Raw genomic sequence first — 144,179 nt, 5'->3', positions numbered from 1 at the left:
CTGGAAATGTTGCTTCAGTGATCAATGCTCTTATGTTGTTGTTGTTGTTGTTGTTTTGTTTTGCTGTTTCGTAAAAGTTTTTGAATTTCAAAAGTGAAGTGTACCCCAAAATGTAAGTGAACTTGAATTTGAGAAGGTAGGCTGTTTGTTGGAGAAATGGTGCTTTCACAAATGACGACCATTCAGGTGTGGGTTCAGGCTTGAGAAACTTTCAAAAGCATGAGGCAACTTTGATTTTAGTTGTCCTACTGCTTTTAAAAGATAATGGAAACCTTGAGCCGGAGTGTGTGCAGTGAGGTTCATTCTTGTCAATGCAAAATTGTCCCATCTGCTAAGGTATATTTAATATCATATGTGGGATAACCATTTCCTTGATCAGTATCTTAAAAATCAATCAATCAAAAGCAACAAAACAAGAAAATAAAAGCTTCTCTGTTCTTCGCGTATTCTATCTCTCTTGGATCTGCAAATAAAATCATTGCTGCGAATTTGTAATATTGAATAGGATTAGTGGTTATTTGCTTGCTGTACTTGGGGGAAAAAATCAAAGCTATCTGACACTGAGCAGCATTGGCTTACTGTGTCCCTTGGAAAAATGCATTTGCAGTATTGAAGTATAACATTGCAGGATCCTTTTAGAGAAATATGGCAACAGGAAGTTGCCAAAAAGTCTTATTTGCCTTGCTGAAATCTCTGTCTGCCTTAGACTTGTGTACTCAGAGGATGTTTAGTTCAAGAGAGGATGATATTGTTACAAGACATTCAGGTAAATTAAATATTTTATTCTAAGAACTGTTCAGCTTAGCGGATAGTCAGTGATTTAATAAACTCTGACAATCTCATTGAAAACATTTGAAAAAGTACTGTTAACATAAGTGTGGTGTTTTAAAATAGATGGGTTCATAATATCAGTGTCAGGATTGAATTTTTAAAAATCACTGTCATTTAGTATTAGAATGGCATGTCATAATCATCTGTTCATAAATTAAAACTCTCCATGTTATGTAGAAATCAGGTGGCTAACTTGCATTACTTGCCCTGAAACATTTTTATTTATATAAGAATATAGAAATTTTATGATACAGAATAAATCACTTATTAATAGTATTCATGAGAGATTCATAATAGAGTTTATATTATGGTGTGGGTGACCAGAGGTCATATACTTATTCCTTTTTTTAAATTTTTTTTGGTCTCAAAGTACTTTTCCTCTTCTAAATGTGTTCCCAATATTCATTTTATTTATATAATTCATTTAAGGCTTTATGTGTATAGTATATAACATACATTATGTATTACAAACTCTATTATTTTCATAGTAACCAGAATTGACAAGGAAATCAATTCTGTGAAGAGAGAGGTTTAATAGTGTCTTGGTAATGTCAAGTAAAATATATATGGGGAAGATATGTTATGATTTTACTAAATTAAGAATTTTCCAATATGTAATCTGATCAATATGGTAGAAATCATGGGAAAAGCAAGCTATATGAAAATGGCCACAGAGGCTACCTACCAATTTTAGTTTCCAGTAGAGTTCTGCAACTAGTTTACTCTTTTAGGCATTATACATATATTAGGGTGTTGTTGTTTTTTTCCTGTTATAAAGATTTTAAATCTGAATCTCATGGATTATAATCTATTTTTCTGTGCTTGCTAACATTCATCCTATTAATACAGGAGTGAATTGTTCAGAAAATACACAATCCTTCTGGATTGCTCCAAATATTTTGCCCCTCTCCTCAGTAGCATAGCAAAGGATGAGCAAACTTGACTGAAGTCTGGGTAGTTGCATCACTGGGGATAAAACTGAGTGGAATTACTGTAACAGAAATGTAATTGTCATTCTTCAGGACAAAATAGGTCTGTGTGTGTGGTAATTAAGATAGGAGGGCATAGATCATTACTTTTGGCTTATGTGAACTTGTTTGTACATTGTTCTTGAATTTGAGAGATGTTTTTAAAATATTCACTATGGAAATACACTAAAAAATTGGTTTTAGCTGCTTTATAACTTTTTTCTTTAAGGAAATTTGAGGAACTTAATTTCTGTTGACAGAAGGAACTTTAATTTAGGTTCACTTATTTGACAAATATTATGAAAACTACATGGTTCAAAGGATTGTACTCGGGACTATAAGGAATATGGGGACCTCATTCTCACCCCTGAGGATCCATGATATAAGAACTGTAAAGCATTTCCTAGAGAAGAAGTCATGTGTGCTATATAGGTGACACAAAGTGACAAGAGAATCTCTGACACCCCCTTCTCAGGTGCGTGTGTTTGAGACCTGATTCTTCTATTTACTAAATCCATAGCCCTGGATAAGTTACTTAATTTTTCTGGGCCTTGGTTTCCTGGTCTGTTAGATGGGGGCCAGTCTAGATAAATCTTGACTCATGACTCATGTGAGAATTAAATAAGATAATATACCTAAAGCCCTTGGTATATGGTAGGTGTTCAAAGAGTGTTTATTTTTTAACTTTCACTTGGAGTTTGTGACAGTAAGTGGACATGTCAGTATCATGTTACACATTCCCTATCACCCCTTCCATCAATACAGAACTCTCTTATCTTTTCCCTTCCAGAGCCTTAAATTTGTGAGATTCCTTGAAGGATTTGAAAATTCCATTTTACATGGCTGAGTGCTCATATCCAGTCTAAGGTAACAAGTTAAATATACTAAGTATACATTAAGTATATATGGTTAAATTGGCTTATTATGCATAGCTTTATTAATGGCAATCCAGAGTATACATTAGAATTTCATGACATTTAAACTTTAACTTTCTGTAAACAGAAATACTAAATTTTACCCTATTTCAAAATGGAATATCTATAAGTATTAAATTATAGAAAAGGTTTTCATGTAGTAAGATTATTAGGTGTACTCCTCATTTCTTTCATATTTTTAATATTAGTATCTTTATTTTTAGCCCCTTTAGGATTCATTTCATAAGTTTTTGGCTTAGATGGTTTCTCTTAGTTGGTACTTTGGATTTGGTTAAAAAAAAGAAAAAAAAATTCCCTTTTCCAGGACATTATGATTGAAAAATCTTTTATCACCTACATAAAGAAACTTGAACATGTTTATTACTGAATGCTTTAAAATTCCATTTCAGTGAACTCTAAGAGACACTTGGATTTCTTTATAAGTATTTGAATGTTTTTTGACAAGTTTTGCATCAAATTTATAAGCTTCTGGGCAAGAATTACTGCTTTTTCAGTTTAATTCTTCAGATTGCAATTGTAGGAATATTTGTTCTGACAGGATTTGATCTGCACGTTTAAGTTGGACTTTTGAGAGAATTTCGAAGCTGAGGAGAATTTCTGATCTTATAAATCTTGTAACCACAAGTAAATTGTGTTAACCCACAAAACTGTCAATACCTTCAAAGTGTTATTAGTAACTTATTTATACTATTAAATAGGGTCATCTCTAACATATAATAACAGTTTAGATCAGAACGTTTTAATTTACTTGATTTATATAGTATAATTATGAAGGACCCAGAGATAGCTGCACAAATACATATTCTCTAAATACTCCTAACTAAACGTTTATTTGTTGGTTTGTCGCAGTTAAATAGGTAAACTGATATATTATCTTAATGAAGAGTTACACTTGATAATTCCATGAAAAACATTTACATTACAATTTCATTAAAAAATAAGTACACAAATTTCTGTGATACATTTTCCCACCTTGTCTAAAATTTGAAAGTTTAATTTCATTTCCTCAATTTAGAATTTTCCCTCATGAAGGAGAAATATGGCTAAAGGTCAGTGTGCAAATCTTATCTTTTTTTTTTTTTTTTTTGCAAATATATCCTATGTGTATCCAATTTCTATATGAGTGAATTCAGGCTTGGCATGAAACAAAACTTAGTTATCATTACTTGTAATGTTATGCAAAACCAGACAGAAATGAAGTAGTTAATTATTTCAATAGAATAAATAATATTTTCATTCCTAAAATATAGATTAAAGCAAATCAGAAAACAAAAAAATGAAAAATTTCATTATTGAAAACCTAATTTGTAAAAAATACAATAAGCTAGAAAGATGCATCCACTGTTTGCTCTTTTGTTTCTATAGTATATTTGGTATGAATTTGAATGAAGGTATTTACCCCTTTTAAATTTTCTTCTTTCAAATATCAAACAATGGCAGGAATTAGTCTAAACATTTCTATTCTGAAGGGTGAAAAGGAGGTGAGAAGGAAATATGCTCATGAAGAAAATGAAATCAAGGAAAGATTGAGGCTGACAATATGACTACTTTAGAAAGGGGGTAAAAATGAGAGTATACAACCTATTATGTGTACAGCTCTTGATCTTTTTTTTGTGTGAAAGATACCAGTGTCTACCAAAAGGGTTAAAGAAAATGCATTCTGTTGCATCTGCTTACTAAATCCCTTACTTTAGTAGAAATTCAAATTTTGTAAAGATTATTCGTTTTATTGATGCATATAATTATAATCACAAGCCATCTGCTGATTTGGCAGGCATGGTTAAAATTCTCTAACTCTCATAACCTTTCAAGTACAGTGCCCTTGGGACTCTATTTCACTTTTATATTTTGGAAAACATGTAGGGACAAATAAGGGCGGTCATCTGCAGAATGTCAGACCTGAGGAAATGAAAGAATGGAGACCGGGGTTGCTGTTTTGGTTATTTTTAATGGTAGAGCAAGTTATTATTTTTTCTTTCTTCTATTTTTGCTTCTGACTTCATGAAGGATTATCCTAGATTCTATGATGTATTTGGGAATTTTTTTTTCCAAGGGATTAAAACGCAGGTTCCAAGTCTAAATGAAACAAACAAATAAAAAACCTTTCTAAATACTGCCTACATTGGTTTTCACAGGTCAGTTAAATATATTCCACTTCGACTTTTTTGAACTAATAGAATATTCCACCAGCTCTATCTTTCTTAAATATTCACGTTGAACTGAATAACCTTCCAGGCATAGATTTCAGATTGGAAAACAGTTTGTACATTTTGATGCCAACTTTTTGGTTTAAAGGTCAAGTTTTCAAGTGTTTGTTGTTTTTTTTTTTGTTGTTATTTGTATGATATCATGTACTGACCAGCCTTCCCATGCAGGTATCTTCTTGGGGTCCGACTTTGCTTCCATAAACATTTGAGGTTTGGTTATATTCCATACTTGATTCACTTACTTCTTTGGGACTGTTTCTTCTGTAATCAAACCTTATCAACCAGAGGATTTCAAGGGCCAGGATTTGCAGATTAGAGTTGATAAGTAGGCTATATCACAGCAAACTGCAAGTGAGGTGAGGAGAATTTGAAAAAGCCATAGGATCCCAGGCCTTGGCTTTGTCAAATAATGGAAATGTGCACTTATACCTCTGCTGCCTCATTCACACACACACACACACACACACACCACTCATAGTTAAATATCATTAAATAGTTGAAGGATTCCGACTTGACTTGGGTGAAATCACTGACCCAAGAACTATTTCTTAAAGTTTGGCAAATAAAAATAAAATTAAAAAAAAAAGAACTTTTGGTACAAACATTGTGCATATGGATCTTTCCCATAACAATGAGGCTATGCTTGACAATAGTAATAATAATAAATCTTAATATTTACCAGGTGCTTACACTGAACTACTTTTAACTTCCTTTTAGGTATTATATAATTCAATACTCATAACATTTCCACTCGAGTCTCCTTGCAGGTGAAGCAACTGAAACCAAGACAGTAAGATATTTTTCCTTAGGTCACCAGCAGGATTGAGACTTGAGCCCCAAATCTAACTGTTCTCTAAATCCATGTACTCCATATACCCCTATGCAGAATGGTATCTGGGCACAACGTAGGTGAAAAAACAAAACACAGAAAAAAAACCAGTGTCAGCAACATTGTGTCAAATGACACTGGGTCTCAAGTTTGTCTGGTTTCCACTCATAGTTAAATATCATTAAGAGGTAGAATGATTCAGACTTGACAAGTTGCTTTATTTTCCTTATTGATAACATCTGTCATATTAAGAGCTATGCTGGGTGAGCACTACTGTTCTTTTCACTACCCATATTCTGTAACTCTATGAATGTTTTATAATGAAAATATCCCATCCGGTTGAAAAATAATTCAGAGACAGCATAAGTCTTTACTATACCTCTCTGAGACGCACGTATTTACTATGCCAATTAACCCTGATATCAGAAGTATCCTGTGCAAAGAACCGAATGAACCTTAGCTCTGCTGCTAAACATTGGATCAAAAGTTAAACATTTGGCCCAACAGCCAGAAATCTTAGCTTACAGAATCTGTGAGCATCAACAGAGATACTTAAAAATGTCTGATAATTGAATTTTTCCTCTGAGTAGTTTGGTGTCAAGCAGAAGACATGCGTTTTTCTATTATAATAATACGATAGCACTGACATGGTGTCAACCACTCTTCTAAGTACTTTTCGTCTACGAATTCTTTTAATTCACACAACAGCCCCAACCGGAGCAACCGCCTACGGGGTACAGGGAAGGGCTGTTACCAGTCCCTTTTCATTGATGAGAAGACTGTGCCATGGTGAGGCGGGATGTGCTGCAAGGTCAGAGCTGTGCTGACCCACGGCCTCAGGCGGGGCAGACTGATGGCTGCACATTTGACCTCCGTGACTTCGGTCTGTGGGCTTGTTAAGATTTTGTCTTGCTTAAAAAAATATTTGGAAACATAGATTACAGTTTGCAGATATGTTTAGATACATTGTTGTATTTATTTTTGCATTTTAGATCTTAATTAAGCAGTTACTGTTACAATACTCATAAGGTTTCCTTACATTACTATAGAAGATTAACTTAAAAGCATTTTGAATCTTTTGCAAATACCATGTTGAAAATACAATACTAACTAAAAAGCATCAAGTTAATGAGATTTGACAAAAATCCTTTAGAAGACAAACTGTATTTAAAATCATTTCATTTTCCTCAGAATCTAGCAGAAAAGCTTTGAACATTGTGAGAAACACATGAGTGATTGTTAAAAGAAAGAGAGAATATAAGAATGAAGAGTTTTAGTTAAACTAGAACCCTTCATAGTTAGACACCACATCAAATTCATAAGAGATTAAAATATTTTATTCCAATAATACCTCCGTAGCTCAGTGGGTTAAGTATCTGACCCTTGATCTCAGCTCAGGTCTCGATCTCATGATCCTGAGTTCAAGCCCCACATTGGGTTCCATCATGAGTGTGGAGCCTATTTAAAAAATTAATGGGTAAATAAATAGATAAAGAAAATATTTTATTCCAGCTAGATATGATTTTTGGATATTGTTTGTATTTTACATGTACTAAATTTTCCAAGAGAGTCAAGTAAAAAAATGTAAATATCAGAACTAAAAAATTGTGAACAGGTTATGTAGGCCTGTGTACCACCATGGCCTATGCAAAGATAGAATAGGCTATGGACACATGCAGTTCCACTCTGCCACTCAACCTTAATGTATGTGGGGACAGAGCATCTCATCAGGCATTGTCAATTCTATTTCTTCTCTGAAAGTTAGTTATGGCCTGAAGAACAGAAAGACCACCTTTACTTAGAGGTAGCATCAGGGAAAATTTCAAAGAAGAAAGTCTTGAATCTATCCATTGAAAAAACTACAAGAATCTACTGTTTTCCAGCAACTGTGTCAAGCAGTGTAGACACAACCATAAACATTGTGAAAGCTCACACCACTGTAGGTGATACAGCCCACTGTTATTCAGAATACAGTGGGACCTGTGCTATCCAAGAGGCAAGCCCAGGACATAGATTTGAAAACTGGTGTCAAGTCATCTGGCTTGGATTACAGTATGGATGGTTAACCAAGATAAGAGATTCAGAAGGAAGAAGTTATTTTGAGGAAAAGATGATGTACACATTGAATGAAAGATAAGCAGGTGGTAATGTTGGCTCAGAAATTCAAGAGTGAGTCTTGGTTGGGAAGGAGAAATGGACATTTGGATGTGGTTTCCAAGGAGAATAAAGTAAGAAAAGGACCAAATTTAGGAACCCCAGGAATATAAAGGGAAGAAGAAGGAGAGCCAATGATAAAGGAACTTAGACAATGCTAAGAAATCCGAGAGTGTCAGACAAAACCAAGAGAGAAACAGTTTCTTAAGGAAAGACTCAGCACTAGTGCTAATTACTCAGAACACAGACTGAAAATTCACCCCAAGATATGCCAAATAGGAGGTCACTGGTCATCTTAGCCGAGAAACTTCAGTGGAATCAGAGGTTGGAAGCCAGATGGCCATGGGTTGTGTAGGGAAGGGAAAGTGAGAACAAAATGTCTCTGGGGATTTTAAGAAGTTTGACTCTGAAGAACAGAGATAGCACTATATGTGTATATACTAAATAGAAGGAGCCAGAAGAGATAAGAACACTGAAGATATGGAAGGCAAACCAGCTAGATGAAGTAGGAACCAAATATAATAGAGCCCAATGGAGAACCCACCCTTAGAAGGAAGGAGAAAGCCTCTTCCTCTAAAACCAGAGAAAGAGGGAGTGGAGACAAATATATTTGTTAAGTATAGAGATGAAAGGCCAAGACCATTTAGAGTTAATAGCCTCAACACTCCCTGTAAAATCAGGCAGCAAATTCAATACCAGCTCTGTGTAAAATGGGTTTAGACTGCAAGTGCCTTGAACATGCTAGTTTTTATTATTACGTTCACATGATATTATTAAAAACAAGGTTTTTACCTAACTCCTCAACATTATTAATGATTGATATTGGCATAGAAACTCAGATTAAAGGGAACCAGAAAAGCTAGGGACTCTCATCTCCAACTGGAACTGCTTTTAAATTCGGAAGGGTAAAGGGGCAATGGAGACTGTCCTTTCCTCTGGAGTCAGGAGCAGGAAGGGGTGAGGAGTGGAGGATTGAGATTGGCTACATTCCATGCAGAACAGTGTCAGACATGTTGGGAGCAATGAATGTGGCTCGTAACAGGCAGTAGATATATTTCTGCTCTCCATATCTTTTCTTTTGGTATTTTATCCTTATATTTTCCTGGAGATAGAACTTCCAACTGTTATCTTTCTTACTTTTACTACCTCTGTCCCAGACAAATCCCCCCTTTTCATACCCAGATGACTGCCTTGGCCTAGAAACTGATTTTCTTCCTATGACCCCTCTGCTCTGTCATTTAAGGATGTCCCATCACACTTAAAATGCAGACTCCTTACTGTAGTCTATATGGCTCCACCTGTTTTATAAAACAGCTTTATTGAGATATAATCCACATACCACACAATTTACCCACTTGAAGTGTAAAGTTCAGTGGTCTTTAGTATATTCACGGTTATGCATCCATCACCATGACCAGCTTTAAAACATTTTGCTTCCCCAAAGAAACCCTGCACCTCTTAGCCATCAGCCTACAACCCTCCCTCCACCCCAAGCTCTAGGCAACTGTTAATCTACTTCATGTATCTGTAGCTATGCTTATTCTGGAAATTTTGTGTAAATGGAATCATACAACATGCGGTCTTCTGTGACTGGTTTCTTTCACTTAGCATGTCTTCAAGGCTTACCTGTCTTTTAGCACATATTAATAATTCATTCTTTATTATTGCTGGATAATATTCCCTTGATTGGATCTACTACATTTTATCCACTCATTAGTTTATGGACATTTGAGGGTGTTTCTGCCTTTCTGCTAATATGAATAATGCTGCTATAAACATTGATGTCCAGTTTTCTGTGGACATATGTTTTCACTTCTCTTATGTATGCATGTAGGAGTCGAATTGCTGGATTATATGATAACTCTGTATTTTACAATTTGAAGGATGGCCCAACTGTTTTCCAAGGCAGCTGCATTGGAAAAGACTATGCAATAAAATGGCATTCCCACCCACAGTTTATGAAGGTCTGAGATTCCTTCACATCCTCACCAATACTTGTTACTGTCTGTCTTTTTCATTATAGCTGTCCTACTGGGTATAAAATGTTATCTCATTGTGGTTTTGATTTGCATATCCCTAGTGACTAATAATGTTGAATGTCTTTTCATGTGTTTATTGTCCATTTGTATGTCTTTTTTGAAGATGTATCTATTCAAGTCGTTTGCCCATTTTTAATTGAGTGATCTGTCTATTGAGTTGCAATTGTTCTTCACATATTCTAGATATGAGGGCTCTGTTTTCACCCCAGGCACATGGTTTCTCTACAGTTTCTCAAATGAATAAAGATAATTCCTCCTTCAATCTGAAATACTCCCCATCTACCAGCCTACCTTGTTTTCTAATAGCACTTATCACTGCTTTAGATTGCAATTGTATATTTGCTGTTTCCTTGGCTTTTGGTTTGGTTCCCACACTGGAATACAGTTTTTGCTGTCTATCCCTGCTTCTCTATTCCCTGTCTCATGATGATGAGAGACTGTTGTGATTAAACACATATACCTTGGAGCTAGAATTCAATTTCCAGTGTGGCTTCTCACTAGCTTCGTGACTCTGGCAAGTACTTAACTTCTCTGTTTTAATCCCCTCATTTGAAAGATGGGAATAATAAATAATCCCTTACCCATATAGTTGTTGTGCAAATTGAGTTAACATCTAATATATATAAAACATTTATAACAGTATCTAAGACAAAGAAATAATTGAATTTTAAAAAGTGACAAATTTTTTTGACTGAGTACTTAATGAATTTTCCTTCTAACTGCATATTCTCTTGAAGAAAAGGGCCCGTTCAACATCCCAAGGTTTAATCAGTCTCATCAAGCCGAGTCCTCACCATGACCACACAGGGTGAAGAAGGCGGTACTACCTACCAGTGGGTTTTGTGTAAGGAGTGATCTCTTTTTGGATCTTTTGGATCATGGAATTTTGCAGAATTTCTACTCTGTGCCTTCCTTGTCTTTTATGTGTGACATCTCATGTAGTCCTAACAGCTCTAGAGGAAGGTTCTGTTTTTTCACCTTTTTATAGGTGAAGAACCTGAAGATTAGGGAAGTCACATAGTTCTGAGATCGAGAACTAGCAGATGTCACAGTTAGGATCCCAACTCGCATTAGTGATAACTCAGTGACAAAGTATGGCACTCCCTGAATCTGCTGCCCTGAGCCAGTGCTCAGGGTCTCCTGTCATCCACAAAGCATTTCCTGGGTCATTTATCACTGTCTTCCCTACATACTGGCTTTATGATTTTTTAAAAACATATTTCAGTATCTCCATTATCTTAGCAATTGTTACTGATTTTCTGAATATTCTGTGCAGCCTATATCCAGTCTTAATGTAGCACAAAAGTTTACATTTCCTTGACTCTGTTCTTTCATTTTGGATTTTTCTATGATTTGCTCAAAGAAAGACATAGAGTTGTCCAATGTCACACTGCCACTCTAATGAGTGCTACATAGCAGGAAAAACATTGGCATCAGACATGATTTTGGCACCAGCTCTTACCAGCCAGTGTGACCTAAGTTTGCTCAACTTCAGTTGGGAATAACAATGATGTCAACATCCTTAGGTTGTTGTCAGGTTTAAATAAGAGAACAGAAACATAAGATGCCCGGTCTGGTGGCTGAGTCAGTATTGATGCACACACTAATGGCAGCAACAGCTGAAAGCCTCATCTGATTTTATTTTTACCTTTTCCCACCTAAATTTACCTCACTCAAAGTATTGTCTACTACTTTCTCTCCTCCCTACATCCACTATCTAATTTGAGATCAGTATACCTTGTACAACATTCATGTATATTTTCATGATAAATACTATGTTTCTTGTATTATCTTTTAATTTTATTTTATATTTTCAAGAACTGCTCCATTTAGTCTTTTTCAGCATTTGTAATGTGCCACTTTTCTAATTTTAACATGTGGCTGAACCGGCAGTAACACTCCTTAAATTTCGATACCCCCTTCCCTTTGTGTTCAAGTGGCTAGGATATACTACTACTGCCTATACTGTGAGTCCATTTTTTGGTTTGCAAAATTAATCTCAATTTATAAGCAAACTGTTTATAAAATGATTATTTTCTACTTCACTGGTCTTTAGATATAACATCAATAATTCAATAATCTACTTTATGGCATTATATTTATTACTCTCAGCTAATCTCAACTATGTGTTTTCACCAGCATGACTTTTTGCTACATTGTATGGATATTTTCCTGTTTTATCTCTAAATATTTCATCCACTTGTTTCCTAAAATTCACATCACAGAAGCAGTGACTTTGTCATGGTTCCCTGTTTTCTTAAGAGTCAACTGGCACTCAGTCAACATTCTCATTGAGTACCTTATCTATGAAGGAAAACAAAGAAATTGCCCTTGCCCTGCAGGAGTGTCCAGTCTAGAGCAGATGATGAGTATACTGACAGTGACTTGTCCTGGTGGGTCAGCTGCTATGTGAGGTGTAGGTAGCTTCCTACGGGAACACAGAACCCAGACTTGGAGCAGGAGAAGTTAACAGATGAAAGGAAACCCATACAAATTTCTCTGACTTAAAGCCTTCATTTTGCAAGCTCTCTTATCATTCAGTATATCAACACAGTGTTCATATTAGGTCTTTAAAAGCAGGGATGTCATAGATCTTCTGAGGCATTTTCTTCCTCCACACGTTTTTTGGGGGAAAAACTCAACATAGCCAAAAAAATACGTAGTCTGTTATCTCTGAGAGAAAACTCAGGTCAGATTCCCTCCATAATCTGCCACAGCTAATGAAACACTGACATAGAGAGAAACTGATTGGCCAATGAAAACCAATAAAAATAATAGGATGGAATTGGATAAGCATAGGACAAAATGCCTGATGTGAACTGTACTGACCTCTGATTAATCACATGAGACAACTATAAAACCAGATGTTCCAATGACCAAAGGAACGTATTTAGTCTGATTCATTGTAACTCTTAAAAACCATCCAAGGAGAAAGACCAGTTAGGATGTTGATATTCACATGCAGGCTCAGCCCATGACAACAATGTACATTTTCATTCTACATATGTACGATTATGAGTTCTTTACTCAAACTATATACCCTGATGTTTGTGCTTCCAGAGGAGCATTCTTATCAAACCCATCAAATTGTTGTCCCATGTTACCAAGAAATAAATTCAGTACCCACATCTCCTCAAAGATTTTCATTTTACTGCCTCTTTGATTTGTACAGCGGATATATCTGTACTATTAGAGCGGCACACACCGTACACCCCTCTCTGCTCACTAAGACTCCACCTGCTTACAAAAATGTTTCCCTTCTTCTCCGGAAGAATAGGTGCTTAAGGAATATTTGTGTAAATAAATTAATGAACTTATTAAATAATACCATTCTATATCAAGAGGGCTGTTTACACTGGTATTAATCAAATTCCTTATTTACGACATTATAATTTTCTTGTGTTTAGATGAGATTGATAGATTTAAAATAGCTTTAAAAAAATCAGTGAGATAGCAAAACCAAATAAGTGGTGGCAAGAATTCAGAAGGGGAATTGTTTCTTTTTAATAGCCTTTTCCTATGCTTACTGATACTTCTTACATTGTGCCATATTCTCCCAGCTTTATTGGAGTACAATTTAATTAGTCCATGTTTCAGGATTACTGAGCTTTTAAGAGCTTTATCACTGAGATATTTACATGAACAGAAATGCAAATGTATTTTTAGTATTAGACCAAAAGGTTTCCTTTTAATATTTTAAGGAGATTTTAAGATAGTGTGTTTTTCAAAATAGCAAAAGAAAAAGAACACTTCACATCGTGTCTATGAGAAACTCATCGTACCAGTTAGAAAATGTCAGAGTTTACTATGGCTGGTAAAACATTGAAGTCTCAAAGAAATTTGCATTATTTCTTGATTTTGAAATTTGTTTTTATTATATGATTTTTAATTAATTCATCCTCATATTTTATTTGCTTTTGGCAAGTTTAAATGTTGTGCAGTCTTACATTTGTAATTTGTGAGCTTACATTTGATAATGGCACCTGTAATGAAGAAGTACTTAATTGCTGTTTCTTTCTTGACATGAATGGCTTCATCTGAACGGAAGATCAAGTTCAATAAGCTATAAAGTGGTTCTCAGAATGTACTTCAATGATGGGCCAAAACATTCACTTTTTTCTGTTTCTTTCTATCATAAAATATTAAAATCAGAGCAAATAAATAGCTCTAGAATAAAGTGGAAATGCTACTGTTCCATGTGGATGTTTTTTGCCTTTGGGGATTAGGATTCTTCAGAGCATTTAATAGTGGATATCTAAGGCAATGCTTCTCAAAGTGTGACCCCCCAAACCATTAGCACTTGCATCATCTGGGAACTTGCTGGAAATGTACATTCTCAGGCCCCACTCCATACTACTGATTCAGTAGCCTGTGCTTTAACAAGCCCTCCAGGTAATTCTGACACCAGCTAAAGTTTAAGAACCACTGCTGTGACACTATGCTATTCAAAGTGTGGTCCATGGATTGGCAGGAGCACCTGAACCCTTCTTAGAAATGCAGGACATCAGGATGTCAGAAACAGGACCTGCATTTTAACAAGGTACCCAGGTGATCCTTACGCATATTAAAATCTGATAGCCACTGCTCTAAGGGTTCAATCAAGAAACTTACCAGTGGGAGAGTAGCCTCTATCCAGAGGCATTTTGGAGGTTGTCAAAAAAGACCTCAATGGATACTTTACATTTATATATCTTGCCTCTCAGTTCCCTCTGTAATAAAAAAGGGGGAAGAAATGTATAAACCTCTTGGCTGCAATGTTCAAAAAATGCATAAAGGTAAACTGTGTCTACAGTATGAGTTGGGGAGCAGAACTATTATCTTGGTAGCAGAGCTATTATCTATGTAATAAATCATATGTGTGTATATACGTATATACATATGCACATGCATCTACGTACTTATATACATGTACACATATCCTACAATGACCTAGAAATATTAGGTGAATACAGTTTTCAGATCCTAATTATTTTGAAAATTCAATTTTTTAATTCACTTTTCATGTACAAATAAATCTAAGATATGTTTTTTTGCCTTTTTTGTTTGTTTTGCATCTTTTTATCTTAGATTACTTTCTACCTTTGAATTTAATTTTCTATTGGAATCTCTTTAGAAAGCAGAGGAGGTTACAAACTTTCCCAAAGCTCTGTCTCATCCCGACAGAGTGATTGTAACTATGCTAAGGAATCAGTAAGACAAAGCTGTCTGTGGAAGTGAGGAAGTTTGCCTCTTTCCATGGATTTGGCCTTTTGCATTGACTACGGTAGATCCAGTGGACTGGGAGAACAAGAATAGTTCACCAAGTAAAATCTTATTTGTAAAAATATTTTTAACATAGAAACACATGAAAATTAAAGGATTTTTAAAATCCTTTGAAATCTTTGCACAACAAACACCCCCATATGTAAATAGGACTGTCACTCGGTGTTTGTCCACAACTAGAGCTCCAGATGAACCAGTGTACTGCGCGGTGACAGGAACAGCTGACTCATTAGCAGAGAGCAGTGAAAGGTAATTAACCCTGGGAAAAGTACAGCTGCCGTGCGGGCTGTTCCTTTCTGTAGGATCTGATTAGAAATTAGTGTTAAACCACTGATTCTTTTTTTTTTTTTTAAGACTTTCACTCTCAGGTGTGTCCCTAGAAAAGGTTCTCAAATGTATTTATATACAAAAGGGCTCAAATCTAAAAAGCATTTTCTGATAACAGTAGACACCTGTTTTCTTGTTGAGGGGGAGTTCTTTTGAATGAATACTATGTTTGACTATTCAAGATTGCTAGTCCCCAACCCATGCTCCAATAGTCAGTATGTAAATTACTTGAAAGGATTGTTTTATATAGTTAATAAGCTGTAGATAATTGCCATTTAATTAAGTTTTCTCTTCTTTCTTTCTATTTTTCCTCTGATGATGTTTCTCATCAGTAGCAATGGAAACTCTCCAGTTCAAATCCAATGAATATTAAGGAAGGTAAGTAAAGACTATTTAAAAATAAACTTTACCCCCAAAGAGAAAAGATTCCTAACTTTTCGACAGCCTTTGAAAACTTGAGAAGTTAAGGAACTTGGTTTTAGGGGACAACTAAAGATGTTCAATTTTTTTAGTGTTGGTATCATCATGCTAATTTGCAATTTTTTTTTTTTTGAGGAGTGCATACACTTGCTCATCCTGATTGTGATGTCACATGGCTCATATGAAGAGCATTAATACCTTAACCCAGTTAGAATTCATATATGTAGCTAAAGAATGTGGTAGACAGAATAATGTTTCCCATTCCCCCAAGGGAAGTCTGTGTCCTAATTCCTGAACCCTGTGGATATGTTACCTTACAAAGCAAAAGGAGGGTGATGAGATTTAGAATTTAGTGATGGGAAATTATGTTGAATTATCCAGGTAGGCTCAATTAGTCATATATTCCATAAGAGAGTGTAGGAGAATGAGTCAGGGAGATGCCACATGAGAAAAACTCAACTCAACCCACCATTGCTGGCTTTGAAGACAGAGGAACAGAGCCATGAGCCACGGAATTCAGTCACCTCTAGAAACTGAAAATGGAACGGCTCTCAGTTTACAGCCAGCAAGAAAACAGGGACCTCAGTCCTGTAACAGCAAGGAACTGGAGTCTGCCAACAGCCCAAATGAGCAAGGAAATGAATTCTTTCTGCCTCCAGAAAGGAGTGCAGCCTGATTTGGTTTTAGCCTAGTGAGAGTGTACCAGACTGTGGGCCTACAGAGCCATAAAAGAACATATTTGTGTTGTTTTAAATCCTTAAGTTTTTAGAAATTTGTTACAGCAGCAATAAATAACTAATACAGCAGATGAGACACCCAGTAGATGGGAAACATTTTACAGCTGGAAATATAAATCCAGTGAAGACTTTCCTGTGTGTGAACAAAGAGGAGAAAAAATTTCTCAAAAGGCCAAGACTGATACAGTCTGTAGAAGTTAGAATATTCATTTTGTAGATCCTAGAGATGTTTACCACCAACTCTGAGAATTCCATCTTTCACTTTGCCACACCCCCCCTACACAAAACCCGCCCTACACACACACACACACACACACACACACACACACACACACACAATTCTCCACATGATATTTTTGTAAACACAGTGTATCATTCAAGGTGCAAATGAATACATAGCTTTATTGGAGTGTTTAGTGAGTCTGTGTTTAACTGAGTAAAGGCGAGTAGAGTGGAATGTCAGTGGATGGAAGGCAAGGTTCCTGCTGCAGAAAGAAAGCTGATCTGACAGTCCCAAAGTATGCTGAGCCCAGTGCTTAAAAGCAAACGGTTATCATGTGGAGTCTGGTTCTACCTCCTGCTACCTGTGTGAACACTGGGTAAGGTAGTGAGCTCACTTGGTTTCCTTTCTTCACATGTACAACTGCTAATACCTCCTTATAGGCCCATCATGATGACTAAGGAAAAGTGCTTGTGAGTACTCACACTAGTCCCAGTCACTTGGTAAGACTGCAGTAAAGGTGAGCTAAATTTATTTAGAAAGCACTGTGTCACTTTACTATTTTGATAAAAATAGTAGATTACTTTTGTCTTTCCTTGTGGCAAGTGCCATCTTACCTCCAAAACAAGTCATCAATTTACAGCATATAAAAAACCTTGGTTAAAATAAAATGTTTGAGTGCATAATAGTCAGGACATTCTGGCACATTACAAGTAAGAAAAGTGAGGGATTAAAAACTAGGAACTGGATCTAGTTTAAACAAATTAGAGATCTTCCTAGATGGTTTTCTTGCCAAATTTGAAAAAAAAAAAAAAGACTATATTCTAATTTTATCTTTGGCTTTTATTCTCTCAAAAGGGCCAATTTAAATCATGAACTATAATTTTTCATATAAATTCGATAAAAGTAGACATTAGAGAAAATCTGGCCATAAATTCCATTACATTTCATGCTTGTTCTCCTTTGCATTTGTGGATCTGACATTTCAACTTAGGGGAAGACAAAAGTGTAAAGTCTCCTTAGCTGGCATAGCAGTCAGACAAAAATCTATAGAGTCCCAGACGCTGTGCATCTGGGATGTTTTGTATTAAAATACAATTTATAGAACACTATCTCAAGCGTCAGAAGAGTATTATTTTTGGCTTACTTAATTCAATAACCCTGTATTGAGCACCTACTCTGTCCACAGCATTACGTTATAGTAAAAGGACAATAAGACACAGCCTCTCACTTCCATGAGCTATACTGGCATGGAGAAGATCAGATGGATGTGAGCGAGGTAATATCAGGCACAACAGAGAAATCAAGATGAAGGTGCCATCAAAACCCTACTGGGATCCAGAGTTCTGTGAGATGCTCTCACTTAATCCACTACATAAGTGACAAATCACTTTTTTGCAGAAAGAGTTTGCAGTTCTGACACTGAAGGGGAAAGTTCCTTGGAAAGTTACAAATGAACAGATTCTAAGCATTTAATTTTAGCTATTTAATTTTGACCATCCAGTCTCTTAATTTTAGCTATTTAATTTTGACCATCCAGTCTCCTTTGACCCTTATGTAACTATAGAAAAATATGGCTTTAATACATGGTCAGCCAGGCCAACTACAATTTCAACTATTTGTATCTTTCCAATTGACCTTTGGGACATTTATTTATTTTAGTTAAAGTTCTCTAAATCTCTCTAGGGATGAATTCTTGAGGAAACATCATTTTCTTTTTTTTTTTTTTTTTTTTTTTTTTTTTTTTTTTTTTTTTTTTTTTTAAAGATTTTATTTATTTATTTGAGAGAGAGATAGTGAGAGAGAGCATGAGTGAGGAGAAGGGCAGAGAGAGAAGCAGACTCCCCGTGGAGCTGGGAGCCCGATGCGGGACTCGATCCTGGGACTCCGGGATCATGACCTGGGCCGAAGGCAGTTGTCCAACCAACTGAGCCACCCAGGCGTCCCGAAACATCATTTTCTACAAGCTTATCCAGTCTGGTCCCACTGTGCCTCTGCCTCCCTCAATAATTAGGCTTTCCACATCTCACTGGAATCCTCAATTTCCTGGTTTGTACTTGTGACGACAAGAGTTGCACTTCATATATCTTTACATGCTCACTGTTTGGCATGGAGTAATCCATTGGTTGATGTTCAATAAATGTGCATTAAACCAGTAATAACTAAATTTTTAGAAGGATACTTTTATTCAAAGAATCTATTTAAATTAAGCATTGCATTGAGAATAAAATCCAAAGTCATTCTGCAAAAATCCAATGCGCCATTGGCCTCAACAATTGAGGGTCATGTCAATTTTTTTTTTGGTAAGTTTCAGTAGATTTTCCTATTCCATATTTTGTAGTCAGGTGATGAAGATAAATGACCTTATTCTTTTAATTTAAATTTACAGAATATGGTGAAGATATTTATGAAAAATAGTTACTGTTGGGAAAAACAGCAGACTTGCTGGAAAAAAAATCTAAAAATCTCTTTAAAATGGATCAGGAAAATGAAAAATGTCTAAGCCTAAATATCAAGCATACTGTGTAACAATCTATATAATAAAATAGACTAAGTAGAGAAATTTCCCTTTACATAATAAAAATTCTGATTTTTGAATCAACAAGTGCTCTTTGAACTTTATTACAAATGTTTTGACATTATAAGATTGTTTAGTATAGTTACTCAAAATAGCACATTCAGTGTTGCAACACAAGCCTTGAAGTTAAGTGGTTAGTTTAATAAAACAGAGTTTCCATAGTTACCACAGGAGAACAGAGGATAACTTTTATTTCTTTGGCAGTCAGGAAGGAGCTTTAGAAAAAAGATGAAGCAAACAGATCCAAGCAGCTTCATTATGTGGAACTTTGCACCTGATTGGCTTTTTAAAAGAGGAAACTCTTGATATTACAGGAAATTAAACTTTTTCCCACTTAAATGTATAGCAGCTCATTAAGAAATATGAACACTTCCTTTCTCTGGGCATTTGAATGAGATTTTGAGTCAGAGGGAAAGCTTGCTTAATAAGATATCCCTATGAGATATATTTTTGCTCAAGGTGTTACCTTAATAAACCATCCAATAAAACAAGTGGTTAAAAATGCCATTTTAGAAGATGGCAGTGCCATCTTCTAGATGCTCTACAGGGCAGAGCATACAATCTTGGGGCTAACATTTTGTCGAAAGGCCTGATGGAGGGGAAATGGAAGCCCATGCTGGTGAAGATGTCTCTTTGTGCCAGCTTCATTGTTTTCTCAGTGTTGCGTTGAGATGTGCTCTCTCGGAGTGCTAATGGAGGTCACTTTCGGCGTTGTCCTCTGCTGTGTTCCCCCAAGGAGTTCTTCACAGTTGACTGTTGAGAAACAAAATGATGTGGTTTCAAGTATCTCACCTTCAGCTCCTGAGCCTTTAAAGCAGCAGTGATTAACAGGACTTTTACAAAGTTTCTGTGTAGTTACAAGGACAGTTTCAATCTTCTGTCATTTTTTTGCATTAGCTATGATTATGCTTTTACCGCAAAAATGCATTTGTTTTAAAGGTAACAATACAGACTAGGAGAATAGCTTATGTTTCATCTATATTTATCAGCACTCACTGTACATTTGTGTCTTCATTACCAGGAAATATTAAGGGACATTGTGCCATCTATTCCTGTTTACAGTTTATTATGCAGAGATAGGAAACACTTAGCATGTAAAATGAATGTAGAAATTATTCCTGGATAGAAACACGGACATTTCCCACTCGTTGGCTCTTTCTCCTCCATCACCGGATCAGAGTGTAATTGTCAGTAATCAGGCCTGCTTGCTGCTGATAAAACCACTCTGAATGCTAGCAGCCTTCTTTGTGTGATGACTCAATTATTCCAGAAGTGCCTCATCAAATCTGCCCCATCAGCTGGGCTAATAAATAAGGAGAAGAAACTGGCCCCCCAAAGCAAATTATAAATCCATTTGCATTAACCATTTCGCTGGTCCATGATCTAGGCAGAAATAAGCATGGCAGATTGTGTTAAGCTTATTTGAATATGTTTATAATGTTTACAGCATGCAACTTTTTTTTTTTCCCACAAGGTGTTGGAATTATCAGTCATGAATGGCATCTAAATGCAGTTATGTTAATTGCAGCAAGGCTTTAAGTATCTTTGAGGGCTATTTTGTTACTTAAATCAGGTGAAAGTTAAATCCTCTTGCAGGGAGAAATATGGGTGTTGCACAAGTTTTTGGCATTGCTTTCTAGTTCAAGGAGAAGAGGCTTGTGTTTAATTTTTGCCTGTACTGGAAGGACAAATACAAATACTATAGTGACTGCTGGTACAAGTACAATTACTTCATATCTATCACAGTGGAAAGGAGAAGTTATTTTGATGCTCTGTATGACTTCAGTAATTTGCAAAGCAAAAATTGCATTTTCTGGGAGGAGATCAGAGTTGCCATAGCACTCCTTGTAGTTAAAATTCCTTGAAAGATTCTAGAGGACAGAGATTTCAAAAAGCCAGGCAAACCAGTAAAAATCAATTAAATCCATTCATGGAAATTTTGTACATTGACAAATCTTATTTTTATTCTTTTAAAATGACAAACTCTGCTGAATAACAAGAAGGCTTTTTTTTTTTTTTTTTTTTTTTTTTAGTATTTGAACTTCAGTCATCAGTCAGGGAAGCAAAAAATGTTCAAAATGGATCATGAAAGGCAATTTCATTGCTAATATCAAAGAATCAGTCTTGTTGAATATGTAATGATTGAAAATCCAGACATTCTCCCTGAAAGTAAGCAATCCATTGACCCACTTTGCCAAGGGAGCTGGTTTTCCTGCAGAGTAGTTCCAGTTTTACTTAAGCTCTTTTCTCTACCACTGCTGTGATCAGTAGTTGAATAGAGGCTGATGGTAAAAGTAAAGCTTGTGGCAAATAAACAGTGTTTTTCTTTTCCTAAACCAACTTAAAAGAAACTCACTACTCCTCTTCATTGGCTCCAGCCAACGAAGCATATCCCCTAATATCAACCTGGAGAGTTAGGCAGAAGAAAGCCGTCTGTCTTTGACAACGTAAATATACATTGGCGATAGGCTGACATAATTTTTATGCACCAATTTTTATATATGCAATCTCTAACTATGACAGAAAAATCAATTCAATAGTTCATTGATTAGAAATTCAAAAGTAGGGGATTTGGAGTTTCATTAGACATTTAATGGAGCTACATGGCAACTGAGAAAATAAGGAACTTGATTGTCCAGGTTAAGTTATCATTAAGGTTTCTACAAAATGTGACTCTAAGTTAAAACATACTGCCAATTCATATAAAAATAAACTTGGAAACTATAGACTGTAAAGGACTTGCTTTAGCATTCAAAAAAGTAAACTGAGCCAGGATAACCCTCCCCCCTCCTTTCTCATCATTCTACCTGATGAACAATTGTTGAAGATTTTAATCTTTGAAAAATGGTTAGGAGATTAAGACTGTTAGAAGTTGTAGAGACATGGCCTCAAAGGATAGCAGTGCTAGGGTAAATATGCCGGCATTCTTCTGTTTTTATCTTACTCTTTAAGAAACTAACTCTGAGAGTGGTCTCTGCAGCTTGTATTAACATTTTAAACTTCCGAGAAGATCCTGCCATACATTTCCATCCTGACTGAAATACAACACTCTGGTTCCATTGGTGAGAAATTCCAAAAAGAGATTGGTGGTTGTGGTGAGCTCCTTTTAGTTATTAGTTAAAGGGCTACAAGTGTGACATACCTTTCTTATTAAATTTATTGGCTCTATCATTAGATTTTTTTACTTTGAGTGTAGTTCAGAGGATTTAAAAAAAAAATATTGTGTTTTTTGGAACCACAAATACATCTGTGGTTCTCTCTTTAAGGATACAACTGATATACACATCATATCACTTTAGGTCATTCACTCCCTCCCGCCCCCAGACAGCCAATAGAACATAGTCAGATATACCCTTTTAAAAAAATAACACAGCAGATTCATTCTAATGCATCATTGGTTGAAGGAACTGTCTTTTTCAGAAGCAAGTAGTCACCCATGAAGCAGCTTTAAAGAACTGAGAGGCCCTTATTATTGGCATATAGTAAAGCAGACAAATGAAGTACTTTGTGATGACTCCATTTAACAAGTAAAGCCATGTCTTAATTAGACAGCACATTTGAGGACCGTGTAGCCCATTAGGCTACTAACACTTTGGTAATTGTCATCTGGTTTTATCTTTTAAGATTGCTGTTTCATAAAAATGTGAGCTTTAATGAAATAGTGTTCATCCTGGTAGTGGGGCTAGAACTAATGGTCTTGCCAGTTGTGGGAACTTGGTCAAGATTCCAAGTCTTAACAGTTCTAGAATGTCTGTTTTCTATGAATATATTAGTAAGTCCTGAAGTTTTACAAAATGATTCAAGATCAGTGAAAGAGACTGAAGTATGACAGTTAATAAAAGTGGGTTTTTAAAGGTATTTTCTCGCTGTACTAATAGGACACATGTAAGGAACAGAGGGAACCAATTTCTGTGGAAGATTCCTTTTGGTAGCAGCCAAGAGTGCATTTTCAAAAAGCGGGGTTGGAGGGGGGGCCTGGGGGTGGAGTTATTAATGATAGACACATGGGGTGGGAAGCCTCTAAAGGGCTTGAATTTCCCATTCGTATTTTGGTGTACTTGGACTTCTCGAACCCCTTTGTGTCAAATCATACTTCTAAACTTATATTTTGCTGGCTCCCTCTGTGCACTTCTCCAAGTTGATCTCAGCTGTGCTGCCTTAACTCTCCTCCCTAGGGAGGGGAGAGACAGCAGATGGGGTTAGGGCAGAGGGCTGATGCATCTGACAGCAAACGGCCGGGTTGTTGAGTGGAAGCTGCGAGCGTCAGGAAGCTACTTTTCCCCTGAGAACCAACTAACCACTGAAGAAAGTTGAAAATGAGCCCTTTGAGAAACGCTATTAAAAGTAGTAAAAAATTGCAATTGTGCAGATGATGTGCTGCTGTGTGCTTATTCGGATGCTAATGAGTTTGACATTAGGGAACTCAGAGGGTTTACAGCTACTCCCTTATGTGATTCAGTTCTTTATTGGCAATCTTTGAGAAAATAAATGGAAAATGTATTGCTAATAAATACATAACACGATAGGGTATTAGACAAAAAGCCATTACTTTCAGGATTTAGAAAGAGCTTTGCTCACCAGTGTGACTGTTTTCCAGGATCTTTTGTTTTAGGTTAGAGTGTGGCAAACAAAAGGGAATAGGCAGGTGGAAAGCTTCGGGACTCTTTCTGAACTGAGAGTGAAGTAGAATCAGCCAAATGCCATTTGTACAGAATGACTTTTTTTTTTTCCCCAATTGCACTCAAACACAAACTAAGAATTCCCAAGCTCCTATGCCCCTTTCCAATTCTGACATCATGTTCAATAATCTGCTCTATCACTTGAGAGAGTTTTATACCTATTTTCCCCAGGAACTACAGTTGATGACTTGAGTTGAAGAAGATCTGCTTAATGTCTGGTCAAAGCTTACAAGCAATACAGAAATCTATGGTTAAAAGGCCACGCACTTCAATCTACTGCAAGGGGTAAAATACAGGAAGATAGAAATCTTCTGCAAGGAAGGTTGGTAGCTTGTGTTTTAAAATACCAGAACTGCCAGATATACACATTTTAGATGTGCATTGATATATGTGATATTTGTATAAATAGTCCTGCTCTAGGAAGCTGAAAGTACTGTGCTGAATTTCAAAGTTTCCTCTCAAGGGCCAAATGGTCTGAAGACAGATTCTCTTCCCATTCCTGGGACAAAATAGAGGTGAAGCAGCTCTGTGTGGTATATCTGAATGCAAAGTAAAACAAGGGTAAATCGTGTCTATGGAAAGCAAGTTAAAATATTGGCAAAAAGCATTACAAGCATTATATGAAAGTCTCATTCAAGAGAGTTCTAAACAAGAACAGGATGAATTTTGAACCTGTCTTTTGTGATATCTTGAGTAGAGTACTTTCCAAATCTTGTCTGAACTTCTTCTTTTCATGGTTAAAAGTAAAAATACTAATGATAATAGTACAAATACTAGTAGATAATACTATCCAATTTCCCTACCAAATTGAAGACGTAATATATACATGTATAGTTTAGTAATTAAGACCAGAATGAATTTGACTACCTTTAAAAATATAAAAGTCTTTTTCTCATTGATATTGTAGTATACAATTTTTCGTCCTCTCTATGGTAAAGCCCAACCAGATTACAGGTAAAAGTGTCAATGCATTATTGTTCACTTCATTGTTTACTACTGATCTTCTGTTTAATTTGATACTCTTTCCTTTTTGTTATTTTGATCTTAATAGAATGAATTTAAGGACTTCTCACTGAAGTGGACAAAGAAATTTTGTCACTTTGACAGAGCAAGGGCAAACCAAATTGGCAGACAAGTTACCTGAAGAAAAGGGAGGTAAGGCAACATTTTGTGTTAAAAAGGAAAATATGTTGAAATAAAATGTACCCAATCAAAGCATTTATATAAAAGCTCTCCTTTATAACAGCACTTGGTGGATTTGCTTTGAAAGAAATTTATTGTTAGTGCTGAATTTGGAATTGGGATTTTTGTCAGAAGCATGATCATTTTAATATTTAAAAATATTAAACAGGTAGAGTCCTTTTGCATACTGATTGGTTTATATTATTTATTCATACATGTTTACCCCTAAAGAAAGCTTCAGCATTAAAATTGTCTTTAAAAATACATTTAAATTCATTTGTATTAGAAATTAGTTTACTGAAGAATCAATTAAGAATAAATAAGTGAGATAGTTTAAAAGCATGTTTTTAAAAGCACTGTAGATGACTTCTGAAGTTAATTCCTACAAACACTGGAAAGTAAAAAATTAAGTTGTCCTTGGGAAAAACCTATTAAAAATAATTTATCTCTATATGAAGTAGCTTGTCTTCTAACAATTACATATTTGTTCACATACATCTTAATATATCAGTAAGAAAAAAAATTCTTAAGGCCCTTTTAGGGTATTATTTAACCCAAATTGTCTTTAAACCGGGCATATTAAAAAAAAAATACACAAAAAGTCTCCTAAAACATAAAGCTGGTGATTGCCCCCTTATATCACAAAGCTGTGACTCAGAGGCTGTGGTACAGCGACTAATAGAAATCCTTGGCACACGTTGGCTACCTAAGGGAATAATAGAACTATTTGCTGGAGTCGTTTGGCAAAAGGACACAAACATATGGCTTTGGTTTATATTCAGCTTTGCCAGTTGTGTGAAGTTACAGGATGAAGTCGACAAAGCAGTGACAACTCAGAAATGAAAAATGAAACTCAAAATAGACGAACTTCCTTATAAAGCTACACAAGCTTGTCTCAGGTCGAAGATTTCTTTTACTGGAGTGCATTTCCAAGTGACTCTGGAAATCCCTGTGAGAATCACTTCCTCTAAGGGGAATGGGAATGAAATTGGCTCTCAGAAAGAAGAGTTTTCCAGAGAACTGTACTTGCTCTGATGGTGGACTGAGTCTGTCTCTTCCTTAGGTGTAGTTTTTGTCAGGGTGGGGAAGATTAGGGCAGACAAGAGAGGTATTCTAAATCTAAAGGGGACACATCATTCCATTCCTTAGCTTTCTGTGCAGAACCAAAGATAGTATAATAAGAAACATAAGTAGGAACAGGGAGTTAGAATCAGGGATAAAGATAAAAGATTCAGAAAATTTTCATTTTATCTAGAATAAAGGATTTAGAGAAGGTAGAGAAAATCAATATGGTATCTTGAATGATGCAAAAAACAATTTTTATTTTTACATTTTTTTAAATTCATTTTTTGATGTCTTCTTTCTGAGCAAAAAGAAACATATGAAAAGAAAACCAGAAAAGTAAAAAGAGGGTTAAAAGAGAGAAAACAAATACTTGAACATTCCATCTCAATATTCTCTCAACAAGAAAACTATTCTTTTAGTATTAGAACTCATGTTCCCCATCCATTCCCTGTATAAGAGGGAGACAGCTTTTGCTGCCGTTTTGGGCTGATCCAAACCTGTATTTAAAAGAAAATGATGCCAGAATCAGCAAAAGAAAGGGCACTCAGTGTAAGGTTCTTTGTTCTTCAATCTGGCCAAATTTCATTCTAAGATACTGGCATCCTCCAGTTGTTTCATTTTCTGGGTTTAGCACTTTCCAACTTCCTGAGTTTCTCTTTGTTATTTTTTTTTTAAATTGAATTTTGTAAAGGAAGCATCCACTGAGGATAAAAGGCTCCTCATGGAGAGGACCCCAGGACCTCTTCTCAGCAGCCATAGAGCTTCCTCTCTCCATTGTCACGTGTTCCCTGGGATTGAAATGACATCTAACAAGAGTCATGTGGCACAACCTTCAAAAATGCATTGCCAGTCCAAAGCTCTGAGGAGGGAAACACAATTAAATCTTGTTATAAATGGAAATTATTGCAAGTTGAGTGTATGTGAAGGACTTCTCAAATTAAAGGTAGCTACCATCATAAGATTATATGTAAGTAGAGTATGAAGTTTAATTGTATCAGGATTTTGAGAAGTTGTGCTCAAAACGTTATGATCACTATGGCTTTTTGTATTAATGTAACAAATTCAAGATTACTCATACATATTTGTATCCATCTATCTATCATCTATCTATCTATCTATCTATCTATCTATCTAGGACACCAGTGTCTATAGTTCTGTTGAAAGGAAAAATAAAACTTCAATATCACCAAAAGATATTTTTTATCCAGTTTTTAAGAAATGATTAAATATTTATTGGAGAATTTTTTTTTAACCATTAGGTTAAAGTAGGATTTTGAGTGAAAAATAAAATCAAAGGGAACTAAATTTCCTCACATAGCAGTAATTTGTTTGTGTGACTGAAAACAAAATTGATTTTATAAACTTTATGTCCTGTTCCTTGAGGCTCTCCTTTCTACAAACCAACAATTTCAGGACTTTCTCTTCAGCTCAGAGGAAGGCTCCCGATCTATACACTGGGTGATGAGGAGATCTGCTGACTGCCCCTGATGTGGAGGCCAGTAAGAAAATATGATCAAGTAAAAGCAACTAGGGAATTTCCAATGGGTACCTGTATATAGGGTTGCAAGTATATAAGGATATTAAGTAACAGGTTTCCAAATTCAACTAAGTAGTTAAATTTCATTTTTATGTTCATTTTTCTTCTTCATTGCCTATCTACTTACTTCTTATTGGATCTTGCGTATCCTTCCTGTAAGTTTCACTTCTTTGCCTTCTTTATCTCATAAGTTTCTTTCCCTCTTGCCATTTCTCCTCATATTAACTCCTCTTCCCAGAGAATGAAATCTTGTAAATTTTTTTTCATGGCTTTATTATGAATACCAGGTAAGAACCACTTTTTTCTCCTTTTCATATTTGTACATAAAAATCTTCATACTTGTAGGCTAGGTGAATTTTCTTAAAGTAGTTTCAGATCAGGAAAAACAAATGGCAAAGCGTATTTTTAATATTTTATCTCTATTGATAAGTAGATTATCAGAGCCAGGAGGAACCCATTATAGGAATCCCAGAAAATATCTTGACTTGTTCCCATTCATAAACAACAAAATGAGATAAACAAAGGTTCTAAGAAACCTGAAGAAGGACAGTTTTTTTTTTTTTTTTAAGGAAATCAGATCTCTGTTTTGAGAAAGGAAATGACTCATTAAGATTTGCCAGATTCAAAAAAAAAAAAAAAAGATTTGCCAGATTCATTGGAGACTTGTCAATAGCATTTGGGACTTCCGCAGTAAAAATGATCAAGTATCCTCTTACAACAGAAAAAAAAAAAAATGTTCCCAGCGAGAAGTGTAGTTTCCCATATTGTATCACGTATTAGTTAGGTCAGTCTCCTGAATCATGCCATAGCCATGGGCCTTCTCTATAGGTCTGGAAGAAGTTTAAAGAATGAGAATTTCACCCCCACCCCTGCCCTGCCACACTTACCCCATGCACTGAGGTAGAAATCTCTTTAATGCACCATTCCCAGCAAAAGGTACTCACTGAATATGAAGTTTGATTTTACAAAAATTAAGTCCAATTATTGGGAGTTTATAAAATCCACAAGAGTAGTCCATATAAAAGAATAGTTAGAAATTTCTCCTCCCATATATAAGGTTTTAGAAAACAAAGTCTTATCTTCAGATTGAGATCTGTCAGGAGAGCAAGCCATCTCATGAATGTTAAAAACTTCCACCCCTGAAAAGAAAGCACATTGCTTTACGTATCTGATCTTCTTATTCCTCAATGAGCTATCAGACATGAGTCGACACTGAACTTAGTAACTTCTATTGTTCTTTGGTTGTGAAACAGAGAGAGAATTTGAAATCGATGGATTATATATTATGATCTCAATCCATTTCACTCATATAACTTGGCTCACAAGTTAAATTTGAAAACTTAGCTTTATGAATGAGTTACCAGTCTTTAAAATGTTTACATAGGATATATATGCTGTACCACCAAGAGGACAATAGCACCACAAAATGCAATTATGAGACTAGCATTCCAAGCATAATCAAGCAGAGGTCCATGAATATTTATGCATTCTTTCCAATGACTTTAATGGGGAGGCAGCTCATGGGGTGGCTGCAGACCCTTCAGGTCCAAGGGAATAGCTGAATTGCAAAATGGAATTAGTCTTAAAGCTTTTATAAGGAAGGTTACATTTAAGTAGGTTTCTAAAACTTTTATATGTACCTGCTGGCACTGTTTGCAACCTGTATTTCAGTTTTGGTAAAGAAACTCATGGAGTTCAATCTTCACTTGCCTTTCAGGAGAGATTTTTCACATTGGTTAGGGAGAGCTCATAGCACCTATGTGGCAGGAAAATATTAGAGTTATGTTGAGTTGCTACTCACCCATGGGAGTAGTCTCCTCAGAAATAGTTCGTGTTTTTCATTGTTTTAATCCTCCTGCTACTGATCTCTCTTAACCGAGTTACTCATTTAACACATGGAGGGGAGTTTGCTTGAGTTGAGCCACTTTATATGCAACAGAGATACTCACGGAGGAGGAGGATTTCACAAAGCAGTGCTCACCATCCTGAGTAAACCAAGCCATTTTAATCCTAGGCAGTGTCGCATCTGTCATAAATTCATGTGGTTTTAAAAGAAGGAAAATCTACAGGAAAAAAAATCACCTCTGTTTTATTGTTGTTTCCTCTTATTATGTAGTTTTAAAATATTCATAATGATGGGCCATTTTATTTAGACTAAAGCGACTGCAGCTTAGCAAAAGCAGTGAACACTTTTTGTTTGCTAATTTAAAAAACAGTTCAGTGATTGGTGTGGTGTTTATTATGAAATGATGACAAAAGAGTACTGGTGGTTTTAATAGTTTTAGCTTACAAGAGCTGTCGTTAATTTTGTCTGTAGTGTTGCAGGTGAAAAAATGCACAATGGATAAATTGTCTATATTGGTTTAACTGAACATAATATATAGTGTGTTCTGGAGTTGTTTGTCTCAATAGACTATAGTAATCAAAAGTAATGAACCTATTATGTGCAGGACCTTGGAGAGCGTCGAATGGCAGTAAAAGTGTGGCACATAAAAGGTTTATTAAAGGAAATTAAAGTCCATCATTGCCACACCTGCTCCCCTATTATAAGTCTATGGCAGGTCAGTGCCTTCAATCACAACTCAGCCTGAGAGAGCAGAGATGCGCCTCCCATTACCATTGCAGTCATACCACATACACGCTATGTCAGGATTTAAGGATGGGGACCACGGACAGCACCTTCTGCCTGCTTCTCATTTTCAAGCAAAATAACTTCTCACTGTTTAAGGATTCCTTCTGATAATGTGCAAAGGTGAATTAAACTAGACATTATTGGAAGATTCTAATGAAAACGATGGGAGTAGTCATGTCTGACTATCTCCAGAGGGACAAAAACAGCAGGCTTTTAAAGTCTTTCTATTCTTTCAATAGTTTATTTGATTACATTTAAGATATTAGGTAATATTTTAGGGAGTTTGATGCAGACACATGCAGCACTCAAATTTCACTTTCCTCACGGATTTGCATGATTAGAACCAATATTTATTCTGGAATTCTGGGAGTAAATGTATGTCATTTGATGATTAACATTTCCAGTGGTATTTTGAAATGGGGGCATTTCAGTGATTGGCCTTCATGTTGCTTTTTTACACGGGGGATTACTTTTCCTGAAGTAGAAAGAGGTACATATCAGACAAGGTCTAGTAAAAATATGTTAAAAACTTCCACACCTGAAAAGAAAGCACATTGCTTTAGAATCAGGTTTTAGTAAATTAGTCTGAAACCTTTTGGTTTGGCATTTGAGGTTTTGTCTACTTTACAACCACTGTTAATCAGACAATCCTTTTTTTTTCCCCCAATTTTTGTAATGCCAGAAGTGTTTGAATTGCTAGCAAACACTTATGGACAAGGACATCTGCCCTCTTCTCACTGTTCCCTCTGGTTTCAGCATCTATAAAAGTATTTCCAAAACTCATGGACTACAAGAGCAGTCGCAGCTACTTACCTGCCAAGGCAGGGTGCTATTCAAGAGCGTGGAGGACTACTCTGTTTTTCATTATGACCTTCAGAACTGGCAAGGACATGTTTTTGTAATTTGGTCAATGTCAAAGGAATGACCTCAGGACTTTGTGTTCATGTTACAGATGGATGCAGAGGCTGAAGATAAAACACTGCGTACCCGCTCTAAAGGAACCAAGGGTGAGTTAGCAAGCAGGTTCCGTGACACCGTGCCCACCACACCATGAAATATGGGAGTTCTAGTACTCAGTCCCTAATGTGTAGTTAGAATCATTACAACTTCCTCAGGGCTTCTTTTTTTAAATCAAGCTAGGACATTGGATCATGGCATTGAGAGGCAAAATATTATGAACCAGGAGCTAAAGGACTCAGAAAAGTCCCAATGATGTGTGATGCTAATTTTTACAAAATGGCAATCATGAGTAGATTTAAAACATCCTGCAAAACAACATAAGGGTCAGCAAGGGAAGAATGCTTCATGGAGACCTCCAAATTATTGAAGTGACCTTTAATGGCCAAGGGAAAAGACAGAATTGTTAAGTTTACTGCCAAAGCAGATTTTGATTTTTATGTTATCTGGTTTAGTGGCTCCCAATCTAAACTTAGTTTGAGTAAAATGATGATGTTTGTTTTTTGCCTGTCCCTGCTGGGAATTTCCGGCAGCTCCGCAAAGTAACGTTTGAAAGGTTTAACTTGCCGGTTATCCTTCTCTTTTTGTAACCAACAGATGGTAATGTAATATTGAAATATAAACAGGCCCTTGATGATCTAAACATCTGGAAAACAGGATTGACTGGCAATAATACCCCTTAAGGAAAATAACTTTTATTATAATTAGCTATATTTTTGTGACCCTTAATTCTAAATGGAAAACTGTAGTTTCACCATAGCCTCTGAAAACACTCTGGATAGCCATTCCCCACCTGACTCTTCTCCCAGTCAGCCTTGCTAAGGAAGGGTTTTTGAGATTTACTGTTGAAAGTGGGCTAATCAGATGAAATGCTTTCCTTAGCTATGTTTCTATTTGTACTCAAGGTAAATAATGCCTGTTTGAGTAAAGTCCAGAATCCCAAAATTTTCAGTAAATTCCAGGGTGATTTTTTTCTGTTAAAATATAACCATCTCAGTAAAAATCATTAGCTATGACAGCCAAAAAGCAGAATAATGCTTTACAAGATGCAGGAACTTTCTCTATCCAAACAGTAGTTTCATACCATGGTAGTACCCCGTTTTACTTCAAGTTATATTTAAAGTAATTACATCATATATCCCAATATTTGGAATGCAGTAGTTCTAAACATTAAATTTTTATGCTGCGAAATTCTCAATAGAATACAAGTTGAAGGAAAAAAAATGATTTGTATTGTTATTTAGGATAAACTTGCATCTGCCATAAATACCAGCATTCTAGGGACTGTGTTTGAATATGAATCCCTTCTTTTGACTTCTAAAAGCACACTATTCTAGCATACTTTTAAAATGTGGGTCTTTTAATTTGCAATTCTTTTTGTACTTTGAATTCTTTTGGCACATAATATACACCCTTAAATATAGCCAAAATGTTCTTCTAGAAATGAAACAACTGTTTCTCGTGTGTCATGAGTAATCTTTAAAACCACCTGTTGTCTTTCTCAATATGCTGCTTATCCTTGTGTAGGCAGGTATTTATAAACATGAACTTCTTTAATTCCCATCACTTGTCAGAAAAAAAAATCAAAGCTTTTTTTTTATTTTACAAGATTCTTATTTTTAAAACCATGTTGATATTAACATGGCTAAAGCATATTTTCTTCTTTCTATACATATGAAATTTATGGAATATTATCTTGGGATGCATCCACTTAGTAAAACTTTCCATTTTGTATAAATACTTGTCTAATGTCAATAAAAGTGTCAGTTTAGGATTATTTTGAAACATTTCATATGAACAATAAAATTGATTTAAAAATAATTCAAGTCCTTCATGTTCTTGGAAGTTTTCAATGAATTTTTAAAGACAGGTATTTGGAAAATCGAATCCATTAATGCAAGGTCCCAGAGTCATCTAAGGCACTAAACCCTGAATCATCTGTTCTGGACCATATTCATCTACCCACTGGTTTTCACTCCAAAGAACCAGAACCAGAAATGATCTATTCACCCAGTGGGAAGTTAAGTGGTGTCTGTATTAACCATTTATTGGTCATTATTTTTAGATGGGTGAAAAGTTTCAGTCATACAGTTTTCAAAATTAAACTGATTTTTCTTTCTTTTTGTCAACAGTGCCAATAGATTCTCTAATTCAGGAGCTCAGGTAAGATTTGTCCCATGTTACTTTTTCTAGTATCAGTTGGCTTTAATTATTAGAAGGTTTTTGTACATTTCAAACCTGAGAATCCCTGTGGTAGTAGGAGGAATAAGCCAACAAGCTTATTTGTCTATGTCGCAGAGGAGAAGAGAAAGGGAGAAACCAACCATAATTGGTTCAAAACAATTAGGGCTCCCATTTTGATAACAAAACACAACATTTTGCTATAATGTAGTTTCCCACTTCCCTCCATGGAATGTTTGCCACTTTTGTGTCCATACCTCGCCTGTGGTTGGTTTGTGCACTGGTGATGAGTGAAGAACTGAATTGTCATCTGTGAGCCTGATTAAAAAATGACCCAAGTCCCAAGTTCTCAAGTTTTTGTTTTAAATAATTAGATAACTCTATCATATAAATTTTTAACTGTAGACATTGGAAGATAGTAGGTTTGTGGGTGTGTCCATGCATTTTCACCTTAGAGACTATTAATGTACCTAGGACAATGTTATGGAAATTCCATTATAGTAGGTTTTGCAGAATAAACCCCAATTAATTGTGGAGTTTGTTTTGTTTTGTTTTTGCAGAGTTTCTTTCAAGATGTAATTTATCTTTTTTTTAAAGTACATTTTTAAAAGGAAACACATGCTGACATACATATTTTGTATCAGTGATATTTTTTAGAGAAATTGTGTCAGGAGCAAGATGAATCCTTTGTCCCTTGTCCCTTATTTGCTATTGCAAACCAAGTCTCAAACCTACTATTTAATCCACCTTTCTGAAAACAACAATGGTCTATATGTGTTCCTCAGGGAAATGTTTGAAAACAGGAAGTTGTATAACAGTGTTTGATACACTTTGAAATTTACACTGTATCCATGAACAGTTTACATGGCTATTTTTCCAGGCAACTGTGTTCTGTGATTTCCTGAAGAAAAGGCTCTCTTAGTTACTTCCATGTTTCAGAGGATTCATTCTGTCACAGTTTTGTTACACTTATTTAGTGGAATACATATCGATCAGAATGGAGTACAAGCTTTCATGCTAATGACCTTCTCTGTGGAAATTTGTTAATAGGGAATCCCCGGTCCTGCTTATATTTTCAATTTCATGATTGAGAAGTTTACATTTTACATTTTAAATTTCTTGAGCAGAAAGGAGAATGCACCCACATATCAGGACAGGATTAAATGAATGAAGTGTCGACTTGCTTAATCACTTGTTTTTAAATCTTCTCTCATTTAAAATTCCTATCTGTTTGGAGACTTTATGTTCCCTATAGAATTACCAAGAGAAGTTTAAAATGATCAAGGGCTTAAAGTGCATGAGATGTTTTCCTATTAATCAATAGTTTCCTAGTGGTCCAATCAGAAACAGGGTACCCAGGAACTCGTGGTCTTCCCCAACTGTTGAAATAACTATGTCTCCAGTCAGTCTTTTTAGGGAGTCAAACCATTCTAGGAAGGGAAGTGGGCCTTTTGGTGATATGTCTTGAAAAATAACTTGAAAAGAAAAGAGAATTTTGAAGGAATGAATGAGTGTGTGTTTTGGCTTAAGGAGAAATCTGTAATTCATAGAGGAAAAGAGAGGAATTAGCAGAGAGAAGCAACTTTGTAGGAAAAAAAATGTCTAATATAAACTTCTTGGAGAAATAGAGATTACTATTTAAGCACACTGTTAGCTTTAGTAATTGCAATAAAACTAATAGAATATTGAGGTCTTGCCGTGTGCCAGACACTCTTAAGCATTCTTCCTCACGCTACTCTCTCATTTAATCTTCACAAGAACTTTATAAGGTAGGAACTATGGTTTTTCCAATTTTCAGATGAAGAAAATGAAAATAACTAGTCCAACATTACACAGCTAGTAAGTAGTCCAGACTTCTGACTCAGGACAGGTTCTTAACCCCCAAGCTATGCTTTTCTCATACACAATACTACTCATCTAGAATACAATTTAAAAAGAAATGGCTTATTCATATTGTCAGCAGCTGGATTTTTGAAATTCTATATTTTAACCCTTAAGGCCTGTTTTTCAACAGTTTAGGTGTCTGGAATTTGAACAAAGAAGATGTTATGATTAAAAGTAAAAATATTTCCTATTTTCCTAATTCTCTATGAGTTATTTTTTTGTCAGATATTCAATTTTACCTAATTTGTCACCAGACCAACTCAGAAAGCTGGTAATAATTGCTGGGAAAATTCACTAGCAAACCCAATTCACCTATTTTTCTTTAATAAGAACAAGTTTATAAAAATTACTAACTGATTTTTTAATTTTATAATTACTTACTTTCAACAGAATATTCATGCTTAGGCCAAATAGATTCCAAATTGTTTCTTACATGATTTAAGTTGACTCAAGGGTAGACCTAAACTATCATTCTACGTAAATCTTGGGAAAGCATTCCAATTTATATAGAAGGTTGTATTTTTAGTGTCTTTGACATTTTTGTATGAATTTATTCATTTGCTACAATTGCTCCTCCAATTTATTCTGCAGATTTGTTGTGCTCTAGAATCCAGAATTTTTGTGCACCTGAATTCTGAGTATCTTAGGATATGTGGCACATTTTTCCCAGTGTAAAAGTTATGGCCATTTTCTAGGGAACATTGGCAACTTTATTTAGTTCTTCTTTTTAGAATGCATTGGACATGTTATTGCTTCTAGACCTACTACTTACAAAAATACTTATACAAATGAAGCTAATTTAAATATACTGTATATTGTTCATGACACTAATAAAAATTGATAGTGACATTCTCATCTTCTTATTATACTCTATGTCAGCTACTATCATCACCATTAAAAAAGCAATTTATAACCACAGGCCCACCTTTAATCACATTCCTTATTAGCATTTCCAGTCTTTCCTCCAACACAATTCAGGTTACAGGTGATGTCGAGAAGGCATTCTCATGTCTTTCTAAATCATGACCATTGTATTATCTCTGCTTTTCTTTTATTACTATTATCCTTAATCTGATCTGAATGCTATTGCATCTACTAATATTGGTAATTGTCTCATGCATTGGCAAAATGTTTTACACCAGTCCAGCCCTTTCCTCTAATTAGGAAAATATATTCTAGCCTCTGAAATGGCTTTCCTATGTGACTACTTAGAGACACAAATAAATTCAAGACTCTTAAGTGTATTAGAGTCAAATCCCACTGTCTTTCATGGTCTTATTGCTGCTTACCAATTGGTTGGCAAGTTTTGTAATGAAAATTACCATTTAGTTGTCTCTTTTTACTTTATTTTATTTTATATAGTTTCTTTCTTCATTTAAGAACTGTATCATTTGGCATTTTCTTGTAAGTTTAAAATGTTAAGTATTTTATAAAGTCTGTAATCAATAGGCTATAGATTTAATCATAACATTTAATCAGCATGTGAAAAAAATTGTGACTTACAGATCTAGATGGTTTTCTCTTTTTTCTTCTATCTTATTTCATTCACAAGAGTTTTTATATCAATTAAACATTTTACTTAATACTTAATAGCTTTCTTCCCTATTTTGGGGTGGGGCAACAGAGTTTCTTTTAATAAGTATGATTTTATTGCAACTACTTGTTGCACAGAGACTTCTGGAGATGACAACTAAAGGAAATAAAATAGACAGCAGTGGGTTTCTAAAGTTAAGAGTTCCATAAATCCATCATCCAGGTTAAAGGAAATAAGTAGCTATAATCACAAGGTTGGATAAAAGAAGAAAAAAAGACTTTTTTTTTAAAAAGATTTTATTTATTTAATTATTTGACAGACAGAGATCACAAGTAGGCTGAGAGGCAGGCAGAGAGAGAGAGAGGAGGAAGCAGGCTCCCTGCTGAGCCGAGAGCCCGATGTGGGGCTCGATCCCAGGACCCTGGGATCATGACCTGAGCCAAAGGCAGAGGCTTTAACCCACTTAGCCACCCAGGCGCCCCAAGACTCTTTTTTTTTCCCTTTCATTCCTATGATTTCCAAATGCAGGGCTCAGTTCATGTTTTAGATTTTTATAATGTATCTGTTACATTCATGTGTAGCAATATGTCTTTCTAAATATTGTTGCCAAGCCTATAAATTAGAATCCAAAAGCCTGACACCTTAAAGAAAACTCATTTTATGATAGGCCATTTTGGGTGCAAGTGAGACTGATTAGCAAAGCAGCAGATGATAAGGTTTAGATGTAGAAAAGTGTCCACCTTGGGGTGCCTTCCTCATCCTCATCTCTGGGTAGTGGGTAGGCTATTGTTGGGCATGGGACACTGAGGCATAGGATGAGTTCATCACTCCAGGGAGATCATTTTGTTTACTCTACTGTACTTACTAGGGTAAGAGAGTGTCTTGAAATAGATTAGGGAAACTTCCAATAAGAATGAAGTTTTAAAAAGAGTTTGTTCTGTAACAAGAAAATTCCATTAGCTATAATTCTGTCATACATTTATGTGCTTATGTAGCCTTTAATAGCATTTAGCACTGAAACTGCCATTGAGTGGGCCTGCAAAATGTGCCTGTCGAGTGAGTGGTTGAAAAACAAGTAGTTTCTAATTGGAGCCGCCTGGAGGGGTAGTCAGGACAAACGACATTAGCTACATTTAGCTTCTGAGCCGAGTTTGGGGGAAGTTAAGTGATTTATACAAGATGTCTGAGTAGTAAGTGACTGAACTAGAAGTAGAACTTAGGTCCTGTATGTGGTCCAGGGCACATCCCACTCTTCCCAGTACCCAGTGCAACCTCTATATTATTTTCTGCTACTGCAAGCCCTCACATTCCATGCCGACCTCCACGCCACCACCCCCCCCTTTTTTTTTTTTTTTTACTTTTTAGAGTGGATTTAGGTTCACAGAATAACTGAGCAGAAGGTAGAAGGTACAGGGACTCCCCATAGACCCCGTGCCCTGACACACACAATGTTCCCCACTATCTACACTTCCCCCGAGCAGAGCAGTACATTTGTTACGATTAATGAACCTACACTAATACACCAGTATTCCAATTCATCATCCACTTGGGGGGAAATATTTATTTGAACTTTATCAATAAATTAGTAACTCAAGTTGGCATATATCCACTAACCCCAGCACCTTTTCTTTATTCACCACAGTGCCAATCACCCTGTGTCCTTTCTTTTTAGATTTTTTCCACGAATTGATCATGTGATTTTACATCTATATTAAAGTTTCAGGAGATGATACAAATATTTGTCTCCTCTGTTCGTTTTTCCTTTCAACATGCTACCTCCCAGGTGATGATCTACCATGGGCCTTGTACTTACTTCAAAGACTGATTTCACAGCGTGGGAGGTGTGTGTGTCACTTAACACCCACCTGAGGCTGATGACAGGCATTTAGAAATGGGCCAACAATGGGGTACTGTCCCTTCAGAGAACATTGAACTTAAAGATTAAATGGCTGTGTATTTTCCAGTTTGCACAGACCATAATAGGTATGTGCATATATATATATATATATATGTGTGTGTGTGTATATATATATACACATATAAATATATATAATATAAAGTTGTGATTACATGGGATGGGGCACTCCCCAACTTAATTGTTTATGTTCTACTTTAAACTACAATGTTTGTATTTCAGAAAAATAGCATGGAGCTTCTGAGCAAACATCCAGAGCAAAATTTCTTGGAAAAAAATAAGAACAAGAAAATGTGCTTTATTTTTTTTTTACCTTTTATTTTTACATTCAAATATTATCACAAGGATATTGGTGGCTTATGTCAACCAATGGCTTAAAAGAGTCTAAGGCACGAATGTCTCTAGAAATCAGACATTTTCTAAAACCATGACAAAATGCCACCACTGTGAGCCACATGTGAAGATTTACCTCACTGTGCTTTCGGATTTGCAGAGCTCACCCACAGAGATAATTTTTTTCATCCATTTAACTCTTCTTTTTTGGTAACGTAAATCTTTTTAAACAGCAGTATTTGCCACTCTTGATTGAGGATGAATTTTTCCTTCGCTATTTGTTCATTCAGGGCTTCTTCTGCACCAGTGTAGGGCTAGGGATTGCAGTAGACGGAAAATTAATGGCATCAGTGTAACAAGTCCCTGGAGTTATGTGATGACGTCACCATGAGTGATGAGAGCAAAGTGCTACAGACGTGTAGAGGGAGAGATAACTTCCAACTTGGGGATCAAATGTGACCTGAAGCCTGGCTATTCAGAATGTCAGTATGCTTGACATCCCTGGGAGCTTATTAGCAATGCAATCTCAGTTCCATCCCAGACTTACTAAACTTGCATTTTAACAGATCGCTAAACTACTATCATGCATACTAATGTTTAAGAAGCACTAGCTTAGACTTTACTACTTATTTGGAAAAACTCTTCTCTCGTTGCTAATTTTGTGGGTTGGCAACAAAGTCAAATATTTCGGTTTCTTTGGGATTTTCCTAGTTCGTGAATTCTTGGCTTAACGTTAATGATGGCTACACAGAAGTTTCCTTAGCCAAGAAGGCAGCAAGACTTGACATTTTAACATATCTCCAAGATCACATGCTAGTCACTGACAGAACCCTCAGAACCTAGGACTTCTATTAACCCATTGTTTGCATTTCTATTTGATGAAAAGTAGCAGCATACTGAACAATTTTAGCAGTAGTGTAGCAAAAAGCACAAGCCTTGATCTTCTGTGAGTTTTTGTTTTGACCTCTTGGGAATTTTTGAAATCAACCAAATCTGCTTTAAATATTTTCCATAGATCATTGGATAGAGAAAATATATAAGGATGCTTTTTAAACAATATTTTAAATGCCTTCGTAGGTGACTCCATAGTCATCCAGTGTCTTCTCAAAGTTTAATGATTGTGTCTCAAGCAAAATCCAGACTCTCTGTCAACTTCCTTCTGTCACATAACAGCCTTGCTACTTTGACATATTAGTAACTAATATGCTGAGGTTCCTTCAAACTTGCTCAGGCTCTTCACAGTTTACTTGTTAAGTTTACTTCCCTGTTTACTTTACACGGTTTACTTCCTTTGGTTGGCATCTTCTCACCCTAATGTGCTCTTGAGCACCTTTAGTGAAACAGAGTTATTCAATACTACTGCTTGTTTCGATTCAGTCCTTCTTGAAGGAGGACGTTGACTTTAATCTTCAGGCAGAATATTTTATCTCTTGCTGTTACCTCTTAGGTAAACTGTAACCATTGGAAGTCCCATTTCACTTGCATGATATGTTTTAAAAAAAAAATGTTTCTGACATCTTGCAATATTTTCTTCTGCATGAAGTGTGAACTGAAATAAGTATAGCCCACAGTGTTGACAGGTCAGCTCCCACAAACAAAACATGGTTTTCTTGAGTTTTCAGTCCTCACAATGGGTGACTTCTCATAACACTAATGCAAACCCTCACTTAGGATTTGACTGGCTCATGTGGTAGAAAGAGCAGTGGGTTAATAGCAGCACTGGGTTCTGGGTTTTCTGTCAGTGGCTAACATGTGACTGTGTAGAGGTGTTCAAATGTCGAGTCTTGCTGCCTTCTTGATTAAGGAAACTTCTGTATAGCACTTTCAGTCCTGGCCTCTGAATTTACCTAATTGACCCCCAACCCCATCCCAAAGTATAGTTACATTTAACCTCTTGCTTTATTCACACCTATCTTCTGAGTTCATCTTTGCCTTTGAAACTCTCCTTGGCTCCCTTTGCGCCTGATCTTATTTTCCTTGCATGATCTTTCCCCTTGCTTATTTTTTATTTTTTTTGAAGAAAGCATCTTTTAAATTTTTTTAAGATTTATTTATTTATCTTAGAGAGAGAGAAAGAAGAGGGAAGAGGTACAGAGAAAGAATCTCAAGCAGAATCCCTGCTGAGCATGGAGCCCAAAGCCAGGCTCCATCTCAGGGATCTGAGATCAAGACCTGAGATGAAATCAGTATTTGGACACAACCAACTGAGCCACGCAGGCTCCCCACCTCCTTTTTTTTTTTTTTTTTTTTTTTTTTGGAAAACATTTTTCTAATTACCTTCATCTTCACATTTTATTCATACAGTCTTGCTGCCATACTATTTCCTATAAGAAAAGCCCATGCCGAAAGCTAGTGTTTATTATTGTTTTTCCATTTCAACTCTGTTATATTCTATTTCTGGAAAATTCTTTCCTTCATCTTTTCCCACATGGGACTCATACTCATCCTTTAAAGCAAATGATTAATGTCATCTCCTCCATGAACTGTCCCTGTGACTTCTCCAGCTGACTAATACTTTTTTCTGTTGTGTACTCAATGCACTTCTTTTCTTCTGTGTGCTAAAGCACTTATTATGTTGAATCATAGCTATTTTATTATTGATTCATCCATCTGTCCACCCATTCAAAAGAAAGCAGATCCCTTGCCTTTAAGTTCAGAGTTTGAGTGGTGAAATTTAAAAAAAAAAAAAAAAAAAACTAAAAAACTAAAAAATTTTAATTAGTCACATACAATTCTGCTTTTTTGATACACTTTTTTGGGGTCAACTTTTTAAAGACAAAGAACATTTTATTCGCCATTGTATCCCTAGTACAAGATGTTATAAAATATTTTACATTGTCCACCAATGTTTGTTTTTAGAGTAAATGATGTAGTTAGTAACTCATTGTAAAGGAATTTCTATTTAATGTTGATCCTCTTTAACTATTTTTACATAGTACCCACAGCTTCTTTGCTTCCAAATTCTTAGATTCTTTCCCTAGTTCTATTAAAATCAAGACTGATTAGCCAGCAAAATTCCTACTGGTATCCTTAAATACAAACCAGCCTACTCTAGCTGGCTTCTAATTCATTCCTAAGTCATATTCCTACTGTCAAAAGTGTCTTCCTCTACAAATATATTTTATCAAATATAAAAGTGAGGTGCTCTTTACTCTGTTAATTTCTCCTACCCTGTTTTATTTTTGGTGGAAAAAAAAAAAGAAAGAATACCTTTTAATATACAGTACAACTACTTATTACCTTGTTTCTAATCTGTCTCTTTTCATGCCATTGGTAATTTTCCGAGAGCAAGAATCGTTATCCTTCATTTCATTGATAATATCCCCAGATCTAGAATAGCACCTGACACATATAAGGAGCAATTGAAAAATTTTGCATAAATGTTTTTTGAGTGCTACAGAGGCACTGGAATAAGACAAGAATTCACAATGTTTGCAATAGCCCAAAGGTCATGAAAACGCAGTGTGATAATTCCTATAAAATAGATTTATGTAAGGGAGCACAAGGGATGAGCAGTTAGTACTGGAGAGGGTTTGACCTGAGTTGGAAGGGTAAGAATGTATCTGCCCAGGCAATTCCTATGGGCAGAAAGCAGGCACTCTGTAAAGATGAATGAAATTAGCTTGAATTGTGATCTCTTCCATTAGCCTGGTCCTTGGCCTGCTGGGTTTGGGTGGCTTGGGCAGCGGGGTCAATGAAAAAGGGACGGATAAGAACAGAGCTTTTCCCTTGACTGTATATGAAGGTCAATTCCCTTTGTTACTTCAAACCCACTTCTACTTGCCCATCCTGAACAAGACTGCTCCGTATTTTTAAAAGCAATGAAAAATAATGCATCAGAAGAAAGCTTATACTGTAAGATCCAGATGTCTTCATTTTTTTCTGATTTTGTGCTTTAATGAATTAAGCTTTGACATTCAGTTTATTTCTATATCTAAAAAAAGCAGGATGATCTCTTGACAACCCTGTTGACCAAGCCCACAAACAGGTCTTTAACCTCATGATACTTATTAATCATGGAAACATCCTTGTAAATAATGATTTACAAGGTAGCTCCCAGAAGTGCACCCAACCAACATGTGGATCAAATGGTGAAATGAGAATCCTGAGCCCTCCCATGCCCTGAAGCACTGCTGTACACATGAAATGAGCAATCTCTGGCTCAGAACTGGGTTCCCAATTGCTTTGGTGTTTTCAGGGAAGCACAGTTTTGTAATATTCTGAATAAGAATATGAATTTTTTAAAAAAAGATTATGTGATAGTGTGTTAAATTTGAATAGAGACACTGGCAAAATGGTCATTCACTCTTACCCCACTGGTGAAAGGAAATATAGGGGCATCCTATAAGTGGCCCAGGAAGTTGAACAGTCTCCTAGGTTAGGAGACAGTAGAGCCATGCTGGGACCATGCCTCTCAGCAATGGTGCAATCTGGGGACAGGTGGCCAGGAAGTGGCTCCTCAGAAGCTGGGGTGGTACATGGCAAGGAAGACACGGGGACGTGCAGAAGGGTTTGGGTTATAGGAAGGGATGTGTGGGACTGGTAGGCTTCTTTGTAGCAGAGTGTTTCTAAATCAGGGGCTGCCTTTCAAAGCAAGTTATTTCTGATTCAATAGGATACTTGGCTGCTAAAACAGTTGGCAGATTTCTGTGTGTACACATATATACTTACACATACACACACACAGAGAGACATTACACATACATTTATATACATATAATTATAATGATATATTGAAGTAGGTGATTCCTACTATCTCAGTATTCACTTCACTATTTTAACCCTTGATACTCCTTTTAAATGTTATCCCACCCAGCATGGAAGCAAGTTCTGTGAAATGATTCATAGCATGTTCTGGTGAAGTAGAGATGGATAAATGGGAGGATTCCAAATATCAGGCAATTCTTTTTCATAGCAAAGACCTTGTGCCTATCTGTAGGCTTCTAATATTTTAGTTTAGGGAACTAAGAAAGCACCTAGATTTATGGACCAAATATCTGCATTCAGGTAAATGTCAAGAAATACAACTGGCATGTATGATAGTAGTCATAAGACAGTCACATGCTCTTAAAAAGTCTTTTGTCAATAGTAAACTTAAAAACCAAAAAATTACCATATGACTCATATTACTTGATGAAGTTCTGTGTTTTTGTCTGTATTTGCATTTATTGTATTTTGTTTTCCCTCAGTGGGCACAACTTTCCCTCCTCTTGGTGTGTCTGCATCTCCTACTCTTCCCACTTTAGGTTGTGCTCAGTGTCTTCATTTCTGCTCATCTTTGATCATCTCATTGTGTCCATCCCCACCCCATGCTTAGTTTCCTCCCCCTTTTTTTCCAGCCTCCCTGACTTCCTCTTCCGTCCTTGTGACCTCTTCTATCTCACCCTCTCTTTCCCTCTCTCTTGAGGGAAAGTATTTGTCCTTCTGCACATCTCTATTCTAAACATCCATACTCGATCTATCCTACTTGAAATTGAGAAAAACTTTCTTTTGAACATTGAAAAATATCTATAGTAGAAACCACAGTGGGAGTTGCTAGAAAAAAATCAGTGACTAATAAAAAGGTAAGCATTGGTAAACTCTGTTCCAGATAAAAAAATAATGTGTCTCTCCTTACTGCATCATCATACAAATATAAATAATACCTAATGGAACTATTTATACACAAATTTCATCCATTTCAAAGAAAAGAAGCCACTATATTAGTTTCCAATACACGAGATATAGTTATAATTATCCATTGGAAGTAAAAATATTTAATTCTTACATCAAATTTTAAACCTATATTAAGCTTCATTCTCAATGTCCATTCAGAAACCACTCTTTAGTGAGTTCACGTATCACATCTTGGGAAAAAGATAATAAAATGTTCATACTAGAGAACAGAAGGACACCTGTACTTTATTCACTACAGTGCTAATTAGACCTTTGTGTTTCCTGATCTCCATTTAGATCTCTACTAAATTAACTTGATTTTACTTATGTGGCCCTGGTTTGAGTGTTTCTGGGAGTGATTGACCCCCAGAAACAAAGAAGCTCCAAACCCCATCATTAGTTAATGATTTTTACTTTGTAAACAAATGACATCATTTTCGTTAATAAGGATGTGCCTGCATCACAAGCTAGTAGGAATTTGATATTTGAAACATTTGGACATAGTGCATATAGAAATATTTTTTTATATAGTCGTCCACAATAAACTTTTTCCTTCCCTCAGTGTTGTCTGGCTAATTCACATGACCTTGAATTTATTCACAGGGTCATGAATTAAATATTAATTACCTTTGCTATTTTTGTTCAAAGGCAATTTTAAAGCATGTGTATTTTACAATCACTGTTACTTTCTCCATTCTGACATTACATTAAAAAATGAGAACCAAAGTGGAATTTTGCCAGTGTCTGCATGGAGGGAGGTTCTGCATTCTATTCAGTACCTTTCATTAAAGCTTAAAGGTCTTGCCCTATTAAATAACTGCAATTTACTTTGAACCCTGAGTTTTATGACAAAGTTAACTGGTTTGTTTTTCCTTACAAGCATGCATGGAAGGGTTCTGTTTCTCTTCCAGCTGCAGAAGGTGCTTGCCCAGTGACTAGACAATCAAAACAAACACTCTATAACCTCTAGGAAACCCCAGACACCCTGCTACACACACATACATAAAGTATAAATATGTTTAAATAAAATATGAATAAGGTTAAAGTCAGGGAGAAGACATACAGGATTTCAGTCCTCACAAGATTTTAGCCAAACAAAATAAAATGGGGTATTGATTAAATGGCAAGATGATTGAAGCTTTTCCACAGAATTCATGGGGATGGTTTGAAAATAACATGAAAATACTTGTATTTAAGATTTCTTTTTTTTCAAGATTGAGGTTTGGGGCTTAAAACCATTTACCCCAAGAAAGAGCTGAGCCAGCATGGCTCATTCCTCCCCAGAAAGCAGGCAGAGCCCTGGCAGCCCAGTGGTCTTGTTAGCCCAGCCTAGGGAAGTGGTAGGGAGAGGAGGAGCAAGAGCATCTCCCAACCCCCACTTCAGCCTCAACTATGTCTTTTGCTTTTTAAATGCAACCATTTTCCCAGAGTTTTCTGCTAACAAAATTTCTGCTAGTAGCACAATTGTTATATAAAATTTTGTAAAATACTACGGTAGGGAAATTAAAGGAGGTACACTATATTTTTGAATATACCCAAAAAATGAATGTATAATGTACAAAAATACAGTATTCTTATCCCCAATGTCATGAAATTGTACAGCTCTCGTTATTTTAACTTATTTTATTTCTAGTTAGGCATACAAATTTTATTTTATTTTATTTTTTAATAAAATAATTATTTTATTTTATTTTTTAATTAAAAAATGTATTATGTGTTAACCAACACATAATACATCGTTAGTTTTTGATGTAGTGTTCAACGCTTCATTAGTTGCTTATAACACACAGTGCTCATCACAACACATGCCCTCCTTGATACCGAGCACCCAGCTACCCCATCTCCCCATCCACCTCCCCTCTGTGACCCTCAGTATTTTTTCCCGGAGTCTAGAGTCTTTCATGGTTTGTTTCCCTCCCTGATCTTCCCTTTCAGATTTCCCTCCCTTCCCCTGTGGTCCTCCATGCTATTGCTTATGTTCCACATATGGGTGAAACCATATGATAATTGTCTTTCTCTGTATGACTTATCTCGCTTAACATAATCCCCTACAACTTTTAAATAAAAGAAAAAAATTTTAGATTTTTTATTTATTAAAGTAAAAAGAGTCACTTTGAACTCAATGCTACAAACACATTTAACTTGAATGGTCAAGATGCTGTTATTATTCAACCATGTTTAATTTTTTTAGCAGATATAATCTATATAATAAAATACTTATATAGGATCAACTAAAATGATGCCACAATCTTCTTTTAAAGTTTTTTGGAGCGGCGGGGTGGTGCTTGGGTGGCTCAGTCAGTTAAGTGTCTGACTCTTAGTTTCAGCTCAGGTCATGATCTCAGGGTTGTGAGACTGAGCCCCAGGTGGGGCTCCATGGTCAGTGGGGAGTCTGCTTGAGATTCTCTCCCTTTCCCCTCTCCTTTTGCCCCTCCCCTTTGCTTGTGCATGTGCTTTCTCACTCTCCCTCCAAAATAAATAAATCTTTTAAAAAAGAATAAACTTTTTTTTTTAAGTAGGACTTACTTTAAATATCTTCTCCTCAAATATAATATTATTTTGACAAGGCAAACATTTATGAACTCTGAATTTTGTTTTTGTATTTCTTTAGTATTAAAATAAGATACCCTATATTTCATTTTTCTTAATACTTTGTTTTATACTGCTATTTGACAAAACATAAAATCCCATATATTTTCATTTTATATACTTACAAGAAGGTATTTTGAAGTATTAATAAATTAAAATACCAGTCTCACTTTAAATTTCCCATCAAGCAGCAAATCTTGTTCTCTATTTAAATTCTTTTTGAATTTCTTTTGGTATCCTGATCCTAAAATCTGCATAATGACCATATCTTGCTGTCTTTAATTTTCTAACTTTATCTTATTATATCCAACTTCTTTTGGGGAAATCCCCATGACCTGTTATCATGTAATTCCTGAAAAGACCAATGAATTATTCATATATTGCATGGCTAAGCTGTTGCTATATATTAACTGAAATTTTTTGTCAACCTATAGGCAACTAAAAGAAGTATGGTGGTATACACTTTATTTGGCTGAGATACATCATTTGCTTTTGGTTACACATTGGAGGAAATTTATATTTTAGTTACAGCATATTCCAAATTTTAGTGTATTATTTTGTGTTTTAATGAATAGTTCTTTCTTTAAAATTTCTGGTTCATGTGAGGATTGAATCATTTTTACAACTGTAGGATTCTTTTGCATTCTTGGAGAGTAGTTTGGACTGATTGGTTCATAACATCATGGTCATTTGGTCAGTCTTTTATGGGCACCAACTAGGGTTTTTTGACTTACCTACTACTTTTAACTTACCTCCTGTCTCTTTTTCGGCTGTGTTGCAAAAGCACAGCTTCAGTGGTGAAGGGAGCTATAAGCAAAAGCTCATATAGATCGGTTAACATTTGCTCCAGGAAGGTGGGCCAGTACATCGTCCGTATATTCATTGAGGAGCTTTCTGATGCATCTTCTGGGGAAAGATAGTTTTCTAGGTTCACGTTTGCACTGACATCATTTTTATATGCTTAAATCTGGGTGGAGTTGAATTTCAATGAATATTTACTAAGCATGTTACTAAGACACGGGCCTTATGTTATATACAGGAGATATAAAATTAAACAAGATGTTTCCAGGTTACTGGGTGAGATGATTACAATTCAGAGGGTTAAGTTTTATAATCATGGTAAATGCCAAACACTATGCTGGCATAGAAGAAATGCACTCTGACAATGTTGCTGGAATGACATCCCAAAGGAGAGTATGTTCACCAGCACAGAAGGGCAGCAGAAGATTTGTAGGGAGTCTTCTTAGTGCCATTTACCTATTACCTTACAACTCAGAGCAAGTTTTTATTATTATTATTATTGTTGTTGTTGTTATTATTATTATTATTGCAATGTGGCTTTTAATGTCTTGACTATTTTATGCAAAAACTGTTGTGGATGTTATACAATTAATCTATCATTCATAAAACTTAATCTCAGTTAAGTGAGGAAAAAAAGCATCTATTAGCTCTGACCTTATGGGGGAAAAATTCCCCCCTCTTATAAACCTGATATTATCAAATAACCTTGCCAGTGGAATCAGTGTTCCATGATAACAAACCAACCATCGAAAAATAGCAACAATTAAGATGCTGAATTTATGACATGAGTAATAGTAGAAGCTTAAATTACAGATTTACTATTGGGCACACTCTAGCTTGACACAGCTCTGTAAACATGAACATGGTCACAAGTTTCCAAGACATAGCTGAGAGAGCTGGCTTGTGAATTTAAGACATTGTCCCCAAAGAATGAACAATATCTCTGTAGTTCCTATGCTAAAGAAAATTTGCCATTCATAATAGCCTTTAGACTCTCTCAGGGATCATGAGACCCATTTCAAACAAACACAGGACTTTAACTTTCCCATAGAGTCCTATCTCCTGATTTCCTAAAAGTGTAGTCAAGTAGCTATCACAGGTTGTTGGGGTATTCATAGCTTGGAGTAGAGGGTGGAGTGTTTCAGGAAAGGAAGTAACAATTTTTCAAATTAAAAAAAAAAAAAAAACTTCAGAGAAAATATAACATTGTATCAAATGTGGCATCATGTCTGGAGTAAAAATTGCTGCATGCTTGCCTAAATTCTTACCAGCAATTATTTAGACATTTGGGATAATCTGTTCATTTTGTGAAAAACATAGTAGAGAAATATTGGAAGGCCATTTTCTAATACACAATATTAAGATTACATTTTCTTCTTCTTCTTTTTTTTTAATGAGGTACTTAGACTTCACTAGGTAGTATTTTAGATCACTAAAAGGGAGCTTATCTGTTAAAACATAGGGACAAAGCATCCACTTTGTGTACCTCTTCTCTGACCTCACTCTCTCACGTATTGCTGTGGCACTCATTTCAAATGTAATTGTATATTCTTTCTTGTCAGTTATTGTGGGTTTTTCCTATGTTCCCTGGTGGAAGCATTCTCCTTTTGGGGACCAGAGATCATTAGAGCCACAGAGCCTAGATTTGCAGTGAGGGATGTATAAGTCCTTCAGGTTGGCGACTGGGAGTCATAGCAAACCAAGCCACTCTTAATTCTACTTCTTATTTCTTGTACCCATATATTCAAACTAGCAAGGTCATAGCATTATGCAATAATCATGAAAATGGGATATTGCCAGTGGACAGGCTTACCCTGGTCTGGTGGTCCCTCACGGCTCTAAACCCAGTGGGTGATGTGCCCAGGCCCACTGGTTGAAGGCACTCTATACAAAGGACACTCCTTGAATTCCTGGCTCTGTGATCATCAGGGCTTTTGTTTCTGGGTGCTAAGGGACTGAAGCATCATAGAAATCACTCTTGGCAGACTACCGTCTTCAGGGCACAGCATAGACAGCAGACTAAAACATTCCTCCTGTCTTCCTGTAACCATTCCTTGAAGTCTGGGAGAGACAGCTATTCACCTAATACACAGAAACAAACACAGAGTTGATCAAAATGAGGAAACAGAAGAATATGTTCCAAACAAAAGGAGAAGATAAAATCCCAGAAAAAATTAATCAAAGATAAGTAATTTGCTTGATAAAGAATTCAGGGTAATGTTCATTAAGATGCTCAACAATCTCAGGAGAAGAATAGATGAACAAAGAGATAACTTCAACAAAGAGATAGAAACTATAAGAAAGTACGAAACAGAAGCCACAGAGTGAATAATACAATAAAAACTGAACTGAAAAATACACTAGAAGAGTTCAACAGCAAACTAGATAAAGCAGAAGGAAGGATCAGTGACCTGGAAGACAAGGCAGTGGAACTCACCAAACAGAGCATCAAAAAGAAAAAAGAATTTTAAAAAGTGAAAATAACTTAAAGGACCTATGGGACAAGATCAACTTGAACATAGAACATAGAACAACATTCACACTATAAAGGTCTCAAAAGGAGAAGTGAGAAAAAGGGACAGAAAACATATTAGAAGAAATAATAGCCTAAAACACCCCTAACCTGAGGAAGGAAACAAATAGCCAGATCTAAGAAGTTCAGAAAATTTCAAATAAGATGAATCCAGAGATCCACCCCAAGATACATCATAATTAAAATGTCAAAAGTTAAAGATAATGGCAGAATCTTAAAAGCAGCAAGAGAAAAACGACTTGGTATGTACAAGAAAACCCCCATAAGACTATGAGAAGATTTTTCAACAGAAACTTTGCAGTCCAAAAAGGAGTATCATTATATGTTCAAAATGCTGAAAGTGAAAACTTCTAACCAAAGATATTATACATGTTAAGGTTATCATTCAAAACTGAAAAAGAGACAAAGTGATTTTCAGATAATTGAAAAGTAAAGTAGCTCATCACCACTAAACTTACTATACAAGAAATATTAAAGGGACTTCTTTAAGCTGAAAGAAAGAGTACTAATTAGTAACAAGAAAATGCATGGAAGTAAAAGCTCACTAGTAAAGGTAAATATATAATAAAGTTAGTAATCACTTATAAAGCTAGCATGAAGGTTAAAAGACAAGAATGGTAAAAAAAAATACTATAAATGTAAAAATTAGTTAAGAAATAGGCAAAATAGTGCATCTGGATGACTCAGTTGAACCCCATTGGGTTTCACACTCTGCAAGGAGTCTGCCTCAGATTCTCTCCCTCTGCTCCTACTCCCCCACACTCTCTTTCTCTCTAAAATAAGTAAATAAATCTTTTTTAAAAAAGAAATAGACAAAATAAAAAGATGTGCAATGTGCCATCAAAAACATAGAAAGTGGGAGTGAGGAATGAAAATTCAGTTTAGTTCAAACTTAACTTGCTATCAATTTAAAATAGACTAGTTTATATACATTGCCATATGTAAGCATCATGGTAACCTCAAAGCAAAAACCTATAGTAGCTACACAAAAAATGATGAAACTGCAATCTAAAAATAATGCTAAAGAAAGGCATCAAACCACAATGGAAGAAGGTAAGAAAAGAAAAAAGAAACAGAGAGCAACTACAAAAGCACCAAAAACACTGAACAAAACGGCAATAAGTACATACCTATTCATAATTACTTTAAATATAAATGAGATAAATACTCCAATCAAAAGACACAGAGTGGATAATTGGATTAAAAAAACAAGGCTATCTATATATTCTGCCTACAGCAGACTTGCCTCAAATGTAAGAAAACACACAGACTGAAAGTGAAGTGATGGGAAAAGGTGTTTTATGAAGATGGAAACAAATGAACAAAAAGCTGGGGTAGCTATACTTATTTCAGACAAAATAGACTTAAAAGCAAAGACTGTAATGAAAGATAAGCAGGGCATTACATAATGACAAAAGGGTCGATGCAGCAAAAAAATATAGCATCTACAAATATTTATGCATCATACATAGGAGCACCTAATTATGCAAAGCAGGTATTAACAGACCTAAAGGCAGAAATCAATGGTAATACAGTAGTAGTAGGGGACACTAACACCCACTTACATCAAGAAACACTGACACATTAGACCAGATGGACCTAACAGAACGTTCTATCCAAAAGCAGCAGAAAACACATTCTTCTCAAGTGCACATGGAGCATTCTCCAGGACAGATCATATCTTCGCTCACAAAACAAGCCCAAATAAACTTAAGAATATTGAAATAATAACAAGCATCTTTTTCTAACAATAGTGGTGTGAAACTGGAAATTGATCATGGAAAACAAACTGGGAAAATCACAAACGTGGAGATTAAGCAACATGTTACTGAACAACCATTGGATCAATGAAGAAGTCAAAGGAGGAAAAAAAATAATACCTGAGACAAGTGAAAATGAAATGCAATATACCAAAATCTATGGGATGAAGCAAAAGCAGTTTTAAAATGAAAATTCATTGTAATTCAGGCCTATGTCAAGAGACAAGAACTATCTCAAATAAATAATCTAACTTTACACCCAAATCTCAAATAAACAATTTAACTTTACAACAAAAGGGACAAGAAAAAAGGAAACAAATGAAGCTCAAAGTTAATGAAAAGAAGGTAGAAAATAATAAAGATCAGAGCAGAAATAAATGGAATGGATACCAAAAAGACAATAGAAAAAAGAAAAAAAAAGAAAAAACAGTGGGCCTGAGAGCTGGATCTTTAAAAAGATTTTTAAAAAATTGATAAACTCTTAGCTAGACTCATTAAGAAAAAAAAAAGAGAGGGCTCAAATAAATAATATCAAAAATGAAAGAGGGAAAGTTACAACTGATACCAAAGAAATACAAAGGATCGTAATAGAATACTGTGAACAATTATATGCCAATAAATGACAACCTAGAAGAAATCAATAATTCTTAGAAACAAAATCTTCTGAGACTAAATCATGAAGAAATGGAAAATTTGAGTAGACAATTAGTAAGGATCTTGAAGCAGTAATCAAAAACCTTCCAATGAACGGAAGTCCAGTGCCAGATGGCTTCACTGGTGAATTCTACCAAATATTCAAAGAATATTCAATAGTTTTCCTTCCCAAATTATTCACAACATTGAAGAGTAGGGAATATTTCCAAACTCATTTTACAAGGCCAGAATTGCCTGGCTACAAAGAAGCAGACAAGGACAACACACACACAAAAGGAAATTACAGTCTAGAACCTCTGATGAATGCAGATGCAAAAATCCTCAACAAATATATTAGCAAACTGAAAGATTATACATTGTGATCAGGTGGGTTATATTTCAGGGATTCAAGGATGGTTCACCTACCAATATAAATGAATGTGAAGGATAAAAGAATCTTATGATCATCTCGATTGATGCAGAGAAGACATTTGAAAAAAACAACATATATTTATGCTAAAAATGCTCAACAAAGTAGGTGTAGAAGGAATGTACTTCAACATAATAAAGGCCATATATAAGTACACCACTAACACCATACTCAATGATGAAAAACTGAGAGCATTTCCTTTAATATCAGGAACAGGGCAAGTTGTCCACTCACACGACTTTTATTCAATGTAGTACTGCAAATCTTACCCACAGAAATCAAACAGGAAAAATAAATTAAAAAAACATCTAAATTGGTAAGGAAGAAATTAAACTGTCACTGTTTTCAGATGATGTGACTCTACACATAGAAAATCTTTCTAAAACCTTCATCAAAAAAACTTAGAACTAATAAATGAATTCAGTAAAGTTACAGGATACAAAATCAATTTATAAAAATCTGTCGTGCTTTTATATACCAATAACAAACTATCAGAAAGAGAAATCCTAAAAAAATGTTCTTACTTACAATTGCATTAAAAAATATACCTAGGAATAAACTTAACCAAGGAGTTGAGACACCTGTACTCTAAAACAACAAGACATTGATGAAATAAATTGAAGAAGACACAAGTAAATGGAAAGATATTCCATGCCATAGATTAGAAGAATTAATATTGTTAAAATGTCTGTATTACCCAAAGCACTTTACAGATTCAATACAATCCCCATCAAAATTCCAAAGGCATTTTTCACAAAAATAGAAAAAATCCTAAAATTTGTATGAAACCACGAAAGATCCTGAATAGCCAAAACAAATTTGATAAAGAAGAAAAAAGCTAGAAGCCTCTCACTTTCTGATTTCAAACTGTGTTAAAAGCTATAGTAATTAAAACGGTATGGTATTGGTATAAAAACAGAAACACTGACCAATGGAACAGAAGGGAGAGCCCAGAAATAAACCCACACATATATAGTGAGTTGATATATGACAAAGGAGGCAATAATATACAATGGAGAAAGGACAGTCTCTTCAATAAATGGTGCTGGGTAAACTGGACAGCCACATGCAAAAGAATGAAACTGGACCACTGTCTTATATGATAGACATTAACAAAGAAATGGTTTAAAGACTTGGATACCAAAACTCACAGAAGTCGTAGAAGAAAACATAGGCAGTAAACTCCTTTGCATTGTTCTTGGTGATATTTTTTGGACTCTGACTCCAAAGGCAATGGCAACAAAAGCAAAATAAACAAATAGCACTAAATCAAGCTAAAAAGCTTCTGTGCGATAAAGAAAATCATCAAGAAAACATAAAGGCAACCTACTCAGTGAGAGAAGATATTTGCAAATCATTTATCTGCTAAGGGGTTAATATTCAATATATATAAAGAACTCATACAGCTTAATAATAACACTAACAACAATGAGACACAAACAATCCAATTAAAAAACAGGCAGAAATCTGAATAGATATGCTTCCAAAGATATACAGTTGGCCAACAGACATATGAAAAGATGTTCAACATCACTAATCATCAGGGAAATAAAATCAAAACCACAATGAAATATCATGTCACACCAGTCAGGATGGCTATTATCAAAAAGATAAGAAATAACAAGTGTTAGTGAGGATGTGAAGAAAAGGGAACACTTGTGCAATGTTGGTGGGAATGTAAATTGGTGCATCCCTATGGAAAACAGAAAGGAGATTCCGCAAAAAACTAAAAGTAGAACTGTATGATCTAAGAATTCCACTTCTGGGTACTTATTTGAAGAAAGGAAAAACACTAATTTGAAAAGATACATGCACCTCTACGTTCTTTGCAACACTATTCACAATACCAAGATATGGAAACAACCAAGGTATTTACCAATGAATGAATGGTTAAAGATGATGTCTCACACACGCACGCACACACACACACACACACAAATACTCAGCCATAAAAAGGATGAAATCTTGTATTTGTAACAACATGGATGGACCTTAAGAGTATTATGCTAAGGGAAGTAAATCAGATGGAGAAAAACAAATGCCATATGATTTCATCTTGGCAGGGTATCACCTTCAAAGGTAGCATCTTCGCTATGCCTTCCAGAAGCCATTGTATCACTCTATCAGGCCAGCAATTTCTGCGATGTATGGTAAGTGATAATAACAGTGTATCCAATTATTTTGTTTCCATAGTCGTCTTCCTAACAGGGTCCCTTGGTCCAATGAAATGTATGAGAATTTTTTGTTAGTAGAACAAATGTTCTGTAAGCCCTCAGATAGTGCTACTATTTGAGGCTCTGAAGGCAAGAAAAGCAAATCCATATCCAGAATATGTGTTATTTCCAGTCAAGTTGAATTGTTGTCCCTTCCAGAATAAAAAGGGCCCAGTGGCTATTTGGTCTCCTCAGGGATGGTGTCATATTGGGTACAAGCCATTTATTTCTTTTGCTGATAGATTGGAGTGAGAGTAGTTAAATTAGTCTTAGTGGGAATCCACATTTTGGGGTCTGTTCAATGCCTCATTCCCTTCCCCTGAGTCTACTCCATTAATGACTCTACTGCAACAGCATATGACAGCTGAAGACAGACTGGCTGACTTCTGACCAGGCCATTCTGTCTGGTTGGTGGTTTAATGTTTATTCCTTCATATGTTCTCTCTGGTGGATGTGATCATGCAAGACAATGGCCTTCACATTTCATCCTAATTTTTATAAGTCCAACCACATGCCTCTTCCTCAGACCTTCTCTTTGCTGACCTTCCAGCTAAACCATTCCTCTCTGAAACTATTCACTTTCGCTATGGGTACATCTATTTTCTGACTTTGGCAACTTTTCTCTTCATGCAAAGTGGTGACCAGGCATTCTTAAGTGGTGACCAGCAGCCTATTTCCAGATTGCACTCAGATGCTGAGCCAACACGCTTATAAATCAAGTTCATTATTTTTCTTCCTTTGTATTTGATATTTGGGTTCTTCTGTGGCAGCTGGGGGTGAGGCACTGCCACCATAGTGGTGAAATGTCATGGAGATCTATTCATTCGTCTTGCTTGTCTCCTCTAAACTTGCTTCAGCCTAATATTGGACCTTTCATCTTATGATGGACTACTTCTAGGCATGCTTGAATAATAACTTGGTAGTTCTAACAGAATCCAGTTCACGATGACCAGCTCTGATCTCAAGGTCAGAGAATCTATTTCTGCTAGAGCTGTTTTTCGAGTAATTTATAACTCTTTGCTGCAAGGTCATGGCCTCGCCCCAGAAGCCTATAGATTTGTGTTGTGATTCTTCCATTAGATATTGCCGTAAACTCCGTTAAGTATCTTTTTCTTTTGCCACAGGTACCTCTAAACATACCATAGGGTCTATTGGGTTTTATGTCCAACCAGCAAGGCTATCCCAGTGTAGCCTGGAACAGCTCTCCAGCTCCTTCAAATCTTTCCACCCACCTTGTCACGCAATGCATGGGTCCGAATAATATTCCTAAGTGTGGAATATGCTGTCCCCCAAATCTAAAAAGGCTAATCTGGCATTATGATTCTATCTCAATGTAGAAAGTGTAACATGCAATAATTTGTCCTTTATTATAAATGGGGACATTCAGAATGTTCCAGTCCACTGAGCCCCTTAAAACTTCACTGGTATGTTGTGCCTCTGAATCTTTGTTGATTTATCTTACGCCCTCTAGAACACAGATGTCTTGTCAAAACTTCCAGAATACTTGCTGCTTTTGATGATCTGTTCTGGTTAATATGATGTAATCAACATAATTTACCAATGTGATATTTTGTGGGATGTCTGGATTACTCAGACTGCATTATGATCAAGGACAGCAGAATGTGCAGTCTTCAGCAAGGATTTAGATCTACGCTCTTTTCTTTATCATTGGAACACTGGCTGGTCTTGGTTCTGCTCTCTGATAGAGATGGGAAAGAACACATTTCCCATGTCAGTGACTGAGTACATATTTGAGTCTTAATCTGCTGAAGTAAAGATTTCACTCTTTAGCTGTTGTGGTTAGAACTATTATTTGTTTGAGTTCATGGTAGTCTACCATTAACCACCAGAATCATTAACCTTATTAGGGTCTGCAATTGTAAATTTAATGGAAAAATTATAGGAACCACTGACCATACATCCTCTAAGTTTAAGGATGGCACTAATCTTTACTATTCCTTCTAGAATATAAGATTTTGGGTTTGCTATTTTGGAAATGGGAAGGAAGAAGTTTTAGAGGATTTCATTTATGGTTATCACTTTATTAGCCAAGGAACCAATATATATTTTTGCATTTCTCTGGAGTTGAAAGAGCCTGAACCCCCCTTCATTTGTGTATCTGTTCTTTTGTAAGTGCCTGCCCACATCTTTTGTCCACTTTTAAATTGTTAGTTTCTTATTTATTTGCAAGAATTCTTTATATATTCTGTATGTACTTTTTTAAAATAAAGGTGAACTGCAAATACCTTTTCCCATTCTGTGGCTTACTTTTTCTACTGACTTGTTCGTTTTTTAGATCTATAATTCTTCCAGAATTGTTTGCTGTATATACTATAAGGTAGAAGACAAAACATTTTTTTTTTTTTAGATAGATATCCAGTTGGCTCAGTGCCGTTCATTGAAGAAACAACCCTTTTCTCAATGACACCATTGTCAAAAATTGACCATATATATGTGAGCCTATTTCTGGACCCAAGTCGATGGAACATTTATTCTGTTTCATTGGTCTGTTTGTTTATGCTTGCACCACAGCACCCTATGTCATGTGCGATATAGGCTTATATAAACTTTGACATTCAAAACTGTAAGTTTTTCAACTTTGTTGTTTTCTTCAAGATGATTTATGCCATTCTTAGCTTTTTTTTATTTTCACACAAATTTTAGAACTAAGTTATTAATTTCAAAAAAAAATGTTCTTGGAATTTTCTTTGAGATGGCCTTGAATCTAACATAAATTTGGGGAGAATTGAAATCTTGCATACTGACTCTTTTATTCCATGTGCATCTTATATTTCTCTATTTAGTTCTTTAATTTTCTTTAAATGTTTTGTATAAGTTTTATGCATCTTTTGTTAGGTTTATTCCTAAGCATTTCATATTTCTGTGCATTATAAATGTTTTTTTCCTAATTTTTTATTGATTTGTTTATAGAAGTTCAAATAATTTTTAATGACCTTATTATATTTTATTCCTTCTTTTAATATTTTATGTGTAGAATCTTTTGGATTTTCCTTAAATAAAATCGTGTCTCTGAAAATAAAAGTAGTTTAAAAATTTTTTTTCTTTTTCAATAATTGTATCTTTGTTTTTTTCTGCCAGTCATTTTAATTCAAATGCATACTTCTTGGTTCCTTTCCCCAAGTCTCTGATATTCTTCCTAATTAAAAGAAATCTATACAAATACCCACTGTGAATATTCCACAGAAATGGAACATATAAATAATTTCCTTAGGCTCAGGGATTCATAACTTTCATTGCTTTTTCTATTTTATTCTTTGTGGGAGTGTGCTCAGAGTATATCTGTTACTGAGCCTTCATTTTTTAATTTGTTACATGTCTTTTTAAGACTTGCATTGAGAATTTATTATTGGGAAAGATAAATTGTGAAACTGTAGAGCCCGGTGTTTATTGGACAGATTTTGGGGATTCATAGTTCCCTAATTTGTTGTTTTCTTTTTTGAAATCTGAAAGATCAATGAATTTGACTTCTAAACATACTTCCAGCACTGAGCCTATCATTAATGTTATCTAATTATTGTTTTTCCTCAATCATTGTTTTGAGTAAAATTTCAGCCATATGTTGTCACCAAAGGGAATATCATTTTCAAATAAGAATCTGAGTTTCTAAATGGAAGGATTTCTCAATTATGTAATAAAAATTTCTTTAAAGTAAAAATACAGATCTTTAAATATATTTCAATAAAATCAAAACCACAGATATTAAATATGGTGTTGAAAGGTATTTGGTGCATTGATAAAGTTCCCTCGAGGACTCTGGATGTTTAAAGCAACAGTTTGATTGAATAGAACAATAAATGCAGGGCTGAGTGTATTTTTTTTCTTTCTTTCTCATCTACTAGAAAAATATAGATAATAGAGCTCATTTATTTCCTTAACATTTCAGAGCTCCGCAGATGGGAAAACACAACCCAGTGGAAATTATTTCTGGCAACCTTGAGAAGATATGTTAGCATTTTGTGGCATTTCTTTCAGTGACATGTAAAGCATGGCTTTCCCTCATTGCAATGTCACAGTGAAGTGTCACAATAAAGCCAAAATAGTGTGCCCTCAGGGAAAACTAGGGAAAGGGACCATTTTCCATGCACACACAAAGGGTAATATTTATTATAAAGCCTTTCATTTTAGCTCCAAATGCTTCCTGGGCCATGGCTACTTTGCAATGGAGAAATGCACAGAATGTGAGATTTAAAGCAAATGTTGTGTATAAATCTCATGTAATTTATGTAAATATAAATAACATATAAAAAATTAAAATGCCTTTATGGACATACAAGCATGCATAAATCTATACAGTGTGCTAAGGAGAGAGTTTGTGATGTTGCATTGTGGCAGCGTCAGCCTGGCAGTGATGGAGTCCAAGGAGCACTAAACTGGGAATCAGAACAATTCTATCTTGATCTATTTCAGCCACTACCAGGACCAATGTCATCTTCTTTGTCTACAACACGTGATACAGAAATTACTACCTCTATTCAAGGGATGAGGAATTCAGTCTTCAAAAAAACTCAATTATTCTTCTCAGATTACACAGATAATGTTCCTTAAGGAACTTTATGCACAGTATCAAATACAATCATTTATTTTAAGCCAAATTTGTACTTTTGGTAAAACCTTGCATATCTCCTTCATCCTTGCACAGTTATTATTTGGACCTAAACACTGAACTTGATTTTTACTACCATTAAGTGCCATCTCATTAGGTTCACTCTGCTACTCCAGACAATGGTCATTTGGGGGGGTCTTAATTACATTTGCAACATGATTCCATTGCTGCAATTCAGTATTATCTCTAGATCTGATGAGTGTCCTGTTTATCTGCACCTCAATCTTTGGGCAAAACCCTGTGATAGGCAGCTTCCTTCCAGTTAGATAGGAGCTGGTTGATTAGGTATTACTCCACTCAGTTGACAAATGCACATGGAAATTAACCAATCTCATTGTTTTAATTTGGCAAATGTAGGAGAGAGCATGAGCTTTAGGGTCCAGCAGCCTGGGATTCAAATGTCAGCTCCACTGATTACCAGATACTTGATTTTGAGAATGATACTTGTCTTTATATGTAAATTTGGATAACAATATTAACAAGACAAAGTCTGTAAGGATCTTACAGGTAGTTAATGTTCAGCCTCATTCATCAAGCATCAAAGAAATGACATTTTTCTGACTGACCAGCTCTTTCTAACCAGTCGCCACCCAGGTCTTACTGAACAGTGTTTCCTGATACTGACAAATCTTTGTTTCGATAAACTTTCTTGGTCTTTTTCCCAGAACCAATGGTATGTTTATATTGGTTTTTAAAGATTTTATTTATTTATTTGACAGACAGAGATCACAAGTAGGCAGAGAGGCAGGCAGAGAGAGAGGGGAAAGCAGGCTCCCCGCCGAGCATAGAGCTTGATGTGGGGCTCGATCCCAGGACCCCGGGACCATGACCTGAGCTGAAGGCAGAGGCTTAAACCACTGAGCCACCCAGGCTCCCCTATATTGGTTTTTAGAATCCACCTTTCTTCCCTGCTTTAATACCTGAATGATGTTTGCCAGGAGCCTCTCTTCTTAGTTTGAGATAATAGTTTAGTGGTCTTTTATATTTTCTGAGCATCTTCAACGGAAGTTCACTTGATTCTGGAGACTTCCACTAGTTCGGGGAAGTTCTTAAACTTACCTCACATACTTAGGAGATGTAGCCTTTTTTATGTGCTTCTCTGTCCCTCTTCCTTCCAAGGTCAGTCTCCTTGACAAAGAAGACTAGTGTAAGGGTAATTCTGGTTTTATGCCTAGTTGTATTATATCATAACCGCATGTTGTAGACTTTTCCTTGACAAACCAGTAGATAATAGGATTCCACTTTCAACAGTCTCCACATAAATGCCTGTTTTTGCTCCATAGTCATCTGGAGTTTGCTCCATAGTCATCTTTTTTGCTCCATCTTCTCTACGGGGTTACTTTAAATTTGGACTCATGAGAGAGATTTTATAAAGGGAAATTAGTTTATTTGAAAACTTCATTGTTCTCTTCCTCAGGATAATTTTCAATCATTCACTTTTTAATCTTTTTTAAAAGATTTATAACCCTCCTGGACTCTCTCCTTATAGATTCATTTTTTCCTAGAAGGGATAACACTCCCATTTTTTTCCCTCTGAAGTTTTTTTTTTTTTTTAATTTAAGATTTTATTTATTTATTTGAGAGAGCAAGAGAGAGAACACAAGCATGGGGGTAGGAACAGAGAGAGAGGGAGAAGTGTCTCCCCACTGACCAGGGAGCCCGATGCAAACTTGATCCCAGGACCCTGGGATCATGACCTAAGCTGAAGGCAGACACCTAACTGGCTGACCCACGCAGGCACCCTCCCTCTGAAGATTTTTTAATCTAGTTGTTATAAGTTCAAGAATCCATTCATGACTATAATCTTTTTTTATGAATGGGCCACCATCTTTAGACTGATATTCCCAAGAGAAAAATTTAAGACTTTTGTCTATTTGATAATATTACTGTGTATTCAGTCATTTTTTTGTGATGGAGTAAGTAATATCTCAAATACTTGGAGTCTAAGATTCTCTATTCTGGATCTTTGCTTCGAAATCTCTTGCATTTTTCTTCAAAGGGCGTTTAATAAATACCTCTCACAGACTCACTGTGGGCTAAATCCTCTGGTCTTCCTGGATCTTGCCAAGAGAATGTTTGTCTTAACTTCAGCACATAGAGTGATCTGCATTAATTCTGAGTGAGCTATATGTAGGAAATCTGTTTTGAAAGAGCTGCTCTCAGGAGCATTTCCAAACAAAATCATATGAGGACAGGAGTAAGGATAAACTGTTGTCCATTCTTGTGAAATCCAATCTTATTTCTCCTCCTTTTATTTGTTTGTTCTGTGTGCCAAATGGGTGAGAGTCAGAAGGCAGAATGCCAGGTAGCATCTTTTCACCTTTTTTAAAGTGTGTGTGTGTGTGTGAGAGAGAGAGAGAGAGAGAGAGAGAGATTGGAGATGGGTTGATGGAATGTTCCTAGCTTGCCCCTCCTTTTATGCTTTCCTCTTTCAGGTCAAACTCAGGATGTGGCATCTCAAGTTTGATCCGCAACTGTGACAGAGATAAGCAGTTTGGGTAGCAAACAACTATTTTGAAAAACCTTGTGATTTATCCATACTGGACATGTTTTTTTGTGTGTGTGTCTCGTGGTATATTTTTCACATTAGCTGTTTCTTAGGATTAGCAAACCAGTGCAAATCTTGTTTCATCCCTCCCTGGGTATTTAATGTAGTGCCAAGCAAAGCACAGATTAACATATGCTTACTCAGGATTAAGGATGATTTTTTTTAAAAAAAACTCTTCTGATAGACAGTAAAACAGAATCCACACAGTTCGGTAGATTCAATGGGTGGGCTGTTTTTGTTAGTGCCAACACCTAAACCTAAACTTTATTCCCAGGTTCCACGGGTTTTGGGTTATACTTCATGGAAATCAAATGGCAAGTAGTGGTATAGTCTTTCTCCATGTTCTTCCCTCAATCACTACAGTGCTGCGTATGATTGCTCCATGGCGAAGAAGAGGAGAGCTGCAGAGCAGGCTTTGGGTGTCCCAGTCAACAAGAGAAAATCCCTGCTAATGAAGCCCCGACACTACAGCCCAAACCTGGACTGCAGAGAATGTGATGACAGGACCGAGGCAGAGGAGGAAGACGGCCTCCCGGAAGCCAGCGATCGCACTGCCACAGGTAGCAAGCGGGAATAGCCCAAACTTATCTACTCCCTGACACCAAAGCCTCAGTCTTAACTTACATAGAACATCCAGTATTTGTGGCCGTAGAAGCAAATTCCCATTTGAAAGCAAAACCAAACATTTATTCACTTGGCATCCATTTACTGAGAGCCAATTTTTTTTTGTTTATCAGTAACTGCGGGAGTCTAAATTTAAGTCATAGAGAGTTCTTGCCTGAGTCTATTTTCAAAAGCACAGAATTGGAGTGTGCCTCTTTTTGAGGAAAATAAAAGATACTAAGCCTTAAAGAGTACCTTGACTCCCTAATAGGACAGATGTCTATCCTTGAAAGAACGCTTAAAAATAAAAGGACATATTTAAGCCTCTAAGGTATCTAAGAGATGACATATATAAATAAATAATTTACTTTTTGTTTTATAAACACACAGAATATTATTTGTCCTCCCAAATACAATAGGTATTAATAACACAGGCTAATGCAGGTGACCTGTGACCCTAATCTTTTACCATCTTTAAAATAAATACTTATAGCAATGGACTTAGCAGAAGGGACCCAAAGTTGGCAGTCTAGATCCTTCAGTAGGAAAATGATGTGTTATAGAAAATGTATCACTGTGCCCATTAGTTCTGAAATAAGTGATTTTCAATTACCTTTAGGCACACATTGTATTTCATGAATTCAATTCTTCACTTGCTCACAAAATGCTCTTTGCATGCTGAGTGATATATAGTTACTATTTTGAAATTTTAGGATATGCTTCTCCCCAGTTCACAGTTACTCCTATTGGGTTCATGGTGGTCACAGTGTCTCCAGGAGTTGGACCATCACCAACCACTTTGTGCTTGAGGCTGAAATTGAAGGACATGCAAATATCTCAAAAATTTATGAAAAAAAAAATGGAAATCAAAAGTTTGACTGATTAGAAAATGAAATAAGGTGTACATATATTCTATGAAATATGTTTTTTTCTGAATGTGATTTTTAAAGAATCAAAATATACTAAATATGATGTCATTTGAAAAGAAGTATGTATTTTACAAACCATAGGCAAAGAGCTCTTAGATCATAAGTATGTATTTTACAAACCATAGGCAAAGAGCTCTTAGATCATAAGTATCTATTATAGACAGAATTAAAGTGACAGCAATAGGGATTACTAGAAAAGATGTAAAAGCATACTGACTGAACGCAAATTCAGGACACAACCATCAGATCTTCAGTAATCTTAGCTTGCAAGTAGTTTGAGATTCTGTAGTGAAAACAAAGTTGTATGATGATTTGACAGTGTTTAAGCAAATGTCCTGGATTCCCTGTATTTACCATATGGCTTAAAGCCTCATTGTTCATCTGTAAATTATAATGAGCCTTGACTCATCTTGTTTCCTTGAACTGGTCCACTTTTTGTTGATTTATGAAAGCTGTAGGTTGAATCTAGTATTAGGGAGGGTCCTTGAATCGATGTGGTTAGATTCGAGCTATAAAATTCATCTAGTTGACATATATAAATATTTTTTTTAAATGGGCATCTTTTACACCAACCCATTCTTGTAAGTGCCATAAGGACAAGGACTATATCTGCACCTAATTTCCTGCCTTTTATGTTAGTTGTGTGATCATCATAGATGCCCAGTATCCACCAAGAAAATATTCTGTCAAAATGTACTCAGTGAAACATTCAGTTAGAAGCACTGATGGACAAATATTTGCAGGTTCACAAATGTTATCTATTTTTATATTTAGCACTGGAAGCACTATTAATAATGAATATGCTGAAATTGTAGTGGTAGTGGCCATTATTTTTGAATGCTTAATATATTCCAGGCACATAAATTATATCACTTAATTCACCCCATGATGACATGAGGTATGCATGATTATGGTCCCAATTTTACAGATGAGATCATTGAAGACCAAAGAGATTTAATGCTTAAGGTAATGCAGGTTGTAGGTGTTGAAAAGAAGATAATTAGGAAACAATTGAAGGATAAGCAAAATAATTATTTCCCAGCTAACCGTGTTCCATATTCCAATCCTCCCATGCTCTGACTACTTTCCGAAAGTAGAGAGGGCGGTATTCTATAACATTCAATCACAAAGTTACGTTTCCAGAAATAACAGGTCACAGATGCTCCTACCCCCAGCTGAAAGAATCTTAAGTTGTTTTCAGACCTCTGAGCAAGTTACCCACCCCTCCAGAAGGAAAGGAGGGTTTTCACCAGTCATCTCATTTACTCCAGGTTCCCCGAGGCCTTTACCTTGCACGTGTGTGCCCAGTTGTGCCTTCAGCAGGTGGTTCAGATGATGAAGAAGGGGGCAGTGCTTAGGAAGGCTTTAAGTCCTGGGCTTGAATCCATTTAATAGCAAAATAATGTCTCAAGCCCTCAACTGGGTGTCTTTCAAAGAACTGCAGGTACGAATTAATGGTGATAGAAGAGAATGTGGAGAAACCTTACAGATACACCTTCTTCACTGGGGGAAGCAGAAGATGAGCTTGCAAAGTACTACCAGGCGGTAGGACAAGCGTGTGCTTTCCCAATGCCAACAAGGAAAAGAAGAGTCGTCTGGAAGTGAGATTAGCCACGTGTGTGGTGTCCTTCCTCAGTTTCTAAGCTCACAGTCATGACGCAGGGAAATCTGTCACAACTGTAGGAGCTCTAGGGGCTGAAATGATCATTTTAACACATTTTATCTCTCAACAAAACACAAATAAGGGATAAACCACTATGATTTTAGAATTTTGAAAGAGTAATTCATTTTTCTAGGGCTTTAATTCTTAGCAAGATTTACATAGTCAAGAGACCTGGAAAACTAGTGTATGTATACAAGTAACTTTGATAGTTCCAGAAAGAGAACTAAAATCCAATTAAAATAAAATCCAGCTATATTAAAGGAGTCAAACTCCAAACTTGTGATTTTCAGAGGAATTTTTAAAGTTGTTTTGAGGCAGAACATCTGAGAGATAATGTGAGAGTCATTAGCATGCTTTCTAGGATTACCAGACCCCTTAGAATAGAGACTTTGGTTTCAAGCAAATAAACAAATGTGAAATTTTTCATATCAGGCAAAACTTTTTTTTTTTTTACTTCATGTCGCAGAAGGTGTCATCCAGCTCTGGCCCCTCCTCCTGCCCCACACTTTGAAATCCTTTCAGGAGGAGAAAGGTGTGTGCTAGATAAACATCCAACTCTCTGTGTCCCCAGGGAGTGTGCCCAAGGAATTTTCTGACCTACACTGTTATACAGAGATAGCCAAGGCGTGGGTACTTGTTAATTTTTGTCTTGTTATTGCTGCTTATTCATTTTTACGTATTTTATTTATAATTTAAAAGTCATTGTTTTTTGATCAAAAGTCAGGTGACAATTGTATTTTAGTATCTTCCTGTAAATTCACCCTTGAAAGTAACCAAACTTGGGAAAATAATAGACTATTAGTATTCTGAACAGTTTCTCCTAAGGGTTGCTGTGTTTTATAAGCATCAGTTGAGAAATATGAGCTTCCTGGACTGTGGGATTTGGGGTAGCTTATTGTAGAGGGATGGCCCTGGATCTGGATGTCAGCCCCCACCTCCACCCCCGCCACCCCTGGCTAGCTGTGTGATCTTGAGCAAGCCCCTAGCCCCTTAGAAAATCATTTCCCTTCTGTAAAATTGAGCAGAAAGTCCCTTTCTTGTCATTACTGTAAAGATTAAATGCAATAAAGAACTGAACACCATGCCAGGAGCATAACAGTTTATTGTCCTAGGATGTCACTGGATCATCCTCATTTAAATGATGAGGAACCAGGACTCAGAGACACAGACCTGCCCCAGGGTCACACAGGCAGGTGGTGCTGAGCCAGCAATTCGGCCCTAGTCTGTGGACCTCAAACCCATTGTGGTTTTCCCTTCACATTGTGCACTGGGCTTTGAAGCCCCAGTTTCTGAAGGTGGTTGATGAGCAGTTCCATAGCCCACATGGCATAGGTGGTAAACTGGCCGAGCTTCCTTCACACTGTGGGCTGTGCCCTCTCTCAGGGATCAGTTTCACTGCTTATTCTAAGCAGAACACAAGCCCCACCTCATTTATGTAGAGGCTCCCTTGTATCGCCTGCCTGCCGTTACTGTGCTCTGAATGTGTATCTGGGGAAGGGAGAAGACAGCCGTCATTTACCAAACACCTGTTGTGTGGCACCTGCTTTGCATGCTCTCGCGTGTAAATTCTGCAACGTGCCTCACCATGTAAATGAAGACACAGGGTTCAGAAAGGTCAAGGATGCCTTTGGGGTTTGCGCAGACATGAGCACGCAAGCCCGGAATCAAATCAGGTTAGCTGTTTCAATGATAAAGGTACCAAATGAATCACCAAGCCACCATGAAAATAAAAACACACTAACGTAAACATGTAGGCAGCCCATTACAGAGCTATGAGAAACAAGAACCTCATCACAGATCTGTCAGTTTCAAAAGCTAACTCAACTTTTTTTTTTTTTTTTCTTCTAATGACAGCGAAAGCCAGAGAGGGGTAGGTATACGGGAAGTTAGTTTGCAGATTTGCGGAACATCCCTGGAAACCATCTCGTGCGATGCACGTAGGCACCTCTATCGGCAGGACTCCTCTCTTTCTGAAGAATAATTAATAAATATTTTCTTTTAGCATATAACAAACAGTTGAACCAAACAATTATGTAAACTGGAAATGACCCAAAATGCTAGCAGTTGGCAGCAGCACAGGGAAACGCATTGTCCTGCACATGTGCGTTTTTGTCACTCCCGCCTCTCTGGTGATCTGCACTTAATAGGAATATTTTAAACTATGTAGCTAAGCAACAGAGGTAATTGTTGCTTTCTAGAGCTTTTGTTAGCACTCTAACACAGCCCAAATATGCATAATTAGGTATAATGTCTATAAATCATTATTGTACACATGTGGGTAGTTAAGTGGAGTGAGAGAATAGTTCAATGAATTGAGCATATTCACTGAAAATGCTTTTTATTTGTTTTCTGTAGTTCATAATACTTTAAAATTATCATAACCCTTTACACTTTCTCCTAATAGCCAACCGTGTTATTGAGAAAAACTTCATTTGCATTTTAGACTATGTTTAATATATTATTTAAACCTGGAATTCCTCTGATATGAATTCAGAAGGGAAAAGACCATCCTATCAAATGTGATGTGCTTGTTTATCCAGCCTCTTTTCTAGGAAGTAAAATGTTAAATTTTTCAGTTTATGTTGAATAGATCCCAACAAAAGACTGCACCCTATAATCAGCATTATTTAAAGGGGCTAGTGTTGTGACTAAATTCTTCCCTTCATCCAAAAATGCTTTTAGTTACTATGGCAATATTTACTTGATCCTGGCAGTCCAGTGTTGATTTAGGGAGATAATTACCAGAAAGGAAGATGATGGAGATGTATTTTTGAGTGTCCTTGTCAGAGACAATGTTTATAAAAAATTAAATGAGACCAAAAAAGGCACATTGTCTCCTCCACAGACACCCTCTCCTGCAGCCATCACGCAGGATGGCTGTCCTTTTCTTCCCTCCAAAGATGTTTATTAACACAGAATGCACTTCACTTGGTGTCTTTCACAGTCTTTAAGGGGGCTTATTATTTTGCACTGCCCATCCTCCACTCTGTCTTCAGAGACACAGAAATGGTCCTTCTTCTCCTTCTCCTTCTCCTTCTTCTTCTTCTCCTTCTTCTTTTGTCTGACTGAATATTTAAGGAGACCATTGCTGGGTTGTCTGGTGCATTTCAGAGCCGCATGTATGCTGGGTGTCATGCTCCCCTGATCACCATGTATGTTAAGCCAGGGCTGGAACACTAGCAGATCTGCACCCTGAATTGTACCCTTAATTGGGTGCAGGCTTGGGTAGGCTATCATTTATATATATGTGTGTGTGTGTGTATGTATATATATGTGTGTGTGTGTGTGTATATATATGTATACACACACACATACACACACATACACACATATGTATATATATGTGTGTGCGTATATATTATATATATAGGTATAATACATATGTGTGTGTGCATGTATACATGCATGCATGCATGCATATACATATACATATGACTATATACACATACTGTCACTGCAGCTGGGCCACTGCCAAGGATGAAGGGGATGACACTGATAACTGGACTGGGACAGATCCAGTGGACTGTTCTGGACAGACTGGCATGTGGAGACCTGCTCTTAGTCCCAAGGCTCTTTGACAGTCAAGACTCCAGTCGGCCAGCTACTGAAAACAATTCGTTGATGTTCTACATACTTGGCCATCTCCATCTCTCATCTCATTGCCTTCTTACGCAAATGCATGCACGTACCAGGCCAGAAAATATGTCACTATTTTATGTTTTTGACCATGCTGGAAAGCCTGGGTGGCTCAGTTGGTTAAGCTTCCAACTTTCTGATTTCAGCTCAGGTCATGATCTCAGGGTCCTGAGATCAAGCCCCACGGTGGTCTCTGCACCCAGCACAGAGTCTGCTGGAGATTCTTACCCTCTGCTCTCAATCTCTTCCTCAGTCTCTCTTTTCTCTCTCTCAAATAAATAAACAAATAAATAATCCTTTAAAAAAAAGATAATTGGGGGCGCCTGGGTGGCTCAGTGGGTTAAGCCTCTGCCTTCGGCTCAGGTCGTGTTCTCAGGGTCCTAGGATCAAGTCCCTCATTAGGCTCTCTGCTCGGCAGGAGAGCCTGCTTCCTCCTCTCTCTCTCTGCCTGTCTCTCTGCCTACTTGTGATCTCTCTCTCTGTCAAATAAATAAATAAAATCCTTAAAAATAAATAAATTAATTAAATTAAATTAAGATATTTGATCATGCTAATTCTCCCATTTACTTGCATTTCCCTTGGCATGGAATTTCTGTGTGACAGTTCTGAAAGTCAACAGGAAACCTTGTAAGCTTCAGAACTCTCTTAGTTATCATCTGTATGTGGATGTATTCTGTCTTTTAACTAACATCCCATAAAATCTGAAAGTATGTTTGAGAAACTGTGGAGGCAGTGAACATAAACCAAATAAGCTTTGAAAATACGCTGCCATGCTAGCAGAGAAATTTAATGTTTCCTTTATGCATAGTATTATACATATTTGATTTCCTTCTGGTTGGTTAGGATTTGCAAATATAAGAGGTACAGTAACAACAATTTTACATTCAGCATTCTGTTATTGCTAAGTATCTATTTCAGTATCCTGGAAACAATGAGCTGTTAATAAGCTGAAAATTTTACTAGCTCACTTCTTTAAATGCAATTCTCAGAACATTAAGGTTTGTTTTGTTTTGTTTCATAGTCATTCATATATATTTTTCTCTTCAATGTTTATAAAGTTGATAGAATCCACATATTCACATGTTGTACTTATGATATCATATATATTTTTCTCTTCAATGTTTATAAAGTTGATAGAATCCACATATTCACATGTTGTACTTATGATGTATATATATGATATATGTATATATACATGTACATATATATATATATATAAATCTGTCTCTCATCTACTTATTGGTGCAATTTTCTTAAAATATTTTTTGCTGTTGTTTTTTAAGTATTGGCTTTCTTTTTCCATAGAAGAAATCGTGATAAAACCTATGGATGAAAACCGTCATTCGACTACACAAGAAAATTCCAATGGGAAGGAAGACAGATATGGCTGCTATCAAGAGCTTGTGGTCAAATCTTTAATGCACTTGGGGAAATTTGAAAAAAATGTGTCTGTTCAGACCATAAGTGAGAATTTAAATGACAGTGGCATCCAGTCTCTAAAAGCAGAGAGTGATGAAGCTGATGAGTGCTTTATGATTCATTCTGATGATGGAAAAGAAAAGATCGATGATTCCCAGCTTCAGTTCTCCTCCTCAGATGACAGTGAAAGTAACTCTGAAAGTGCAGAGAATGGTTGGGACAGTGGCTCCAACTTCTCAGAAGAAACCAAACCACACAGGGTCCCAAAGTATATTCTAGTGGATAATAGAAAAGACCTATTGGAAGTTCCTGAAATAAAAACTGAAGGTGACAAGTTTATCTCTTGTGAAAATATGTGTGATTCTGAAACAGAAAGGAGAGACCCACAGAATGCTCCTAGAGAACCCCTGGACAGCAAAGCCCAGCCCTCATTCACTGGGATGGAGGAAGATGATAACGAGTGTCTGGCCGCCATGACAGAAGAGTCTGTTGACCTGGAGAAGGCGAAGGGGAACTTGAGTTTGCTGGAGCAGGCGATTGCTCTCCAAGCTGAGCGAGGTTGTGTTTTCCATAACACCTACAAAGAGTTGGACAGGTTTCTACTGGAACACCTTGCTGGGGAAAGGAGACAAACCAAAGTTATTGACATGGGTGGAAGACAAATCTTTAACAATAAACGTAAGACACATTTTTTTTTTGCATTTATTTTAGGAATAAAATTGCTTTGATGGTTTGAAGAAAAATTAGTAAGATTTGATTATCACTTCCAGATAGCTTTTGACAACTTGATGCAATTTAAAAACGAATTCATATTGTAAAATAACAATATCTTTTTTTTCCCTCTGTCTGCTCTCTAGCTTGTTCTCAGATCAAGCTTGGTCAGTTTTGCGATGTTTTTACACATGAAGAAGGAATCATTGCCTCTTTTTCTCTTAATTTGACAGCTTTTAAAAAAATATATAGTATTTGTACAGTACTATATTGGACATGTTAGAGGGACATTAGTACTTTTTGGATTTTAAATCATTTTATTAATCAAATCAATTCCAGAAATTTAATTTTTCTTTTCCACTTTCTTATGGGGATCATCTGACTCCTTTAGAGGAGCTTCAAAATAAAGTTGAGCTACTGGCAAGTTGGACAGGATGCTCTGATCCTTCTTAGGATAAAACTGAATGCTAATGCCTTTAGAAGCCTTGTGCTTTTACCAGGTCTCTAACTCAGGGCCACAAATATCTGGTCCAAACATGAATGAGAAGAATAAATGTGCTTGGAGGAGGCCTTAAAACTGTTCCTCAACTTTAGTGAAATTATGTCCTATCTCCCATAATGCTACTCCTCCGCCCACCCTGAGTCTTACACCAGATCGGCCTGGTGATAATTCCCAAATGGTGGTTCTCAAGTGCCTAGAAGGCTTGTTTAAGATGGGTATTTCCAAGATCCTATCAGACTTACTGCTCCAGAACTTGCCTTTATTTAAAGCACACTTTTCAGACGATGCTTGTGTACCTTGAAGTCTAAGAACCACAAAATTAGAATATCTTAGAGAAAATTAAGGTCATGTCTCCAGGAAGCTTACAAGAATAATATGTTAGTTATGGTTTGGTTGATCTGCTTTCTGAGATTTATGCAGAAATGAACTGTATATTTTTTCATTTGGGGTCTATTGTAGTACTCACCTGTAATCTTTGTCAATTATTGTCTTGCAGCTCAGAGCTGAGAAAACAAAACAAAGAATAAAATAATGTCATGTAGTGAGGAACAAGATAATAATACTATGCAAACACACTTGCCAGGATTAGGATCAAGATAGAATATCAATCCAGGGTATGATTTGGGACGGGACCCACTGTGAGCTTTGTATACTCCACTAATATGCAACGTGCTAAACTTGCCTGTGTGCATATTTGTTATTTTTTTAAATGGGCTACAAAAAAAAAAAAAAGAAAGAAAAAGTTGACCTCAAATCCTAAAAAGTCATAATTTGTCATCTACTGTATTTCATTCATTCTAAGATACACAGTTTTCCCATTTTAACATCTGTGAAATCAAAAGGGTATGCCATAATTTAATTTTCAGTAATTTTTTTCTTGCTTGCTAACACAAAATGCGGCACTATGTTGCAGCTGATGATATCTTCTAGCTCCATGAAATTCAGTGTTTGGAGAAACTTTAATTCTTTGTGCCATAGCTTACAATATTTGACAAACTTTTGGTCATTTTTATAGAACTTGAAACTTTTTGTTTTCAAAACCCACCAAGCCAATAGAATCTGTGTTTGTAAACATGGGTGATATAAGGTTTAGAGAATTATGAATGAGGCTGGCTAATTCAATAATATATCCTATTGTGTGGGGCATGGTCCGGCCTTGCAGCGTTTAAAGCCTTTGCAAGAGGTCCAGACCAGACTAGTATGAAAGAGAGGCAAAAAGAGGTAAGGCCCATAATGCATGGGAACTATAGGCTTCATCTAGAAGGTACTTGCAGAGTCCAAGTTAGATATTGACTTTCTTCTTCCTCATCCCAGATGTGGGACACAGTAGCTTATGAGCAGCTTCTTCCTCTGGTTTGTATTCCATGCTCTTAGGTCAATAATCATACCAACTGAGATTCATGATCTCCACAATATCATCCTAATTTCCCATATACCCTGGGCATGAGACCCCGCTATTAAAGGAGAGAACACTAACATTTTAAAGTATCGTTTTACCCAAGTCTGCAAATAGTCAACAATTCTAAACAATTTTTTTAAAAAGTTTGGCTATCTCATTGCTACTAAGATTTAGTGAGATTTTAGGTCACAGTGTGTATGGAGTCCCCATAGAATTTATTGTACAGCCTAAGGCACTTTCAGAGCAAAGGGGAGTGCTACAAACAATCACAGGAGTGTATCAGGTGCAAATAAGATAGTCCCAGGCATACCCACATGTAAGGTCACCAGAGTATAAGGTCACTCTCATTATGCAGCATTCAGCAAAGAAAATAAAAGGAGAGGAAGAGCCAGGCCTGAGAGTCACCTGAGAACTCAAGCTCTGCCTTCTTATCATGCAAACAGGTTCTGCCCCACAGAGCATTTCATGGCATCTGTTTCACCCAGCAGAGAAGGCTTGCAGACAAATGTGCATGATGGACTGTCAGTGGACCACACCTGGTCAGGTGCCAGCCCGGCCTTATCTCCCACACCCTCTCTGGCTTCCTATAGACAAATAATGTGGCAAGGAGGGGAAATGCACAGCGCCAAACCTTTCAATGTGGTTTAGAAATGTGGCCTCACCTGGACCAGGTCCAAAGGAGGAAGGGCATCAAAACCCACATTGCTTTTCCTCTTTTCTAATTCCTTCTCATATGCAGTGTCAACCACCGTAATGTCACTTGAATCAAACTTCATGGATTTTTGACTCTCCATCTACAGATATTATAGGCCTAAAACAACTTCACAATTAGCAACATTTTTGGATTAAGTAAATATATAGCCATAAAAGTCAAAGAACATGTCAAAACTCTTAATATGCCTCTTTGTTTCTTGCAAAAGACAGAGAACAATCCCGATACCATGGCATTTAAATCCTGTCTTTCACGAAACATAAATGTCTGATACTTAAGGCATCCTTGTCTTTGGGCTGTTCATTTCTCACTTTCGATCTCCAGTTTTCTCTGCTGACCTTCCCTCCCAGGCAGTGTGTGCCTAAGCTGAAGGATCCTTGGCTCCTCCCCCTTTAGTGAAAGCATGCCCCCAAATAATTGCATTACATACAACCTGCTGTGCCCATCTGCCCAGGGCTGTTTATAATCCAACAACTGGGGTGGCATGGTATCACAGAGGCACGTCTGCTCATCGCAATATCCCACCCTGGAGACGGCTATCGCATCCCGCGACATTGCTCTGCTCTCTGTACTAGGCTTGGAGCAGGAGCATATGGGCCCGCCGCATCCTCACGCAGCAGGGTTCTGCCCCCTAGTCCACCGCCAACAGCTTTCCTAAGACAGGATCACACAGATTATTTATTTTCACTCTCAGCATCAAGTGGATTCATTATTCGTGATATTTCGTGTTCTGTGGCCAGCCTCCATTCCACACTGGTCCTTTCTCTGAGGCTCCCATGTCCATTGTGATTCTGGTTCCTCTGATCATCAGTGCTGAGAGACAAGATTGTCCCAATGATTGGTATATCATTCCAGGCGCAAGTTAGGGGGGTGATTTGGGCTCCAAAAATGCATTTCTGTTTTCGGTTTATTATCTCAGTCACAAGTATGAAAATATCTGCAGAAGGCCTCTGCTGTGGTAGCTCTAACCCCACCCAAATTCATGATAATCCTTATTTATTTTACAAATTTATATAACCTTTCATCTAACACTCAGCAAAGTGTGGGCTGGAAGATTAAAACCCCAGCTCACCCTCCGACCTCCCCCTCTAGGTCAATGCCTCACGGCAGCCTGACTAGCAGTGTTACAAAGTGCCCCTTTTCTCTGCCTCCTGGCACCTGTGGTCCCCCTCTATACCCCAATGTTCTTGGTGGTACAGACCACCCAAGGCCAACCCCACCCTGTATTTCCATTCTTCCTAGAATGTTTCCTTGCCAGGCTGTCCTATCACCTGAGCTTTCAGTTTCTGCATTCAGAGTAAAATGAAAGCTGCTTCTCCGTAGCTGCTCTCTTCTGATCGATCCAAAGTGGCAATGCATTGGGATTTGGGGCTCTGGGCCCTCTGCAGCACGGCCAACTGTTTGGGCATGGCACAAGATGCCATTGTTGACTCCCTCCCTGACTCTGGCCAGAGCGGACTCTACATGTATGAGGGAGCAGCACTTGGACCTGGAACCCTCGGGCCACAGGAGGCCAGGGACCTACAGGAACAAGACCAGAGCAACCCTTCTCAGATGGGGTTTCTTCTTTGTTTTATCATTTGGAATCTGGCTTTCTTGAGACCCTTTCAATAAGAGATAGTTTTAGTTTAAATACATTCTTCTTTCTCACTTTTTTTTTTTTTCCTTTTCAGGAGCTTAGGCATCATCTGCCTCTGGTGTGGGGTTCATTTTTCATAATGAGACACTAACTACAATATGTGATATGACAACTTAAAACCATCTCTGTATTTTAACACTCCCTTGCCCTATGTCAGCCTTTGTTTAGAAAACCAAGAAAACTGAAAACATTTTTTATGCTTCCACAGGTCTTAGTTGAGGGTCTTATTCAAGGCAATGTGAGAAGAATGTTTATGCTGTAAAAACTGAGTGAAGTGAGAATGTCACCCTGCAAGGCCACTCTAGTGAATGGGGAGAGAAAGAAGAGCCAGATGAATCTCTTGATTTAATTTCTCTGTAGATTCACCGAGGCCTGAAAAGAGGGAGACCAAGTGCCCTATCCCCGGGTGCGATGGCACGGGACACGTGACAGGACTCTACCCCCACCACCGCAGCCTTTCGGGGTGCCCCCACAAAGTGCGGGTTCCCCTGGAAAGTGAGTATGACCTATCCTTAAAACCAGTAGGCTTCGTCTTAGTGCACCACAGCATCATGATCTTATCCTCTTTCTCCTCCAGTGTGGAATTTGGAATGGAAATACAAAGTTTCCTTTCTGTGTCAAGAAAATTTCCATCTAGCTGGGTGTTTAAAATCAATGTGTTAATAGAAAACCTGAGAGTACAGTTAGGACAGTAGGTTAGGAGACAACCGACATTGCGAAGAGAATTTGTTACAGTTCCTGAAGCGTGGGGGTGTGCCACAGCAGGCAGGGCCACATAGGGGAGCATCAGGGTCATCAGGGGCCAGAGATAGGGGGAACTTCTGGTTTCTGTGGGAAGGAGCGAAGTAAGCAGTCTTAAGACTGGCTAGTTTGAATTCTCTCAGTAGGCTCCAAAGCTTGAGGGTTGTCTATGGGTGTCTGATACCTGGCAGGTGGATAGTGTGAGTCTAATAAAAGAGGCAGTTGGGCATGGGCTCCCAATTGGTTGATTTGCCTTTAAAAGCTGTTTGAAAGGGCAGTCTCTCCAGGGTTTGCCAGGGCCCAGATGACAAAGCATCAGAAAACAGAAAATAAAAGTCATGGTTAAAATTAACTGTGGACTGCACAGTCCTTTCTCACCCAGAGGTGTGTCTTCCTTAAGCCCAGGAGCGGTTTTGGCCTCAGTGCATCATCTAAATATAAGAAGTGCATTCCAGGGGCACTTGGGTGGTTCAGTTGGTTAAGCATCCGACTATTGATCTCAGTTCAAGTCTTGATCTCAACGTTGTGAGTTCAAGCCATGAGCTGGGCTCCACACTGGGCATGGAGTCTTTAAAAAAAAAAAAAAAAAACTTGCATCATCACCAGGGTCCTCCCTACTCCCCATCTCCCCATTCCGTGTAGGAACTTGTGATGCCTGCCATGCCTCTCGAGGGCATCCTGCAGTAGCAGAGGGCCTTGAGCAAGAGCAAACATTGGTGGCTTCTCTACCCTCAGCCCTGCTGTGAGCTAGGAAACTGGAGGAGGAGGAAAGGGCTATCTTCTTAGTTTTGAAGTATCAATGTGTTACATCCTCTGCTTCTTTAACCTACATATTGAAACACCCGTGGGTTATACAAACCACAGTGGTGTGAATGCCTCAGCATCACCCTCCTCGAAAACACAGCTTTACAAATCAGTGCATCTAATCTGTTCAGCACTGTCCCAGTAGATTACCAGTTCCTCAAAGTGATTACCGAGTTGTTCACTCAACCATGCTCTTCCACCAATAACTGAAAGGCAGTGCAGGGGAGAGTGGGGAGCAATGGACAAGAATCAAAGTAATATCTCTTAGAAAATAAAGAACACTATATTCAGAAGTTAGGAGGAAAAGTTAACAGGAACTACTTGACAAATAGTGTTCTCCATCCACTTTTCCAAGGAAAAGCACATAAATATAAAAGGAAGTTTATGAGCCTCTCATTTTAAGTTAAATACCAAAAGAATAGTCTTATTTAAGTCTAGTGTTAACCATGACATGATGTTTAAAGAAACTAAAACTTGAGAACGCTGCTGAATTTAGTTTTTGAAGTTCTTGAGCGCTCATTAATTTCAACCCAAACATTTATGGGGGGAAGAAAGGCAGATTATATAACCAAATTCTTATGAATGCAAAGTTGAGAAGTCAGTTTGTTAGCATGTTATGTATTCATGGTATACTATTCTTTTCTTTTTGTGATATTTTGTGCTCAGTTCTTGCCATGCATGAAAACGTGCTCAAGTGTCCCACCCCAGGATGCACCGGAAGAGGGCATGTGAACAGCAACCGCAATACCCACAGGAGGTAATTGTGATGAGAGGCTACTCTTACCTAACGAAGAGAAGTGAGACAGACTTCCCACGGAGGAAATAAGGAGCTAACACTGTGTCATCAAAATCTCTGGATCACTATCAAATATGTTACCACTTGAAATAGATAAGAAATATTCTCAATGTATACAGAGTAAAAAACAAAAAACAAAAAAACACACTTTACTTTCTGAGAAATTATCATTTAACAGGCAAACAAAAAAATGTTCTATTTGAACACTAGAGTTATACATTCATATAATCATATAAACAGAACATGTTCTTTTTTGCTCTGGAAATTCACCATAGCCGTTTTGACACTGAAAGGAGTTGTGTAGGGTTTGTCTTGGATCCCATCCAATAAACATTAATAGGGTACCAAAAGGGCTTCAATCTACTGTGGTTCCGACTATAAGCCAGGAGGAAGGTAAACATCATTTCATCTCATTGAGATTCATTACGTTGAGATTCCTACTCACTTAAAACACACATGTGCATTTACATACAAATGTATTGTGTGGTATATAAATATATACTGTGTATCTATTATGTGCTCACAAGATACTATGTAACTCGTAAGCATATTGCCAGAAAACTTCATATTCTACACTATATATATATATATATATATATATATATATATATAAAATAAATCAGTATATAAATATACTGATTTAAAATTAAGTCCCTAACATTTTTCTAAAAATCTTGAGATAAATCATAGAATTATCATGCTAACATCTATAGCTGGGCACATTGCAATTGGAGTGGGTACATTCTACTTAAAATGTTATAGACTTTCAGAATAATTCCCTTACATAATTTTCCAATTTTTAAAAATGAATTTGTTACTCATCACTTCTTAGATGGGATTGGGGGGCAAATGTTGACACGGTAGTTTGCAAAACCCTTTTGGGATCTATTAACATGAGAAAGGTGCTAAATGAACTATTAATATGACTTAACGTTTAATGTGTGCCAAGTATGTTGTGAGGTACATGCCAAAGCAAATTACTTTATCTTTTTAACTCAAATCCTCCTTTTTAATTTTTTTTTAACAGTCTTTCTGGTTGTCCAATTGCTGCAGCTGAAAAATTGGCAATGTCCCAGGACAAAAATCAGCTTGATTCACCCAAAACCGGGCAGTGTCCTGACCAGGTTCACAGGTATGACCCTCCCATGACGTTCCTAGTAGTCTGTCCATGCCATGCCCCTATGCAATGCGTCCAGCTCCCCTCATGTGCCAGTTCACTATGGCCCGACCTTCATTCACAACTACCAATGTCTATTTGAGAGGCTGGTCCAGTTAATCATACTCTCACTTAAATGAACTGCTAGACCCTGAGAAGCTTAACATGAAATTAATCTATATGTAAAGGTAACACAATGTGGATGAATCTAAAAGAAATAAAGTGTATAACATACATTAATCAAAATTCTGTGTCACTAAATGCAACCCATCCCACTAGTCAGGTAAGCCCTCCCGATGATTGATTAACCTTTCTCCCTGCAGATAATGCCTTCATAAATCACTCACAGCCACCCAAAATATGTGGTGTTATATATTCATTCCTCTGTTCCAGCTATACATATAATTTCTTTAAGGCAAAAACACATTCCATGAATTGATAAGTGTTAATGAAATATCTCCTGTTTGCCCCAGGTACTTCACAATCTCCAGCAGTTTGGAAGACCTTACTTATACTTAAATAATAAACAAGTGATAACACAATGTAAAGTTATACATTTATTAATAACAAATCATATAGATAGGAAAAGTTATTTCAGGATTAAAACAGATGACCAGATCTTCACTGTTACTGAGACACTGAAATGCAACATTGTTATTAGAAGCATTTTCAAGATATGGCTTCCCTTAATATGTGCTCTTAGAGATTTAATTAAAGAGTCAAAATCAGATGAGTGAAGAACATATGTCAAGCAAAGATCATGAATTACTGAATAACTAGCAATTAATAATCTTAACAACAATTTTCTTGGTTAATATGGCCATATCCTCTAGTTTCTCCATAAGTAGGTTATTTATCAAATATAGAAATAGCATTTAGTCTTATTTCCCTAATTTCTTAAAAAATGTGTTTTAGACTAGAATGAAGATATATTAAGGTTATACACAAGGTTACATATCTAATAATAAGATCAACTGCTTTTTCAAATATTTTTATGTAGCAGTTTAAATGTTTTTTATGTAATCCAAGAAATATCATTGAAATTTTGACATTCTGATGAGTCAGGCATTCTTTGGTGGAAAACAAAAGAAAAACATATAAGTATTTTAGATATTGCTAAATTCTGAAAGGTGTATTTGTTTATATTCATTTGCTATTAGACTATATTTGTGTTTTTCTTGACTGGGACTGGTACTACACAAATATGATGTCCTTGTTTAATCCCAATACAGTAGTTGTAAGGGAATATTTAACTCATAGCTTGGATTAAGGTAATTCTATTGCAAAATGTGATAGCTATTATGATACAAAATTTTGATTCATATTGAAATGATAACAATTTCACAGATAAAATATTGAAGTATCAACAAAAACACTGAGACAAAGGGAAAAAGGTGAAAAGTCTAAGAAGTTCACAATTCAGAAGTGAACTTTCTGGTGCGTATGCTGCCCCTGTTAGGTGTCAGACTCCTGTCAGCTCTGCTGAAGGAGAGTGGGATTCAGCATCTCTTCTTTTGGATGGACTACAATGCCATTTCCCCACCAGCTACAAACGTGACTTTTCACCACCAGGCTGATTAATAGTCTTAATATGTAGAATGTGCACACCTTGTCAGTGCCCTAATGATAGTTAGATGGCGTTTCTCTCTGTGGAACTCGAAGTGCTAACAGACATTAAATACTTGCTGCTCATTGTATCTGCATAAGACAAATGCAAAATTGCACATTCCTCTTTTATCAATGGGAGACAGACCCACAACATGCAGCCTCGCCATAGACATCCAGAACCCTTGGTGTCTCCCATCTTTCACTCCCAGCACAGAGTACTCTCTTTTATCATACTGTGACCAGCTCTTTTCCATAGTACACTGTCTCCGTGGGTACTGACAGGCATGACACATCAGATCTGCTTTAAATTCTGATGCTAATATGCTCACTAAGAATTTTATCATAGTTCTTTTGAACTCTCCCCTCTTTCTTCAGGACAAGCTTGGTGAAACAAATTGAATTCAATTTCCGATCACAAGCCATCTCCTCTCCCAGAGCCACAGTGTCAAAAGAACAAGAGAAGTTTGGAAAAGTACCATTCGATTATGCCAGTTTTGATGCCCAGGTTTTTGGTAAACGTCCCCTCATGCAAACAGGTCAAGGACGAAAAACACCACCATTTCCTGAATGTAAGCCTCAAATTCTAATCCTTATTCCCAAAATGTATCTTGTCTATGTGTGTTTGGGGGTGGGGTGTACTCAAATCTAGAATACATTATTTACTGCAAGAAGGAGAGAAAATATACTGTGCAGTGAAATAAAAATAAGTTATCAAGTGATAACTTGATCAGAATTACCAATTTTACATGAAGTTAAACTGAACATGGTGAATAGTTACGGGATTAATTATTCTCCAAATATCATGCCATTGTTGAATCAAAATACAGTAATTCTAAAGAAATATTTAATTCACATTCAGCTGGGTTTGGGATTAATAACAACTGTTATAGTCATCACAATACAGTAATTTTGATTCATGTTGAAATTATGGCAATTTAACAGGTAAAATATTGAAATGCTACTTAAAATAGTACTTAAATCAGCAAAAGCACTTAGACTGAAAGAGAGAAAAAGTGAAGGTCTTGGAAGAAACTTACAGTTTAGAAATCAAGATTTTACAATAGGTGCAATATGTGTGACAGTGGAGAGGTTTATCCATATATTGAAGAATTAATATAGAATCATTTAAAATGTGTTAATACTCTAATGGTAGCACATCTGTATAGAAGATCATAACTCAAAGATGGTGTAATATATACAACTTGGTGTTTTTATTAACACATTTCTTCAAGTGTTTTAGAGTCCTTGAATAGCTTAATAAAAGGTAAGAAAGTGAACATTGGGATGAACCCAGATATGAATCCTGCGTTACGATATCATAAGGAAAGAAGTGAAATTATTCCCCAATTTGAGTCCTCCATAGACCATGGATTCTTCACAACATGCAAATCTATGGAATCCCTTTGATCTCATACCTCTGGACCTACACTGAGTGCCTTTAGGAACATATAACATGGGCTTCATTCTGTGATGTTGGTCACTTCTTTCAAAGAACTAGATGCTATATAAAACATAGCACTGATAAACATACTTGAAAGGAGTTGACCCATTAACAATGGAGTATGCTATACTCCAAAAGATATTCTATCTATTCTGACTAAAAATAGGGCTCAGCCTAAATAACATCAACTACCTGTTAGATTTGGGGGAAAATTACATATGCACAGGTACACAATGTTTTCTATTATATATATATAAAATGTACACATATGCATACACATATACATATATGTTTAATTCAAGTGAAGCTAGTTAAGGGCATTCTATATACTCATATAATATAGATATTGTTTAAAAATGCAAACATTCAGTGACATTTTTGTATTTTTATAATTGTAGGAATCACAGTTGGAAATGTTTTAAATTGCTTCATGAAAAATAATGATCAAAGTTTACAGTAAACAAAATTTGCAGCAAAATAAATAACTAAATCCTTCTATATTATCCCACTTAAATCTTGGGTGTTTCTCCCATAACCTTGAGCAATGTTTACAAACACCAAGAGTGAAGAGAAATATGGTTAATTCTCTCACTCCGTAATGCCTTGTTGCCACAACAGAAACATAAAACAGAAACTCAGCCTTGATAACTAAAATTGCCTTTCTGCTCATCCTGAGAACACTTTCTCTGTCCTTTACTTATCATGTTCTACCTAAATATGCAAAATGCTAGCTCATTAAAGGCTCTACCATTTATTTAGTTCCATTTGGTCGGACATTAAGAACAACTTCTGCTGGTTTAAGCACAAAACAAACCTGTATATCAAATAATAAAAATAAAAATACAATTCTATGTCTTAATATAAATTGTTATTGTGAAAACAAATGTTGAAAGGGTGCATTTTTTTTTTTTTTTTGCTACTGGAATTACTGGTCTTCACACATACACAGTTCATAGATGTCCAAGTCTTAAGCCTCTGTAGTCCCTGACAGATTTTGCCAGTGTAGTTTTAATCCATAATTTTTGCCACGAATGCTGCCAGTGCACCTGTCCCATAACATTAGTTATAAAATTTTTACCATAAGAAGCATAAATACGAAAAATATTAAGAGAATAGACATTCTTCCCCAGCCATCACCTCATTCGATCTGTGAACTTCTGTGAAAACCAATCTCAATAACCTTCACTGAGTGTACCAATGGATAATGGATCATGTTTAAATTTATTCTTAACGTATTTTAATGTAAGAAGTTATATCTCTAAAGCAAATCTATTTAATGACTAAAACACATACATGCAATTGCTAATCAAATCTCTCTTCAACAGCAAAGCATTTTTCAAATCCAGGGAAATTTCCTAATCGACTGCCTAGTGCAGGCGCCCACACACAGAGCCCTTGCCGTGCCAGCTCTTATAGCTACGGTCAATGTAGTGAAGACACCCACATAGCAGCAGCTGCTGCCATCCTGAACCTTTCCACCCGCTGCAGGGAAGCTGCAGACATCCTCTCCAACAAACCACAGAGTCTGCATGCCAAGGTAGGCCAGTCCAAGAGCCCGGAGGGTGGGCCAGTGACTGAACCGTGAGAATAAACTGCCTTTCATGTTCCTAACCACATTCACTACCATGCCGCTCCCCATCCCTAAAGCACATCCCTTCCTCGTCTTAGGAAGAGACTCAGAGGAGCATTGACAAGGATGAGTTTTGTGGCTTCCAGAAGGAGTGAAGGAGTGTTGTTCTTGAAGGCGGTATACCAAAGCCTGGGGAGAAGTGAGTGATGGAGCCTGGCTGGGGAGGTTTATAGCTATCAAACCTACCTTTGTGTTGGGGACTTTGGCACACAAGAAAGACGCTTGCCGTTAAAATCAAACCGAACAATGGAAGCTTTTTGCTGTCTGCAAGTCAAAGATGGTAGGAAATGTTTGACCACACGGTGGCTTGTCAAACAGTTGCAAAATGGACTCATGAGATTTTCTTATTGCACACATTACGATTTTATGACGCAAGGTACTCTCAGTTGCTGCCGTCTCCTCAAAGGACACTGAATAAAACGGGTATACGCTAAGTTAACAAGAGATGGTTCAGGGGTACTTTTGAGAACTCAGGGCTTTCAAATCCAGAATCAAATTCTGTAAAGTTTATGAGGCCGATGAAATTAATCACATTTCTCTAATAAACCTCTCCTCCCTGACTAACAATGAGAGGGAGACAACCGTGTTTTTGATACCTTGATGACGACAAAAAACAAAGATCCTCCATGTGTCCCCTTTGGAGGAGGAGAGGCTTATTAGGCTACGGAGTAGCAGCAATCCTCAGATCCTCAGAGGGAGGGTAGAAGCTGCAACCGCATTCGCCCAGAGCCTGTAACTCCCATCGACACAAAAGACTCAGTGAAAAGAAATCATTTTCCTACCTAGATGGCTGAAGTCCACTGAAATAAAGTGCCCAGGCTTATCTGGAGAAGAGATTTTCCCCTTGCTTTAAGTGGGAGATCTCCTGCGTTAAACCCTAACCCTGAAACTCAGGCAATTTAGAGGAGATAGCTCTCTTTTTCCCTGCAAGCGCGGCCCCATCCCTTGTGTGGTCAGCTGCTCACCTGTGCTGTGCCAGGCCTTCAGGAGAGCAGGGAATGTGGTGCCATAGAGCATTTGACAGAAGAATCAGAATTAGCTTCTGGACAAATCTGAGCCAAGTAAGCCCCAGGAAGAGTTGGTGGCCAAAAACCACTCAAAAACAATTTTTAAACACATGAGGTTCTTAAACAAAGAAAAACGCATCCTCTGAAAATTATAAAGAAAATACCCACCTTTCCAAATTCAAAGGAATTCAGGTCAGACATTATTTACATCAATGAATGATTTAGGGTGCTTTGCAATGCTACTTTAGTTTATTTTTATTCATTTTGTTAAAACCTGAATACATTCCTCCTTTTTAAAGGCACATTCTAATAGGCAGCTAGTTGGGGTAACACTAAGTATCTTCCTTCTTACGCTTTATATGATTTGTTTGTTAAGGCTGTCCTTTGAGAATAAAAAGACCGCTATTATAATGATTAGCACTACTTAAATTATTGTGGAATGAGTGCTTTCTATCTGCACAGGAAGATTTGTTTGTTTGTTTTTCGGAATTCTGCCCTTAACCTTCACATTTTTCATGTTCTAGCAGTTGCTGGAGCGAAACAATGAATCAAACAAAGATGACCAAAGATTGAGAGTATTTTCCCTTATCAGTATATGATTTGTTCTTTTCTTGAATACCTTCTGGTCAGAAACGTGATGTTAAGTTGGCACATTCTAAAAATTCAAGTAATTGACTTGTGCATCTATTCTCACACTCCTATTGGGAGCATGCTGTGTGCCGGAGTTGCTCTATGGAGCGGATACTCCCGCCTAGGGTGACAGGAACTGCCTGCCCTGTGGGTCTGGGCCTCCAAACAGCCAACCCAAGTCTGAACCGCAAAAGCCAAATCGTGGACATGAGGAGGAGGATGGAAGAGACACAGAGCGTACCAATAGACTTTTAGAAGGAGTTTGCTACATTAGCAGTTTAAAAAGCCATGTTCCTACCAAAATGATCTCATTTAACATAGTGGTGGTTAAAAGAGGATAAATATGGCACCCTACAGTGTCGTTTTGTGCAGAATTCTCCTTCCAGGCGCATATTCTCACACAACTGTAACAATCTACAGAATTCTGTTCTAGCTGGATCTTATATTCTGAATATAAAGGAGAACCTCATAAATTGCTAAAACCACAAAAAATAATTATTGTAGCAAAAATGAGAAAAAGCCAAAGTAATTAACCCTGAAAAATGGCCTCTGAATAAACAGTGCCCAATGTAGGCCATTTCTATTCAGTGTTGCATTTCCTTTGTGCCCTTCACTTAATATAGGATTAACTATATTTAAATGATCTTCCCCTGTTGAATACTAGCCTGATTCTCTACCCACTATGATTTGATTTTTTCCTCCATGGTGATTAGTATGTTTACTTCCACTAGCCAAAATCCATAGATCTCTTGAGCTCCTTATTTAGAAAGAAGAATATAGAGATGTATGAATTTTCCCTATTGACTTCTACAGCTGAGTGTAGAAGCATTTTTTGATGTATAGAGAGATATTCTGGCAGATGGACTCTTAGCTCTACTCACCAAATGGTCTATGAGATTTGGACTTCCCAAGACACATGTTAGATCCTGCCACAGACCCGTCCCTTCAAGGAGTTTTTGGCTGAAGCAGAAAAAAAGAAATGGTTGTTCCAGGTAAAGAACTGTGTTTTCATAGGTAATGTTTCTAATGTCCAGGGGAGGCAGGGGTGGTTTTGATCAGAACCCAGAGAACAGAGGGCAGATTTCTCCTTTTCCTTCTGCCTCCGTGCAGTCCTTTCTTTGACGGAATGCGTTTCTCTGACATTTCTTACAGAGCCCAGTAGGAGAACAAATTATAGATCAGGCTGTCACATGTGGGCACAACGTTTTTAAAATCAAGCCAAAGGACACTAACCTTTAAATTGCCTCCATATCCACCTGTTGGGGCTAATCCAGGTACTTCTTGTGCTACCTGCAACTGAGTCCAAGTTTAGTGAGAAATCTAAATTCATGATTTATAAAATCCCTATACTTATGGAGAATAATGGGAGCAGGGGCTGTCTTCAGAGAGACAAAACAACTTTGAGTTCCCACACAGTCTAAAAACAATGTGGGACAATAAGGATATTCCACAGTGTTCTTCTCTTTCCGAAGTTTCCTAGCCCCACCTGACCGTCTACTCAGCACTAAAGCACTTTGCTCATGGACCCTTTCCCAACACTGAACTGAGAAAGTCAGTGCTACTATCGCCCACCACTGCCCAAATGAGTCCATCATATCCTCAAAGTGGATGTGAAAAAGAATTATTTGTTTGTTAAAATACAATCCAACAGGGCTTCTGGGTGGCTCAGTGGGTTAAAGCCTCTGCCTTCGGCTCAGGTCATGATCCCAGGGTCCTGGGATCAAGCCCCGCATCGGGCTCTCTGCTCAGCAGAGATCCTGCTTCCTCCTCTCTCTGCCTGCCTCTCTGCCTACTTGTGATCTCTATCTGTCAAATAAATGAATAAAATCTTTAAAAAAAAATACAATCCAACATGTACACAATACATCTATGCCACCAAAATCATTTGTATGTTGCTTTAAGTATCTCTGAGGAATCAAATCAGAAGAAAAAATTAGTAATATCAATATTAGGTTTATCAATATCAATATATATCAATATCAATATCAATATAATGGTTTAGGGTAATTTGAAGTATGAGCCCTCTCTTGAAACTAGTACTTTTATTGGTTCTAAGATTGGTATAATGTCCTTCATTTTAATTTGGAATTAATATGAGTTTGTAAAACGTTCATGGGCCACAGCTTCAAACCCTCCCTGCTTCCGTCTGGCCACCGTTGCTGCTGTTATGAACACAGCATTCAGTAGAAACAGGTGGCAGACATAGAATGAGCATCCTGGGTTTGCTGGGTGTGCTGAAGGCTGTCCTCCGGCCCCTGAGAGCACATGCCAGTGTCACAGACACTCCCCGTTTCCTTCCTTCCTCCTACCCTCAGCAACAGAGGTAGGATCACGCACATGGTCTATCTTTATCCTGATCACTTCTGCTTGCCAAGCATTCTGTTGTTTGTTTTGGTGTTTTCCCCACCTGTTTAGACAAAGTGGCATATGCACAGTGTGCCTTAAAAGAAAACAAAAAACTGACACTTGCTTGAAATGTCTAAAGTTCAAAGTCTGTTTTGTGCTTGAATAAAGCCTAGAAACAACATGATAACACTTCGCCATCCTTGCTGCCGGATATCAGAAATAGCCTGATGGCTCTTGGGATGGTTAGAATCCAAAAGCAGCTTTTTTCAGTAACTTTAATATCATGTCAGATTATACCGTATATTTTGAATGAAATATTATTAGAGACTTGGGTTAGAGATCACAAGGAACCAACTGATATGTGTGTATATATTTAGTAATTCTCTCTTTACCTCTGCATACAGTAGCATAGGGATGTCTCTTTAAGCATTTGAAAACCCAATCAAATTATTTTTATTATAAGTTGTCACTTATTGAATACCTACAAAGAGCCAGGCACTGTAAAGAAGCACCTTGTTTATATTAATTCTTTTTAATTCTTCCAGAAACTCTGTAAAGAAGATATCATCCCATTTAGCAGGTGAAGAAATAGTAGTACGGAGATATTAAATAATTTTCTCTGACTGGCATAACTGTAACTGTTGGAACTGAAGTTTTAATTCATACCTGTCCAACTTCTTATGTTCTTAAAGATCTTATCTTCGTGTCTTATATAGACTGCTAGCCAACTTAAGAATTTTCACTGCTTTGGTTCCAAGTCTTAGACAAAGATTTTTGGAAAATGGTTATAAATTTAATTTTAATTTCATACCTTACGTCAGACACTGATTTCTTCCCTGAATTCCATCATTCTATTTATATTGCATAAGTTTCACAAGTTTATACTCTGAACTTAACTGTTTTAGTACTCAATTACTATTTGGTAAGAATAAGATACTTCAATTTCATTTTTTATTGTTAATACCCTGCTTATTTTTTTAAAAACATATTTCAGATAGCTTTCAGTGCAGAAAAGATACTCCCCAAATGAAACACTCTGAAGCAAAAGAAAAAACATGACTCAGAGGATGAAAACCAGAAGCTAATTACAGCAGAAACCTAAGCTGAGGGATACTTAATTTTTGTACTTCCTGATAGCCAAGTCAAAATGGAAAAGATGGCGGTCATCCCCTCTTGTGTTAATAGAGAACTTGACAAATACAGCAAACAGTGGTGTCTTCTTATATCTATGTTTTGAAAGTTAACAATTTTCACAGTAGAACCTTGAGGCAAAGTTAACTTTTTATTTCATTACCATCTTTGAATGTTTAATTTTTTAATTGTTAAAACATTATTATGCTGTCATTTGCCTGGAAAATATTGGAGACCGGCCTTAAGACTATCTTTTAAATACAAGTACAGTAATTTCCGTGTTTTCCCTTTTGTTCTTCAGGGAACAAATTTCTACCCTTTCCCCCTGGTTGTAGGCAAAACAGGAATGCCCAGGTTGTTTCCTGCTTTCCATAATAGATGTCTTTTCCTTGTTGTAATATAATCCTCATAATTATCATTTTACTAATCGCATAATGTGTCATTAAATAAATGCAGCATAATTTCATTAATCATTTCTCTGTTGGTAGACCTCTGAATCACTTCTCAATTTATGATACACATAAGGATTATATAAGAAATAATTATTTCAACTTTCAGTTGAATAATAATTTCTATTTATTAAATTATCTTTCACTAACAATCTCCTCTATGTATGAGATAAGCTCCTTGAAGATAGGAACAATATATTTTTCAATTTTCTTTTCCCCAAAATATGGAGGCTTGAAGACAGTAAGTGCCTTCTCAATAATTTAATTAATAAATACATCATATATGGCATCGGTACCTCAAAAGTGGCTGAAAGTGATGGTCCTTGATGTTGGCCCTAGCTTGGCAAGTACGTAAATAGTATTGGACTTATGTCTACCCTCACAAAAGCCCTTTAAGTTTAAATGATTAAAATAAGGATCCAGAATGGCAAATGGTGCTTTTAGAAATCAGAATGCTAGAAGTCAGCAGTGGGGCTCCATGTCAGCTGAATATTATGCCCTCCTGCTCCTATGGCCTCTCCCACCACCCCCTCCTTTGTGTGCTGCCATTTAGAGTTTCAAGCACAGAGAGAAGTGATGTCTATTGACATCTGAATAAAAAATCCATGCAGTAAACGTGTGATCCACCCATCTATGGGCAGAAAGGGACCCTTCCTCTGGTACCGTGTGTAATTGTTGAATGCATCTGTGCGCTCACTTAAAGCCCATCTGTACCCTGCTGCCCAAATGTGCTTTCTCCCTGTCAAGTCAGGTGCTCAGAGCAGCCGGCTGGGGCGCGGAATATACAAGAGCGCCTCTTTTAAACATTAGGAGTGATTTTTCCCCCCAATCAGCTCGTGATTACTCAAGATGTAGAATCATAACAACTCCGAGAATCTCTAATTTTTTTGTTTACTATTTGGAATTCTTTTCGGCAAGAACTAAAATATATATTAGTGTTGTCTTGGAATCGTTGATATTTTTTTCAGGGAGATCAAATCTGCACTATTTATGGGTTTTGCACTATAAAACTCTGCAGCCCAGTCACATGGCTTCTTTTTCCTAAGCCATCTGTCACAGAGGTCTGGAATTTTATGTGAATGTTGGTTGTGCAGTCTTAACCCAAGTTTTTTATTTTTTTTAATGAAAAATGTCAGCAACTACAATATTTAGCATTTTACTTTACATTGGCCATTAAATTTGATTACTATAGCTCTGTTTCATTGCTATAGTTACATATCAGCTATGAAGCCAAAAATTATTTTGATGTGCACACGACAGAATACATTGTTATACCACGGAGAGAGTGCACGGCACTGATATGGTTAATATCTTGGATTTTTGTAACTAAGGTTTATTAATGTTGGTATAAAAACGTATTTGATATTATACAGATGGCATAAGATGTTGTGGTTACTAAGTTATTATCCCGGATAAGCTGTACTGTCAAATTCAGGGCTTAAGACTATCACAGGAGATTAAACTATTTACTAAAAGGGACAGAAAGATATAGCCAAAGCATCTTAGTGCAAACATATTAGAAGTATATTTACCTCCCACAAATATAATAAAGCATACCTACCTCAGAGGCTGAGATTTAAAATAGGAACTTTGCAGGTGAAACAAGCGAACAGAAGAGGTGCCTTGTTTTCTAAATCAGGTGCAAGCAGTGAGCTTTTGGAGCTCAACTATATTGGCCCACACCTCAGCCCTCAGCAGCAACTGTTGGGGAGAGGGAAGGCAGAGTGTAAATGGGGAGTTAAAATAAATCCCCCATGGGGAAGTAACTGGCTACCATATGCGTTAGGGATCTTGCTAACGTATTCAAAGAGACTCCTGCTTTGCCAGCCAAAAGGAAAAAGAGCAGAGACGTTGTCCAAGATTTAATTGTGACTTGATGGATGACAGCGAAAATACGGAGAGGTATTTATCTGACCCATTTAAGAAAAAGACAAGCAAGATCTTCCCGTGTTCTGAGTCCTATTGCGTGGCAGTGCTCACCGTTGGTGACAGCACAGGAGCCATCCTTTGGTGTGGGTCCTTTGGAAAATCCAGAGCACCGGGCAGTTGTTGGGTTTTGTACTATAAACTACTACAACAGCAACAACAGCAACAAAAGACAGCCAAAGCTATCCCAAGGAGAAATGCCGTGAGGTATAGTGAGTTTTAAGTATCATACAAAGTGTCTGGAAAAGAATCAACTTTGTTCTGAAGTTTCACTGTACAACTTACCCCCAAATAGGCCTGTTGGCACCTGCTCCTGAAGGCCCCCAGAATCAACAACAGTTTGCCCTGTCTACCTCTGCTACACCAGCCCCCCTTCAAGTAAACAAAGCTTTTCTGATTCAAGTAACCCAGAGGAAAAGGTCATATCCGTATTACCCTAATATCCCAATAACAAATTCTCTTGCAGCTGGTTATTTTTGCATATATTCACATTAGATTAATACTGTATTGGGGGGGTGAACTGGGAAGTAGTGCTGTGCCTTTTTATAAACTCAAGTGTTAATGCTATAAATGATGAATTGAGAGTGATAATTCTGCAAGCCAGAAAAGGAGATTTAAAGCTAAACTTCAAAAAAAATATATAAAACAGGGTTAGTCAATACATTTAGCATTTGAAACATCTTATTTATATTAGGCTCTACTTTGTTTAAACCCAGAAACATGAAGCTCACTAATGGTGCTGCTCTTAAAAGTCTGCCTAAGAATTGAACATTAACCAAAGCAAATCAGAAAGCTAGATTTTAAATCAGATATACTTACATAAAAGCTTGCATTTAAAATTATCCCTTAAAAGCCCCACATGGCTAGGCTATAACTGCAAACTGTTTAAATGTTTTTCTGTTTCCTATTGTATACCAGGGAGCCGAGATAGAAGTGGATGAAAATGGCACATTGGACTTAAGCCTGAAAAAAAATCGAATCCTGGACAAAGCTGCACCCTTAACTTCCTCTAACACTTCTATTCCAACTCCTTCCTCTTCCCCATTCAAAACAAGCAGCATTTTGGTCAATGCAGCATTCTATCAGGCTTTCTGTGATCAAGAGGGCTGGGATACTCCTATCAACTATAGCAAAACTCATGGGAAGACAGAGGAGGAGAAAGAGGTATTGTTTCAATATGTCAATCACTAAGTTTAAGAGAGAGCATGATTAGAGAGTATTCTCGGCTTTTTCCTCCTGCATTATTTTTCATATTCCTGTTTAGATAATACACAATTCTGTACCATGTTTTAGATTTTGGTAAAGTGGTGATCTTCAATTTCATCAGAAACTGATAAATGAATCCAGCTTTTCCTGTCACTTGCCTAAAATGATGTCACTGTAGTGAATTTGATCCCCATTAGGGCTGCAGTTGTGTGCATTGCATGAGAGATATATTAGCCACCCCTTCAGATATGGCAGCCTGGAAGGTGCAACGTATCCCTCAACACTGAAATGCCAACTTGCTAACTCTTTCTGAACCAGAGGATAGAAAATGAAATAGAATCAGGGATGAGTAAGAATCACATCAAATTGTTTTCCTTGGTTTCGTGAAGGAACTATGTAAGCATATCTACATATAGAGCCATTGGCTGAGGTATTTGAGTCACGTCTAAGTTGTATCAATCCCAAAGTCAAGGAGATGCATTTGTGTATTTGGTTATCTTTGGAATAGCTAGATGTTGTGGCTGTGCACGTTCATCAAGCCTTTATCTCCATAGTTTGAGCTACCTGGCCTAGACTGATTAGCCATGACTTAGTGTCATCCAAAAGGATTCATGGCCAGAAACCTCCACTATTTAGATTCTATGTCTTTGCAAATGTGACCCTAATTGTGACAGTAGTGATTCATTTTGCTTTGCTGTTTGTCAGGAAAGTTGTTGATATTTGCTGGTTGATATGTTTAAAGAAATAAAACAGCCACTGTCTTTGGAAAGCTGCACCACTTTTTTCATCTTTTTGAAGTTCAGAAATTTTGGGCGGGGGGAAACTAATTTGATTTTAGCATATGCTTTAACATTTCAGAGCATAAGTTGACAGAAACAATAGTGATCACAAGATTGGGTTGTTTCTCCAATTCCCCTTCCTTCCTTCCTTCCTTCCTTCCTTCCTTTTCCTTTCTATTTTCCTTCCTCCCTTCCTCTCTCCTTTCCTTCCTTCTTTCTTTCCTTCTTTGCTCCCTTCTTCCTTCTTTCTCTCCTTCCTTTATCCTTTCTTTCCCTCCCTCTCTCCCTTCCCTTTTCCTTTCCTTTCCTCCTTCCTTCCTTCACTCCCTCCCTCCTTCCTTGCTTCCTTCAGAACACTTTTGCTGCCATCTCCATGTCCAGGCAGTAACATAGGTCCCAAGGTTGCAGCATCAAATGGGACAAACTTCCCACACAAGTATGCTCAGTCTGGTGGGGACACTGGCAGGTGAACAAATACAGTGACAAATGGAATAGCACTAGCAGGCACACAATGACGGGACAGGGAGAGGAATGCCAACCCTATGTACAGTGGTCAGGGATGGGTTCCTGGAGGATCCCCAGGATCTGAGGCAGGCTCTGTGTTACCACCACCACACCATCACAAAGAAGTGGGAGGGGAATCCATACAACAGCACTTTCTGACTAGATTCTGCCATACAGTCTTACTCATTTTATTCTGCTTGGCTTTACAAAATCTGCTTCAAGTATTTAGGGATGGTCTTCGTTAACCTATCATAATGCTATTTTAGAAGAACAATTTCTTAAAAAAATATATGTTTGACTCTGATTATTATAAAACTAATACCTGCAAAGTATTAGTAGCTGGTTTACCTTAGATGATGACCACAGATGGGCGAACACGTACTTCTTCCCTCCACCCCATTCCCCCCTGCCATTTTGGACTTGTGCAAAAGTAACAGAAGTTATGCTTAACTGCTGTTTATTTTTATGATCTGGAAATCTGTCAGTATTCACATGAACTGATCATTTTGCAAAACTGGTCTGAAATGGAGGTAAGGAAGCAGTGTAAGTTGTTGAGAAGCACAATCACGATGAGATCAAGATTGTTGATCCAATCCCACTCTGTAGAAGCCAGGTTTAGAGAAAGGGAATACCCTCTCATTCATAAAACTGCTTCATCCTCAGCTAGTCCAATAGTCGATGGGATCATGGCATATCCCAGCATATCCCACTCTACACCACCAAAAGGAAACCTAATCCTAGTTAGAAAATCTGTTGTTGTGGGTTCAGTAAAAGTCTCATGTCACATGAAGGACTGTATTTACAAAGTAAGCATAACTGTGCTCCTATTCTCAGATGAATCCCACTAGGATAAAACCCACCTTGTTTGGGAGATCTCAGTGTCATGTGCTTAGACTTAGACTTTCTGTCCCCACCCTATGACTGCCATAAATGGACCATGGTCAAAAATCACCAGAAATCTTCTTTCCAATGTCAGGCATACTGATTCAGTCCTGAGTGGTAATGAAGCAAATATGTGTTAAGTGGGTTCTTGTTTTCATTTAAGGTCTCTTATATTGTTTTATCTTGGTTATAATTTTTGGCCTCACAAGAATGACAAAAATGTACTCATATTCTGAGACCCTCCTCCCATTTGGAGGTCTAGTAAGTACCTCAAGAACCTCCTTAGCTATACCTCTTACCACTCAGATAGCCAGAAAATGACGTCCCATAACAAATAGCTTCTTTATTTCCAATCTCATTTTTTTTTTGCATAATTCCAAAAAACATCTGGATTCATCTTAGCAGCTTCATAAATTCAACTGGAGTATGTTCTTATTCTAATGCTTATATATCCGTGACAGTGTTTTATTTCCCGGCAAATTCCTGGGAAAAATGGATTTGGTTAGATTAGATTTCTGCTCTTTTCAGAATGGCTTACTTACTTCAGGTCTGACAGTACAGACTTTTCCTGCTACAGTTTGCAACCTAAGCATTCTGAAATCTGGAATGGAGAATGTGGAGATTCGATGTCACTAAGAATGACAAAAGAGGACTTTGAAGATGCTAAGTGAGTTCCTAGAGTCAAGGTGCTTGCCCTAGGTTTGAGATGACAAATTGTTTTGTTGTTGTTGTTTTGTTTTTGTTTGTTTTTAGAGAGAGTATGCCTGTTCCAGCTTTGGGGGAGGGGCAGAGGGAAAGGGAAAGAGAGAATTTTAAGCAGGCTCCACTCCCAGCATAGAGCCCCGCGCAGGGCTTAATCTCAGTACCTTGAGATCACAACCTGAACCTAGATCAAGAGTCCCACGATTAAACAACTGAGCCATTCAGGCATCCTGACCAAATATTTTTTAAGCTTAATTTTTGTTATCACGGTGATCTGACCATGAATGACTCATTGCTTGGGGAAACTCTACCTTATGGGGACACCCTCACACAAAAAGTGCTTCTGCAGCACTGTAACTCCCTAAGATAGCGCCTCACCCTTCCTTCTTTGTGCCTTTGTCTGTGGTGAGCTAATCTATAAATAGACAGTATTTATCACCCTGTTCTGACTCTTATAAATGAGAACTGTGATACTTGATAGTTACTATTTTGAAAAAAATAGATTGTATTCAACGTCCTTGTTGTGAAGGTAGCAGAGGGACACTGAGTTCAGTAAGACTAAAGATAAGGGATCTTTACACATGGTGTCTCATTATCCTAACAGTCATGAAAAGCGGGATTATTGTCAAAGTTTTGGAGGAGAAAATTGAGGCTCAAGGAGGTTGTTAGTCTTTGGTCCTATAGAAATCAAGAAATGGGCTTGGGCGGAAGCCCAAATGAAGAACGAGGAGAAGGGAGAGAATGGAGAGAAGGAAAAGATCAAACAGCCCATCAAAAAGTGGCAACAACAAGGGAATATTGAGGACAATTAGAAAGAGAAGGGAAGAAGAGAAGGAAGAAGAAATGGTGTTTGGCGAGGTGTGGGGGACCCAACAATGCTCCCAGGGAAGCAGAACCAAACCTCCCTTGACCGTGATCTAAAGGACATAACCACACAAACTAATCACAGGAAGTGGCCCGTGCCTGTTTTTTCCAATGAGCCCACTTGGATGCTGCACTCGGCCCAAGCAATATACCGTGAATATTTGAAGACTGGGTAGTAGTCAGCTCCTGATCTGACACTCTGTCCTTCCCACTGGCACCTCCACCCTTACCCCACACGATACTCATACACATACACACACACACACACACACACACACACACACATACAACCAGAAATGGAGCGATTATTTCTAATTCATTGTTATCTAGTTCATATGCACAACAGTTGCTTAATTTTGGTGGTAATTTTCAGAAAATATTGTCTGTCTCTCTCAGTGAAATAGCCTGTCCAGATGCCCTCTAAAAAAAAAAAAAAAAATCCTGAATCTGGAAAAAGCTCAAAAAATCTCGAAAGGAAAGTGCTGAGAAATAACTAGGGCTGTCAGTTCCATTCAACTGTCAGTTCTCCAAAGATTTCAGGGCTTAAAATGTTAAAAGTGCCAGATGCTATTATCTGTTATTCATGTTACCATTATGTTCTGGTCTTTACTGAAATCAATATAAACTTCCATCTGTACATTAAAAGAATTTCATTGCATCTGTATACTTTCCAAACACAACGTATATATGCCAAATTCTCTCTTACATAGCCACAAGATAAAATTATTATTTTTTAAATTATATTTTTAAATTTGAAAAAATTCTTCCAAATGACATTGGCTTACTTTTTACTGGGTGTTATTTAAAAATTTATCTAATGTACAGTGATAGTGTAACAAAATAAGAATTCTTCCAGTGATGGTCACCTGTATTTTAGTACATATGCTCTCTGCAGGTTTCTTGGGGTAGGATGCTCAGCAAAGAAAAGGGAAAAAGATAATTATTTCATAATGTAATTGCATGAATATGAGTCCATAGTTTTTATAAGAACCCACAAAATATTTAAAAGCTCATATCCAGTGAAATTATTCTTTTAAAACATTACCACATGTTACTATACCAAATTAAATACCATATATTTTGTAAGCATTATTTTTATATACGTTTTAGTTACAACAATAACTTAAATTTTTGTAATTATTGATCTTTCAACATTCCTTATTCCCTTATCTTCCATTATGTATAGATTTAGCAGTCAAATGATAGCTGATAAACTTCATATGCTCATCCATAAATGTACATGTCTTTAAGAATACTTTGTTCTTAATTTTATCATAAAGATAATTATAAAAGGCTCTTTTTCACTGTATGCTATTTAAAAAAAAAAAAATCAGCATCCTAAACAGAAAAACAAAGGCTGTTCCACACTGAGACAATATTGGATTTAGCATTTGTATCTACTTTGAAAAAGCTAAGACATTTATAAATTGTAGTGGAAAACACTACTTGGGTGAAATCCAGATAACACCAAATGGAATAGATAGTGGCATTATCAGGTTTAAGGTCTTCTAATTAGGAATTGCTTCATGTTAGGTATTTATACTATAAAACTTGAAAAGGAGAAGGACCATCCATTTTGCTATAGATTCCGTGGAAGTAGCATCAAAGTGGCACTCCCCTTTGTACCTTAAAGGGTCACTATAATCAAGCACCCATGCATGTCTCCTTATTTTCAAGTGGTATACTATTATCTCCTAATATTTTCAAACATACACCAATTTTTAAAAAAAAAAAAACTTAGAATATAAATAATTATGAAGAAAGAAATTGTACCAAACCAGGCTTTATTAATTTGGCCTCAAGAGTCACTTGAGATAGTTTACCAATGTATTTACCACTGAATGGTTTTGTGGAAAAGGACTGAATTGCTACCCAAGTAATTAGTGAAAAAAATTACACTTGCCTTTATGACTGAGATCAAGGTGCAGAATTTTTCCTTGATGAGGAAAACCCAGATATTTTGCTTTTCCATTGATTTTGAGTGCAGACTCAGGATTATTAAAATTGTATTTTGCCATCACATTTTTATATCCATTTAATTTAAATGAGACTTACCTTGAATAATTCAAAATAGTTTTCTCATTTTAAAGAGATCAGTACTTTTGAGAATCAGAAATTCTCTGTTAGTTAATTTGATTTTAATATTAAATGCAGGAAGTATTATATAGTTACTGGATATAAGTTTAAGATGTAAGTAAGCTAATTATATAACTGAGGAAAACCATCATCAGTCTTCTGTAAGATATCAGATGGTAAATAAGTTTTTTGAAAGTGTTACTAAATATTCCTTACAAAAATCAAGATCAGTATTAAGCTTAAAAGAAGACCACAAAAATTAGTGATAATCCAGCAAAACATTCCATCCAATGACTAAAGCATTATAAGATATCAACTTAGCAAAAGAGGTAACTTAAGAAAAATAGGAAGCAATGTGATAATAAAAGCAATTATCTGAAAAAATTCAATGGCTAAATATTGTGGGCAACTTATTACATATTTAACAAACAATTTAAATCTTAATTATTTGTATATTAAGAAGGATATTTTGTTAACCTAAATTGACATTCTTTTTTGTTTAAAATTTGTGGTTTATTTTTGCAAAATTTCTTTAGTTTTACCAATAATTGTTCTGTGAATAAAGAACTATTCCCATTTTATCTAGGAAACATTCATTATACAATAAAATCTGAAACATATTAGTTATATAGCTCAAGAAATGCCTCTGTAGTTGTATTTGCCAAAACGTGAACTTGTCAAGGTATCCCCCATGAACTGTAATTTTTTATTCTTCATCAAGGACAGAGGTCCATAATAATCAGGATATATCCTTATACTCATTACCTTATTCATTTTGTGTACAAATCCTATGAAGAATTGCAGCTAAGTTGTTAAGTTAAAACTCAAATTCCACCCTGATGACTTTAAATACAGTTGTCTATCCAGGGTGCCCTAATGCCTTGTGTTCTTCTGTATTTTTTTTCTTCCAGAAAGACCCAGTGAGCTCTCTAGAAAATTTAGAGGAAAAAAAGTTTCCTGGAGAGGCCTCCGTTCCAAGCCCTAAACCCAAGCTCCATGCAAGAGATCTCAAAAAAGAACTAATCACGTAAGCAATCTTCAGTGGTGTGTTCTGTGAGATTCTAGAATTAGAGGACTCAGGCTCAAAATTTTGAGTAATAATATCCTGGGTTATATAGTTGACTTTAGGAATGTTTTAGGGTAATTTAGCCAGTCAATAGTTAAATGTTCAACACATACTTATTTATGCTTAGAGCTAAGAGGATTATGGAAAAGATGTATACATGACATGATTTCATGCTGAGATGATTGAAAAAACAAAAACAGCGTAAAACAATTTGAAATGTTTATGTGTTTTGTTTTGTTTTGTTTATTTGTTTGGCTGATCAGAACCTTTCGTTGCGCTCTGGGCCACTTGAGTCAGGCTGAACTCCACATCTCCGTAGTACCATTTACTAGTCTCATGGCCTTAGACAGTTTTTAAACTCATTTGAACTCATTGAACCTCCAGTTTCTTAAAGCGGGGCTATCAACAATCATCTCATGAAACTGTGAAAATCTTGGGAAACAACCTGTAAGAATATACAAAATGCCAAGTGGATAGTGTGTTTTTGTTGTATGATAATTATTATAGCTTGTGGCATGAGACCCCTAAGATGTAGAATCCTAAGCAGAATTACTGCATTTTGCTCACTAAAGGCATAAACATTTTTTTAATGGGGAAGTACATTAATTCATGTCTCTACTGAAAATTTTTTGAGAAATTAATCACATTTAATTAGGATTTAAATAATTATTACATTGACATTTTTAAAATAGGACACGTGTTTGAGGTACAGGTGGCAGCCCTTTTCTTTTTGATTCTGCAATAAATATAAAGTCCCTAAAGTGTGTCAGCAAGTTAATGTTTCTTTCCTTAACATAATTATAGTATCATTAGCATATGGATGATACAAAAAACTACTACCCATAGGTCTAACCTCTCTCACAGCCTCATAGATTCTCCTTGAAAGCAGAGGCCAGCTTTTTCTTTTTGGAGTGGAATTTTTCCATTTAATTTTGTGATTCTGTTAAAAATCATTTAACATTTCTCACATTGATGAGTTCAATGATATTATAAAGTCAGTTGTGATGATGGAGTGAAGGATCCAGAATCCATTCTTGAGGAGTCACACCTTTTTAGGACTAGTTGGGTCTAGCTATTCCTTCTGTGGCAGTGGAACAATTGTTAATTTATTCAGTAACTATTTTTTGCATGCCTGCTATGTTGTAGGCATATGTCAGATTTGAAGTAAACTCTGCCCTTCCAGAAAGTGCCTTTTGAAGAAAATGAACAGGATGTAGGGATAGAGAATGTTGCTTCTGGGTCAGGTGTATGAGTTGAAGAAATGTTTACGTTTTGATCAGAAGGTCATAATCTGACACCTACTGACCCCAGAAGATCCAAGTCAGTGTTTCAGGGCATCTATGAACCTCATAACACTTAATGCAAATGATTATTTGGGTAAGGGAGTTTATGGTTTTCATCACCTTCTCAAAGGATTCTGTGACTCAGAGAGTTTAAAGACTAGGGCACCTGATGTCAGTAAGTATTAATTAAGACGGCAGCAGGGAGCAGGAACAAGCCTTCAGAGATCTGAGCTCTGAGCCCTGAGCTGAGCTCTGAGGACCAGCCATGGACTTAAGCAGGACGGGGCGCTGTGAAGAGTGCTGGGCTGCAGGTTTGCATGAGCAAGCCACGAGAGTTTAAATGGGGAAGTGAATTAGTGGTGTAGTGCTTTAGGAAGAATGGTATGCAAAATTATTCTGAAGCTGGAAGGTCATCTAAAACACTGATGTGAAAAGAAATAAAATAAAACCCTGATATAGAGATTCAGACATGAGATCACGAGGCTAGAGAAAGTATAGAAAGAAAGGGATAGAGTGGAGGACAAGGGGAGATGGAGAGGAGAAGGGCGTTGAGGGAAATTGGAAGGGGAAGTGAACCATGAGAGACTGGACACTGAAAAACAACCTGAGGGTTTTGAAGGGGCGGTGGGGGGGAGGTTGGGGGAACCAGGTGGTGGGTATTAGGGAGGGCACGGATTACATGGAGCACTGGGTGTGGTGCAAAAACAATGAATACTGTTACGCTGAAAAGAAATAAAAAATTTAAAAAAAAAAGAATTAAGTAGAAAGTGAACAGGTTGGGCTCACTTGAAGGGATTTAGTAAGTCAAGTAGTGAAAGGCTCTTTAAAAAAAAAAAAAGAAAGAAAGAAAGAAAGGGATAGAGTATTCTTGAAGCCTTGAGGACACACACGCTGCTGGCCCCTGAGAGGGCAGGAAGGAAGCCACAAAGAACACAGAAATGAGACCCTTTACAAACACAAGAGGACGACTAAGGGAAATGATTGCCATGGGAACAAAAAGCTAAAACAATTCCCAAACTGGGCATTTAGTATTATTGATTTGCCCTGTAAGTTCAAAGAAGTTAAGAAAATATGGATAAATCTTTGGGAAATGGTTCTTACAAAGTAATGGAGGCAGGGAAGGGGGCATGAGATGGGGAAATTCAGAGAAATGTGTGTGCTGGGAGAGCACAGGTGTTGCCACCAAATTATTGCAGGGATAGGAACATAGATTGTATGCTGAGCCCAGCTCCCACGCCCCCCCCCTTTTTTTTAACCTTGAAGAACTGTGATTGTGGGTCATTAGGATTTAGAGTGTGATTCACACAAATTCCTTGCGGATATAACTTGGCCTGGGCATTGTCTGGACGGCAGGCACTCCTAAGTTTTTTCTCTACTTTACTGGGCCCGGGAGTAGAGATCCCAGAATAGATGATGGTAAATGAGGAGAAGAGGTGGGAAGTGTTTCAAGCAAACACAAGGCAGGGTCTGTTGTTTTTTTTACACTTACATCCTTAGCAGGCAGTATAGTCCTGGCTGGGTTATATATCACATGAGGGAGTGAGGGAGTGAGTGACATGCAGGAAAATAATTTTTGTGTGTAAATGGTGAAATATTAAAGTGTATTCATACACAAATATATTCAAAGCTGCCAATTAATGAGAGTTTCTAGCAAAAAGTAATCTTTCCACTTAGTCACCAACATCTGTATGATCTCTTCTGAATCTCTTCTGATTCTGAATCATTTTCTTCTGAATCAGTATGAAAATATGTTTCAATTTTTCTAATAAAAAAGTTAAAAACCGTCTCTTGACTTGGCTTTCACCTTGATCCCCTGTCTCTTCTTCCTTTCATGGCTAACTTCCTCAAGAAAGTTTGACTCTGTTTCTCTCCTAAATTTCTCCCAGATAGGCTTGTGTTCTCATCATTCCATCAAAACCATCCTGAAGTCCTGCAGGGAACCCATCTGTATGTGGTTTCTTATTCCTCCTGAACTGCTTGATGTGGCTGCAGGATTTGACAGAGCTGATCATTTCCTCCTCTATCTTCTTCACCTGGCTTCTAGGGTACCACACCTTGGAACAGTTTCCCACCTTACCTGTTACTCCTGCTTAGACTCCTGTGAAGACTTCCAAAGATGGAATGTCTCACAGTTCAGTCCCAGAACCCCTTCTCTCTTCTGTCTACACTCAGTCCTCTAGGTTCTTCATGTTAGAACTATCTCCACTCTGAGGACTTTCAGGCTTGCATTATCTCCGGACCCATTTCCAATGGCCCATGGGGAATGAGCTCTCCCCTCCCCACAGGACCCTGCCCCTCCCTCTCTACCAGCCACCTCTTCTCCTGCTTTTCCATAAGGTTCAGGGCCTCATTGTTGCTATTCCCTGTGCCACAGATGTTTGCAGGGTGCCATAGGTCCTCACCCTCCCTCAGCTCATACCTCAAATGTCACTTACCTGAGGGGTCTTTCTGGCACTATGGCCACCCACCCCCAGCCCTGATGTTCCTACTCCCTTTATCTGGAACTCCTGTTGTCCTTCAGTATTTATCACCTTCTAATGAACTCATACATTTTGCTCACCTGCGTTCTCTCTTGTCTGCCTCCCCAACTACAGCAGAGGACCCCAGAGGGCGAGGGTATTCTTCTTTGACTGCTTTTGTTCTCTCCTACATCCACATCATTGCTACGTAATATTTACTGCAGTACCTCTTCCCTCCCCAACTCCACAAACAGTGAGTTGGGAGCAGGAGATACATCTCAAATGCTGTTACAGGCCTTACACATAGGAAGTATTCAATGAAATTATTCCTAGTGCAACACTGTTATATTGTGTTAATATGTGACTGATTTTTAAATGATCTTAGACTGCATTCTTTCTGGATTTCGCAGGCAAACATTACTGGCTCAAATATCATCTTTTCTTATTATGAGTTTAATGTTCACTTAGAGCTTGGTGGCTGGAGCAATGTGGTGATGTAGTACCAAACACACTAGAGCTTCAGTGTCACTGAACATTTTCCTTCCCGCAGGTGACTTGGAGTCAACCACATACTTATTCCCTTGTGGAGCTATCATTCAAGTTTTTAAATCTTTATATGGATTTTGTTTCTTCATATTACTTTGAATATCTTGAAAAATGGCAAATTTTCATCCTTTGAAGGTAGATTTTTGAAAATTGTGAGAGTCATTCCAAACTAAATGTAGTGTAAAAGATTGATAATTAACCTGCATTACCAATTTAAACAGAAAAATGAAGTGAGATTATTTGGTAATGTGCACTTCTCACTGGGAGAAAGCAAATAGAAAAGAGGAAGGGTTCCAAAAACATTGTGAACAGTTTTTGAAGTAAAATCTAATCATGAATTATTAGCAAATTATAGAGACCTCATGATTCTCTTCTCATTTTGATCCCCAGACAGATGAACATATCAGTAGATATTCTGATCTTTGTGGACCTGTGCTATACACTGGTTTTGTAAAAGTCTTACTATAGTTTCATCCTTTTTCAAAAATTATGCTTTGCCTTATATTTCTAACAGATAAATGTACTTTAATCGATTACAAAATGGGATTTTTTAATGTCAATTATTAAAATAAATTTTCTTAGAGTTTGAGGGCCACTTACTGAAGGAACTAGCTCGTTTCCTTTCTCTAAGTGTTAATACTTTCTTTTTTTTTTTTTTTTAAGATTTTTAATTTTATTTGAGAGAGAGAGCATGAGCAGAAGGGGAATCGGAGAGGGGGAAGCAGACTTCCCCCTGAGCAGGGAGCTGCCGCAAGTCTTAATCCCAGGACCCTGAGATCCCAGGACCCTGAGATCATCACCTAAGCTTGAAGGCAGATGCTTAACCTACAAAGCCACCCAGGCACCCCTCTAAGTGTTAATACTTTCACTTGAAAACTTGCCCAGAATGTTTCACTCAACTGGTATGGGCACATGTTATTAGATAAGATTTTTCACTGACAATTTGTAATTTAAGCCAGCTATCAGAATCTGAAACAAAAGCTTTTCACACAACAATGCCATCTCCAGTCCTTTTGCTACTCCTAGACCTTTTTATACCACCAAACTTAAAAAAAAAAAATTAGCAGCAGATCAAATGCGTACTTTATTATCTTACTCCCTAATTAATTTATAGCTGACTGGTTAAAACTCATTGGCAATTTTTGCCTCTCATGGCAGTATTAACAGAAGTAATTTAAAAATAGAAATAAAATTAAAAAAAAAATGCAGTGCTGTTCTTGCACACTAGATGGCCATGTATTTCTAAAGTGGGGATCCCCTGACAATTACAACATATCTCTCACACTTTGAATATTCCAGTTGTACCGTGTTCAGAAAAGATTATTTCTCCATTTAGTGGGTGAATGGCACTTGTGAGATAACTGAGTTCAAATGTTAATAATTTTTCTTTTTTTTTTTTTCTTTACTTGTTTACATGTATGTATAGCTTCCACGTTTTCCTTTCTGATATCCCATCTAGGGAATGTGGTAGGATAAGAGTTAGACAATTCAGCTTGGACTGAGCCCTTAAAATCAAACATCTCGGGGCACCTGGGTGGCTCAGTGGGTTAAAGCCTCTGCCTTCAGCTCAGGTCATGATCTCAGGGTCCTGGGATTGAGCCCCGCATTGGGCTCTCTGCTCAGCGGGGAGCCTGATTCCCTCTCTCTCTCTCTCTGCCTGCCTCTCTGCCTACTTGTGATCTCTGTCAAATAAATAAATAAAATCTTTAAAAAAAAAATCAAACATCTCTCTGAGAGATGGAAATGTTCTAACTCTTATAGTTTCTTTAAGTTACCTGAAGATGACTAGAAAGTAGCTCATAGGGAAAACAAAAAACAAAACACAAAAAACTAAGAATGTGACATTTCAGAAAATCTTGAATGTTGGCAATCTCTCCCTAAATGTCCCTTCAAAGGGGTAAACTTTGTATTCTACACATATGGATAAGCGTTCACTTTAGGCAGCATGTCAGAGAAAACCAGAAGCCTGAATGACGTAACTGATTTTTCCTCTGATTAACACTGCCACAAATAGCACTGAGTGGGCTGGGGTCAATCTGCTTACTCCAAATGAGTGACTTTCAAGCAGCATCAGAGGAAAATAAATGACTGAGAAACCAACGAATCTATTAACTACTAAAGCAAATCCTCTTACATTATTTTTAAAACACACATAAGATACACAGAATGTGACCAGCTTCTGAGATACAATGAAGTACACCAATACAGACTCTGATCTTTAGTAGATGGCTGGGAGAGCCAACTGCTTTGGTGGTTAATTAGCAATTATCTGTGATGGTTTCAAGCTTTGGATAAAACTGATCCCAAGGTTCAATAACTAAACTTCTTACCTGTTTCTTTATTGTCAGCCCCTTTTCCATCTAAAATGTCAATTTACCTTCCAGTATATGTAGTATCTTCAAAGATATTCTTTTTCAGGCAGTTTCTATAATGTATATGAAGTTGCTATGATGACCTTAAGAACTGAAAAAATCCTTGGGGCACCTGAGTGGCTCAGTTGGTTAAGCAGCCCACTCTTGGTCTCAGCCCAGCTCTTGATCTCAGGATCGTGAGTTCAAGCCCCACATTGGGCTCCATGCTGGGTTTTGGGCTCCGCACCAGGCATGGAGTCTACTTAAAAAAAAAAAAAAAAAAAAAAAAACAAAGACAAGAAAACCTCGGACTCATAGAAATTCTTTTCTGAAATCTGTTATATAATTGGTGCCAGTATTCCTAAGAGCCACTCTCTTTATAAAACGTGAATTTATAACATTTATACTTTCAAAGAAATAAAAACATCTTTGGTTGTTGATTCACTACATCACTAGGGCATTTATTTCGGCATCGCTTTTCTATGTGATTTGAGTCAGAGAATTAATGTGATGTTGAAAACTAATACCTTCAGATCATGCCAGTATTCTTCTAGCTAGTCTTCTGGTTCCTAGATAACATAAATCCTTAGTTCACTAGCTCCTGTGTGTCCTGCATGGTGCTAACTGATCTTGGAAAGAGAACCTACCTCATAATCTATAGACAGAGCAAATGAATCTGTGAAAAGCACTTGACTTTAAGACTGTATTTTTTTATTGACTCAGCTGTCCGACACCAGGATGTGATGGAAGTGGCCATGTCACAGGAAACTATGCTTCCCATCGCAGGTACCTTACAACCTACAACATCTTATTCTAATGTGAATACTTATTCTCACCCATTCTAGGAAGATATTACCTGGATCCAGAATTGAAGAGTGATTTAGTTGGGGTTTGGGGTTTTTTTGTTTGTTTTTGTTTTGTTTTGTTTTGTTTTTTTGTTTTTTTTTTCCCCAGAAGTAAAGCTAAGTTAAATCTTTTGGCTTTTTATTTATATGGTATAGAAATCATGTTTTTTGGTTGAAGATAGTTTTCTGATTTTATTGTGTAGATTATAAACCAAAAGCTAGAGTTTATGTCAGGACTTTGGCTCTGTCTAGTTTTAGGACCCAAGTGAAACCAAGGTGAGATAGTAGAGTGACTTGGGTTGACCATTCACCTTGTGAAATGTGGCAGACTCAGCCTTGGGCAAATACCAGGTCACAAACAGTGCAAAAAAAGCTACATTTAATCTTTCCACTTACCTTCTTCATTGATGTTATTTGCCTTCCCTTTGGGCACCGGTTTAGACCTTTAAGCTACCACCCCTTAGTGTGCAATGGAAGTGAACTCCGAATCAGTAATTATTGCATTACAGAATTCTAGAGTTGGGGAGTCTCATTGGGTTAAAGCCCTTCATTTGATAAAATAGCAAACCTGAGTCTATGAGAAATAATTGAGGTGTCCATAAGCCCAGACTGGTTAGAGTAGCCAAGCCAGATTCAAACCTAGTTATATTTTTCCCAATCCCTGGTCACCATTAAATTTTGCGTATGTTCACAAACTCAAGATGCCATTTGAGTCAGATACGTATATGTCAAGGTTGTCTGTTTTGTTTTTGTTTTTTTCATCCCTTTTTAGTGTTTCTGGATGTCCTTTAGCAGATAAGACTCTTAAATCCCTCATGGCTGCTAACTCTCAGGAGCTTAAGTAAGTATCGGAATCATGACCTCCTAGTTCTTCATCACTGTGTTAGGACTCCCCTCATTCAAGCCTGGTGTGGGTTTTCACTAACAAGTAGTTAAGTCATGACTGCATCAATTATAACCAATGCATTCTTTCACCACAAAGTCCAAATGATTAAAAACAACTCATCGTAATTTTATTTAGTTCATTTGCTTGCTTTGCGGATCTTTTTTCTTTTATAGTATTTTTTACAGTAACAATAGAATAGTTAAACATAATACTTTTTTCTGCTGATTTCAGAATTTATACACTAAATCAGACTTATGAAAGTGTGGCAAAGCACTTTCATCCTCTAATCCTAAGTAAACTGCATAATATTTTACCTTATAGGAATTTTGAATCATATGCCTGTCTTTCAATTCTGGGACCTAGACATAATTTTGGCTCATTTCAACCTAGGATCTCAAAACCACATGTGTATATATTAACTTCTACTTACTGATTTTATTTTTCCTATTCTTCTCTTCTTTTATTCCAAATTTCTCATTTATTTTTTCTTCACATCTTATTATATTACATATAGAATAATAAGAAGTTATAATCTACCTTACACCCTTTAAAATATAATAGGGCATACATTTAGAAAAGATAACCAATAACATTAAACAAAATTAATGAAACTCATTTGTAATAATAACATCTTAAGAAAAGTGAGTTTTACTAAGTCTAATGATAATGCAATATTTGTATAAGTAGTAGAAACAATATTTGGTGTCTAAATCACAAGTAAAATTTCAGGTATTTTATTTTCTTAATATTTTGTTAATATTCCCTTTTTCTAACTTGTTTAAAATTCTTGTTTAAAATTACAAACAACAAATTTATGAAAGAAGATGTGACTGTGATGTTAAGCAGATCTAAAACTTGGGAATATTAGTACCAGAAATACTAAAGGGAACTATGAAATACAATTTTCTCATATTCAATATGTGAAGAACAGTTGATTGTGTCAGTATAGATTCTGGAAATCATGCTATAGATTGCCATTTTTCTAGACTGAAATGTAAAAATGTTAGGTTGAGACATGACTGACGGATTGAAAAGAGGAGTGCCAGGCATTCATACTCAATTGAACTTACTTATCTTACTTACTCAGTATTTATTATTCAATCTTACTTAGTTCTAAACTTGTACATTTCTGTACCTTAATAATAGCTGTTGGTTCTCTTAAATAGTTTCTCTAAACATTATTTCTAGAAAAAAATATTGAAAACATGTAGACTGAGTTCTACAACAATATTCAGTATTTACGTGTTCTAGGCAGCCATCTGATAAGTAACATCTTTAGGTATTTTTCTATTAAAAAAAAGACATTTATTGACCTCTTGTTTGGTTATTCAGTTTTTACTTTCAAGTGTATTTTGAAGCTGTTCCTACTCAGCATTCCAAGTGGAATTGGATTCCCCTTCCTCTTTTCCCCTTTTCTTTCCAAATTTAGTAGTTGATTGTTGATAATAGCTATGGGTAGATTTTCCAAAAGGCCATTTAAGTTGGGCCATGAGGCAGAACAGACCAGGTGCAAACAACTTAGGTTCTTTGGCAATTATATTAATGTGCCAAGTCTCTGGAGCGCATATATACCACTCCTGTTCATCTGAATTTAATGGATTATTGCAGTAGTGGATCAAATCAAACAAAATAAATTATGCACAGAAACAACTTGGAAAACTTTTTTGTTAAGCAAAAAAGAAAAACTTTGCATGATGTAGACAGAAGCCTGGCAGTAAGTTGTGGGCCAAATTTCAGGCTCCTTCCAAAATGAAGTTTAAAAAGAAGAAAAAAAGAAGGTAGGATAAAAGCTAATACATTGTCTGCTAAGCATCACCCAGGAGATGCATATCTTAATATTTTCTTTGAAAATGTTTTCTTAGCTAAAAATTCATTATGTATAAGGAAAAAGAGTCCCACACAAAGCAACTCATTGTGTTTAGTTCTATTTGAATGTGTCATGATCCCTCTGCCTCCACTACAACCATGCAGTTCTTGCTCTCTGTTCTGCGTTTTCTAGGTGTCCAACCCCGGGTTGTGATGGTTCAGGGCACGTGACTGGAAACTATGCTTCACACAGAAGGTGAGATCAATTTTGTTTCTGAAGGAGGGCAGTCATAATGTTGACAGCAATGGCCAGTGAGATCACCTGGTTTGGTTTTGTTCTTTGTTGTCTGCATATTTAGTTTGTCCGGCTGCCCTCGTGCCAGGAAAGGTAGTGTCAAAATGACTCCTACAAAGGACGAAAAAGAAGACCCTGAACTCAAGTGAGTGTGATTGTCAGTTGAGGTGTGGCCAGATGTAGTTTGTTGGTCAAATGGGCAGGATGTTGGTTGGGAGGCAACTAAACATTGATTAAGGTTGAGGGGTGGAGGCACCCAATTAAACGCAAGGACCCTTGAAGCAGCCGTCAGAGTGTTTAAAAGCTTGAGCAAATTATCTTATCCCTAGCTATGTGTACACAGTTCTTTGATAATGCAAAAAAACAAAAAACAACAACAACAACAGCAAAAAAACCACCAACAACAAAAAACTATGTCTATACTTTTTCCAGTTGCTTTAAAGAAAAAAAGCATGGTGGAAGTACAAGCATGACAAATATGGCAACATTTCCCCCAAAAGCTTTAATTTTGGTTAAGATGAAATTTTATCTTAAATTTCTTCCTCTACAACATTTCTCAATGCATTATTGAGACATTTAAAAAACACCATTCCAGTGCTATGGGCAATGCGCTGCATAATGTAGGGCAAAGCAGTAAACATTTTATACCCATGGTCTTTGGTTGAAGGCAGCATGGCAGAGCTTACGTGGCTGACTCTAGAGCTAAAAAGTGTGGGTGTGAACCTGACTCTACTTCTTGTAAAATGGGTGGCAACTTAACTAAGCTCTATCAGCCTCATTTTCTCCACCCGGAAAATGGGACAGTAACACTATGTTCAGTGGGTTTGCAGTGGGGATCTTGGGAGATAATGCATAAACCTTGCTTAGCTCAGCCCTGTGGACCACTATTTCTGGTAATACAGTGCTGTTTTGCTGGTTGTGATGGCATTTTTAAAAACTCTTTAATTCTACCACTTGCCATCTGTACTATATGGAATTGCCACTGTCTTCTTATTCACCTACTTACATCGCTTCGTGTGAGTTATCTAGTGTCTCCCAGCTGGTAATGACTCTTCTGTGTCTCTCTAGATGTCCTGTGATAGGGTGTGACGGCCAAGGTCACATATCAGGTAAATACACGTCCCACCGCACAGCTTCTGGCTGTCCCCTGGCTGCCAAGAGACAGAAGGAGAATCCTCTCAATGGGGGCCCCCTCTCCTGGAAACTGAACAAACAAGAGCTACCACACTGTCCCTTGCCAGGCTGCAATGGGCTGGGCCATGTAAATAATGTTTTTGTCACCCACAGAAGGTAACATTTGTTTTCTGCCTTTTGTTGTGTTGTGGTTGTGGTTGTGGTTGTGGTTGTGTTCACCTCAATGGCTTTGGGTTGAGGGAAGAATCCCTCCTTGAGTTCATTAATCATAGCACTTTAGATGGTGCAGCGAGTCTTGCCAGAGAGGTGCTTGACTCCTTTGAAGAATGAAAAATGTTATATCCTCTGTTTCTGAAAACTTACTACACAGTTAAGTGCTATAGAAACTGCACTTGTTTTTTGTGTTCTCAAATTTGCTTATGCTGCTATTTTTTAATGGTTTAGTCTTTTAATGGTTCACTTCAATTTCAAGTGCTGATATTTACTCTATTATGTAGTGTAATTGTAAACTTTCTCTTTACATATTTATGTCCCTCCCTCTTGTGAACTGGTTCAATTTCAGGCCAAATTGTAGTTATTTTGCTGCGGGGGAGATGTGACTCATCCCCAGCAGCCAGAAAGAGAATGGCACAGTGACTACTAAGTATACGACAGGATGAGAGAGATTTAGAAAACCCTTTATAGTTTCACAATGACTTAATTCCTTTGTCACTGAGTGTCGTGGATTTCAATGGAGCCCTTTGTCAGGAACACTGATCTTAGTCCAGCTTTTTGGTTCACATTCTACCTAAAGAAAAGGCACTAGCAGATTCAGTACACACTTCTCCAATCAAGGAGGATCCTTCTAGTCTACTGGTCCCTGCGTGTGATGTGGATTTAAAAACCCAGTGAAGCTTTAGTGTGAGCTTTGATTTGCTTGCGAGCAGTATGCAAACTGAGAAAAGCAGGGGCATTCTATATTTTATTTGGTTTTAAAGGTACATATCAATGGTATCAGAAAATTAACCCTTCCAGGAATTGCTGTTTTAAGTAGATATACAGCCATATCTGCTTATCGAGAAAACCTACATTTTTTAAGTGGTTTATTTTTTTAATTTTCAAATGCATGGCCATGTTCACAATAGTCCACATTGCTTTATTCTGAGTTTGAATCCTCATTTCATATTTGGGAGCGACAGTCACAAATCAAGTGTGCCTAATGGCATATTAACTGCACAGTAGCTTGACTTTCTTACTGTGGACTCAGTAATATCCATGTTAACACTGATAATGAAGTGTTAATGCTGTACTATGACGGGCACATCCCTCAGTCAGCAACAACAGGATTATCTTTAAAAATCATGAAGTTTTAATGATGACACTAAGGCTTGGTGAGGATAGGGAGCAACAGGGGCTCCCACTAGCAGTGGAAGAGTAATTGGTAGAGCCATTTCAGGAAGCAAAGTGTCTTTAAGGAGTCCAGCTGAAAAAGGGCAGATGGACATACCTTGTAACCCAGATACTGAGCTCTTAGGCTGATGCCTCAGGGAGTCTCATGTATAATGGACCCCAGAGACATGTCTGAGAATGTCTGTGGTAGCATTGCTCTGTAAAGTCCAAACTGGGAACAACCCACGTACCCACAAATTCAGGATGTGTCCAGTGGGGGGGGGGGGTGCTGCCACATGGTGGTGACAATGAAGATGTGTTCTAAGTGGATTATAGAACACAATGCTTGCTGAGCAGAAAAATAATTGTTGAAGAATATGTAGGGCATGCTTCTGTTTCCAAAAAGTAAAAAACAAGTAACAATATTGCATTTAAAAAGCTAGGGTATCATCAACCTACAATTCAAGGCAATGGTTATGTCTGGGGGCAGGAGAGGCAATTGTTGAAGTCATGGGGAGCTTCAAACATCTTCATGTTTGAAGGTAAAAGGTATTTACTCTGAGAGTATTCTTTAAACTGCAAATACACACTATGTATTTAGGTACATATTACCTATTTCATAGTAAGAGAAAGAAAAGTATGATTTCAAAATTAGGCTTCAACATTAATGCCAAGATATTATTCTCTAGGAGAAAGGAAATAATTATGTGTGAAAACAAGTGAATAATTCAGACTTCACTGTTCTTCACTAGAGAGTTCTCTTGCTACTTGGAAGATTTAAGAGACTGAATTCACTTTGGGGTATTCTCTTTAAGGTGGAATGCTACTCTTTACTATATATAGAATGTAGTGAAATAATGTAATAAAGTTCCTAGCTTATAGCCTGGCACATAACGGTGTCTGACCCAGACAATTTCCTTTCCTTTTCATAAAAATTATTTTAACATATGTGTATATATCCAATAATTCATTAATAATTCATTAAAGTAGGAATGACTTATGCTGAAATAGCATGATTTAACCTATGAGACACTTTTATATAGTCCGTATTTTGCCCCTCAAATCCCCGAGGTTGTTCGGTACTCTTTCCCATCCCTGACAATGGCGAACATCTATTCAGGGCACGCTCTGTTCCAGTAGAGAGCACTGTTCTAAGTACCTTAGGTGGTTTATTCCTTTAATCCTTTACAAAACCCTGTGAGCTACAGAGGTAGTACAATTATCCTCCATTGACAGAAGAGGACAAGCACAGGGAAGTTCGGGATTGCCCTTGCACACAGCGTTAGTACAGCAGAGCCCCTGTCGTGAGCACAGTATCATCTCCATCCTTGGCGTTCAGGGGATCTTTCTGTGTGCCAGCCTCACAGCCTTTCCCCAGCCATTCTCTCTAAGGTGAATTTCATAATTTTTCTCACTCTAACATGCACCAAAACAGGAATAATTACAAAACTCACCTTATAGGATGGTTGAGAACAATTTGATCCATGCATTTACATCAGCATATTTACAAACTAATTATTTTAAAACCGTGCTTTAAGTCTTGCATGGCATACTTCTATTTTGAAAAACTGGCAGTCTGGGAAAACAAATGTTTTTATATAAAGACACACAGACACACACATTCACACATACAAACACACACACATACACAATATGGATGTTTGTAACTTCAGACCAGAACATTTATGACAATTAGACCTCATTTAGTCCTGTGCCATAACTGTCATTTTTTAGGGTTTTTTTAGTTTTTTTAATGTAAACTGTGATGTCCATGTAAATTGTATCATCAGAAATATCACTTTAACAAGGCAGATGAAGATATGGTTTAAAATTGCCATGATATGTGATTAAATTGCAAATTGGTCAAAACCATAAAAGACATTTTTTCCTGCTTTTGCAATTCAGAGCCCAAATCTTGACAGAGACACCCCAGTCAACCTCTATCTTTTCTTAAGCAACAGTTTGAAGCCCCATGGATGATGTGGTCATCCTCAAAAGGAAAAATGACATTTTATCATTTTTTTATCCCAGTTTTTTTTTTTAGTTTAAGATTTGTTTTATACCCTGGAAGATGTAACTGCATTGGAAGATACAAACTATCAAGTGACATTGTGAAACCATACCCTCACTTTCATAACTTAACTATACCCTTAGGTTCTAAGTCACATAGCTGTGGACACTTCATTAACTCTCCTCACCACTGTGTTACAACTGAACATTTATTGTCTTGTTGTTGGAACAAAGCTGATTGTTTAGAGGACAGAGTCAGGGATGTTCTCCTGAGCTATTAGTAGCCATTACCATTACACGACAAATGGACTTACTACAGGTCACTTTCCTTTAAAAGATTTTTTTGCTTTATTTGAGAGAAAGTGAGTTTGAGGGAAGAGGGAGGGGTGGGGAGGTGGGGAGTCAGAGAGGGAGAGAGAGAATCCCGAGCAAGCTCCCCACTGAGCGTAGAGCCCATGCAGGGCTTGATCCCACAGCCCTGAGATCATGACCTGAACTGAAATAAAAAATTGGATACTTAACCCACTGAGTCAGCTAGGCACCCCACTACAGGTCACTTTTAAAATCCACCTTACCAACTAAATATTAATCCTGTTCATGACCATTTTCTGAGAACACTATATAGGACATAAAGTAAGACAGACTTATAGAAACTTTTCAGAAAAAGAAAAAATATAATGAAGCTTATATAGGCCACATTGTATGGTGAGAATCTTACAAAATAGGAAAATCTGGTTTATCGTTCTGTTTGTGTTTTTTCATTATTTTCTCCTCCTGTGTTAAATATTTCATAATTTATCAAGTTTTGGCAAACCACATATCCTTCTTTTTCTATGTAATATTACATATGTATTATTTTTGGATTTCATATAATCTTCATATAGAATAACTTTGAATGTACTTTAAAATACATTCATAGAGTGCTTGGGTGACACAGTTGGTTAAGGGAACGACTCTTGGTTCAGGTCAGGTCATGATCCTCAGGGTCATGAGATCAGGCCCCAAATCTGGCTCCACGCTCAGAGGGGAGTCAGGTTGGGATACTCTCTCTACCTCTCCCTTTGCCCCCTCCCCACTGAAATAAATAAATAAATCTTGAAAAAAAAAAAAAACACACATTCATGTAGCAAACATTTATTAAGGCCCATGCTTTAGAAATATTTCTTTTCACTTTGCCAAGTGTTGTAATGCTTGAATTGAAAATGATTATTTTGTACATGAATTGCAACCAAATATCTGTAGGAAAAAAAATATTCTAAGTGGCTGATTGTGACAATTTTTAACATTATTTAAAAATTGCATCTCCAAAAATACAACAAAATTGCAAAAGAATGAATGGTTACTTAAAACAACAAAATCATTTGATCATCTACTATAGCAAACAAATTTTGTTCAATGTTTCATTATCATTTTGGTGCAATTTAAATAAAACAGATGACATTAAAGAAAGGAAGCACAGCTGAAGAATACAGCAATTAAGGAAAAGATGTAAACCCCACTGCAGGACAATACACCGCCTGCAGGCACTGCATTTTAATATATTTATAGTGGTTCCTTTCATTCTCCTTTCAGCATAGGCATTTTTTTTTTAATGAAAAGTAATGTTTAAAAAATTAAGATTATAAAGTAGAAATGTTCTCATGTCCAAACGGCATGTGATATACCAGTTTATTTTTATTATTTTGGGTTTAATTTGAGTCATTCTGTAAAGACCAGACTATAGTACATAAAAGACAGGAAGAACTAGATCCTGCTTAATTATTCATGGAATATTGACTCATTTGGAACAATTCTTATTTGTAATATATATGTACTATTTTACATTTACAGAAAATAAAGTAACCATTCCTAAAAAAAGGCACTTGTATGAATGCAGAATAGTAACATTTTAACAAAATTAATTAAATGATAATATCAGTAATGGTTATTTGAATTTTGATTTAAAGAGCAAAAACACAAAACATAATTATATTATCTGAGGGCCTTTGCTTTTGTGTTCATAGATATTAGGTGTTATTTCTACAACGAGACTGAAGATTATAATGTAATTAGTAGGCAAAGACTTAGTAAGTGATGAATATAAAATTTTAATTTTTGTAAGAAGTAACATGTTTTTTTTTATTATTTTTTTATTATGTTATGTTAGTCACCATACAGTATGTCATTAGTTTTTGATGTACTTGACATGTGTTAAAAAAAAAAAAAAAGGAGTAATATGTATTTCACACACTGGTACTATTTCTATTCTCACAGCTTATCCGGATGTCCTCTAAACGCACAAGCCATCAAAAAGGGCAAGGTCTCGGAAGAACTAATGACCATCAAGCTCAAAGCAACTGGTGGTAAGAGCACAGGGCTAGAAAGCTACCATCCCCACCAAGGTCTCAGCCATAGCTCCCCAAAGTTGTTCTCCTGCCAAATTAATCTCTATATGGAAAATGTAATTTTAATATACAAGGAGGATGTTTTCCTTGAATCTCAACTAAAACTATAACTTCATCTAAAAAACAACTTCTTGGGTTTTTTTTTTTTTCCTTTTTCATTAAGTATCTCTAACACAGAAAATCAAGCATTACCATTTGAAGGACTAAGACACACCAGCTGAACTTTTGTCCTTCAGTCCTCAAAATCACACCTTTGCATGAGTGTGTGTGTGTCTGTGTGTGTGTGTGTGTGTGTGTGTGTGTGTGTTCCTGTTGTAAGCCTTCTATCAAATTTCAAGAAATACAGTTTTGGGCATCTGTCTTTGAATCCTTAAGGTTTGTTGCATCCTCGAAATATTTTTATGATGAATCTGGATGATTTAAATTTATATCTATACTTCCCTAGTGTCAATGCTTTATAAAAGTTAGTAATGCAGTTTCTGAACTCTGTCTTTGGATCCTCCAATTTTCCTTTGATTCTTGAGTGCTTTTCGTAAGAGTTCCCATCAATGTCATCTCAAGCATGTGTTGTTTCCTTAGATCATCTTTCTAAAGCATCTAGAAACAATGGCAAAGCATTGTTTTGTTTTGGAGATTGATTTGATGACATCTTTGGCACATAACTGGATTGGAGTAACTGTTTTTACCTTACTTCTTTAAGCATTTCCCAATCTTTTAAATTTGCTATGATTTTTTACAAAGAAGATATGCAGTATCTGAGGGAGGGAAGCACTTTTGAGCCTCCTACAATTTCCCTTCTGAAGTTTTCATATGCTGTCAGATGCATTATCTGAAGTGGCCTCTTGGGGACCTGCTCTCCCTCTTGGAGCCACCACTAAGAGGTGAAGGGGGTCAGTTTGCCTGTGGAGGAGGAATAAAAGAACTGGAGGTTAGAGATTGTGCTGGACATTCTTTCCAACACCTAGATGCTCAGTAAAAGTGCTTTCTCCAGATATTTTTCATTGTTCCTCGGAAATCCCCCACTTCTCAACTGCCTCTTAGCACATTCTCTGTAAAACTGGCACAATTTTATATGTGTGTGTGTGTGTGTGTGTGTGTGTATACATGTATTTTTTTTAATTTATATGTCACCTTCTTTCAAGCAATAGTTAAATGATGGGGAGTGCAATGCTACATTAAGAAAAAGTTAGTTAGAAGTTAATTCAAAAAAATGAGACAAAAGGAGATCAAAAATAAGAAAGCAAGGTGGGACAAGCCTGAGGATAATAACAGGAATGTGCGAAGCAAGCCTTTTTGTAGTGGTTAAAAAGGGATCTCAGATTTTACTTTCAGCTCTTTAAACCCCAAAGCAAAAGGAGAGTATAATCACTGTAAGAATCACACAGTCAGCAAGAAATTCAAAGCAAAACTTTCTCTGGAAGTGAGTACATGAAGAAAACATTTCCTATGAGTCTTCATTATAAGAACACCAGCAACACCTTTAACAGTAAATATAATAGAAATCACAGGCTCTTCCTAATAAAGATAAGAACAAAACAGTAAGATAAGAACAAAACAGTTGGCATTGCAACAAATTATAGTAAAGCTTTGCAGAGTGCCAGTGAGATGTGGGGCGGGTACACACAGTTCCACTGGGCTGTTCAAACCCCCTAGTAGATGGTTATAGTAACCCCAGAGCAGATGGACTGCACATACCTTCTTTGAAGGGTGCTTTTTATTTTTTTTATTAATTTTTAAATTTTTGATTAACATATAATGTATTAGCCCCGGGGATGCAGGTCTGTGAATCGCCAGGTTTACACACTTCACAGCACTCACTATAGCACATACCTTCCCCAATGTCCATAACCCAACCACCCTCTCCCTACCCACCTCCCCCCAGCGACCCTCAGTTTGTTTTGTGAGATTAAGAGTCTCTTATGGTTTGTGTCCCTCCTGATCCCATCTTGTTTCATTTATTCCTTTCCTACTCCCCAAAACCCCCACATTGCCTCTCAACTCCCTCATATCAGGGAGATCATATGATAATTGTCTTTCTCTGACTGACTTATTTCACTAAGCAGAATACCCTCTAGTTCCATCCATGTCGTCACAAATGGCAAGATTTCATTTGTTTTGATGGCTGCATAGTATTCCATTGTGTATATTTATACCACATCTTCTTTATCCATTCATCTGTTAATGGACATCTAGGTTCTTTCCATAGTTTGGCTATTGTGGACATTGCTGCTATAAACATTCAGGTGCACGTGCCCTGAAGGGTGCTTTTTAAATTGAGCATCTTCAGCTGAACTTTCAAAGGATGTGAAGCAGCAGAAAGATGGCCTGGAACACATTGACAAGTGTCTGAAGTACATTTATTCTAAATGGGCCAGGAAACTGGAAAATTTACACATTTTCATAATCTAAAAAGCTAGGGGCTGATGCTTTTCTGAAGCCTGAGAACCCACAATAACTTGTGTGTGAAGAAAAATCCACCTGAGTTCAAGTCAGTGGTCAGTGGAGGGTCAGGGAGGACCTAAAGTTATTTGAGCCCTTCTCTAATGATGTGCCATCCCCATACTCCCCTACTTTAAAGCTTGGACACAGCCATGGTTCCCTGGATGACTTATAAAACAGGCGTAACCCAACATTCCCCAGATCCTAAAAAGAAATCAAATTGCAATACCGTACACAGTGCATATGACTTTAAACTTCTTGTTGTTCTATATTAAATTAAAATAGATACAAATCATTCAGGCAGTTGGTCGGATTACCTAACATGTTAGGAGAATTTTACCTACAAACCAATTAAAACATGGAACGTCAACACCAAAAATATTTATGTTTATTTTAGAAGAATTGATCTTTAGTTCTCCTCCTTGCCATAATTAAATTGCCATGCTAATTTTTTAAAGACCATTACTGGTCCTTGATAATAAAATTAGAACATCTGTACATGAATAAACCCTTGCCTTTCTGTTCTTTGTGAGACAAATAAAAGTTATAATGGTTGACCTATGTATGTGTTCTTATATTTAGCAGATCCTTCTAGTTCTTTCCATGTGGCAAATTACCATGCTTTAAATATTGTGATACATTATTCTTTTCTGGATAAAACTTTATCTAATAACTTAAAGCCCCTTATAAGTTGAGCATATCTGCTATATACAAGTGTTTACATCCCTTATTCATTTATACAGAATATAAAGTATTATTATAAGTTATGTAATCCCTAATTATGTATATTAGGCATAGATTTGCACCAAGTAAAGGAAGCATATTCTTTTGATTTTAAACAGGTTTCCCTATAAGGAAACACTGAATAGTTCTACTAAAATATTTAGTGGAAAGTTTATATGGTTTCCATGGTCAACAATATATGGCTAGTCTAACCCAGCCCTCTACTTCTACTCTCTATTCTGTTGTGTGTATATCCATCAAGGAACATCAGCGCAAATATTTAACGGAAAATTTCAAAGCAGATTAAATATCCATGAGTAAAGGTAGCATTAAAATGGTTAAGAGAACATATTCTGGAACCAGAGAGCTTGCGTTTTGAATCCTAGCTCTACTGCTTACTATTTAACCTCTTCATGCCTTGTTTTCCCATCCATAATATGAGGTAAGAAGTATATCTACCTCTTGGGATCCTTAAAGAATCAAATTAGTTCATATTTGCAAGTGCAGTGTGAAATTCAAAATCTGTGGCATCCTCTCAGTTCCACTCAGTGGCAGAGCCTCTTAAAGACGGTGTACGGAGAGGAGGTTGACAGATAAATAATCAATAGAAATAGATAAGGTAATGTATTCATGGAAAAAATTACAAAGAGACTGGCTAAAATACCTACCTTTCCCTCAAAATTAAAAAAAAATCCCCCCAAATTCCAGAAATCATAACAAAAACATTAGTTCATTTATCCATTAATTGCCTGAGAATTTATGGAGTGCCTATTATGTGCTGGATCCCATCACAATGTTCCTTTTTTGAGGTCTCATCTCATGATCATACCTTCCCCATAGACTTTTGTTCTTAGGCATCTTTCAAGTGGCCCCATCTTTGTCAAGAGTCTTGAGTGTCTTCGATGCCAGGGGAATGTAATCCTAACTAGAGCTCAGTACAAAGAATCTGGGCTCACAGAGTCTTCTCACAAATATCTGTGACTTCACAACCAAAATTAAACTCTTGATTTTCCTGCTGGAAGCTTCTGCTCCCCTAGGCTCCCTCATCCCTGGAATGCCACTAGTTGCCCAGCTGCTCAAGCAGAAACAAATAGTCTTCCTTGATTCCTCCGTTCTCTTATCTCCTTCCTCCCATTCATCACAAGATCTGCGAATCCCACCTACAAGTATTATGTTGAGTCTACTTCTATTACACTTACTACCACTTCCATGGGGCAAAGAACCATCAGATGAGCCAGGATCCCAGTGATAATCTCCTAACTGGTCTTCTGGTTTCTGTTCTCTCTCCCTGTCACCCCATTCTCTACTCAGATCTGAGTTATGCTTTCACAAAGCCAACCAGATCACATCAACTCCCCTGCTTAAAATTCTTCACTGGCTCCCATCGCACAGGGAATAAACCCAAGCTCTTTGCGAGGTCTCCCATGACCTGTTTCTTCACTCATGAGGGACTTCTTATAGGCCAGGGAGCAGAATATCCATTCCCTTCCCACCCCAGGCCTCTGTGCTTTCTAGTCCCTCCCCTGGGATGCTCATCCCAACCCAATCCCAAGCTTTTCATGTGCCTGTTTTTTACTGTATCAGTAAACTCTCAAATTAAAAGAGGCTTCCCCAGCTCCCTGCTTGTTTCCTTCATAGTTCTTCATATTTTATCAGTTGCTTCCTTGCTTATTGTCTGCCTCACCAGATACTATGTAAGAAAATGCCATTTTCTGAAGTGGAATTTTATTGAAAAGAGACAAAAAGGAAAAACAATTTGGCAAAGAAATATAGCAATAGAAATTTTCATTTGCTCAAACCAGAAAAATTTTAAGTGCTAATAGTACTCAAAATACCTGTTTAATGGATCATCTACGCTCCCTGGTGTTGTCAAAAACAAGTATTTCAATCCTACTCATCTGAGAAATAAAGATCCTGTACTTGGATACCAACTGGTAAAACTTGGTGCTCAGAAACCAGTGAAATTCCCCGGATACAGTCAGCCAGTTCAGAATAAATCCTGTGTCCTGGATGTTATATAACCATTAGTGTGGTCCTGGGTGATTGTTTATTGTTCTCTTAGGAGCTGTGTCACACTGTTGACTCATATTCAAATTGGTCTAGGTACTAAAATATCCAGATCTTAGTTGTTGGTTTGCTTTTCTTCTTTATTGAATCTCAGAGCCCCGTATTAGATCAATCTCGTGGCATACTCTCTTCATTGGTGCATGCATAGCCCACTTTTATTTAGGTGGTTAGTAACATAATAAAGCAGTAAGGACCCACAAAACAGCCACCCGTCTTCATCAAGCTTTATGTAAATAGAGCTCACAGTTTTCTTAACATGTTATTGGTAAGAGTCATTCATGTTGTTTTGGCGGGCATGCAGTGTGTTTCCAGGCTGGGCTTTTGTGAATGTGTTGTGTTCATCTAGTGCATGCCTCCTCTTGTGCACCTGCAGTCGTTTGTCTCAGGTGTGTACCTAGGGATGGAATTGCTGGGTCATAGAGCACGTGAAGTTTACTTTCAGAGGACAATGAACTGTTGTCCAGAGTAGTAACCCCAGAGCAGTGTAAGAGTCTAGAACTCTTTCAAACAAGTTGTCAGTTTTCTCATCCTTGCTCTCATGAATTCAATCTCATTAAATCTAAATGCAGAAGTTTACATTTATCCATCTTAATTGTTATCATCTCTTTGGTGCAGATTCACTCACCTCATGTCCTGCTTCTGTCCTTTTTAATATGAGCTTCCATTCTGAACTTAAAAAAAAATACTTAAAATGCATTCATATTCCTTCTATAAAATAGTGATGAGAAATAACTCCCACTCATTGAGAACCTACTATACATTCAGCACTTTATAATTTATTGCACTAATTCTTACAACATAGATTTTATGCTTATTTTATTGAAGAAGAAACTGGGGCACAAAGAAATTAAGTAAGTTGTATAGGTTCAAGAGCAAGAGTCAGGGCCAGCATTCGAATTCCAAAGCCCATGTTCCTTCTCCTAGATTGCATTGCTCCTTATCCAGCTCTACAGAGGGAACCCAAATTTTGTGTCCTTGGACTCTAAGCCCCCTGCTTACACCCCAGCTCTGCCTCCAGTGATGATTCATAAGGTCCTACACAGGTAATAAATATACAACTAATCAGCATAATTCATGTCATAACTGTTCTTACAACACTGTGTACGAGAGGATGCATGGGCTATGGAATTCATTCCTAGCTCTGCTGTTACTCTGGACACAGGCAGGTTATGCAGCCTCTGTTGTGATGAGTGTGGCTGCATTTAGCTCCTCTAGACTCAGTGTCTTCATATGTGAAAAAGGTATAATGGAACATGCCCCATAGTGTGCAGTGAAGTTTAAATCAGAAATTATCTGCAGACATGTGTAGCAACATACCTGGAACATAACAGTGCTACATTAAATGGTATTACTTTTCTACTCCTTTTTCTTACAAAATAACTCTTTAACCCACTTTTTTAGAATCTTGGATATAGATTTGGGTAAAAATTCAACATTTCAAATTAAAGTCCAATTTTCACTTAGCAAAGCACAAATTTAAACATAAAATGACTCATATTGTCACTGTCTCATATTTTCTGTTTAAACTCAGATAGTCTGACTTTTTGTAGGTTTAGAGAGTGATGAAGAAATTAGGCATTTGGATGAAGAAATAAAGGAATTGAATGAATCCAACCTTAAAATTGAAGCAGATATGATGAAACTTCAGACGCAGGTAAAAACAACAATAACACAACAGAAAAGCTATTAGTTATCTTTAAAGTGATTGCAATCAATAGCGGAGGCAAAACATAAAACTGTTAAAAGTTGTATAAAAAAATAAACTGATATCTTACAATGAATACATTGACCATGTCTCGATGACACCATTGCATGGCTAGGTAGATCACCCTGGGCCATCATTGATTATCTGTAGGAAAAGCTACTCATGTTTTTGCCTTGGGTGTCTTAAAGGCTTTAGAAGCAAATAAAGCCAATCATCCTGTAACTAGAGTCCTGCAGAGCACATGGTGTTTTCGAAAAACTGTCATTAGAAGATGTAAGAGTAGTTAGTATTATTCAAAGTTCAAATAAACAGATCTTTTCACATTTGAATTTTCTAGAACATCTCTGAATGTGTATTTGTTAGAAACAGTCTTTTTGGAGATTTTTCTGGAGACACTGTTTACTGAAAAATCCAAGCAATTTCTCAATTCTGTATTCTTCTATGTAACATCTGCCCCATCCTCTGACTAGATTTATCCAAATGGAAAATATTTTTTTATATTTTATTTTGAGCCAATGGTTAACCCAGTCATATTTGACCTATATTAAGACTTACATCTTAAGAGACTTGTATTGGTAGCTGTGTTGAAGACAGGCCAAGAAGAGATTGCATGGGGCAAAGCCAGGCATAGGGCCACCCATGAGAAAGCAGTCACAGTCACTCCAGGGGCTGGACCCAGGGGCCATCAGTGCAGGTGAGGACAGTCTCCATCTTGGATATTGTGAAGGACTACGAGAAAAAGAGAGCTTTCAGGCCTGAGCAGTGTTCAAGTTGGGAAAATGAGGACTGTGTGTGGAGCAGGTTTGGGGGAAGTAGAAAAGGCTCACTCTTGAACATACTAAACTTGAGATAGTCACCACGTAGCCATGTGGAGATGTGGAATTTGCAACTCATAGGAAGTCTGGGCTAAAGATGTAAACTTGGGAATGTGATTCCAAAACTTAAAGCAATATGAGGGGTTGTGGTTTTATGAGAAGTTGTGGAGTAGTACGCATTCCTTGGCAGTCAGGTTCAGCGGATGCCTTTCCTTCAGAGAGAAACCTCTTGCCCTCCTCCAAATCCAGCTGCTCACATTCCCAAGTTACTTCCTTTTCAGATCACATCTATGGAGAGCAACCTAAAGACAATAGAGGAGGAGAACAAGCTCATAGAGCAGAACAACGAGAGTCTGCTGAAGGAGCTGGCGGGCCTGAGTCAAGCTCTCATCTCAAGCCTTGCGGACATTCAGCTTCCACAGATGGTAAGTCCAAGGCAGGACCTTGGCTTGCTCGGTTGCAGCGCCCTTACGCACTCACCAGGAGGGCCACCCGTCAGCAGCCACACAGGTAGTGCGCATGCTCTATCGCGTCTGACAGGCAGCCACCTCCCTCACAGGGACCATGACAGACACGTACATTAAATTACATGAAAGCCAAAGGTTTTTGAAATTGCAGGAATCATTTAAAGGTGAGGGTTTATTCAAAACTTGCTTTATAATGTAATACAAAGGTTGGAGGCCAAAGCTCCCTCCTAAAAGTTTATTTCCAAATAGAGAACTTAGAAGACTTACAGCCATTCGTGCCATCCACTCTTGCTCAAGAACCATAATAAAAAAAATATATATATATTTTTAATTTGGCGTTAAGTAGGAAGAACATATTCATGTTCTCATATGAAATAAAAAGTGAGCAAGTCATCCTTATTTTCAAAATCTAAACATATACTTGAGTTTTGGCAACTATTTCAAATTCATAGATAATTAGTTTCTGTCACATTTTCATAAATATTACAAACATTTGGAAGAGAGGCTGCATTGTTGAATGCTTTTAATTTCCTTAATGCTTAGAGCAAGTTCTTTAGAGCTGCAAATTTTATATATAGAATTTATATATAAAGATATATAAAGAAACAGCAATTTCATGAAAAAATATGATTGGTTTACCTGAAAGCAATAAATCCCTCAGTTTACCCAATTTTGCAGCATGGAACCCTCATCTTACCCAATTCCAAAAGTGTCTCTTGACAATTAAAAAAATCGATAACAAAGGAAAATAAATTATTACTTTATGGCTAGTATTAAGGTACATTTTAGATATTATTGTAATATTATTTATGAACATTTGTCTAATTCATACTTGAAATTTGTATTCATTACTATGTTTTCCTTCACAAATGCCATAAAAATAGTCATTACCATACAAGAGAAACTGTACCTTATAGAGCTATATGCAAGGCAGCCTAGTGGTGATTTTTTAAGGTTGATTACACTAAATATTCACACAGACACCCAACAGTCAGCTTTGGCCTTCCCATTCTGTAGTTGAGGATATCAAAGTTCAGAGATCATGTAATTTGATCCAGGCTCCAAAGCCAGATGAGCCAGGCTTTACTGTGTGGACTTTATCCACTTTGCTGCCTGGGTCCTGGTCCAGTTACAAACTCTCCAAGAAACCCATGACACAGCAAGGGCAGAAACTGAAAGGGAACAGAAAACCATGGTTAGACAATACTCATAATTCAGATCAATATCTTGCTAAGCACAGCAAGATAATCTTCAGAATTAGCAAGCCTACCTTCTAAATAACAGCAATAATGATAACATCCTTTATTGCTCTAGTATTTAGACATTTGAAAAATCCTTTCTTCCAAGCATTTCATGAAGCAAGTAAAGCACATTCACATGTTTTCCAAAAGGTGGGAAAATAGAGGAACCCAGAAATGGTTAGTAGCATGCCCTTTGTGTCTTGCACTTCCCTTCAGGCACATGTGCAATTTACATGGATCAAGTGACCACTCTCTGAAGCACCACATTAGACAAAGAAGCTACTAAAACACACAAAAAGAATAAGAGATAAGCAGATCTTGGTGAATCTGATGTGCTACCTGAGCAGAGATAGAAAAATGCAAGGATATATTACAATGATGCCACAAGGGGAAAATATAGCCAAAAAGGTGTCTGAGGATGAAAAAAGAAAAAAATGTCCACCTGGTTAGTGAGCAACTTGCTCAGATCTTAAGTGCCTTTAATTCCAGCCCAGTGCTGTCAAAGGAACCACCTGGTTCAAGCAAAGTCTTCCTCCATAGCCTCTCCGACATTCCCCTTGTGCAGACAGGAGGTCTGTGGCGCTGGGCATGTGCAACTGAAGCTGAGGCAGCCTCCCCAAAGCAGTGCAGCTCTGAGGGGTCCCGCTCAGTAGCCAGGTATCTATCTGACACAGCTCCAAATTGACCACAAAATATTAACAATCACAGCGGGCCTGTCAATGGAGTCAAGAGTGAACAGTTGAATCCCAACATACTCAGTGTCTCTCCATCTCCCTAAACTCCAGCAGCCATATGGATTCTTCCCTTCCCTTTAAGACCCTGGAGTCACTGATACTCTTGGTGTTACTAGGTCCTCCTTTTGCCCCAGCCTGAGTGACTCTGATTGGTTCCATGTGTTTTGTCTTCATTTAGGGGCCTATCAGTGAGCAGAATTTTGAAGCATATGTAAATACACTCACAGACATGTACAGCAATCTGGAACGGGACTATTCCCCGGAATGCAAAGCTCTGCTGGAAAGTATCAAACAGGCAGTGAAGGGCATCCATGTGTAGGACCACAGCGCTGCCAGGCAACAGAAATTACAAACAGCAGTAACACAGACGGATCTGGAAGGGACTCCTGTGCTGCTAAGGCACATAGGTTGCCGTACTGCATTTACAATTGCAACATTGCACTAATTTTCCCCCCCAGCTGACATAAAAAGGAAAGAAAAACTATGATAGACTCTGGATTAAAAGCGATGCAGTCAAATATCAGATCTTATTTATTTTCATATGTTTTAATTTTATTTCTTCATTGCACTCTTTTGGATTTTTTTTTTTGTAAAGTATATGTAAAATAAATGTGACATTTTTATATTTTATTTATTTCTAATCAAAGAGTTTTTTATCTTTTAACTGCATTTTGAAGTCTGCCATATTTTTACAAGTGTGTTTATTAATTTATTTTCCAATAGAATTTAAATAGAAATGCTATTCTCAAATCACATACCTTGCTGGGTTTAAATGAGAAAACAAAAAAAGTAAGAAGGAAATCCTTGTCTAAGGACTGCACTATGGTCCGGTTTGATTTTTATTGCACATTTCTTTTCCTCCCTTTCACTGGTTTTTGTATTTGTAAATGAGCTTGCCGTGAGGTGCGGGAAGAAATAAGAAGATAAATGGCGCCCACTAGTGGGAAATGCGCACTCACAGTAGCACAGTGTACTGGAAAACAGCCTGTTCAGAATTTGTTAGCAATAATTAAATATAGCAATCAGCAAAGTATTCGACTTGGCTGTACGGTTTTAGTTAATATGAATTATTTATTTGACATGTTTTAAAGAAACATAAGCTTTTTTAGTGATGCAGATTTGTCTGTTTGTTTTTCAAGTCATATCAGATAGTTGGCAACTCTTATCCCAAGATGAGAAATAAGACTTGATGTGACCAGCCAGGCTTTCCTGCCATATGTTGGTACAATATACAAGTGACAATATTGATGTAGATTTGTACTTAGCAAATACAAACACATCCAAATGGAAAATTTTGTAGATACCATATCCCCTGAAATAGCATTTATCTTACTGGGTGGACTGGAAAGGAATGGGAAATATAGTAACACATGAAAAAAAAACATTACTCCAATCCAAGTAAATACTTTAAACACTGGTGACATTGTCTTACCCTCCTTAGGCAACAGGAGAACTTTCAATTTGATAAAAATCTTTCCATAGAACTACAAGTGCTACAAAGTATACACACTCACACGCACAGACACACACCCACAGAGAGACACACTCACATACACTCACACACGCATGAAATTGAGCCCCAAATCTTGGATTTCTGGATGGATCAGAGTTTAGTAGTTGCTATAGTAAAGGCAATGTCTATTTCAGGGATTGTAAAGTAGTTAAACATTGTTTCAAAAGTTTTTTTATATTTATTTTTTTTAAGAAAAAGGTATAGACAACCAGCTAAACTGCCTTTTTGGTGTGCACACACACCTCGTGTGCAATGTGCCTCCGTGTAAATGGACACTTGAACTTAGTGTGGGCTTAATTTTCTGTGCTATAACAAAAGTGTTTATTTTTTATTAGCCTCATGGATATGTAGATTGAATGTGATGGCACTCACAGGCTTGATATATTCCACTGTTATTACTGTTACCTGCACAAATGAAAAGTAATATCAACAGTAATTCCACTTCCATGACACTGTGGTCATTGTTATGTACTAAGTGGGGCTTATCTTCGGTTTGGGGTTCATTTGAACCCTTGAATCTTAGTTTAGTGAAAATGAGATGTCTGTTCTTAGGTAGGAACGGTGTTAATTTAAAAATCACTTTAAAAAAAAAGAGCTACCATATGTGCTGTCTATTATAAATGGGACACCAAACAAAATTTTCTATTAAAGTTATGTACTTGCAAACATTTTGCTATACAGTACTTGATAGAGGCATACAAATAAGTTCACTTATTACAAAGACAAAAGTTTAATTTGCTAAATATTTTAACAAGTTTGTTATATATTTTATTTAATTTAAAAGAAATCTCTTACCAACCTATGTATTTATTACTATAATTTACTATGACTTCGGGTTAATTTATTTGTGTTTGCATAGTTTGAGCAGACTGTTTTGTGAAGTATGTTTGTATTTATTTGCCTCCTTTGTACTTGATGTGTTTTGTAATGTGCACTGATTTTTTTCCTTTCAACTCTGTTAATGATAGATACTGTAAATTGGGTCTTTTGTAAACAGCAAAAAGGCAATGATGTATGCATTTTTTTTTAATTTGAAGTAGCTTGTTTGTATACTGTTTCTTCAAACAATTAATATTTCTTACATCAAAGCAACAAAATTGTGTTCAGTGCTGTACATTTGGTGTATGGTAGGAAATAAAAATTGATAATGAGTTTTGCTGTGCTCTTTCTTGGGCTACTCTATCGAGACCATTACCGCCATTCCATGAAAAGCACTGTCCCGGAGGAGGTCTGCTGAGGTAGACTGCCCCAGAATCAAGTAGTGCTGACGCATTTCAGTTCCACCAACCAGTCTGCCTGGCTCATTATTTTATCCCAAGTGGACAGGATGTTTTTGCCAACTGATAAGTCAACACAGCCTTTGGTTCAGTATACACATCCCAAACAGGGGCTACCTTCGATGTGAGGGAAACTTTGCTAGCACTAACAGGTGATTCACCTGTATCTGCTAACTCCACAATTGCTTTGGGTACTGAGTATATCTCTGTATTCATACAAGCCAGCTAAACTCAAATTAAAGAAAAATAATGATTAATTCTTGACAGCATCTCCTTTGCTTGTGTATTTTTCCTATCTAACGTCAAATAGTCAGCTTAATTTAATTTTCCAGTTTCTGCCCAGATTTACATATCTCTAGGACTGGTTGACATTTATACTCAATGTAATCCATATAATGAAGAACAATTGACTGAAGGGAAGTCTGATTCCCCAAAGGAACTCCAGGGCTATACTTGGGTCGACCTAAGCGGGACAGGGGTTGGCACACAGTCGTTAATGCACAAGATAGCCTGCTTTGAGTCACCAAATTTATTCATACCAAATGTGCATATGATACACTCTATGAAAATAGATCACAAGATGCCAATATGCTCAGCTGTGTTCTTAGCCCACCCTTCACAGAGGATGTGTATCTTATCCTGATTGCAATTTCACAATCAGGAACTGGTGTCTGTGTCCCTGTCTCCCAACATATCAGAAGAGGAGTCCCAGTCCTACTGGTACTGGAAATAAGAGAGGGATCGCTAGGCTTCATACATTCATACAACAGAGGTTTAATTCAAGGATATTTATGTGAGGCCCACTTCCTGGCTTCCACGTCCCTTCAACCCAGTGAGGGATGATGAAATGAGTGATAAGTACTGCGATGGCCACGTATACAGACTCCTGTGAAAAAGGTGTGCGGGGACACCTAACAAACTCCGTCCCAGGGAAAGTGCTGGTGACGGGGGTGCAGGGCAGGTTCCAGGAAAAGCATTGCAGGCAGCAGGAATTGCATGTGAAAAGCATGCTGGTGAGACAAATCATCAACCAAGCAGTTTAAGGTAGTGGAAATATCAAAAAAGGAGTGAGAAGTGAGACGATAAGAGGCAAGGAACCCAGTTAAGTGTCAGAGGGGGCCACACTATAACCGACCATGTTGAGGGGTGCCAATTTCCATGAGCAGACTTCAGAATGCCAAAGGAATCTTTAAAACCAGGGAGTGAGGGACACCAGGGTGACCCAGTCCGTTAAGCCTCTGCCTCCGGCTCTGGTCATGATCGCAGGGTCCTGGGACAGAGTCCCACATCAGGCTCCCTGCTCAGTGGGGAGCCTGCTTCTCCCTAGACCACTGCTGACAAGTAAGTAAATAAAATCTTTAAAACAAAAAACAAAAATGACACGATTGGATTTCCACTGGAAATAATTATTATTCTAGCAATTCAAACAATTAAAATTGTTTCACCAAAGCAAGAAAAATGTTCAGGGCTATATCTTTACTGTACAGTAGAACATGAAAATTGGTAGTGAGTGCTGCTTTGCTTGTTTTCAGCCTATTCTGTAAGACTGTTCTCACCATTTCATGAAAGGTTCTGGGCCTTCAGACAAAGAACTAAAATGCTTCCACTGGAACCAAGGGCCTGGATGGAAAAAAAAGGAACTGCCTCACCAGAAAAAGTTTTTAAAAATGTGACTTGTTATGATACATCAATGATTTCCTATTATTCACAAAACTAATGTTTTCTACATCTCTTCCCACACATTATGTCCATTTTAGTGTGGTCTGGGAATAATACCCTGCTATTTCCTCTCATTAGTCAGCAGATAATTATAAAGTAAGCAGATTTAATTGGCTAATAGCTGTCTACACTGTCAGACACAATCAGTGAAGCCTTGTATACTATGTCTCATGAAATCCTCAACCATATTTATGCAGTAAATATCACCATGCCCAATTAAACTGACAGAGAAACTGGTGCTCAGGGAAGTGAGTAACTTTCTCAAGACGAGAAAACTAGGAAAAGGTAGTGTCAGCATTCAACCTCTTTCTATCATTTTAAAGATGTAATCTGGGGGGATCAGTCTAGTTACTGTCAGATCCCCCCTCACCTGCAAGAAAGAAAACAAGAACTGGTTCAGATCTAGATGTATGCTAGAGCCCAGCCATGTCCCATATTCCTAAATCTTTTTTTTTAATTTATTTTATTTTTCTTGCCATAGCACATACCCTCCTCCCAGCCATCCCATCCCTCCCACCCCCACCTCCTCCAGCAACCCTCAGTTTGTTTCCTGAGACTGAGTCTCTTATGGTTTGTCTCCCTCTCCGGTTTTGTCTTGTTTCATTTTTCCCTCCCTTCCCCCTATGATCTTCTGTCTTGTTTCTCAAATTTCTCATATCAGTGAGATCATATGATAATTGTCTTTCTCTGATTTATTTCGCTTAGCATAATACCATCCACATCATTGCAAATGGCAAGATTTCATTTTTGGTGGCTGCATAATATTCCATTGTGTATATACATACACCACATCTTCTTTATCCATTCATCTGTGGATAGACATCTAAGCTCTTTCCATAGTTTGGCTATTGTTTATATTGCTGCTATAAACATTCAGGTACACATGTCCCTTCAGATCACTATATTTGTATCTTTAGGGTAAATACCCAGTAGTGCAATTGCTGGGTCATCTGGTAGCTCTATTTTCAACATTTTGAGGAACCTCCATAAAGGTTCCCCTTTCTCTGAATGCCTACCTACCATTACTGACAGCCTCCTGGTGCCCTTTGAGCCCTTGAGCTGGCTCTCCTAGGCTCCACAACGGTTCTCTCTGTTATGCAGATAGAAACCCGAGGTTTAGACAGAATACTGAATTTTCTTGATGACCAAGATTTAAGTACCAGCGTCAGTACTCAACCCAGCTCTGACCCAGAGAGCAGCTCCTGTCCCTCCTGCTGACCATCATTACTGTCTTTAGCCATCCCCCAGTTTGCTGGCTGTCATCCTAACCTGCCGCCAGCCACTGTTATTGGGCAAGAGGCAGTCATTTTAATCACTGCTCCAGATGAAGTTGTTCAAAGAAGCATCATTTTCACATTTAAGCCACACTATTATGATGTATTTTTCTTGTAAAGGCATATCATAAAAATATGACATTTTAATCATTTACTTGATGAATTGGGATTGAAAATCTTAATACGGGTTGTAATAACAACCAAATTATGAAGAAAATGTAAATAACTCATTTTTTAGGGCAAAACAACATAATTATTGTGTTCTGTCCCTAGCTGCTCCGTGTATGTTTGACAGTTTTGGATTGACCTCTGGCAAATAAAAGTTCACTGTGTACTGACCTTTAGCAGCTATTAAATATTTAAAAACATAAAGAGAACGTGAAGTTCCCTGATCTTCAGAAACAGCTGTTGTTCCACAATTGTCTGCTCAAATATGTATTATCATATATAAATATAGTCATTTTTCTTCTGTAATTTATTATCTTGTCTGGCTTTAGATGAAATCCAGAGCTGGATGTATGGGCTAGATATTTTGAAGAATGGCACTTTGGGGATTTGACACCTTAATAATGCTTTTGAAGGACCAAACTTTTAGCCACTGGAAGTCATTGTAAATATTTATTTCCAAGGCTAGTGTACTTGAATTTCAAAAATTAAAGGGAGAACTTTCAAGGACCAGAAATACCCACATACACAGCTGGCCGTTCCCAGGCCTTAGAGTGCTGTCTTCTCTAACATGCCTCCACGATTGGGTTGTATCCATTAACATGAGTTTACTATTCCAGGAAATTTCTGCCCAGGAAGAAGAATTGAAAATATTTTCATTATTTGTTCCAGGAACTTCTTAACAATATATTTATCTGAACAGGAACTACCCAAGGTACTTTCAGAGTAAATACCCATCTCAGAACAACAGCCAGCCTGAAATGGCTGTTTTCTGAGACTCACTTTGAACCCCAGCTTTGCCATGGTGTCTCTTCTAGACTGTTGGGCTGTGAATCTACCCAATTCCAATCACACTGTTATTAAAAAGTCCTCCTTAAATCAGATCCCCCAAACTGCATACATAACCACCCTTTGCCTGCCCTTCTCCTCAGATGGGAAGACTCTGTCAAGGTAAACAAAGTTTTGTTCTATCAACAGATCATTGTGTCTGTATTCTGGAGGATTCTACAGGCCCAAGTAATTCCTACACCCAACCATGAATACATAGATTATCTTCAATTTTTCAGCAAACAGATGCATACATGGCTCTATTTTGAATCACCCAAACACCTAAAAGCTTAACACTAAAGATTTTCAACAACCTCCTTTGGATACTTCTGTGAAAATAAAGCAAAACTGAATGTTTTATTCTCTCCCACATGCCCTTTCCTATCTCTGGTGACCATCTAGATCAGTAGGAAAATGTACACAGTCAATCAAACCAGGGGAGGAAGAAGAAAAGGAGCAGAAGGAGGAGAGAGTGAAAGGGAAAGGGAAGAAACAAGTATAAGAAAAATTATCATTCCTTGATAACATAAGGATTTTGAAAAGTAAATAAAAAGTGAATTCAGATTCCTTACAGAAAACAGCAGAAGCTAATCCATAGTCCTGGACAAGGCATGAAGTCAGCTCCCTGTTCTCACAGGTACTCCAAAACATTCTGAGGTATTTTTTGTTTTTTGTTTTTTGTTTTTAAAGGGTGTGTGTGTGTGTCAACATTTATTCGGTGCTTAATGTTCATCAGGAATTTCCCAAGTGCTATAACTCTTATTACAACTCAGTGAATTCAGAATTATGATCATTACATATTTTGAAGAGGATTCCCAAAGTGGTTAAATAACTTGTGCACAGCTGAGAACATCTTACACTTTCACTTCGTCTCAGCTCTTCCTAAAAAAAAAAAAAAAAAGCTGCTTAGTTGCATCCATCCTTCATCCTCTCCTCCTAACCTCAGACCCATCTGTTCATTCACTGTCTCTGCCTTCCTGCACTTCCAGCACCATTCACAACCATAGTGACCAAGCACTAAATTACATCTGGTACCATAGCAGATGTAAAAATATCTGGGGCACATGGCTTTGAATAAACTATAATTTTAAAGTGAAATTCTCCTTCTATTTTTGCTTATTGGTAATGTAACTGCTAGAAAATACAAAGTTGTGTGTGTGACTTTCATTACATGTCTGTCTGACCATTCCTTCTGCAAAAAGCCAGAAAGAATGTTCAAAAAGAAAATCTAAGAAAATATTCTACTTTTTGCCTTTTCTGTAGCTTAACAATCATAATGCTTTTTTGTTAATTTTTTTTTATTTTTTTATAAACATATAATGTATTTTTAGCCCCAAGGGTACAGGTCTGTGAATTGCCAGGTTTACACACTTCACAGCACTCACCATAGCACATACCCTCCCCAATGTCCATAACCCCACCACCCTCTCCCGACCCCCTCCCCCCAGCAACCCTCAGTTTGTTTTGTGAGATTAAGAGTCTCTTATGGTTTGTCTCCCTCCTGATCCCATCTTGTTTCATTTATTCTTTACCTATCCCCCAAACCGCCCATCTTGCATCTCCACTTCCTCCTATCAGGAGGTCATATGATAGTTGTCTTTCTCTGCTTGATTTATTTTGCTAAGCATACTACCCTCTAGTTCCATCTATGTCGTTGCAAATGGCAAGATTTCATTTCTTTTAATGGCTGCATAGTATTCCATTGCATATATATACCACCTCTTCTTTATCCATTCATCTGTTGATGGACATCTAGGTTCTTTCCATAGTTTGGCTATTGTGGACATTGCTGCTATAAACATCCGGGTGCATGTGCCCCTTCGGATCACTACGTTTGTATCTTTAGGGTAAATACCCAGTAGTGCGATTGCTGGGTCATAGGATAGCTCTATTTTCAACTTTTTGAGGAACCTTTATGCTGTTTTCCAGAGTGGCTGCACCAGCTTGCATTCCCACCAGCAGTGTAGGAGGGTTCCCCTTTCTCCACATCCTCGCCAGCATCTGTCATTTCCTGACTTGTTAATTTTAGCCATTCTGACTGGTGTGAGGTGGTATCTATTGTGGTTTTGATTTCTATTTCCCTGATGCACGGTACTGTGGAGCACTTTTTCATGTGTCTGTTGGCCATATGGATGTCTTCTTTGCAAAAATGTCTGTCATGTCCTCTGCCCATTTCTTGATTGGATTATTTGTTCTTTAGGTGTTGGGTTTGCTAAGTTCTTTAGAGATTTTGGATACTAGCCTTCATCTGATATGTCATTTGCAAATATCTTCTCCCATTCTGTCAGTTGCTTTTGGTTTTGCTAACTGTTTCCTTGGCTGTGCAAAAGCTTTTGATCTTGATAAAATCCCAATAGTTCATTTTGGCCTTTGCTTCCCTTGCCTTTGGCGATGTTCCTAGGAAGAAGTTGCGGCGGCTGAGGTCGAACAGATTGCTGCCTGTGTTCTCCTCAAGGATTTTGATGGATTCCTTTCTCACATTGAGGTCCTTCATCCATTTGGAGTCTATTTTCATGTGTGGTGTAAGGAAATGGTCCAATTTCATTTTTCTGTATGTGGCTGTCCAATTTTCCCAACACCATTTGTTGAAGAGGCTGTCTTTTTTCCATTGGACATTCTTTCCTGCTTTGTCGAAGATTAGTTGACCATAGAGTTGAGGGTCTATTTCTGGGCTCTCTATTCTGTTCCATTGATCTATGTGTCTGTTTTTGTGCCAGTACCATACTGTCTTGATGATGACAGCTTTGTAATAGAGCTTGAAGTCTGAAATTGTGATGCCACCAACTTTGGCTTTCTTTTTCAATATTCCTTTGGCTATTCGAGGTCTTTTCTGGTTCCATATAAATTTTAGGATTATTTGTTCCATTTCTTTGAAAAAAATGGATGGGATTTTGATAGGGATTGCATTAAATGTGTAGATTGCTTTAGATAGCATAGACATTTTCACAATATTTATTCTTCCAATCCAGGAGCATGGAACATTTTTCCATTTCTTTGTGTCTTCCTCAATTTCTTTCATGAGTACTTTGTAGTTTTCTGAGTATAGATTCTTTGCCTCTTTGGTTAGGTTTATTCCTAGGTATCTTATAGTTTTGGGTGCAATTGTAAATGGGATTGACTCCTTAATTTCTCTTTCTTCTGTCTTGTTGTTGGTGTAGAGAAATGCGACTGATTTCTGTGCATTGATTTTATATCCTGACACTTTACTGAATTCCTGTACAAGTTCTAGCAGTTTTGGAGTGGAGTCTTTTGGGTTTTCCACATATAGTATCATATCATCTGCGAAGAGTGATAATTTGACTTCTTCTTTGCCGATTTGGATGCCTTTAATTTCCTTTTGTTGTCTGATTGCTGAAGCTAGGACTTCTAGTACTATGTTGAATAGCAGTGGTGATAACGGACATCCCTGCCATGTTCCTGACCTTAGCAGAAAAGCTTTCAGTTTTTCTCCATTGAGAATGATATTTGCAGTGGGTTTTTCATAGATGGCTTGGATAATATTGAGGTATGTGCCCTCTATCCCTACACTTTGAAGAGTTTTGATCAGGAAGGGATGCTGTGCTTTCTCAAATGCTTTTCAGCATCTATGGACAGTATCATATGGTTCTTGTTCTTTCTTTTATTAATGTGTTGTATCACATTGATTGATTTGCGGATGGTGAACCAACCTTGCAGCCCTGGAATAAATCCCACTTGGTCGTGGTGAATAATCCTTTTAATGTACTGTTGGATCCTATTGGCTACTATTTTGGTGAGAATTTTCACATCTGTGTTCATCAAGGATATTGGTCTGTAGTTCTCTTTTTTGATGGGAACCTTGACTGTTTTGGGGATCAAGGTGATGCTGGCCTCATAAAATGAGTTTGGAAGTTTTCCTTCCATTTCTATTTTTTGGAACAGTTTCAGGAGAATAGGAATTAGTTCTTCCTTAAATATTTGGTAGAATTCCCCTGGAAAGCCATCTGGCCCTGGGCTTTTTTTGTCTGGAGATTTTGATGACTGTGTCAATCTCCTTACTGGTTATGGGTCTGTTCAGGTTTTCTACTTCTTCCTGGTTCAGTTGTGGTAGTTTATATGTCTCTAGGAATGCATCCATTTCTTCCAGATTTGTCAAATTTGTTGGCATAGAGTTGCTCATAGTATGTTCTTATAATTGTCTGTATTTCTTTGGTGTTAGTTGTGATCTCTCCTCTTTCATTCATGATTTTATTTATTTGGGTCTTTTCTCTTTTCTTTTTGATAAGTCTGGCCAGGGGCTTATCAATCTTATTAATTCTTTCAAAGAACCAGCTCCTAGTTTCATTGATTTGTTCTATTGTTTTTTTGGTTTCTATTTCATTGATTTCTGCTCTGATCTTTATGATTTCTCTTCTCCTGCTGGGTTTAGGGTTTCTTTCTTGTTCTTTCTCCAGCTCCTTTAGGTGTAGGGTTAGGTTGTGTACCTAAGACCTTTCTTATTTCTTGAGAAAGGCTTGTACCGCTATATATTTTCCTCTCAGGACTGCCTTTGCTGTGTCCCATAGATTTGGAACCATTGTGTTTTCATTATCATTTGTTTCCATGAATTTTTTCAATTCTTCTTTAATTTCCTGGTTGACCCATTCATTCTTTGGAAGGATGCTGTTTAGTCTCCATGTATTTGGGTTCTTTACAAATTTCCTCTTGTGATTGAGTTCTAGCTTCAGTGCACTGTGGTCTGAAAATATGCAGGGAATGATCCCAATCTTTTGATACTGGTTGAGACCTGATTTGTGACCCAGGATGTGATCTATTCTGGAGAATGTTCCATGTGCACTAGAGAACAATGTGTATTCTGTTGCTTTGGGATGGAATATTCTGAATATATCTGTGATGTCCATCTGGTCCAGTGTGTCATTTAAGGCCTTTATTTCCTTGTTGATCTTTTGCTTGGATGATCTACCCATTTCAGTGAGGGGAGTGTTAAACTCCCCTACTAGTATTGTATTGTAGTCGATGTATGTCTTTGATTTTGTTATTAATTGGTTTATATAGTTGGCTGCTCCCATGTTAGGGGCATAGATATTTAAAATTGTTAGATCTTCTTGTTGGACAGACCCTTTGAGTATGATATAGTGTCCTTCCTCATCTCTTATTATAGTCTTTGGCTTAAAACCTAATTGATTTGATATAAGGATTGCCACCCCAGCTTTCTTCTGATGTCCATTGGCATGGTACATTGTTTTCCACCCCCTCACTTTAAACCTGGAGGTGTCTTCAGGCCTAAAATGAGTTTCTTGTCGGCAGCATATTGATGGATTTTGTTTTTTATCCATTCTGATACCCTGTGTCTTTTGATTGTGGCATTTAGCCCATTCACATTCAGGGTAACTATTGAGAGATATGAATTTAGTGCCATTGCATTGCCTATAAGGTGACTGTTATTGTATATTGTCTCTGTTCCTTTCTGATCTACTACTTTTAGGGTCTCTCTTTGCTTAGAGGACCCCTTTCAATATTTCCTGTAGAGCTGGTTTGGTGTTTGCAAATTCTTTCAACTTTTGTTTGTCCTGGAAGCTTTTTATCTCTCCTTCTATTTTCAATGATAGCCTAGCTGGATATAGTATTCTTGGCTGCATGTTTTTCTCGTTTAGTGCTCTGAATATACCATGCCAGTTCTTTCTGGCCTGCCAGGTCTCTGTGGATAAGTCTGCTGCCAATCTAATATTTTTACCATTGTATGTTACAGACTTTTCCTGGGCTGCTTTCAGGATGTTCTCTTTGTCACTAAGACTTGTAAATTTTACTATTAGGTGATGGGGTATGGATCTATTCTTACTGATTTGGAGGGGGATTTTCTGTGCCTCCTGGATTTGATGTTTGTTTCCTTTGCCACACTGGGGAAATTCTCTGCAATAATTCTCTCCAATATACCTTCTGCTCCCCTCTACTTTTCTTCTACTTCTGGAATCCCAATTATTTTTAACATCATTTCGTCTTATGGTGTCACTTATCTCTCAAATTCTCCCCTCGTGGTCCAGTAATTCTTTGTCTCTCTTTTGCTCAGCTTCTTTATTCTCTGTCATTTGGTCTTCTATATCACTAATTCTCTCTTCTGCTTCATTTATCCTAGTAGTAAGAACCTCCATTTTTTATTGCACCTCATTAATAGCTTTTTTTATTTCAACTTGGTTAGATTTTAGTTATTTTATTTCTCCAGAAAGGGCTTTAATCTCTCCAGAGAGCGTTTCTCTAATATCTCCCATGCCTTTTTTGAGCCCAGCTAGAACCTTGAGAATTATCGTTCTGAACTCTAGATCTGACATATTACCAATGTCCATATTGATTATGTCCCTAGCCTTTGGTACTGCCTCTTGTTGTTATTTTTGTGGTGAGTTTTTCCACCTTGTCATTTTGTCCAGGTAAGAATATATGAAGGAGCAAATAAAATACTGAAAGGGTGACAAAGACTCCAGGAAAATGTGCTTTAACCAAATCAAAAGAGATCTCAAATCATGGGAGGGAGAAAGGGTATAAAAAGAATTTCAGAAGAAAAAAAAATTAAAAAAGGAAAACAAATAAAGAAAAAATATAAAAAAGAAATATATATATATATATATATATATATATATATATATATATATATTAGACTGGTGACTAGAGCAGGGTCACCCACTTAGTTTCTCTCTTAGAAGAAACTACCTCCCAAAATTTTAAAGAATGAAACATATATATAAGGGTAAACACAATGAAGGGATGGAATATGCCTATAAAGATGAAAAAAGGTTTTTTTTAATTTCTAAAAAAGGAATTGATAAAGTAAGTTGGTTGGGAGAATAAAGAATAAGCAAGTGGAGAGAATTTGCTTGGGCTGGAGACTAGAACAAGCCCAGAGCTAGATTTAGGGTATATTTTGATCTATTAGAAGAAGTTGTACCCCAAATTTTTTAGAAGAAAAATCCCTATGTGTATATAAAAAATAAACATAGATACAATGAAGGATAAAATATGACTATAATAATGTAGTTTCAAAAATGATTTTTTTTTAAAAAAAAGGTATTGTTAAGATAAACTAGTTAAAAATCATTAAGAGAGGAAAGGGTAAAAGTTAAAAAAAAATTAGCAGAAGAAAAAAAAAGTAAAATTAAAAAAAAAAACAAAACTTAATTAACTGCAAGACTAAAGAATCATGGGGAGAAAGCCATGAATTCCATGCTTTGCTTTCTCCTCCTCTGGAATTCCGCTGTTCTCCTTGGTAAGTGAACGTGGTCTTGGCTGGATTTCTTGTTGATCTTCTAGGGGAGAGGCCTGTTGTAGTGATTCTCAAGTGTCTTTGCCCCAGGCGGAATTACACTGCCCATACCAGGGGCCGGGCTAAGTATCCGCTCAGGTTCGCTTTTGGGAGCTTTTGTTCCCTGAACACTTTCCGTAGAGTTCCGGAGGACAGAAATGAAAATGGTGGCCTCCCAATCTCTGGCCTGAAGGAGCCAAGAGCTGGGGGCCCCACTTCTCAGTGTGTCCTCAGAGAAAAGAGCTCAATCACTCCCATCTCCCTGGCCTCCAGCCGCGCTCCGAGCTCACCCAGTCTGTGACCATCTCAAGGTAACCCTGAATTGAGAGCTCACTCCTCGGCTCTGTCTCTGTAGCTGGCTTCCCCACTCTAATACCTGCAAGCTCTGTGACACTAAGACACCCTCGATCCTTCTGTGACCTTGCAGGAGCTGGGGCCACGCTGGCCCCGCGTGGGCTTCACCCCGGTTTAGCCTCTAGAGCGATGTCCCTCAGTGGAGCAGACTTTTTAAAGTCCTGATGTTGTGCTCCATTGTTCTGTCACTTGCTGGGAGCCAGCCCCGCCCACAGCGGTCTATCTTCCCGTCGCTTTGGATTCACTTCTCCGCAGGTCCTACCTTTCAGAAAGTGGTCGATTTTCTGTTTCTAAAATTGTTGCTCTTCTTCTCTTTGATCTCCGGATGGATTTGTAGGTGTTTGCAATGGTTTGATAAGCTATCTAGCTGATCTCCTGCTACCTGATGTCTTCTCAGCCTGCTACTTCTCTGCCATCTTGACTTCTCCCCCCAGCAATCATAATGCTTTTTGTTTGTTTCTTTGCTTTTTGAGGGAGAAACCCTCCAATATGAAAACATCTGACAACCATGATAATTTTTATGTGTTCAGACAATGAAGCAAAGTGGCTAATCAGACCATACGATCTATACATATATCAAATAAGCTAGAATAACCCAAAACTCTAACCATTTTAGTTTTTTCTCCCACAAAAACCAATCTACAAAACCAAATTCTATTTTAAAAGATTATTGTAATAGTTGGAATCAGTTTGATTATTTGTTTGTCTGTTTGTTTTAGTGCATAGTTTCATACTGAATTAGAGGCTTACAGAACCCGTTAGAAATTAGAAACCCAGGGTTCCTGGGTGGCTCAGTCGGTTAAGCATCTGACTGAACTCAATTTCAGCTCAGGTCATGACCTCAGGCTGATGAGGTGTAGCACAGAGTCTGCTTGTCCCTCTCCTTCCCCTTTTGCTCCTCTTACTCTTCTCCTCCCTCAGCTCACAGGCATGTTCTCTCTCCCTCTTAAATAAACAAACAAACAAATAAATAAATAAAAATAAGATTTTCCCAAAAAAGGAAATTAGAAAACCAAAAAAGGGGTGGGTCTGACTGGTTTAGTCGGTAGAGAATGTAACTCTTTTTCCAAGTGGTGAGTTCCAGCCCCACGTTGGGCATCAGGCTACTTTAAAAAAAAAAAAAAAGAGAGGAAGAAAAAAAAATCAGGTATTTCTTTTCCTTCACACAAGCACAATATTTTGTTAATAAGGGAAACCGAGTTCATTGCTGCCACAGAAAGAAAGCATCACTTCTGGATGGGGAAAGTCAACCAGGGGTATTTATATTGTAGGGGGCTCCTGTTTAAGAGTGATCTCTCCATGGCATTCCTTAACTGGGATTGAGTAAATTTCATGATATAATGGCTGATAATCATTCAATACAGGTTAAGAGATAAGCATTTTGAAGGTAGTCTTAGAGCCTAAACAGCTGTTTGATGCTATCTATGGAAAATTAATGGCTCTGATGTCCATTTAAATAGTTTTGGGAAGGAGGAGTTCCTGAAATGAAAAATGAAATTATTTGTAACTCTATTTTCCTGAGCAGAATTTCCTGGAATTGTAAGGTCAAGTGTATAAAGACACTTCAATAATATCAATTTGTTGTATTAATGTATATGGTAAGCTATGTGAGATAGATAGTTTCCGCTCTCCAAGATAAATCTACAGAGATTTTATTGTGGGGATTAAGGAACCTTGAGGCTTTAAGAGCTAACAGGTATGACTGACTGTGGCAAACAGCTTCAGTCAGGAGTTTCTAGGTATGGGGACACACAGAACTACAGGTTCTCAGAATGTAGTAGCCACAAGCCCATTATCTACTAATGACCATAGCACAGCCTGACCATAGACACCTCAATCCAAGACTCCTTCATTGCAAGTATCTGGGAAGGGGCTAATAAAAAGCATTCACACTCTCTTTGTCCTTAGCACACAAACATATGAACCTTGAGTTAGTCAAAATTGATGAGCGGAGGGGTACAGTAGAGCACTAAGGAGGGATGTCTAATGTAAACAAAAGCTGCTGAACATATGTAATCTAAGAAAGTCTCACCCCACAAGGCATATATTTATATCTATATTTTAAATCAGACTCAAAAAAGTTAAGTCATTTA

The 144,179-nt window shown here is 37.1% G+C and overlaps 1 protein-coding gene across 3 annotated transcripts; it reads left to right on the top strand.

The window, feature by feature from the left end:
* Positions 1-25,239: 25,239 nt before the first annotated feature.
* On the top strand, positions 25,240-128,308 carry ST18 (ST18 C2H2C-type zinc finger transcription factor). Of its 3 annotated transcripts, XM_032841166.1 has the most exons (22): positions 25,240-25,341; positions 31,555-31,609; positions 33,692-33,722; positions 55,871-55,957; positions 63,556-63,752; positions 71,329-72,120; positions 76,766-76,900; positions 78,617-78,707; positions 79,774-79,878; positions 81,886-82,079; positions 84,277-84,488; positions 92,989-93,234; positions 99,995-100,110; positions 107,512-107,574; positions 108,406-108,474; positions 110,519-110,581; positions 110,685-110,765; positions 111,689-111,910; positions 117,386-117,474; positions 124,296-124,399; positions 125,547-125,690; positions 127,886-128,308. In XM_032841166.1, exons 2-22 carry the CDS (start codon positions 31,555-31,557, stop codon positions 128,024-128,026), a joined length of 3,237 nt encoding a protein of 1,078 aa, XP_032697057.1. In that variant the 5' UTR covers positions 25,240-25,341; the 3' UTR covers positions 128,027-128,308. The 3 variants fall into 3 exon arrangements, with proteins under 3 accessions (XP_032697057.1, XP_032697058.1, XP_032697059.1); XM_032841167.1 differs by lacking the exon at positions 55,871-55,957; XM_032841168.1 differs by lacking the exon at positions 92,989-93,234.
* Positions 128,309-144,179: the final 15,871 nt, after the last annotated feature.

This window comes from Lontra canadensis, unplaced genomic scaffold (genome assembly GCF_010015895.1).
Source record: "Lontra canadensis isolate GAN:19392208 unplaced genomic scaffold, GSC_riverotter_1.0 scaffold121, whole genome shotgun sequence".
NCBI classification, from domain to species: Eukaryota; Metazoa; Chordata; class Mammalia; order Carnivora; family Mustelidae; genus Lontra; species Lontra canadensis.
This window is presented reverse-complemented; position numbering and strand designations above follow the sequence as displayed.

What these genes read in the sequence shown, in the direction of transcription:
- ST18 (XM_032841166.1), top strand. Translation starts at nt 31,555, where the DNA reads ATGGATGCAGAGGCTGAAGATAAAACACTGCGTACCCGCTCTAAAGGA. An exon ending in GCTAACTCTCAGGAGCTTAA is followed by an intron (nt 108,475 to 110,518) that starts GTAAGTATCGGA and finishes TGCGTTTTCTAG; the next exon opens with GTGTCCAACCCCGGGTTGTG. An exon ending in AACTATGCTTCACACAGAAG is followed by an intron (nt 110,582 to 110,684) that starts GTGAGATCAATT and finishes CTGCATATTTAG; the next exon opens with TTTGTCCGGCTGCCCTCGTG.